The 144179-nt window shown below is 46.0% G+C and overlaps 1 long non-coding RNA gene across 1 annotated transcript; it reads left to right on the forward strand.

The window, feature by feature from the left end:
- The first annotated feature begins 36178 nt into the window (after window positions 1–36178).
- LOC138489799 (uncharacterized) lies at window positions 36179–111455 on the forward strand. The gene is made up of 4 exons (XR_011274910.1): window positions 36179–36237; window positions 87445–87532; window positions 93051–93138; window positions 111228–111455. It is a non-coding gene; the product is annotated as an uncharacterized lncRNA (long non-coding RNA).
- Window positions 111456–144179: the final 32724 nt, after the last annotated feature.

The following is a 144179-nucleotide window of genomic DNA, read 5'->3' on the forward strand; positions in this document are numbered from 1 at the left end:
TGAAGCCTAATAAACTTGATTCCGAATGCGGCTCTTACAAACTCTTTTCGCCACTCAGTCAAGACAGGAAAATACTGACGGCTCTGATGGCTAATAGGTTGAGACCTGTAATTCACAAGCAAATACACCCAGATAAGTCAGGTTATGTCCCAAATAGGAATATCACTTGTAATCTGAGACAATTTCACCATGTCATCGACCAGACCCAAGACAGCACCCAGTTTATGGCAGTAGCCACGCTGGATGCGGTCAAGGCGTTTGACTCGCTCAGATAGCCATGGCTACTAGCAGAGTTAAAAGATTACGGCATGGGCCCCGCGTATATTAAATGGGTTAAGTTACAGTACAGTAACCCAGTAGCGAGAGTCAAAACAGGCACCACGATATCGTAACAATGGAAGTTAAGCAAAGAGACGAGACAAGGCTGTCCTTGTTCCCCTATGTTATTTATATTAGCCTTAGAGCCGCTGGCGGTATATCTACAGAAAGAACACCACGAGGCAGGCATTAGCATACAGGGCAGCACACATCTGGTATCTCTATATGCAGATTATGTGCTTCTTTACCTACAACCACCAGAGACTAATCGAGAATACATATTAGAAGTGTTTGAGTGATATGGGGACCTGTCTGGGATTACAATAAATGCACAGAAGTTATGTTTATTCCCCGTTGCAGGGTAGAGGAGTAGACCCCGGACTGCGGTAACAGAGTTACTGATTAAATGGGAAATTGACACATTTAGATATCTGGGGTAGACATCTTCCATGACCCTAAAGTAGAACATGCGCAGAACCCATCAATGGGTGGTCAATAAAATAGAGAACTCCATGAAATTCTGGGCCAAGCTGCTGCTTTCACTAATGGGTAGGGCCGCGCTGCTGAAAATGGTGGTGCTTCCGAGGCTGCTGTATTACTTCACGAATGTTCCATATAGTATACCCAGAGCCTTCTTTAGGACACTGAACGCCACCTGCCGGAGCTTCCTTTGGCATAATTTAAGATGTAGAATGTTGCTAGTGAAATTACAGAGACTATACGAACAGGGAAGGATAAAAGTGACAGATTTTGAGGGGTATTTTGTGGTGTGCCAACTACAGTTTGCCATGTACTGGCTATCCGACGAGCAGACACAAGACACTGAGTTACTACAACTGGCATTCACCTCATTCTTTTTGAAAGAGATGGTGTGGATCACGTTACTATGTGACCCCCAAGCCCCTCGCCCCCTGTTGCTGAGGCTATGCATGATGATGTGGCAAAGGCCCTGCCCCTTTCTGGGCAAAGAAACGCCCTACTCACCTCAGATCCCATTGGGGACACTAAAGAGTGTCTAAAGGCATCTTAGGCTGAATGTTAGGAAGTACTGGGAGCCTAGGGGGGTGGGGACACTAGGCGATATAGTGAGAGGGTTGACCCAATGACCTTTAAGGAGGTTGCTTCATTGTAAGGAGTACAGGAAGGGCAGCACATATCTCACGCCTCACTTCTCCATAGATTAAAAGTGAAGTGTCCAGGACCGCAGAGAATATTGGTAGAAGATGTAACAATAGAAACATTTTATGACATTTCCAAAGGAGGATGCAGTATCACGATTATGTGAGGTACCGACATTGAGACCTGATAATAATCTTATAATAATGAGGCAGTGCAGGTAGGCAGATTTGCAAGAGCAGCTGTCGGATGCAGCTTGGAGCAGGACCATGGGGTATCACAAGAAAGTGTCCAGAAATGCAAAACTACATTTGATCCAATTATATGTTACTCACAGAGCATATTTTAACCCCGCAGAAAATTGCTAAATTTAGTAATGCAAGAGAGCAAGCCTGCCCGAAATATGGCCTGATCAATGCAGACCTGATACAATGTGTTGGGCCTGCGTGGAAATACAATGATATTGGGAGAGAGTTGCTCATGCTTTAACCATGGTGGGCTTGGCTGCCAGATTCGGTCACCCCCAAGGCGTGCTTGCTAGGTATTTTTCCAAAACCAAAACATACAAGGCACGTTAGTAAATTGAAAGACCTGGCATACATCTTGGCGAAGCATAGGATAGCAATGGGGTGGAAGGCAAGGAATGGGCCAGTGGTTGAGGTGTGTGTGAGGGACCTTCAGAAATGGTCATTGGCAAAAACTGCAGTGTGGCAGGAAGCTTCCTGTAGAGGCCAAGAGGAGCAAAATGTTGATTTGGTAGCCTGGAGACACATCTTACAAGAACTGACATCCCCCACACATGATGATACCCTGTCTTTGGAGCAGGCACCTTCACAATCCGTAGAATAGAGAGATGTGAAAGATCAAGTAGTTTTATACACCATTGGTAGTCACTGCAAGTGGAATAGGTTGGGGGGAGCGAAGGAGGGTCGTAGGAAGGTTTGAACAGACATATAACATGATGTATCATTGGAAGTTTTGCACAAAGTCTGTATGTTATTTTATTTTGTTGAAAATGTATATAAAACATTTTTTTTTAAATGCATGCCGGTGCGCCCTGAACTCAGATCTTCCAACCCAGCCCCACTATCCCTCAGAAGTTTGGCACATCCAGCCACGGTAAGTCAATCCGTAGCATGTCGCCTCCCCACTCAGATGCGCCATGCTTTGTGTGTGCGTATAGCCCACGCCTCTCAGTTTTTTGGCTACATTTACTTTTAGCACCAACGCCTAAATGCTGCACCTAGCCTTTAAATGGTTGGACAGCTGAAAATGGTGGTGCTTCCGAGGCTGCTGCTAGGCAGACACCAGGGGGGCATCTTTGATGGATATCTGTAGTGCAGTTACTTGGGCCTAATAGTAGCCTAATACTTTTGTCCATCATTATCCTCAGACTATTCCAAAATGAGCTGGTCAGGGGTTTTCATGGGTGATCTCTGTTCTGTCATTCCTTGAACATTGTCTATATGAAGGATTGATTGGGCTAACAACATTTTACATCTTGACTCTGACCCTTGTAATCGTGAATGTCTTTTAGCTACCAATGACTATAAACTGGCAGCTATCTTGACATGTGAACTTCCTGTGCTTACAGTTTCCCATGTGGATCTTTCTAATTTACCCAAGGAAAACCACATCTATATGGACTTGTATCTTGATTCCACCTACAAATACCTCTACACTGACCAGAGGATTGCGCCATTGTTTTAATAGCTGACACAGTCATACCCTTTGGGAGAATGTTCACTCTCTCTTTACTCGAGAAAGCTGCTCTTAAGGAGTGGCCAGTTACAGGCGGTATCCACTCCCTAAAGTAGGGATTATTGCTATATTCAGCATCCTCATTAATTAGCGCGCAATATAGTTTGTTCTTAGCTTGCAATGAATAGTTGGGATTCTATTAAAGGCATTGAGGCAAGTATCAGGCATCACAACTCCTTATTTTGTCACAGCAGTAAGAATGCAAACAGAGTACAGAACTACAACGTCCATAATCTCCTTACCTCCAATCATCAATCCCCTTAGATCCTTTCTTATAAATATCCCCTTGTGATGAAGCCTGTCCTCTTTCCATCTTGCAACACAATCAACCACTCTCCAGAGATTCTTGTGGGAGAAAGAGGCACCACCAAGGCCATCCACAACCAGCAAGACTATCATGCAGACCTGGAGTCCCCCTGAGTAAAATGATTGCCCTTTGTAGAATCCCTCTGTCGGAGACGCAAACAGCCCTATCAGGGATGGTGTTTGAGGGATGGATAATACTCACCTCCATGCCATTAATAGAATCTCGACTTTCTGTGAAAAGCAAATATAAATCAATGTATTTGCCTTTTAAAACAGTCAGGAAGGCTCTCCTTCAGTAAGGAAACATGGAAAACAGCATGTATCTGTTTCCAAGAGGATGGTAGTTGTAGCTTACAGGCAACTGGATTGATCTTTTGGATGATTCAGAAATGGACCCAAATATCATTGATAAAGTTTGGAAGGACACAACCATTGAGGTAGGTACTTTGTAGACAGAAGTTAACAGGGGATCTCTTCTCATCAAGCTTCTGGCATCTTTGAATTCATTTTGAGGCAAGGAACAGGGACAAAAGAAACAGGCGCCTGGGTGGTTTCCACAGCAGTCTTTATTTGAGGTTACAAAACACTTCTGAAAAAACACACACCAACGTTTTGCCTTCAACCTGCTTATTTAGGCTTATTTGGACGATGCAACACCATTACGCAAATGACTACTTTGTTAGATCATGTATATGATATGTCCTTTTAGCCAGAGGAAAAAACTCTCCCTTTCCTCTGATTGGATAGCTTCACTGATGCACACCAAGCCCACATTATTCATACTTGACATCAACACAGTATGCCTTCTCATCATTAGTCTTGTCTGCCTTTCCTGCCAACTTCCAAATGTAACCTTCCAGACTTAAATAATATCTTGCAAGATGCCGCCAAAGACTCTGTTGCTTATCAGCATGAGTCAGGGCTTTCACACTAGACACCATTTTGCTCAAGGTATCCATTTTGAAATATATCCCAGTCTGCCACTGTGCTAGCCTTCAGGGAGCCATTATTTAAGCAGTTAAGAATTTCTCACTTTGTAGCTCTTTTTCATAATATGTTTTTATATATTCGTGATATATGTGTGATACCTAAGCACCCTTCACTTCTTGGGTCATTTTAACCCAAATATGCACCACGCCACATGCACTTTTTACCTAAAAATAAAGGCATTACAATGTTAATTTCTGTAATAATGGAAACATTGATCCGCCTATCATTTTATGTGTACTCAGTTCAAAGGGGAGGGGTTGGCACCCCTCTACAGAAGCATGTGAGTGCCAAGTGACCAGTTTGGAGTCTCACCTCTCTTCCGATGGACATTCTGCTTGTTCCAATGACAAGCCTCTTCAAAGGTGGTACGAGCTGTTTCATGGGTTTGGGTCATGTTGTCCAAAAGAACATCCAGAGATGGCATATGAGGTCCTGTTGAAAACTTCAAGAGGAAGGATTAGAGGATGGTACCCATTAGAACAGTAGAATGGACTCATTCTATTTTCATTATGCACTGAGTTACAAGCAAATTCAACTGTAGAGAGATGTCCGACCCAGTTGTCATTGGCTGCTGTAGAAAAACACTGTACATACTGCACCATGGCTCTATTAAGTCATTTTGTTTGCCCATTAGACTGGGGATGATAACAAGAAGAGAAGGCTCCAGATATACCAAGTTAGTCACAAAGGGAAGTCCAGATGCGGGAAGCAGGCTGAGGTCTTCAGTCTGAGATTATTGCAAAGAGGAGTCCATGTAGATTTAAAATGTCCTTGAGAAAAACATTAGCCATCTGGGAGGCTGTAGGAGGACCAGGAAGAGGGAGACATTGCACAACTTTAGTGAATGCATCAACAGTGACATAAGTAGCCGTACATCTGTCCGATTTGGGTAATTCCACCATAAAATCAGTAGAGATAGTTTGCCAAAGTGTCTAAGGTAGAGGTGGTTGATGGAGTTTGCCTAAAAGCTTGAAGGAGGTTGTTTACAGTGTACACAATGGGACAGGTGAGAACATAGTCCTGGGCCTCCTTGCAGATCGAGGACCACCAAAACATGCGTGATGTTAGATGGTAGGTAGCAGCAATCCCACAATGACCGGCTACTTTGGAATCATTTCATCATGAGAAAACTTTTTGTTGTAGTTTCGGGGTAGGGATCACTAACAACTTATCCTTGAAGAATAGCCCATCATGTACATTGTATGTTTGCAGATCTATTCTTTCCAACAAGTTGTTCTTAACAACAGTCTTGCTTCCTCCATAAATAAAGTGCTGAAATACACAAAGAGTTTCTGTCTTCAGAGGAGTTCTGACTGTATTGTCTTGGTATTCTGGGTAGAGACGCTGCGAGACAGGGCATATGCAATGATGTTGTTCCCTACGGTTATGTACATAATTAAAAAGGCATTCTGCAGAAAAATATAGGCCCATCTAGCCTTGTGGCTATTTCTGAATTCAAGCTGTTGGAGCACCCAGAGATTCCTGTGATCTTTCCTGATTTAAAAGGCGTGTTTTGCTCCTAACAAAAGGTGTCTCCACTCGAGACATGCATGTTTCATTGCAAGTAATTATTGTTTCCTATACAGAGTAGTTCTTTTGTCTGGAAGTGAGGGTTGAGGACATATAAGATACTGGATCTTTGATAACACCTTGATTAGGCTGGAGAAGAACTGCTCCAATGGCACAGTCTGAGGCATCAGTCCTCACTAAAAAGGATTTCTCTTGATCAGTCTGGGCAATAATAGATGCTGTGCAGAAGGCTTCTTTTAATGACTCACAGGCTTTGCTGGCTTCACTGTTCCAGATGAAGAGGATTCCTTTTTTGAGCAATCCCGTGATGGGCAGTGTAACAAATGAGAAATTGCGAATTAATTATCTATACAAATTAGATAGGCCTAGAAATGCTGAACATCTTTAACAGAAATCAGTGTAGGCCATCTGCGTATAGTCTCAAAGTTCTGCGGTTACATGCTAACCCCTTGATCGGAAAGGATGAACCCAAAGTAAGATATTTTAGTGGTTTCAAACTGACATTTTTCAGGTTTGACTAGTAGAGGATTTTCTTGTAGTCTTTGTGGAACTTCATTGAGGCGTATTCTGTGTTGTTTAGGGGATGATGAGTACACCATGATATCATCCAGATAGACGATGACTGAATGGAAAAGGATGTCAGAAGAAATGTGATCAATAAAACATTGAAAGATCTCAGGGGGCATTGACGAGGCCAAAGGGCATACCCTGATACTCAAAGTGCACAAAGGGGGTCCTGAATGCGATCTTCCATTCGTCGACCTAAGCGGATCCTTAAGAGATGATAAGCACCTCTGAGTATGAGTTTAGAGAACAATTTGGCCCCTGAACGGCCTCCAAAATATCCTTGATATGGGGCATAGGATACTTGTCATTAGTGGATAACTTCTTTAGTCAACAGTAATTTAGGCAATGCCTCAGCTATTTAGTTTCCTTCTTGGGAAAAAAAAACATTGAGGCGCCCGCAGGAGACTTGGATTCTCTTATGAGGCCATTCCGTAAATTCATCTCCAGATACTCCTTAAGAGCAGCTTTCTCGAGTAAAGAGAGAGTGAACATTCTCCCAAAGGGTATGACTGTGTCAGCTATTAAAACAATGGCACAATCCTCTGGTCAGTGTAGAGGTATTTGTAGGTGGAATCAAGATACAAGTCCATATAGATGTGGTTTTCCTTGGGTAAATTAGAAAGATCCACATGGGAAACTGTAAGCACAGGAAGTTCACATGTCAAGATAGCTGCCAGTTTATAGTCATTGGTAGCTAAAAGACATTCACGATTACAAGGGTCAGAGTCAAGATGTAAAATGTTGTTAGCCCAATCAATCCTTCATATAGACAATGTTCAAGGAATGACAGAACAGAGATCACCCATGAAAACCCCTGACCATCTCGTTTTGGAATAGTCTGAGGATAATGATGGACAAAAGTATTAGGCTACTATTAGGCCCAAGTAACTGCACTACAGATATCCATCAAAGATGCCCCCCTGGTGTCTGCCTAGGAAGCATCAATCCCCTGAGTTCACCTGACCATAACCTTACCTAGTAGGGGAGTCTCCACCAGATTGTACACCAGGATCATTTTTTCAATCCATCTGCTAATGATGAAGCCGATGCCCCTTGTTGCCCACCAGGGGTGGACAGGCCTATAGGGAACTCTGGAGATTTGCCAGTAGGCCTCTGCACCCTGAGTCTCTTTTGTTTGGCAACCTATTTTATTTCCACATGCTCCCATAGGAAAAAGGTTGGGCTTGTTGAAAATGTGTAATATGCAGCAACTTTGAAAATTATTCCAGGGTCTCTTTTGGTTCCCAGTTCAGCCCTGGTGCCCACTCAAAAGGAGACAAACTGTTAGGTGATCTGAAGGCAGAAGAAGGTTTGTCTAAATACGATAAAAGCACTTCCATCTCATCCAAGGACACCAGCTAAGCCATATTCTCTAGTGGTGCATCATTCAGGAGGGCTGGAATCACAGTTTTGTGGGAAAGATGGAACTCTGACACCACTTTTGGAACTGAAAGTGGGGCGGTGCCACAGAATGACCACCTTTGGGGAGACAGATTAAAAAAAGGAGAACACAATAATGCCCCTAACTCCCCAAATCTAAGGGCCGATACAATGGCCCCCAGGAAAACTGTTTTCATTGTAACATAATTGAGCTCTGTTGAAAGTAGAGGTTCAAATGGAGGACCCTGCAGACACTCCAGCTGACTGTGAAGGAGCCCACTCAGAAGAATAGGGGTGCAGCAAAAGGTCAGAGTAAAACATGGGATTGCCAACTGCATCATGGACACCAGAAGAGGCCTCCCCAGGGTCCAGTGGATGAAGACCACCTCCACTGGTCATACCTGAGGCAGGCCCCACGCCTGAGTGGGGTCTAGAGTCCTTCTCTGGATCTGTTAGCCTGATTCTGGATCCCTTGCAGGCCAGAGGGTCTTGCAAGTGCCTGCAGCAGCTCCACAATGGACGGGCCCAGCGCCATCCTACCTTGGGGATGCTGGGCTGAGAAGAATCACTGCAGGAGGCCACCAGATGAGGATATTTCCTCTTGAAAGGGGCTTTACCACACCTTAAGCTTCCATCGCCACCCCCAGTCCCTTTGGTCTGGGTAGCATGAGAAGTACTGGGATCCCTATTCTGAGTCCTAATTCCACAGCCTGTGATAGAGGTGTAATCACAAATAAACAAACTGGTCCACTCCTGACCAATGTCATTTTCTATGGAAGCTTATTCCTTCTCTTTAGACAATAGGGCCACAATGGGCTCCTCTCCCCTGCCTTCCTGGGACATGACTACTGAAGGAACCAACCTACCAGCTGAACCATAGAGAATTAGCCCCTGAAACTAAATGTTTGCATGCTGGCACTCATACGTACACACACGCTAGCGTTCTTTACTCTAACACAACATCGAATTGGGCTGCAAATTCTGAGCTACGAATTCGGCGGAGTAGACCCACTTGTGTGCCGATCCACACAAGCCCAAACAGGGAACAAACCAATTCCCTCAGGGCAAGCTGTTCCAATATTAACAACACCACCCACAACACCCCTGAATGGGACACTGAACGAATCAACATGCAACAAGAAACCCTTACAAAACCGGTGCGGGCCCACCAATACCAATAGCATGCAGGTACTTAAATTAAGCTTGTGCAGCTGTAAAAAAAGAGGAATGAATAGTTCAAAAGGGGATATTATAAGAAGAGAGCTATGGGATTGTTGATTGGAGGGAAGGGGGTTATGGACTTTGTAGTTCTTTTCTCTGTTTGCATTCTTACTAGTGTGGAGCAAAATAAAATGCTGCGATTGCATAATAGCGTCCTTGCCATGCCATCGAATCATAAATGAGGAGTCTAAACAACGTTATTTACCTCCTATTAGCCAATCAGGATATTCAGAGTGCAGTCAATAACGACTGGTATTGACTGCATATTGACTGCATTCTGACGTCAACAAGACACTTCCTTTATAGGAGGACCTGTGTTTTGCTGCAACATCCTATTTGACACACCAAAGAGAAAACTAAAACATGGGAAAATGCTTTCCCTTTCTTGTAGGAAAACCGTTTACTTTTACACAACCCCTAGTGCATGCTCATGTTAACTCATCTCCAGTTTAACTAAGTTTTCAATTGGAGTGCTTAACCTACTAAGACAATCTTGTTATTTAAATACTACACAATAAAACAATGTTTAATTTATTGAGTTTGCCAGTTTGCTTTTGCATTATTAAACTAATGTTTTTACTTCACCACCATAACCCCAAAACATGATTTGCTGCTGCCACTATGTGCTAATAACCTCATAGACCGTTGGAGGAGTCATTATCACTTGGGGTTGGGATACTGACCCCTTTCTTTGCGAAGGGCCATAACTTGTTGGCAGGTCATTATCCTGCGATAACGACCCCTCCTTCGGTCTAGAAAGCTGTATTATTAGTAATTACGGCAACATGATTTTTTTTTATCAAACAATGTTATTGAAATTTTCCAAACAACATCAATACACATTAGAATTAATACCATATAAGAAATGGTCTCGGCCCCTAGCTCCGTCAAGCACTAGTTGAGGGTTCACACACACCAGATTGTTCATGTCCGGTCCACCTGGGTGGGACTGCTCGGTCTGCAGGAGGTGTGCTGCATATGATGCTTCTTCGTGCCCTCAGCAGGCATCTTCCCATTTTTGACAACTTTTTCATGCTTTTTGTGGGCATCCCCTCGCAGCATACACTCTGCGTTCCGTTGCTACACAAATGTCTACGTCTGTGACCCATTGGTCATAGCTGGGTGTTGTCTCCGACCCCCACAGTTGTGCAATGTTCCTTCTGAGCACTGCCGTGGCAGTTGACCAGAATAGTTTCTCGTACCGCGACAGATCGCTTTCATCGGAAACACCCAGCAGTAGCTGTTTTGGTCCTCTTTGTTGCCTTGCCCAAGACACAAGACAGTTTATCACAGCATTTCTGCCAGATCTGTTGTATGTTGTTGCATTCCCATAGGGTATGAAAGAAGGGCCCTTCTTCTCTTTTGCAGGCATCGTGGATCTGACGCTCTGCCCCACCTAAGCAGAGCTACTCTTGGGTAGTAAGTTCGATGTAGGATTTTGAGCTGGACCAATCTAAGCCTAGCTGAGATGGTTACCTCCCCGGGGTAAATCAGTGCTTCCATCCAGTCCTCTGGTTGTAAGGATCCCACATCCCGTTCCCATTTGCCCTTTAGGCTGGACAGTTCTGGTGTGGTAAAGGACATAATCGCGTTATACATGGTTGAGGTGACTTTTCGTGTATACGGCAACATTATTGATTCACGTTCAGAAAAATGCCCCTGAAATAAAGCTTGGTAACCTTCATGGTCACGCAATTGCTGCAAATGGCCGACCATGTAGAGACCTAATTTGCTAATGGCCATATAAATGATGCAGTGCTGTGGTATAAGGCGGCAGAGAGCCTGTGCATTCTAATATGGGAATATTCCTCATATAAATCCTCCGGGGTGAGTTCAGGGAAGCCGGCGTGACACCTTTTGTCCACGGCCATCTATTTCCACCTCACAGTAGAATGAACAACATTATCCTTGGGTGATGGAGTGTCTGTTTCCACAGGTTGAAACCGAGGCTCTTCCTAATGCTGCAATGACAGGTGTAAGATTAACTTAGTTAAGTGTCTGGCCATTCATGCAAAGTAAATTAAATTAATGGAACAAATTTCTCCCATAATTAAGATAAAAATCCGTGTCAGCTGTAACCTTGCTGTTCACTAATTACATACAAATGATTTATCATCTGTTTCGCCGGAATATTAATGTTCACCTCATTGATAACTGCAGCCGGTGTTAAGAGATGAGAGTTGATTAACTATGACAGATTGGGCAATCACCGGAGTGAGTGCCTGCACGGCCAGGGAAGGCAATAATGCTCAAAATGGCACTTCTTGTTTAAAAACGCATCCCCATGGAAACAGATGCCTGCTTAATAGAGGGCACTGGAGTGATGGCGGTAATGGCTAATATTGGAACAGTGGGCTGTGCTAATCAATAATAATGAACTACAGTGTTTGCTAATGATATGGCAAATTAAAGCATATCATTCACGCAAAGGGGCAGCCTGTTTGGAGATGTTAGTACATGCTGCAGTACCTTGGCGCGTGACTGCTGCTTATTTCAGCTAGCTGCCGTCTTGCAGTGGGCGTTGATTAGATTATCCGATGCAGTTTTGAGGGTGTGTTTTCCTCCTGGCTGTAATCATGTCGGTCACGCTGAAAGGTCTGTATTGCCGCCTCTCCTGTGAATGCCAACTGGCCCCCATGTCCCTTGAAACAGCTTTGCCCTGCTCGTGCTTGTCAGCCAACAGGTGCATGTTGGGACTTGTAGTCATGTTCTTTATGATGGAGTAATCGAAGCTACCTACAGGTTCCAACAGGCAACGCGCTGCTGTTGGCAAAAAAGACAGGCCAAATAAAGGCGATGCCAGTGTTGCTTTCTTTCCATTTTCAGGTAAAATTCACAATTACAAGCATACATGATTTTGTTATGCGGCATGACAGCGCAAACATTGAAAACATGTATGTTTTTTTTTAGCTAAATAAATATAAGAAATTGCTTGGTATAATGAATATACTGTGACGCTTATTGTGATGTTGAATAATTTCCTCATGTAACTGTATCTCTCACACTGAGCTTGCACCTGTCTGCTATGTAACTGTAATGTACTCTTCCATGTATGCGTCCAGATACCCCAAGGTCAGGAGCGCTCTATAAATTAATACATTAACTAAATAAATAAATAAATGTGCTTTTGTTTATCGCTGGGCGAGTTTGTGTGTTCGTGCGCATGGATGGATCAGCATGCGAGGATGGATTAATTAATGGGTGTGAGGTTGACGGGATGGGTGAGTGAACGCATGATCATTTGACGACGGATGGCGGTGAATGGAATGGCGAATGAATGTGAGAATGGATATATTCATGCATGGACGAATTATTGTGAGGAAAAATGCATGAATGAATAACACTGTGTGAGTGTTTATGTGATGAATGAGAATGTGGATATGCATGGATTTGACCGCCGCTGAATGAATGGAGGTGTAATAATGAATGGATGGATGAAAGGGGATGGAGTGGTGCACGGATTATTGAATGGTGAAGCAGAATGTGTAAAATAGTTGCCACATTTTAAATGGTGACTGCAAAGCAGATTTATTCCGACTGTGCCAAATCATGTCACATGCAAGGATTACCATTTTGGTTGTATGTGTGTTCCCCCACAGGCCATTGTCACCAAACACGTGTTTGCCACGTCCGGCTTTGGTGGTGCATGGAAAACACCTCACTGTGCCTACTCTACTACCTTCTCTTACGTGGGGTAGACCCCCAGAGCCCCCTGAGGCTTGCAGCTCCCCTCCACCCACCTCCATGCTGACACACCTGCCCGGCCACCCCCAAGGCCCGTCCTCCTCTATCACCACTGCCTCAGCCCGTGACCTCTAGGAAATCTACGGGTACGTTTCTGTATTTTAATCATTCTTTGTCACGCCACGCATCTTTTGGCTAACGCCGCATAAAGCGGAGTGACTTGACTTGGAAATCGTGCCCCCACGTGACCTCCCCCACCCAGCCCACTTATTGCTATGGTGGCCCGCCCCCCGCCGCCACTGCTGCTCTCGAGTCTCTGGACTATGTGCAATGTCCCATCCCCAGCAAGCCGCTGTTCAGCAAAGGTGGTCTCTGGGGAATATTACTACAGCAAACGCAGAAAAACAGGCCTTCACATAACGATTGCACATTTGGACAGGAAACAGCGCTATAAAGTCAAACCAATGACAGCCGTGCATACAAACACTTTTTGACACATGACATTAGGGTGCGAGAGTGACCAAAAAATAGTCATGTGCACCAAAAATCACGTTGCACGTGTTCTCGAATCGCATTTAGCTACTTTTTGCAGCAAACTGTTGAATAACTAGTACCAAGTAGTGCTCAAATTACTTACCAGTAGCCTTCATTACAACGAGTCCTTCTCTTCCTCTTCACAGTCGTTTCCTTTCTAAAGGACAGTCTACACTCCAGTCCTTTCACACTCATCCTTCAACTTCAATGCTCTTATTTAACCAGCCCTTCCTTGAGGAGACAAAGCAAGTGAGCGTCCCCTAACACTCCTGACATTAGCTAAAATGACAGGGAACGGCGCCTCCGTGATGTCAGAACTTTGGCGAGGAAGGGAAGGACTAGGTGTAATGAAAATTACTGGCAAGTAGTCCAATCTTTGACCCCACGTCCCTTCCTCTTTGTCCTAGACTTTACCTTTCTGAAGATTCCCCAAGATCAGATCGATTGTCCATCCAGATAGGAAAGGCATAACCAGGACTACCGGGCACCCAGTGTACCATCTATAAACAATCAACCTGCTATAGATAATGTTCAAGGAATGACAGACCACAGAACCGCCCATGCAAACCCCTGATCAGCTCGTCTTGGAATAGGCAGACGATAATGATGGGCACACGTTTTAGGGGAGGCCCAAGTAGTTGCACTACAGATATCCATCAAAGGTGCCCCCTTGGTTTATGCCCACGCTCACACCAGAAAAAATGCAGCCCGCTAGGGAAAAAGGCCCAAGATGCTTGCAAGGATAACAAGTGTTTATTTTTGCAAAAAACAGATGCATGAGCAAAGAACTCTGCTGCCGCCGAACGTTCTGTCTTCCGTGGGGTGTGCAGCACATATTAAGCACAAATAACATCACTAATGACATAGTCATATATGGTACAATTCTACTATCCTAACTGGACGAGAGCTACACATATAGGGCCTGCATCACATGGCATGCCAGGCCATTGGTCCATCTTCATCTGTTCATCTCCATCCACGTGGGTGCAGCTGGGCTCCTTATCCAAGGTGAAGTTGGCCTAACAATTAATTGACTTCTAACACAAACAATGTTATTTTATCATTGTAAGGCGCAACTGGCAGAAACAGGGATGGGCTTGGGGGGCGGCGGAGCTGAGGTCACACTAAGTCACACGCTAAACTTGCTCCTAGACAGATCAGCAACTCCAAAGGTCCTCCACCTTAGTTTTAGGTTATCATTTTGATGCTAGCCTGCACCTCACTGCACAAATCAGGAGACCCACTTATCTTAATGATCGATTAAGGGGTGTAAAAGTTTTATGGTTGGAGGTCTGGGTTTGGACAGTGTCATGCCATGCAGGGGTCAGGGGATGAAAGCATGGCAAAGCTTTATTTCTCGTGTGGGGATCGTTGGGGGCAGGAGGGCTTTACTATCTGTGTCGTGCAATGGTACTGTCAAGAGGCACTCTGATCCCTTCTCATGACCTTGCAGGGCGCATTCTTTCCAGGGCTTGAGGGCCTGTAACTTTCCTAGAACAATGGAGGATTTTGTGGACTCTTTGAAACCCGGCCGGGGTGGAGGTGATGTTAGCGCTCATGCAAGTGGGTCTAATTCTAACACACAAAATGATGTTCACCGCGCTTGGGCCTACTTCTAAAATGGCTGCCGCTAGCTAAAATGGTGTTTGCACCACATCTACCATATAGCTTTTAATGCATGCACTAAGATGATTGTGCACCGTCTGTTATGCGTAACCCCCCCCCTGCTCCCTGGGTGTGCTCTCTTAGCATCTATTTCTTATTTGATATCGCCTCAGGGGGTGGGAAGACCCTCTCCCCTTCTCAACATTCCCCTTTTGTTAATTTTAAATGAACAATCTCCCCCGCAGTGTCATTGGCCACTAAGTTCCTATATACGTTCTCCCCCCCTTCGCACCCTCTCTAAACTTTCAGCTTCCAGGAATGGTGGCAACCCATCCTTTGGATCCCATGCTCTACAAACATCTCACAAGCTTGCCCCAAACTGGGCATATTCTTCTACATTGCAGGTCATGTAGATACAACTCCATCTCCAGCTAAATTGACCCAGTGCTCTGTGTAATTCTCGGGGTCCAGTGGGGTTGTTTGTTTGGGTCATCTGTTTGGGTACTGCTCTCTGTAGTACTACACCCCTCCTTCACAGCCTATTAGGCCCTCTGCCATGGAGCTCACTGTTGTTTCTTGCCATTTGTTATTTGTGTATTTTAGTCCTTGTATCACCAAGTAGGGTCTATTCAGGCATTGGTTGCTCTTCGGATTGTTGCTACATTGCAGGTGATCTGGATCAACGATTTCGAGCCTCACATTGTGTGCCTGGAAATTGCCCGATAGCCTACATAGCGCAAGATGTATTAGGCATTGCGCCTCTAGAATTGGTACTTCCTGTTGCACTAGGACTGTGGGTGCCCCTGACACATGCAGTATCAACGAACACACATAGCAACTGCCATTCACTTTATTTCTTCCCACCGAGCTCATGTCTGTATACCAGCTGTTAGAGAGTTCTGGGTGACACACATCTTCTATGGCGTCAAGACCAAGCCTGCGGTAGGTGTCGTATTTCACCTTTTGTGCTTGTCTCCTTGTAAGTTTGGGTGTACCTATATATCTATTATCAACAGTGCTGCTATTATTTACATTAGTAGAGGTGGAGTTATAAAAGGTATTGCGAAATCTTGAGAACAATAAGGACCTGGCAATATATTAAAACAATCCATTCCAAGGGGGTTGATTATTTCTGTGTACAGAATCATTGACATGCTGGTGTGTAAAGTTGGGTCTTTGAAAAAATGCATTTTCTGTTTCATTTGGGTGTATATTTGACATATTATTTACAGTGAAATTGTGATGTTGTCCTCTCCCCGTAGCCCCATCTTTTATATATACCTCTAATATAAAAGAAGCTCCTAAATAAATCACTAAAATAAACATTGACATAGCAAATAAACCAGCTGTATAATGCATTGCACACATATACGAATATTAAAATCTAGACATAATACTAGAATTATACTGTTGTTTAACATATATGGAGTGATTTGAGAGCGTTCGTTCCATATCTTTCTTCAATCTGAAAGGCAAATTGTATGCACACAAACAGGGAAAGAAAGAGAGTGAAAAAGAGGGAGAGACAGAGAAGAGAAAGAGAGAGAAAACGAGAGAGAAAGAGACTCAAAAAGCATCTGTTTTGTTAACTGTAAAAAAATGGGGTAGATGTGCACTACCAGTCTTAAAAAGTGCTGGTTCAATGTTCGAAGGTGCCTTCCGAACATCGGACAGGTGGATCCAATAATGAAGTCCCTTAACTTTCGACCCAAAGGAGTGAATTAAATGACCTCAAACGGTCCATTGAATCTGGGATGTTCCACCTGCGGGCAAAGGACCGCACATAGACAAATTCTCCTGGCAGCAGCAGTTGAGGGGATGCGATTCAGTCGTGGAGTCTGCTGTGGCGCCTGGCACATTCTCTGATCGTGGTGGTGCGATCTGTCGATAATACATTTGCGGGCTCTTCTTAGTGTTGTCAAATAGCCATTAAACTCATCACCCAGAATAGCTGCTGCCCTATGTGCTTCTGATGCTTTCCTAATGGGAGATATTGGAGTGTGCATGCAGCGACCAGTTACCATCTTATGGGGTATTTAATGGTGGTCCTTGCTGGGCTGTATGTGCAAGCTAAACCGGGCCAATGGTAAGCAATGCACCCAGTTTTTCTTCATCATGGTGCAAATTTTAGACAGCTTACTCTTGAGGAGTCTGTTGATCCGCTCCATAACTCTGTTGTCTTGGGGGGTGATAAATTGTAAACATTCAGTGTTTAATGCCAAGTAGGGCAGTAATCTCTTTAAGCAATTTATTGAAAAGGTGTGTGCCGTTATCTGATTTTAACACATCACACATGCCCCATCGGGGGAACACTTTGAGGACCACAAATGTTGTCACGTATTTGGAATCTGGATGTGTACAAGCACCCGGCTCCACCCAACATGAGAAGGGGCATAGGACAACGATCAGATGCCGGGAGCCGCTGCATCTCTCACCCATGTCCAGGTAGTCAATATGCAACTTGCGGGATGGCCCAAAGGGGGCGGGGCAGAGTGCCCCTACATGTTCGTAGTGTTATTCCCATTCTAAAACATTGCCGCGTTGTGCATTTAGTCACCATACTTGTTAAATGTTCCTGGATGTTTGGAATTCAGTCCTCTTGTATATCAGTTGCAATGTAGTGCTTGGAGCTGTGGGAAGGGTGATGGAGTTGATCGAATGGTATTACCAACAGTTTGTGCGGCATGACTGCTTTACCTGTGCATTCCTGCCACCACAATAAATCAGTAGGGGATTGTTTGCAACCTTGTTTTATGCACAACTGTTTCTCCTCCTCTGGGGTGCTACCTTGTAGTTCAATAATTTGCACAATGGGCAGGGCATTGTATAAGAAGGGGGGCTGGTCACTGGCAGGTGTTGTTAGAACATATTTAGCTATAGTAGATACTGGGAGATATGCTGCTATTTTGGTCGCTGTGTCTGCGGCCGCGTTACTGAGCGAAACCTCAGCAGTATTATTAGTATGAGAAGCGCATTTGACAACCGCCACTACAGAGGGCTGGGAGAGTGCAAACATGTGTTTGTCTAGTAATGTGGCATGCTCTACCGAGGACCCATCTGCCCTCCTGTACCCCCTCCTTTTCCATCGCAAAAGACTGACAGCATTGTGGTAGTGACGTATGCAGAGTCTGAATAAATGGTCATGCAACACCCCTGTGATGCTTGTAGTGCTTCATTGAGTGCAATGAGTTCCGCTGCCTGTGCGGAATAAAGCATTGGTAGACATTTTAGAATTAGTGTCTCATATTCACCATCCACCAGGTGCCCCACCAATGCCCCAGTATGTCTGAGACCCTGGTCAATTGTCGCTGACCCATCAACAAAGAGGTCCTCGCCCCCTTGAGTGGCTTGTCCTTTGACTTGGGGATGTCCTCCTTCTCCCCCTCTTGCCTTGCCAAATACTCATCAGTACACATTTCTGTTATGAATGTTGTGGGGGTTCACTGTTTTGCATCATGCAATGTGGATGTTTAGGAGGGAGAGAATTATCTCGAATACTGATGCTGTTTGGTTAGTTAGGGTAGATTTTGATCTTTCTAAAATGGCAGAAACCGCATGTTCCACGTGTCACAGAGTCATTGAACAGCCCATGAAAATAGTTCAGCTTTTCTCACCTGCAGATGCATGAGCTGCAAGTGCCTGTTCCAAAGTGAACTGACCTTTCATCACAGAGTGTAACATGCACTGTAATAGGGCAATGGCTTGTGGCCCATTGGGCTTTTCTGTGTTAACACGGCAGTCATTTGCTGGCCGTTCGAGTGCTAGAATAAGTATACTTCCTCTGTATAATCTGGTTTTGCTAACACTGGGGCAGTTGAAATCACCTTTTTTAGGTCATCAAATTTCTGTAGACTTTCTTCTGTCCATGCTATTTTGTTGTCCGTCATTTGTGCTTCTTTGAGGCCCTGTATGAGCGGCCTTGTGTATGCCGCATAATCAAGAATCCATGCTCTGCAGTAATTGCACAACCCTAGGAACCTTTGCATTTCTTTTACTGTCCTGCGCTATGGGGTACCGCACACAGGAGAAGCGCGGTCAGGTATTATTCTCTTACCATGTGCTGGTATTAAACTGCCCTAAGTATGAAACTTCTTGTAAGCAGTGTTGTAGCTTTGTCTTGTCAACTTTGTATCCCTTGTGGGCCAGGATCTGTAAGAGTGGGATTGAGTCGTGTCTGCTATGTTGTTCAGAGTCGCTGCATACTAGCAAGTCATCCACGTACTAGAGGATTGTGCTAAATACTTGGATGTTCCCTAAACCTGCGTGGAGTATGCTGTTGATGCTGGGGCTTTCACAGTACCGTTGAGGCAATCTCTTGCATTTGAACCTCATTCCCCCATGAGTAAAGGCTGTGAGGTACTGTGAGTCTGGGTGCAATGGTATGGAGAAAAAGGCCTTTTTGAGATCAACCACTGTGAAGCGTGTTCCCTCTTTGTGAATACTACACAAAATTGTGTCAGGGTTAGGGACCACAGGAAACTCTTGCTGCACAGCACCATTTAGAGGGCACAAATCCTGAATCATCCTCCAATTGCCCCATTGCCTTTTTATGGGATATATGGCCGAGTTACATGGGGAGTTAGAAAGTACAATTATCTCTTGGTTCAGTAGGGCATTGATGGTATCCTTAATTCCCCCCTCCACCTCCGTGGAAAATGGATAGTGTTTCACCTGGGGTAACACTGCTCCTGATTTCATTTTTATGTGTACTGGGGTCACTCACTGTAGGAACCCTAAATCATCGGGGTTAGTTTTCCACAGCCTTTTGGGCACCTGCTCTGAATCTATGTTAATGAACTGGGGTGGGGCTGCAAGGGCCATCAGGGGGCACATAACCTTCCTGTGCTGCACCATTATCTCACAGGGTATACATATTGCTAGCACAATTTCTCTGTCCTCTGGTCTGTCTTCAAACAGTTCTGCATCAGTCACCTCCTTTAGAGGTATCTTGGGGTCAATAAAAAGTACTGTGCGCCACTCACACCGGTCCTGGTCAGTCTCTATTACAGCAATCCTTTTTGCTGAGATCACCAATCCTTGTAAATCTAGGGACAGTATCATACCTGGCTCCAGTTCAGGGGTCAAACAGGGTGAAAAATATAATCTGAAGGCGTCCGCCAACACCCTTTGCCAATCTGAGGCAAAGCCTCCCCAAGCACAGTTATTCCATACACAAACAAGTCCGGGTCTGTGGGAATTCCATGAACCATCACTTCTCCTACCATTGCATGTATTATTAGCATTGTCCTTCTGGCACACATCACTGGCGTGGTACAAACTATGGCACTGTCTGTGAATGAGATCATCATGTTGAGCTTGCTGAGCAGATCTCTGCCCAGCAAGTTCACTGGCAAACACTCGGAATACAGTAGGGGGGCCCGCACCACCTTCCCCACTATTTTGATGTCAACCTCTTTAGTGTGTGGAACCGTGGAGACAGTCCCATAGAACCCCTGTATGTCAAGAGTGTGGCCTGATAGTGGGAAATCTCCCTCACTGACGCATGATTTTGTGGCACCTGTATTTACCATAAAAATGAAGTGTTTATTCCGATCTCTGCACCTACCCAGGGCCCTTCATCGGGGTGAAGAGAGGGTCTCCAGAATGACCCTCATGTCCTCTTTGCGCATGTCAGCCCGAAGGATGAGAAACAAGAGATGCACCTTGCTGTTCGGCCAGCCACCAGGTGCACTAGTATATTCTACGTATGGGAAGAGATATTCTCTCAGATGACCATCCAAGCCCTATCCAGATGACAGCTTCGAAGAGACAGGTGTCTCATCGCTAGATCAATTTGACTGATAATAAAGTCCAGCCGTGCTGAAATCACTAGTGACGAAATGACATAGCAGCGTTAGCCACGAAGTAAATTCCCACTCATGCACAAAGTTATGCAGACACACATGCACACACAAAGAACATGCTTTCACCTTTCTGTAGATAGAGGACAGATACATATAGATACTGTCAAAAGCTTTTCCTTTTCACTAGCCAAATGCACAAATGCAAGAAAGCTAAACATACATGCACCGAGTTTGCAATCGCTTCATAATAACTAACCATAAGGAGCTACGTGAACGCATAAGGAACCTGTAAGGGCTCGATCACTACTAATCTCTAAAGAAAATATCAGAGCACATAGGAAAACCATAGAATGACTGTAGTGAATTTTTATGAAGCTATAGGCCTCAAAATATGGAAGAAGAGATGCAAATTCTGCAGCGGGAAGCACAGAGACAGTGTTTGCAGCCAACGACTAGGGCAGTTGGGAAATTCCTGATTCCCGAGGAGGTGGGCCACCTGCAGAATACAGAGTAAAATCCTCAGTAATTGCAGAGCAAAAGGCTCAATTATGTGGTCCTCGCCCACGTGACACAGCCGAGCCGAACAATAGCTATCTACTCAGGTGGTAAGAGGAGCTGTTCCCAGAGAAAGCAGATAAGATTGATAAAGTGCTGTCCACCGAACTTCGCAACCTGCAGATACTCTCCCAGGCTAGATGGCTATATCAGTGGCAACAATGGGTAGACACAGTCTTTCTCATTACCTTGAAAAGGTACACTGAGCGCTGTGAACAAAACAGCATCCCAGGCCTGTGGAGACCCGCTCCAGCCAATCCAGACGCTCAAGCCTGGGGGTGGTGTATAATTTTGCAGAGGCCAATGGTCTTCATGTGACCCTGCAACAAAGTAATAAATAGGTTTTGGGGAAGTCTCAGGTGAACCCTCCTGACATGGGAAGACCAATGGAATAACTCACATAAGGGATCTATAGGTAATATCACCCGAGCTATCCAATAGGGATGGCCCTTAGGTTTTTGAGATGGGTTGGTGGTTGTGACATCACTAAGGGATAAAACCTGGTGACGCAGGTTCAAGCGCTGCGATTGCCGGAGATTATTGTTGTTTCCTGTTTGATCCCTATATTTTGGAGGATAAAAACGGTCCATTTGCCCCATGGCTGAGTTCTCTGTTATTGCTGGGGGAAGGGTTTGGATGGGCCCCAGATACTCTACTGACCTGGGGTATTATTGATACGAACACCCACCATCCTCGGGTATACTATTACAAAGGTGAACTGTCATAGATAGTACTGGGAATGCAATCGCTCTCTGTGGGCTGTCCTAATCTGGTTATGTGTTTGACCAGGGGAACGTGAATGGGTTATTTCCCATCACACTCACCCCCCCGATAAGGCACTATGGTGCCATTGGGTACTTTGTTAGGTGTGTGCATGTTACCATTTCCGTGCTGGGGCATCGTCTTCTGTGGGTAGAACTGTTGTTGGTGCTGGTGTTGCGGTGCTTGCACCCCCGGGGGCCGGGTGGGAGCTGTGTGTATGCTTGGTGTATTTCATAGGGTATTGAGTTCATTCTTGGTCTCGGCATCTGTGGTGTATTCTGCGGTGGTGGGTGGTAATTGTTGTATGTGCTGTATCTCATTCTTGGCCTTTTTCTACATTCCCTTGAAAAGTATCCCCACTTCCTGCAGTTTTAACAGTGTGAGAAGCCCATACCCGCCCCTCTCGGTCCCGTTCCTGCAAAGCCCCCTCGTCCCCACCTAAATTCACCCAGCCATGCTGCTGACGACCTTGTTCCCACTCCTGGGTAGGGCAATGCTGTCTGCCTCCCCATTGCCCTTGTCCTCCTTCTGGCCAAAACACCACTATTCAGACATCCGGGGACCCCTGCATGCTGCCTGTCACCTCTGTTTGTACGGGTGTGGAAACCACCCCTCTACAGCTATTTTACCCAGTTTCCATTCTACAGTTTCACCTCATTTGACTGCAATTGTTGTATCATTTCCCTTTCATGTTCAATGGTATACTATTATGCTCTGAATTTCCGCCCCATCCCTTGCTTCAATGTCCACAATTTTGTCTAGTGCTTCTGCACTTCCTTCAATAAGCCCCTTTTAATAACGAAGTAGAAACGAGGAACAGATCAGTCCAACTAGTCCCCCGCTCTGCTCTCCGCAGCTCCTGAACTTTAATTATATACTGTGCAGGGTCTTCATCATCTCCCATAGCATATTGCATGATCCACTGTATGTCTGGCTTGTCAGAGTAGGTGCGCCATAGCGCACCCCAAACCTGTGCTCTGATGTTGTTGAACAGTGGTCCGTGGTGCTCACCATTGCCTAATATCACTCCTGGGTATCCTGCTTTAATCCACACATCTCCAGCCCAGCCACCCACCATCGCCACCAATAAACCTTTCATATGCCCTACAGCAAGGGGTACCATGGCAGTCTGTTTTTCAAATGCATATATCCACTTCCTTGCACGCGCTGTTAATGATGGGAGCGCCTTGATCAAGTTGTTCTTGTCCATCTGTGCCCAGGGTACATATTGTGCCCTACCCACGCCATTGTGTATCAAAGGCATTTGTAAGCCTGCACTCTTTTCTTCTTTCCTTCCGGCACTTCCCTTTTTCTTTGCCAATGCCCTCCAGCCAAGCCTCCTTACCCTCTCATCCCACAAACTTTCCACCCAAGGTGTTATCTCCGGTGCCTGTTGCGCTTCCTCCTCACCGTCATCTTCAAACTCATCAATGGTCCTCCACACATGCTCTCCCTGTTCTCTACCTACTCCTCCTTCTACCCCGTCAGACCTTATAGTTCCATATCCTGTGCTGGCTGCTTGACCATCCTCTTTTTTCTCTATGTGGACATCTTTTATTGCCATGCTGTCCAATCTAAACAAAATGTTCCCCATTCTCCACTCATCTAGACCGCTCCCCTTTGCTTTGCTCTGTGCTTTTCACAGTCACGCTAGTTCTGCTCATGCCGATTCTAGGGTCCCTTTGAATTCTCTCTGCCTTGTGCACTCTTGGGGTGGAGCGGTTGCTGGAGTGGGTATGTATGGGGGTGGTGGGACCATAGCTTGTGTCAACACGTAGGTTGGATTATTGTACAACATCACTGGGAGTGCTGCTAAAGGAGTTATCCCCCTGTGTTCTCTTTAGGCCCCCCTGTTTCTGCATGCTCATCCCCCTCATATGAGCCCCATGCCCTTCCCCCATTGGTATCTTCTATGTCATTGATCATCTTACGCAAATCTAAAATGTCCTTCCTTCCTTCTCTGTAGCTGTTTACCCTTGTATTCCACTGCTAGAAACATGGTCATGTGCTCCAGGATTCTCTTATTGTGGGTGCCATGCTCTGGCCAGGAGTTTCTACCACCCACTGTTTGTGGTACTTCTCAATCTTCTCCCGATACAAGGGCAAGGTCGTGTACATGCATTCTAAAGGTGTCTCCCCCTCCCATTGTTGCGATGTATGCACTGTAAGGCATTGCTACACTTCTAATCATGTGCTGCACATGCTGCGAATGTCACAAGCAAGAAATCAATGTGTCTTCCCTTCTCCCCGTCAACCCACGTTACTTTTCCTCCCCTCCCCTTCATGACACCCACTCTCTCACTCCACGCACTCAAAACACACCACTATTTACACAACACCGCTCCTTGGGCCTCTACTCTACACAATAAAAAAACGAACACAAAAGCTAAAATAACAAGCTAAATTAACAACCACTACTAAACCCGAGCCCACTAATTATGCGGGGCTCCTATGTATTTTCTTTTTCCTCCGTTACACAATATATGTGGTACCACCTTCTCCCCTCACTCGGGCAGGCTATCTAAAACTCTGTTCTCCTTTCCATAATGTTCTCCTTAAGAACTCAATAATAATAAAAGAAAAAAATCACACCGATATCATACAAACAATCTCCTTCACTTGCTCGCAAACCCATACTCTTTCCCATATACCCCTCCCCTACTTTTTATCACTTGCAAAGGTATACTCACATGTGCATGTTCACCCGAACTCCTCTGTCACAGGGTTCCAACAACAGCCTGCACTCTCTCCAGAGCCGCACCCGCTTCAAAGAGCAGACAGGAATTCTGTAAAAACGGCTCTTGCAAAACCTCTGATACTGACGTGTCAAGACGGGTCGCTGCAGGTGGGTCCGGCACCCTTGGAGAAGTGGCCTGGAAGCCTCCATCAGTGCGAGGGTTGCTGGATCACATCAGGGTCACCAAATGAAGGTACACCCCTGCACGCTCACACAGGAAAAATACAGCGCGCTAGGGAAAAAGGCCCAATACACACTTGCAAGGATAGCAAGTATTTATTTCTCCAAAATACAGATGCATCAGCAAAGAACTCTGCTCCCGCCGAACGTGTTGTATTCAATAGGGACATGCAGCACATTATAAGCACAAATAACATCACTAATGACATACTCATACATGGTACAATTCTACAATCCTAACTGGACAAGCTCTACACATATAGGACCAACTCCATATGGGATGCCATGGCATTGGTCCATCTTCATCTGTTCATCTCTGTCCACGTGGGTGCTGCTGGGCTTGTCATCTGAGGTGAATTTGGCCTAACAATGAATTGGCTACTAAAACAAACAATGTTATTTTGTCATTGTAACGAGCACCTAGCAGATACAGGGATGGGTTTGGGAGGATAGCCGAGGTCACACTAACTCACATGCTTCACTGGCTCCTATACAGATCAGCATCTCCCAATGTCCTCCACCTTAGTTTTAGGCTACAATTATGATGCTGGCCTGCACCTCGCTGCACAAATCACGTGACTCATTTCTGAAGGCATGATAGCCTTGCCTTCTGGTCCTAGTGATCGATTGAGGGGTGTAACTGTTTTATGGTCAGTGGTCTGGGTTTGACGGTGTCATGGCAAAGGTGTATTTCTCGTGTGAGGATCGTTGGGGCCAGGATGGCTTTGCTATCTGTCCTGTGGGATGGTACTGCCAAGATGTGCTCTGCTCCTTTCTCATGACCTTGCAGGGCGACTTCTTTCCAGGGGGCAAGGGCCTGTAACTTTACCCAAACAATGGAGGATTTTGTGGACTCTGTGAGACCTGGCTGAGGTGGGGGTGATGTTTGCGCTTATGCAAGGGGGTCTAATACTAACACATAAAATGATGTTCACCGCGCTTGGGCCTACTTCTAAAATGGTTGCTGCTAGCCAAGATGGCATGTGCTCCCGCATCTACTATATAGCTTGTAATGAATGCACTAAGGTGATTGCACACCCTCTGTTGTGTGCACCGTCATACCCCTGCTACCTCAGTGTGCTCTTTTAGCGTTTATTTCTTATTTGATATCACCTATGGGCGTGGGAAGACCCTATCACCATCCCTACACCCAGGAAGCAGCAATACTCCTAGTCGACCGGCCAACCACCCTACCAGATAGTGGAGTCTCCCTCAGATTATACACCAGGATTATTGTTTCTTTTAATCTGCTAATGGAAAGAGACAAATCCTTATTTTCCTTGTTGGCTCCTCCAACGTTGACAAATTGTTAGATGATCTGAAGGGAGCAGTTCTGTCTAAATAGCACTTCCTTCATATCGAAGGACACCAGCTGAGCCATAATGTCTAGTGTTGCATCATTTGGGTGGGTTGGAATCACAATTTCCTGGGAAAGATGGAAAATTGACAGCAGTAAAGTTGGGTCCCAGTGCAGATTGACCACCTCTGGGGAGACAGATAAAAAAGGAGGAGGACGCAGTAGTACCCATAACTCCCCAATTCTAAGGGCTGGTGTTATATATTATATGCTTGTAAATAGCAATTGTTCAGTAGATTGTAGGTCAGAATGTTATTAGTCAAGTTAGAGAATGTTTATTGAGAGATTAGAATTTGGGAGAGGAGACAGTTGATGGAGAGTGCAGGAGAGGAATAGACACTCTGCAGTCGTTGTCAGAAGATACTTCATTTAATAATGGATTACCTTAAAGAAGAAGGAGAGATCATTTTCTTGGTACCCATATCATACTGACACAATGGAGAACCGAAAAACTGTTTTCATGGTAAGATGTTTGAGCTCTGCTGACTGATTCCAAGATGGCACCAGAGGCAAGTCCCAAGGAGGCATCAGAAATGTATTTCTTGGCCTTGTTATGGAAAACATGTGCACTGATCTGGAGATTTTTTGTTCTGATTCAGGCGCAACCACCCAAGGAATCCTAACAAACTGGATTGGAGCCCACTGAGCCCTCAACGTGGAAACTGAGAGCCTTAAATGAAACCCATCCTGCAAAAAACCGAGCAGCATCAGGGGAACCACAGTCCAAAGGAAGCAGACCATTCCTTTCACACCAGTCTAAAAGGGCCTACCGATGCTGATCGCAATCTCGAAGAGTAGAAGGCATCATATATTCTTGGACTACTAAGGAAATCAAGATGATAACCACTTCTGCTTTAGTCTCTCAAGTACCAGCCGCTCAATGCAAACTGTTGTGCGGCATCTGGTCTGCTGGCTAAATCCGAGGGAGGGGATCCCAGGAAGAACAAAGGATGGGCCTGATGATTGAAGCAACAGGGCAAACCAAGCCCTGCATACCCAACTAGGGGCTACCGTGAGGACCTCCACCCACGAGCACTTGTTCCTAGTGCTTTAGATAAGATTTTGAAGTGGGCGTATTTTACTCCCTGTTTTTTTAAAGTTGGGAGTAAAATGATTTTTTGGGGAGTAAAAATGTAAGTCCCTTTACCAACGGGAGTATTTAAGCAAGCACAAAATGTTTTAACTGGAAAGCGGAAATGTTTTTGTAATTATTTCATTGCAACTAGTTATACATGCACATCAAAACATACCTGTTCATTTCTTCCAATCAGGCAGTAATAATACCAGTTTATTCCTATGCACTACTATTCCAAACATATCCATGAAGCTTCTTTCGTGAAAGCATGGGCACAAGGTCTTGCGTGTCTGTTTTCTATTTTTTGTTGGGGATGTTTTTACTCCGTGTTTTTCTTTTTTGTGAGTATTTGCCTATTTTTTAGAGAGTAAAAGTGTCCGATACTCACCTTATTTGTAGGGCTGCATGTTCCTCCTCAAGGCCCTGGGCAACAGAGGAAAAGGGGTGAATTATACAGTAGCTCCACAGGCCAGGGTTGCCATGACTCGTTACCCTCCTTACTCCTTATGGTACCAGTGGAGAAAAATAGGAATAAGACTAATTAGTCCCACATCCAAGATGGTGTCGGATTGCCCCTTCATTGAGATCTGTCAACTGCGGTCTAGAGTATTTCAAAATGGCTAACAGCAAAACTACCAGTCACTCAGAAACACTCGAGCAGCAGTATAACTAACAGCCCCTCTAGAGGCTCGGCGTGTTGCTTCTTCCTTGACCTGATGCCCCTGTGAGTTTTCCTCTAAGCTTACTTTCCTGAGATTCTCTGTGCCTTTTCCTTTTTCCCTACCCATCTGGCTATCTGCCTTTTTCTTCCCTTTCTCTTCTTTCTCTGTTTCTTTCCAACGTGGGATGTCAGGATCTTTCTTCCTTTTTCCAGCGTGCATCTCGTTGATGTAAGGAAGGCATGGTATCAACAGTAAGACAGACACAAGTGACCACACTTCAAGGGTGTTTATTGAACTTTCACAAGGGTGAGATAAATGCCTATCTTAACCTAAATCTACAGATGGGAGCAAGCTACAGCCAGCAAATAATAATAATGCAGTCCTAGTGGAATCTTGCCAAATTAAAATGGCCTATTCTAAAAAACCTATTGCCAATCCTTACTACTAATTTAGAAATAATGTGGGGTGATCTTAATGAAAAAGAAAGAAGTGTTCACAAAATGATAAATCAGGATATTCGGGCCGTTGGACCTTCGCCATGTTTTCAGCACGGGACAAGGTGGTTCACTCGAGCAAAGCACACACTCTGGCTTCTGCGGCACGAGGATAAGGTTCTATTTTCACAGTTCAGGACCTTCTGTGTTCAAGCCTCTTTGCTTCTTGCAAGTCTCTGGACTCAGATGGCCTGGTATACACAAACAACACAAAAACATTATTTTTCCTTTTGCAGTGTTCAATTTGGGTGTTCACCCTGGATCCACTTCAGCTGGGCTCAGGTCCCTTTCAAAACAAAAGTCCAACATTGGTCCCCCCTCAGTCAGGCTCATATCGCTTTCAGACCATGTTCAGAAAATTCTTTCTCGGGTGACTCACAGTTCACCCCCAGCTGACATCAGATCCCTTTCATTCATTCGATTAGTCTCCCTCAGCCGATCTGGGACCAATTTGTGGACTTTAAACTACCAAAGACTTTTGAATGTGCAAAGGGTTTAGCTTGACCCGTTGCATGACCACTTTGATCTCAATATTCCTTTTTCTCACACTCAGCATCAGTTAGATACATAACAGAGACTTTCGAATGAACACCCACGTGGAGCCGGACCACTCTGTGTATGGTATCTTTTCTTGACCTCCCAAACTTTAATTATAAAGTTCAACTACTCCTTTGGTTTCCTTTGGTATCTGCATCGCTCTTTGCAAACGCCTCACACACTGTTCTCTTTATAAAATGTTGCTGATTGCAACCTTGGTTCAAAACACAAGCTGGTTCAGTATCAGTCTTTCCGACTCACTGGCTGTGCTGTCTTTTCTGATGCCGTTTTGTTGTAGGAGCCAAGAACAGTACCACAGCGGCAATCGCTCCTCCCCACCTTGGTTATCGACGCGGGAGAGCCCCGGCTACCTCTGACACACTGTGCAGGTTTGATCAGCTTTAGTTCATGGTCTTCGGTTTCTTACTTTCCAAGGCTCATGAAAGTAACAGTCTTCCAAGGTCAAGGGTTCTTCCCTCCTTGCGCCTCTCTCTGGTCTCACCGTCTTTCTACTTGTATTAAACTGCCATCTTGGAACTGCTGTTTCCTCGTGTGGTTTGCCTCATTCAGAGTTTGCTTTCGTGCTCCACATTTTATCTGTGTGGGGAAGTGTGATGGAAGTCAGGTGTGTATAATAATCCGTAATTGCCTGGCCTTGACTGTCCATGGTGTTAGGACATTTCATGCATACAGCTCTGGTGTTAGTCCGTTGTCGCTCATGGTGAACTGTCTGTGAGAAAATGTTTGTGTCAGAAGGGGGTGGGAGGATTTTAATTCCTAAGTAGGATGGGGAAAAATTGTTATTGGGAAGGGGATACCACATCTCACTCTCTGAGATGTGGTATCCCCTTCCCAATAACTGAGTGGCGTCCCACTTCCACTCCCAGAGGACCCCTCATCCTGGTGATCCTCCTGCACTGGTCCACCCCTAAGGAAGTGTATCCAAACGCAATGGATGTGTCCTGGTCACCTGGATGCCAGATCCCCAGGAATTAGCAGGTGAGACACCTTCAGGTTTCTCACATTCACCACTGTCTTCCAAGATTTTCCTAAACTATCTCTTCCTGGATTGCCATTTCCATTTAAACCTCTACCGGTGACACATCTTCCTTTTCCGTGTCATGCCGCGCTATCCCTCATTTGGCTCCCTTTATTTCCAACGCGCTCCTGTATTGCAGCTCGTTAGTATTGCAAGTGTATTTCACTTGGTATGCTTCCTTCAATCATCTCTGTGCGCAGTCAGTTAAAACACTATCGTTTACCACTATTTGTTCATTTATCACTGAGTTCTATTAACCAGGGGCTCACGTCAGCTTATTTTCCTTATTTACCTTTCCCTCCATTCCTTATCATTCCTGGAAAACCCTGCTTCATCAGATTCCATACTACCAAGAAAACACCTGCCTAGAAACTGCTCAAGGATTTTTCCCACTGGGTTTTATTCCCCAAGAGGGTTTCCCAGGCCCCCCACCGTGCTCTGGTTCCATCACTCAGGGACTGGCGAGGGATGTGGAAGACGCCCCACTCTCGTCCCAGACAGTATTTCGACATCCAGTTAAGGTCCATATATTTCTGTATCATTATTTATTACGTGGTCATTACAAGGGGATTCACAAAGCATCCCCCAATGATGCTCTTTCCTTCACCGTCCTGGAACAGAACTCTCGGCACCTATGAATGAGGCAGCATCGCAACCTGTTGATCACTGGAAGACGAACAGGTGAGCAATCAGGTTGGAGGCCTCGAGGCTGGCTGAAATTTACTGTGTGTGAGGAAGGAAAGTTCCTGCTAATGGAGCCTGCCAAGGTGTTGTGGATTCCCCTTATGTGAGCTGCTTCCAACGAAAAGTTCCTTTTCACGCAACAACTCAACCCATCTGCAATCTTGACCAAGGAGACTGAACCACTCACCCATCCCCTTGATGTCTTAGGCAAAAAGAGTTGCTGTGTTGTCTGAAAATATCCAAACAGGATGGGCTGTAATTTGTCTAGAGAACCCTAACAGGGCCGCCACACTGCTTTCAGCTGCCAAAAGTTGGAGGACTGCAGGGCTTCCCTGCCTGACTATTGTTCACGATTAGTTACAGTCCTAAGAACAGCCTCACCAACTTCAATCACTGGTGTTGGCGGTGATCACTGTGGGTCGTGCATCCCGCAGGCATCCAGCTGCATCATCATCTTCACTCTCAGGTACTGTGGTGCTCTGGGTAAACTCACCTTGAGCCATTTGTGTCACTCCTTTGCTTTTGGAGTACTATGTTTGCTGTTTGGGTGTTCACCCAACTCCAGTCGCCCAGGCCTAACAGCTTGTGCCCCTACAGGAAGGCTTCCCCAGAGCTCCTGTGATGTTTGAAAGACCAACTAACTTGCTACCTACCTGTGCTAAGAAGATTTGCATCACAGTTATCATATTCCTATTGACTTGGGCACTGCTGGTTTCCCTAAAGTAAATCTTTCCTTCCTACTGGCTTCGGCAATGTCCGTTTCCCTCCAAAATCTGAACTGAAGAACTCCTTTCTAGTGAAGGAAAAGACTGCCTCAACCATACAAAGAATAGCTACAGTGTTGCTTACCTGTCATTGTTGCATCTTTACATTTTTTTAAACAGACTTTTAACACAATAAGGCAGAGTGGATACAAATAAGTTATTTTATTGACCTGACTGAAGTCACTCCATGTGTTGATAGAAAAGTCCATAATAATTTACACACCAGATTTATTCCTCCTTATTATCATAATGTGTGTTTGAAGTTATTAGTTGATACAATATTTCTTTGGTTATTACTTGCCTTGTGTATATATATAAAATACATATATTATTTTGATGTAACTTTAAGTGTGTGTTTCTTTGGATCTGTGTATGTTCTAATTTCTGTGTACTGATTTACAGCTCACATTCCTCCTCCTAAAATAAGCCTTGCTGTTCTGCCATTCTACCAACCATGGGTAGTACAGGCCTATATTAGAGGTTGGGGCCCTGAAACCAAGGGATAAGTATTGTAGAGTCCAACCATAACTGGACTTTAGAAAAACGTACCTAACACACTTAGCAGGTCCTACATTTTGCTTATCAACGCAATGTGAGTTAAAATCTCTGGTGATTATGATTGACCTACCCCCATGCAGTTGGTACCAGTTGGCTATAATCTCAGTAAGTAACTCCTGGAGACTAGCAGTAGTTCCTCCACCCGGTGGATCATAGATGGTAACCATAAGCAGTCCATCTCTAATCAGAGTTTTTATCTCGACTGGTAAAGCATTTGCATTATTTCTATTGTGCTCACCCCAAACTCAATGATTACACCAATAACAATTCCAGCCACAGGCCTCCATCTGTCCATCAGAACAGGGTTAGTCAGCCAGCACTCTTGCAAGAGGAAGACTGCATTTTCCTGCAATAAGCTGTGTCCATCTTTCTCATTTATGAAACGTCGAAAGACTCAGGTGTTCCATGTCACCAAAATAAAAAATCATGGCATGGCTTGATGTTGCCGGGCAGAAATTTCGTAAGCCAGCCCCAGTACAGCTCTTCCTTGATACTGAATGACATCTCTCTATCAGTCGCATCAAGTTGCCCCCACTTTTTACGCAGTACTTTGACTCGAGGCTGCCAGTGGAACAAAAGACAATCTTATTTTATGCGAATCTAGCTGTTTAACATTATTTATCACCTCAATATCGTATCTCAAACGAATTATGCAATGGTGATACGATAATATGAGATCCGCAGTAGCGCTAGAGTAATATTGGACTGCAGCAGAGGTTGATTTCCCGCCACCATCCAAGATATCAAAACCCTAAAATGAGGGATAATGTGTAAAACCGGCAATATTGTGCTTCTGTTGAGCCATTTTCCTTCCTCCAACTCAGGAGACAACTCATTGAATTCTCATTATCCATTAACAATCTAGCACACAGCACATACTTGGAAGAATAGTAGGAAAACTCTATGATAGAAATGGCATCAGCTATTGCCATCCCTCCTCCACAAAAGCCACCACCACCACCACCAGCTGGAGGACCTACATAACAAAAGAAGTGCAATACTTCAAAAGACATTCAAGAAGACCAGGAAGATGAGGTAGAAGAAAGTGCCTACCTCTAGCACCCAGAGAGAATCTTGGGTGTGGCAGTTCTTTACCACTATTGGAAATGTATCAAAGGCTAAAGCTACCAACGTGAAGTACACTGAGTGACGTTGTGCCCAGTCACAGACAACCTGGGCAGTACTCCTATGGGACCACCTCCATGAGCCGCCCACACCACAAAATCCAACCACTGCAATGCTCTCAGAAAGGCTGTTCCTTTCTTAAGAAGTAGTGGGCTGTCTTCCTCTACCTCATCTTGCTCAACCAATGCTGCAACCACAAAGCCTACTTCTGTGGGACACAAAATCCCACCAGCTACCTTGCAAGCGATAAAAGAGGCTGTTGATACATATCTTTCGAAAACAGCAGTACTCTGTATATAGTGCAACACACCACTCTGCAGGGGGGAGCAATTTTAAAGTGCTTTGGAAGCTGTAATCAATGGGCATGAGAAGCACTGCCCTCCACCTTAGATTTAAAACACCGCAACATCTTCCCCTGTCCACCTGCCCCTCTGTATCTATGGTTGGTGCCCCTTCCCTCATTTACCTCCCCAACTTACTTTCTGGCATCTCCTGCAAAAAAAAGAAAAAAAAGTTCCTTTAGGATGCACCTTTCACAGTTACAAAATAGAGCTAAAGAAATAAGCTTATAGACTCCATCTACTTTACATTTTTCAGTAAAGTAGTTAGATTCAATAAAAATCTCCAACATCATTCCCATTATTATGCTCTACTATGCTAATGGAAATAATGGACAATTGAATACAAGAGAAAAAGAAAAAAGCACAGAAACACATTTCTTCTGAAATTCCTGTCTCTAGTATACAATAAACACCATCATCCATGGCCTTTTATGACTATCCACAGTCTCCGCATTCACCTGCCTAGCCCATGCCATATTAGAAAACCCAGATTGCACATGCAACCCATCACACAAAACAGGCCTGCTACTCTTTTTACTGTTATGTTTGTAACACTCCCCCATTGCCTGCTTTAAACCATTCACATATATATCCACCAACCACTTAAAAAAACTATAATTATAGCCTATCAACATATAAAACTTCCACCCACCAACTGCCACTTAACAATGTTCTACAAATCTTTTACATCTACATTTCCCATTCTTATACCAACAAATTGTACATAGTGCACTTATAAATGCACATATGCATTGTGTGCATTGTGCAGTGATAGAAGTGCATAAATAACAGGGGCAGTATGGATGGACAAGTGCTCATGGGAGCCCAGGACGTAAGTGCCAAAGGATGCCAAGTTGGGAGGCCACTAGCTAACTGCTGGGGCAGATGAGTCCCAAGGGTGGGGTTCATCTTAACTGTAACGTCCCTTTAACTAATTTTTTTCTGTCAATTGAATACGTTTTCATAAGTGAAAATGTTTGTTATGGTTACATCACTGTATATAAATTAATAATCATTCCTCTTTTAACACATATTGAAGAACTATAAACCTCCTTTAACAAACATATTTTTGCAGCGCATGATTATGTGAGTATTTCTCAGTAGCGCATACCCCAATAGGCAAATCCTTTGCCTGAGGCCAGGCACTCTGGCCACGGCAAAAAAGTTATATCACTATTTTCTGCACATACATTTCGACACTTTCAAAAAAATAAAACACAGGACCGATTTACAAAAGCATCCTTTCAGGTCCTTGCTGATGCTTCTCGTGCAAGTTTGTTGCAATCCTGTCCAAGACTCCGGGCTGCAGCCCCAAGCAGAATTTCTTTCCCCATTTTCCACCTACAGCTCCAGCTATGCCGTATGCCCCGATAAGTAACTCGGAGTAGACATTCGGCCTTGCCGAGGGCCAGGCCCATTGTCCATGCACCAAACTAATATCACTATTTTTTGTGCTTACATTTGGACAGTTGGGAAAAATAAAACACAAAACAGATTTGCAAAACCATGCTTTTGGGTCCTTGCTGATGCTCCTCACGCAGGTTTGTTGTAATTCAGTACAGCACTTCAGGCTGTAACCACAAGCGAAATATTTCTTCCCATTCAAACCTAGAGTTCGGCCATGCTGCATTCCCCAATAATCAAATCTGCATACACGATTATCAAGTAATTACAGGGCGTTAGAATGGGTAGATCACTGCACTTCATCTAGTACTTTAAACAGATTACCCTGCTGCTGGTGATGGATTTCTTTTGTGAAGGTGCCTTTCCTTCTTCAAGTGTTAGGTTTCGAATAGGAGAGTCAGCAATGTTCAATAAGTAACTGTTGTCGTAGTAAAGAAGTCTTCAGATTCTGCTTAAAATGTTTCTCTATATCTGCTAAATATCTACATTGGTCTTTTCCTTGCTATGTAGACCTTCTTTAGATTGTACTCCAGTCTCCTTTCCTTGTTGGTCTTTCTTGATTCCCATTAAGTTCAGTTGCTAAAAATTAACTATATGGGATGATCTCACTTTTTGTTTCTTTGGTATGTTCTACGATCAGGCTTTTCTCATGGGTATATTCTTCTAGCTTGCATCGGTCTGGTACACACTTACAAACTTGATAGACTTTTGTGTTTATTTGGTTCCATCTTAAATCCACCTAGTGTAAACTTCTGCCAGGGTGTTATTTTTATATGTACTACGCACCTTTGAAGACTTGACAGTCTCTGATATTTGTGCTGTCCTGGTATACTATCCTGCCAGGGTTTCTCCTATAGGTCTATTGCACACACTCACAAACTTGACAGGCCTATTTATATATTCTGTTATGCCTCTTTACGGAAATGTCACTTGTTTGTTCTTTCTTATTTGCTTTATTTGCATTTACTTGGGTTTGGCAGGCTTGCTGATATGATCCCGGTGGTAATTATCACTGCAGAGTGCCTGGCAAGTGCTTTTCCCATGCCTAAACTAAAGCCGAAACTGTTGGCTTTGCCGATGCTTGTTTTTAACAGGACTTCAGTGAAGGACGCTGACTGTGCATATGGAGTGGCTGAAGCCAGACCTGGTAAGACATTTTTATTACAGATGTAGTGTGTTTACAGTTAAGTCATTAACTCTCAGAGGATTGCTTTAAATAAACACTGGCATGCACTTTGAGTGCAAGGTTTGATGGTAAGTTCTGATTAAAGCAAGCTCAAGGAGTTCCCATGAGGCAGTGTTTTGGGCGGGTAGGAACTATTTGGGAATGACCATTGTGATTTACATGGACATGTGCAGTCAGTGGCGGGGCAAATAACCAAACACATACAAGCCTTGTGTTCTTCTTCATATACCATGTATTCCTACCTGTATTCTAATGCAATAATTCCAGTTTATAACTGGTGGTAAAGTGGCACCTAAGAGCCCAAACTAAAAATGTAGGATTTTATGACCATGTATGAAAGATTCTATGATGAGCTGATCTCGCTGAAGCCCAGTTCCCCAGGCTCGTTTTTCACGCTGCGCGCACCCATCATTCCCTTGATGCACTCCTTTCCTCGCTTCTCCCAATGTGGAGCAAACCCCCACAACCCACCTTCTGCCCTGTTGCTTGATTGGTGTGTAGACACCACCCTGTTCCTCACTCAAACATTCATACATGTAAGCACGCAACCCCATAATACATACGCACACATTCATCCCTGCCCACCTCCCCAAAACATACCTATGTATACACGCATTACCCCCTCTCCAATGCCCCTCCTTAACTCTCCAGCCAGCGCAATAAAACGTCCCGATCTTGTGATGCATGTGCTGTCACTACACATGCAGGCTACCCAGATAGGCCGCCGTTTGGTTAAAGTGGCCTGCCGGGGACATTTCTTTCAAGGAAACTGAGCACTTCAGTATGAAAGACTTTCTAAAAGGACATTAAAGACTAGTGAAGGGAGAACACCCATTAAAAAAGAGAAGGTGATTTTAAAACAGATTTCATTAGAAGCAGAAGACCCTGTACATGAAGCTGAATGCTCTGAAGAGGTTTGTTTAGAGGATGACTGTATAAATCTGGATGATTATAGCATTCCATCCCCATACATAGTTGAGCCTCTGTTACTTCCTCACCAACAAATGTCAATGCCTTTGCTTAGACCTCCTGAATAAGGCAGTGGAAAGGTTTAATGTATAAATGTTAGGACAGTTTTTCTAAAGTCAGCAGCAGCGGTTTTATAAAATAATACCTTAGGCAATACAGTCATCCTCTAAACAAACCTCTTGAGAGCATTCACCTTCATGTACGCGGTCTTCCTCTCCTCAAGAAATCTGTTTTAAAATCACCTTCTCTTTCGCAATGGGTGTTCTCACTTCACTAGTCTTTAATGTCCTTTAAAGTATTTCATAATGAGGTGCTCAGTTTCCTTGAAAGAAATGTCCCCGAGAGGCCACTTTCACCGAATGGCAGCCTGTAAAAATAATGGTTTATTTTATATATACAAAGGTGAAAGGAATTCTTTAGAAAGGTAAGTACTATTATAAGTCTTAAACACAATTATAAATACCAACACAAAAATTACAGTATAAACCAAAGTACAAACCTTATTTTCTTTATTTTATTTAAAATTGTATTTTATAGTTAACACAAGTCAACTTTTAATACTCCCATTAATAGTAAAAAAGAATACCTTCAAAGTAATGAGTGAGAAAGAAAATAAAACCTTATTTAGAATAGCAGTATGCAGTTCAAGGTGAGTAAAACCTAGTGCTACACATTTAGAATAGCAGTATGCTATTCAAGGGGAGCATAACCACATTAGTAAACTTTTAGAGGATTCCAAGATGGCCACCACGCTCTAAAGATGTGTGCGGGTGTGCTCCATCTCTAAACAGCTTTTAATGCCTGAGCGGAATGTCTGAAAGAAGCGATTCACCTGCAAGCTGAGTCGGATTGACCCCACGGCAGCTTGAGATCGTGAAGGACCCTCACCGAGGCGGCAGCAGAACCTCATGCTGGGCAGGGCAGCGCCCATTCACTTCCATAGAAGCAGCGTTTCACGCTCGAGTTGGGGTGCCTCCCTGGCTCTGAGGTGGACTGCTACATTCCTTGCTCACTGTATCAGAGGCAAATTCACTCGCTGCGGGGTACGGGAGGGCCCTGTGAGATTCCTGGTGATTGCAGGTGTGTTGACATTGGGACCACCGCTTGTGCATTGACTTAGCTCGCCACGTGTGGTGGGAGGTGGCCCAGTCAGTCGGAGGGGCGAGCTACGGAAACGTCTCTGTGTACCATTGATCTCACCAGGTACGTCCCCCCCGCATATACAATATAATTTCAGTGGCTGGGACACGGATATGCACAACCTCCCACCCGATCCTTTCTTTATCTCAGCTAACTCTAATGATTGGAACATTTACAGCAGGATCTCTTGACGGATATACCTTGCAGGATTTGTGGTTTCATATCACAAGGAAGGGCCTTATATGGACAGCATAATATACTACAAGGCAAGCTTGTTCTGCATCTGTGCAAGTCAGCATTACGCTAATAAGTGTATATGCTTGTTGCACTGGGCTCACCAGGTAGATTTGTCTTCCTGATTTAACATGGCAGGACATGGCGAACCCCACGCCTGACACAGATCTACACATATGCTGAGGGGTAGAAAGAGGCATATCCCAGCTGTGCTCACGCAGGCCCACAAAAAACCAACAAACTCATTGCAAAAATTGTGGGTAAAAGAATTGGAGCTAACCTCAGCTAAAAAAACATCTGCAGTTAATCCTCCACTGGACCCAGGTACTGGGGACTGTGAGAAACCTGACGGTGTCTCCTTGGCTAGTCCCTGTGGATCTGTCAACCAGGTGGCCAAGACACGGCCATCGTTATTGTATACAGCTCCTGGGTGTGAACCAGTGAGGGAGGATCACCTGGATGGGTGGTCCTTGGGGAGTGGGAGTGGGACACTGATGGTCGAGACGCGGTATCCCCTTCTTTCAACACTTTTTCCCCATCCTTCAACATAGGATATTCCAAAACACTGCCCTGCTTTTTTCAACACGAACGCTTTCACACAAGACGAAAGATAACAGACTTACACCAGAGCCGTTTACCTGATGTGTCTCAATACCATGGTCGACCAAAGTCAGGCAATTGACCAGAATCACACACACCTGATGGCCCTGTACCTTCCACACAGGGATAAAAGGTGCAGTACAAGAGCACAGAAGGCGCAAGGAAGACTCCACAATGTAAGAGCTCACTCAGCACAGCAGTTCAAGAGGAGGAGAAAAACAGCACAGACCGAGAGAGTGACAATGAGAGAGTCCACCTTGCCCTTTACGACCAAGGCCCGTGAAACCTCCGCAGAGGGGATAATAAGTCTGCGAACAATAGCCAATGTGTGTTGCAGCAGATGTCTATGGTACACAAGACCCTCCTCCGCTGATTACCAAGCCAGGGAGAGACGCTTGTCACGGTGGTACCAGCCTTGACTCCAAGGAGAAAGAAAGCCAAGCTGTTCATCACCGCTTGTGAGTGAAGGGGAGAACCGATAAGAATCGGAACTGTGTTGAACAAAAAGTAACAAGTGGCTATTTGAACTTTAAACAAACCAAGAACTGTTGAAAATGTTTTGATGGGGGAAAACCAGCAGTAGTGGAGCCTGGCAGCACGTGGGTTCTCACTCAAGAATCTCTGGGCGATTACCCAATGGTAAAAGACTACTGTAACCACAAGGCCTTGGGAAGAGGCAAAGAAAGGTCAAAGTGGTCATACAGGGGTCTTGTAAAATCCTCTGTACTGTCAAAAGTCATTGACCGACAGATGATTATGTAAGTTAAGGGAAGTGAATCCCGCATGGTGAAGAATAGCACATGAACTCTGTTTCGTAAAGACTGGCAAGAGTGAACCCGGAGGAGGGATGCTAGCGAGAAGGGGCACTTTTCAGTGGAGGGGACAGAGCGAAACGAAGGAAAGGGGAGGGAAAGTAATTGGGCGTGGGGAGTGAGGGGTCTGGGGTAAACCATAGTTCATGCTTAGCTCGAACTTATTTATGTAGGAACAGGCCTAAAAACCCACCAGCTTTGCGGTGGTTCTGTCTCTGTTCTGTTAATTCAAGTGCCTAATGCTTAAAATAAGCAGCCTCAACACCCCAGTGAAGTGCAGAAAATTGGAGGACTTCCTGGCGCGTTACCAACCGGACTTGGTGGCGCTTCAGGAGACTCATATCTGCTTCACAGATAGGCACAAACTGCATCTGCTGCACTAATCTATAGTTTTACAAGCAAATGCAGAGGGGAAGGTAGCAGGAGTACTTATAGTAATCAGATATGGAGGCCAGTGCAAGGTGGTATGTACTAAAGCTCATAAAGAGGGCTGCTATATATTTGTGATACTGGAGGTTGGGTAATTGATGCTAACTGTGGCTTCAATATATGCTCCCAATTCAGGCCAAGAGGGCTTCCTGAAATTGACTCACACTTCTAGAATCTTTTAGGGAGGGTAAAATAATGCTTTTAAGAGATTTTAATATGGCATGGGACCCGATTAGTGTTTGAAGTATAGTCACACGCTATTCCTATGCTCCCCCACTACTAGTTTAAAGCAAAAATGCGAACTGCTCTCATTAACAGATGCCCAAACCAACTCTTAGAGGGTCAGATAAAGGATACATGTTTAGTCACATGTGCATTTCTCCTTCTCGCGTATGCCTGGGCCTCAATTCCACTATTAGGCAATATTACCCAAATAGTTTGTCACATGATGACATTATCAGACCATGCACCAATCTTGATAGAATTGAATATACCATGGGGGAAACAAAGATTGTGGGCGTAGAGTTTTCCTTCAGAGTTCCTAGGGACCAGGTTGTGAGAGATAACTTTGGAGAGCAGATAAAGGAGTTATTTTACTTTAACCCAGTCAGGAGACAACTGTAAACATGATTTGGGATGCTGTTAAGGCAACTTTGCGGGGAGTCTTGATTGCTGAAAATGCTACCCGATTAAAACAAAAGCTAGCCGTAGAAATAGAATTAATGCAACACTTAAGATGAGCAATGGAAAAAATGGGTACGCACACAGGACCGTCTACACAAAAAGCTCCCAGAACAGAGCAGGTAGACTAAATTTATTCCAAACAAAAGAAGAGGACAAATCTCTACTATGCCTCAAACAAAAATACTACATAAAAGCTAATAAGTCAGACCATCTGTTAGCCAGACAACTCCGGCAGAAAGATGCACCACGCACTATACAAAAGATTTGGCTACCCTCAGGGGAAATGACTACTGAAACTTACGGCATTATTTCACAATTCCATACATTCTATTTCAAGCTATATCAGGTGGAAGTCAGAACTGGAACTGAATGGCACTCAGGAGGAAATTATAAGGGTCATACGTAATCTTCCACTGAACTAATCTCTAGGCCATGACGAATATCCAGCTCTATTTTTATGAAAAACCTCCCCAAATATTTTAGCTACCAGATTAACGCAACTATACAATTACTTTATACATTCGGGTCGTATCTCTTCGACTATGGAGGAAGCAAAAATCTTATTATTACCAAAACCTTGCAAGGATCCGTGTAGCTGTGGGTCATACTGTCCGATAGCTTTAATACATTTGGATGCAAAAATATATACTAAAATTTTAGCTAATAGGTTAGAGGATGTATTACCTTCTTAATTCACATGGACCAATCTGGCTTCATAAACAAAGTCAGACACACGACAATATAAGGAGAATGTGCCACATTCTAGAGAAAGTTGAAAAGGAAAACATTCCAGTGGTCATTATATCTTTAGATGCTGAGATAGCTTTCGACCAGCTTGAATGGTCGTTCCTCTTTCTGACATTGGCAACATTGGGGTTTGGTCCAAAATTCATAGAGAAAATAAAGGCAAATTACGTACAACCTACCACTAGACTATTAATTAATGGCCACTTATCACATCCCATTTCCATCCAACGTGGATTAAACAAGGGTGCCCTTTGTTGCCACTGCTATATGCACTGCATTAGGAGCCATTTTTTGCCAAGATCAGACAGACAGGCGATATTCATGGGACAGCTATTGGTGGTAGCACTCATAAAATCATTACATATGCAGATGATATGCTGCTTCCAGCCTCTGACCCTTTGATAACACTATAATCAGCGGTATATGAACTGGAAAAGTTTGGGACAGTCGCTGGTCTAAAAATAAATATAACCAAATCAGAAATCTTAAACTTATTCCTCCCTCCTAATGACACTCAATTTATACAATCACAAACTCGATTCGGCTGAGCTCACAAAGGGATTAAACTGTTTGGAGTGACCACAACCCCCACTTTGGAAGGGCTATATATGAGGCTAATTATCTCCCTCAATTACAACAAATTAAAGGTCTCTTGTTAAAATGAGGACCGCTGGCAGTTTCATGGCTAGGTAGAATTAATTTGGTAAAGATGGTCACCCTGCCCAAAGCTCTTTACATGTGTCAAGCGCTATCTATCTGGGTCCCTGCTTCTTTTTTTCAGAAGCTACATAGGGCGATTTCTAAATTCATATGGAATAATTGGACCCCATGAGTAACTTTGGATACATTAATGACCCCTATGACTAGGGGTCGCCTAGGTCTCCCGAACATTTTCAAATGTTACCAAGTTGCCCAAATCCGAGTCATAAAATATTGGGGTGACGAGGATACTGAGAAAAGATGGGTCCAGATGGAGAGGGCGCTGGGAGGGCCACCGCTTGGAGATAAACTGTGTTTACCTAAACAGGATCGGCCCTAAACATGCATAGGAGTCGGATCATGAGCTTGGTTGAAGAGTTCTGGGACACAGCAGCTAAAAAATATCATCTAACAACTTTTTCCTGACCCCGCACCCTTCTATTCTTAAACCCACAATTCACTCCAGGCATGGGACTGCGTGCATTAGTTAAATGGAAACAGGCAGGCTGCGTTAGATTAGGGGATATGTTTCAGGGTAAAGACCCCAAACCACTGACACTTTGTAAAGTTGAACTGGGAATTGCAGAGGCCAGTCGGCTCCAATATTTCCAGGTTTGGCACTGGAGTTTGGCTCCCCCAAACACGAAAGCAGCAACTAGAGCTCTTATTTCAAATATACACATAATCATAACCCACACAATCTCTAAAATACCTCCAAAATATAAGCAGTGTTTGCACTTAACTGCGGTGGAGTCGCTAGCAAAGGACAAGTGGGACATGCTGTGGAAAAACATACCTAAACTTACCAGGTCGATTCAGGTTAGAGAATTCTGGTACAAGATCCTCATGCAATGTCATTATACACCAACCCTCCTACATAAAATGAAGGCATTTATCTCTGACCAGTGTTGGAGAGAATGTGGAGCGAAAGGCGGTTGGGGCATATTTGGTGGCATTGCCCAGGGCTGACAAAATACTGGGAAGAAGTTAACACACACATTATACGAATATTTGGATTATGAAATCCCAGGACTCTTTTAGATCCTGTCTTCTGGTGGTTCTGGAAGCAGACCTGTGACAATGTCCACACAAACTTGTAAAGCCTTTGCCGTTTTACAACTTGCTGCTTTAATGGTGATCGCTCAGAATTGGAAATAGAAACGATCTGCCACATATCAGCGAATGGTTTTCAAAGGTGTCAACCTTTTTGGCACTTGAATAGATTACTTACTCGATACAAGACGAACAATCTAAATTTACCAGAGACTGGGATATGGTCTTAACTTTTCATCACAGTGGGCCTCATTACACGGATGGCGGTGAACCATGGCGCTGTAAGCGCCATGGTTCATGCCGGTAAAATACCAGCACCGCCTTGGTGGAAAGGGGAATTACCGCCCCATTCCAAGGTTGGCGGGGCGGTAATTCCCCCTTCCACCATTGCCCTTCCCCATTCCCATTTTTGCCCCATAGGGCTCTATGGGAATGGGGAAGGCGCTAATTACGGTACCGCAAATTGCGGTACCGTAATTAGCTCCACCGGTCCCTTTGCGGGTTGGTTTTTAACGCCTGCAAAAAGCAGGCGTTAAATTCCCCAACCCGCAAAGGGACCTCGTAGTAAGGCGGTAAGGATTTACCGGTACCGGTAAAATACCGGTACCGGTAAACCCTTACCGCCATCCGTGTAATGAGGCCCAGTGACTATAATTTCCCTTAATGTGCTCAGAAACTCAGCATTTTGGGTATTGCATGATCCTACAGACATTGCTGCTCAAGTCATGCTCTACAAGATGTGTGGGGCGGGAGGGGGGTGTTGAAGGAGGGGAGGGTCATGGGGATTGGTTTGTTATTAAGCACAATGTCAATAAAAACCCATTTAAAAGTAGACTTTTACAATAACAGCATGTAATTCAAGGTAAGCAGACCCGATTGGTAGTAAGCTATGTTACTTATTCAGTTTCAGGAATAATATAGTTAATACCAACAATGATACAAGTATGTACCTGTCATGATGCCTACCCCCAAGGAGCCAGACCGGGCCCAGCAACCCCAGAGGCAGACATCATTTTCCTGAGGGAAGTCTCAGCGGCCCCAGGTAGGGGCCCTTTGGACTCAGTCCTGGCGCTTTTAGCGCCAGGCTCATGTTGGACAACAGTCCAGGCGCCATAGGCGCCAGGCTCATAAAGGATGACTTTGTGTAAGAAGTGCTTGGTGTGAACTTACCTGATGCAGACCGTGCTGCAACTTCCAGGCCACCTAGAGGCCTGAATGGGACTATTTTACCTATGGGACTACTTTACCACACGGGTGTGGCCGGAGGAAGAATAAATACCTTAGAGGAAGAATACATACCTGGAACTACTTTGAAGGCTATTTAAGCCACGCCCAAGCAGCAACTCACGCTTCGCGTTATTCTGCACCTAGCAGCTGGACGCTCACCGTGTCTGCTCCTGCATCCGGACTCCAGCCACGCCTGACAGCATCCTGGAACACCTGTAAAGGGAGAAGAGAGGAGAACAGGAGAAAGAAGAGACATTACCTGCTTAATCCGCATTCCAGAGTCATCTCGCCGACGATCCTAAAGGGAAGACATTCATTTTTAAAAGCACATCGCATAGCTCGCTGCAGCGCAGCATTCCACTCACCTTTACTAGGCGCATTCTTGCCCATCAGCGACCATCTGGATCTTCCGCCGCATTTCAGCGCCTAAAGGAGAAAAAGACAAGAACAAAGGTGAGCTAGGGAAGAGAATAAGAAAGGCTTAATTTCCACCATAAGACTTACCTGTTGGGTCAATCCCTCTTCACTTCGGGTCGGCGCCGTTTCTTCGGCATTTCCGAACCCCGGCCCCTAAGGGGAAAAAGACATTAGCATTAGTGAGCGAATGCAATGACATTAGCGGAACGCTCATCTAAGACTTACCTGATATTTATTGGGACATCTCTTCTTACTTCGGGTCGGCGCCTTATCTTCGGCATTTCCGAACCCCGGCCCCTAAGGGGAAAAAGACACAAGCATTAGTGCATTAATGCAAGAACACTAGGGGAACCACTCATCAAAAACTCACCAGAATTTTCCTTCGACGGTTCCATTCCCTAACTCGGAATCTTCATTCAGCACCTGAAATAGAGAAAACAGACAATGGTTATTTAAAGCTTGAACTTGCAACAGAATTCTTACGATATCTTACCGGAAAAGTCAAGCAAACTTGAACTCTCACCAATCCGAGATCCAGTGAAGTAACTGGATAACAACGCGCCCCTGCATCAGAAGCAGGATGGAGAGCTTGTCCTTTCAGACCCTAAGGTGAGACTTCACAGGGAATCGCTGAAGGGTTTCGTGGAGGGTGAGAAGGGGAGTGGGAGGCCTACGCATTATCCCGCAGATTGTTAATACTCCCTTCTCACGCGCAGAAGGATATTTCTACGAGCCAGACAAGCCAGATTTGGGGGTCCGGTCAATGCCATCTTCCGAGTCCTGCGCATCACCCTAGAAGAGGCCACAGCAATCCAAACCAGGCCAGCGCCTCCGTGGGAGTCAGGTGAGCGTTACAGAACGCAAAGCCTACCTACAATTTCCTACCCGGGCGCTATGAATACTTCCGAGACAGACCAGCTGGCCCAACGTTTGGGGGAATTACGGGCAGAAGTACATTCCACCCGCCAGGAGACTAACGCTCTCAGGAGAGAACTGATCCTATCCAAGGAACGAACTGATGACCTGGCCAAACAGCTGTTGCAAGTTGAGGCAGGACAAACTCCGTTACCTGGTTCCGGGGGTAATCCCACTCCTGTGGTTTGGAATAACCCGGTACAAATCAATCTACCCGGAAATATGCCACTGGCCCCGCCTGAACGTTTTGCTGGGGACCCCAAGAAATATGCCGTTTTCATGAACCAATGTCGCTTACACTTTCTATGCAGACCTGGGGCCTTCCCTAATGACCAAACCAAGGTAGCTTTTGTATTATCTTATCTCAGCGGCTGTGCTGCCGATTGGTCAGTTCCTTTGGTAAATAAAGATGACCCAATTCTCCAGGATTTTCAAGGCTTCCAGGCAAGCATGGAAAGATTATTCGCTCGACACTCCCAGGGACAGGCCCTGGACAACGAACTGCTGTCCTTACGACAAGGTAACCAGGATCTCTTATCCTACATCGCCACCTTTAATAGGTTGATTGTGGAAACAGGGTGGCCAGAAAATAAAAGGATCACATTATTTCATCGAGGCCTGCGCGGAGAACTTAAAGACATTCTAGCTCAAATTGTAAATCCGCCCCAAGCCTGCGCGGAATACATAGACTTAGTGGTCCAACTTGATCACAGACTTCAGAATAGAAAAGCAGATCGATCTAAGTTTGAAACCCGAGTGTTGATCAAAACTCACGCTAACCCCAAGGATACCGACGTTTCAGAACCTATGCACATCGGTGGAGTTAAAGGACCGTTAACTCAGAAGGAACGAGAAAGAAGGCGGCAGAAGCAATTATGTCTTTATTGCAGGGCTTCTGGCCACTTTTTACGAGATTGTCCGGTAAAACCACCCAAGAAGGTGGTTGGAGCCACTGACAACAATCTAACGGAACCTGATTCGGGAAACGACCAAGCCCGACAAGCGTAGAGGTCCACTTGCCGAGCTTGAAAACAAACTCTTTGACCTCGCATTTCATCATGCCAATGGTCCTCGTGGATCCGAGACAGCCTCGGCGGTTGCATGCTATAAAGGCATACATCGACAGTGGAGCTATCGGAAACTATGTTGATCGTGAATTGGCCTCCAGGATTAATCTCCCTCTCCGTCCGAAAACCAACAAGGATGTCATTACCACAGTTGATGGAACCGAAATTGCCTCAGGGCCGGTAACACATTCTACTACAGAAATGACACTAGTGGGTCAGGATGGACATCGGGAAGCTATTGTGTTTGACGTAATCAAGGCCCCACAGTTTCAAGTAATTCTATTAATTCCTTGGTTAGAAACACATAATCCTCGAATTGACTGGCGAGCAAAGAGAATAACCTTTCCTGATTGTACACAAACTTGCTATCCAAGAAATCCAAATATGGGCCTGGCCACAGTAACCTCCGCCACAATACAACTGCCGCCTGAGTACCAAGAATTCCAAGACGTTTTCCAAAAAGAGCAGGCCAACACGTTACCTCCCCACCGGTCGTACGATTGTCAAATCGATCTGGTACCCAATGCTCAACTGCCTTGTAGTAGGATCTATGCCCTTACTGAACCTGAGAATCTTCATTTGCGACAGTATTTAGATCAGTACCTTGCCAATGGTTTTATTCGCCCGTCAAAGTCTCCTGTTTCCTCAGCTCTGTTCTTCGTGCCAAAAAAAGAAGGCGACCTTAGAACTTGTATTGATTACCGCGCCCTAAATCAAATAACGATTAAGAATCGTTATCCTCTGCCCCTGATCCCTGAACTTCTCGACCAGGTAAAATATGCTTGTATATACACCAAGTTAGATCTTCGGGGAGCTTATCACCTGGTGCATGTAAAAGAAGGCGACGAATGGAAGACTGCTTTCCGCACCAAATATGGACTCTTCGAATACCAGGTGATGCCTTTCGGATTGTGCAACGCACCTGTTGCCTTTCAATACTTTATGAATGATGTTCTTCGGGAACTTATCGATGTTTGTGTCATCGTATATATCGACGACATTCTGGTCTACTCCTCTTCGGAATCCGATCACAGAAAACATGTCAAGGCAGTTCTTGAGAAATTGCGCCAGCACAAACTGTTTGCAAAACTCGAAAAATGTGTTTTTCATGCCACAGAAGTCGAGTTTCTTGGATTCATCCTGACACCAAAGGGAGTCCTAATGGACTCACGAAAAGTGGACGCCATCCTCAAATGGCCATCTCCTAGCTCTGTGAAGGGTGTTCAGAGCATGCTTGGTTTTGCCAATTTTTATCGAAGATTTATCCCAGAATTTTCTCGGGTGGTTCAACCCATCACTGCACTCTTACGGAAAAATAAACGCTTCGAATGGACTAATGAGGCAGAACAGGCCTTTCAAGAACTAAAAACTAAATTCACCTCCGCACCTGTACTGAAACATCCGCGCCCAGATCTCCCTTACATTGTTGAAACCGACGCATCCAGCTTAGCCATGGGAGCTGTCCTGTCTCAAAGGGATCCTGTAACTAACCAATTGCACCCTGTAGCCTTTTGGTCCAGAAAATTCTCGGCTCCTGAAGTTAATTATGCAATCACCGACAAGGAGTTATTAGCTATTAAGTCCGCCTTCAAGGCTTGGCGTCATTACCTTCTCGGCGCAAGACACACCATCACAGTGATTACAGATCACAGAAATTTGCAATATTTAAAAATGGCCAAAGCTCAATCATCACGTCAACTCCGATGGGCTTTATTCTTTGCGGAGTTTGATTTTGTAATCACATACCGCCCTGGCTGCAAGAATGGCAAAGCGGATGCTTTATCCCGGATTGGGATGGGAGAAACAAATTCAAGCTTAGAACCAGTACCGATTATACCTGAACAGAGAATTTTGGGGTTGACCTCTTTACAAACTATTGAGGACATTCAAACTAGAGTTAAACAACTTTTAGACCCTACAGCCTTGCAAGAATGGAGTCAAAAGGGTTCACACTTTTCTGTCAATAATGATCTACCCTACTTCCAGGGGCGATTATTTCTGCCTCATAAGGAATTGCAAGAACTCGTTATTGCCCATTATCATGATACATTAATGGAAGGACATCCTGGTATTGCTAAAACTGAAGAAAAGATCAAAAGGCAATTCTGGTGGCCCTCCTGGTGAAAGGATATAAAATCCGTTGTGATGTCCTGCGGAGTTTGCGCCCAAAATAAAGGTCAAAAGAAAAGACCAGCCGGCCTTTTACAACCCTTGGACATCCCACCGGCACCTTGGCACACCTTGTCGCTGGACTTTATTACAGACCTGCCTCCTTGCTATGGATACAACACTATCCTGGTGATTGTGGACCTCTTCTCCAAAATGGCCCATTTTATCCCATTAAAGGGGCTACCTTCAGCCTCCATCCTGGCCAAGGAATTTCTTGAGAATGTCGTTCGTTTACATGGTTTTCCATCCATACTGGTCTCTGATCGAGGAAGCCAATTTATTTCCCATTTTTGGAGAAAGTGTTGTCAACTGGCACAAATCGATGTACGACTATCCACTAGTCACCACCCCCAGACCGATGGTCAAACCGAGTGAACAAACCAGACCCTTGAACAGTATCTTCGGTGTATGTTGCACCAATCTGAATGTAATTGGAAAGACATTCTTTGGATCGCAGAATATGCATATAACAATTCTGTACATTCTGGAATGGGACAAACCCCTTTTTATACCTTATATGGCCATCACCCCCGAACCTCTGACCTTGACTCCCCTCAAAGTCTTGAAATGCCCGCTGTAGATCATTTGCATTCCACGATAACTCGAGCCTTCAAAGAAGCAACAACTCATTTACAGCAAGCCAAGAAAAAGTACAAAGAAAATGCTGATTTACATCGTAGTGAAGCACCTCCGTACCAAATAGGGGACCAAGTGTGGCTAGCGACTAGACATTTACCACTCAAAGGACCGCAAAGTTTCAATCCAAGATATGTAGGGCCCTACCCAATCAAAGCTATAATCAACCCGGTGGCCTTCAAACTCGATCTACCAGCTAACATGCGAATCCATGCCGTTTTTCACGTATCACTGTTGAAACCAGTACAACCTGGAACCAGACTAATTCAACCACCAGAACCAATTCAAGTAGATGGGGAGCTGGAATTCGAAGTTAAATACATATTAGATTCCAAGGTGTCAAAGTCAAAACTCTTCTATTTAATTGATTGGAAAGGATATGGGCCTCAGGAAAGGTCTTGGGAACCAAGCGACCAGGTACATGCACCTCGGTTAATACAGAAATTCCACCGGAAATTCCCAAACAAACCGAAACCTCCGGAGAGAACAACCTTGGGAGGGGCCTTGGGAAGGGGGTACTGTCATGATGCCTACCCCCAAGGAGCCAGACCGGGCCCAGCAACCCCAGAGGCAGACATCATGTTCCCGAGGGAAGTCCCAGCGGCCCCAGGTAGGGGCCCTTTGGACTCAGTCCTGGCGCCTTTAGCGCCAGGCTCATGTTGGACAACAGTCCAGGCGCCATAGGCGCCAGGCTCATAAAGGATGACTTTGTGTAAGAAGTGCTTGGTGTGAACTTACCTGATGCAGACCGTGCTGCAACTTCCAGGCCACCTAGAGGCCTGAATGGGACTATTCTACCTATGGGACTACTTTACCACACGGGTGTGGCCGGAGGAAGAATACATACCTTAGAGGAAGAATACATACCTGGAACTACTTTGAAGGCTATTTAAGCCACGCTCAAGCAGCAACTCACGCTTCGCGTTGTTCTGCACCTAGCAGCTGGACGCTCACCGTGTCTGCTCCTGCATCCGGACTCCAGCCACGCCTGACAGCATCCTGGAACACCTGTAAAGGGAGAAGAGAGGAGAACAGGAGAAAGAAGAGACATTACCTGCTTAATCCGCATTCCAGAGTCATCTCGCCGACGATCCTAAAGGGAAGACATTCATTTTTAAAAGCACATCGCATAGCTCGCTGCAGAGCAGCATTCCACTCACCTTTACTAGGCGCCTTCTTGCCCATCAGCGACCATCTGGATCTTCCGCCGCATTTCAGCGCCTAAAGGAGAAAAAGACAAGAACAAAGGTAAGCTAGGGAAGAGAATAAGAAAGGCTTAATTTCCACCATAAGACTTACCTGTTGGGTCAATCCCTCTTCACTTCGGGTCGGCGCCGTTTCTTCGGCATTTCCGAACCCCGGCCCCTAAGGGGAAAAAGACATTAGCATTAGTGAGCGAATGCAAGGACATTAGCGGAACGCTCATCTAAGACTTACCTGATATTTATTGGGACATCTCTTCTTACTTCGGGTCGGCGCCGTATCTTCGGCATTTCCGAACCCCGGCCCCTAAGGGGAAAAAGGCACAAGCATTAGTGCATTAATGCAAGAACACTAGGGGAACCACTCATCAAAAAGTCACCAGAATTTTCCTTCGACGGTTCCATTCCCTAACTCGGAATCTTCATTCAGCACCTGAAATAGAGAAAACAGACAATGGTTATTTAAAGCTTGAACTAGCAACAGAATTCTTACGATACCTTACTGGAAAAGTCAAGCGAACTTGAACTCTCACCAATCCGAGATCCAGTGAAGTAACTGGATAACAACGCGCCCTGCATCAGAAGCAGGATGGAGAGCTCATCCTTTCAGACCCTAAGGTGAGACTTCACGGGGAATCGCAGAAGGGTTTCGTGGAGGGTGAGAAGGGGAGTGGGAGGCCTACGCATTATCCCGCAGATTGTTAATACTCCCTTTTCACACGCAGAAGGATATTTCTACGAGCCAGACAAGCCAGATTTGGGGGTCCGGTCCATGCCATCTTCCGAGTCCTGCGCATCACCCTAGAAGAGGCCACAGCAATCCAAACCAGGCCAGCGCCTCCGTGGGAGTCAGGTGAGCGTTACAGTACCTTGCAACACATGTACCTTATTCTTCTTTCAGGAATGATACAGTTACACCCATATTACATTTTAGAATAGTGGAACACAATTCTAAGGTAAGCAAGAACGTATGAATTGATCACCTTAACCAAAAGCAGGCTCACCACTTAAGAAGCGAGTGCACGTTTGTACATAAAGCAAGTTTATTGGACATTTGGCCAGGAGGCGCTAGATGATTCTATAGTCTTTAAGAACCCGAGTTTCCCTGAACCACACGAGTTGACACATTATATACATTTTGAAACAGTTAAAACACTCCCAAATATTTTATTACAAATCACCCTCCACATGTGATTGGTCAAAACCTATTAAAAAGAAATCCAATCTTTCTCAAATTCCCTCATTATCATTGGTCATGATACTCTTAACTACCATCTTCAGCTCATGTGTACAAAACACAACCTTTTAGGATTTGTCTGTGGTACGTCATGACATCATCACACAATTAATTACATATTCACACACAAACATAAGTCATTACAAGTACCAGCTGGTTTGAGACTTCATAACCACAAACATAATTGCACATGGTTTGCAAGAGTACTTCAAACAATATGAAGAGGGGAACTGGCAATAACCATCCAACCCACCCCTACTTGCTGGAGTCTTCAGAACACTCTAATCTAAATGACTACCAATTCAACACGCATGACCTCTGGTCACATCCTGAGAAAAGATTCGAAACCCATGAAGTATTGGTCACTCTGGCCTCCAGCGTGACTTCAGCACAAATTTATTGTCGGTCAAAAGCAAATGGCTGGATCTCTCTGAACAATAAATAACAAGGTCCCAATGCTCTTAAAAAGATTGCATCTTTCTTCTGCGATAGTACTAAGCCATAAACACCCTGGCCGGCTTGTTGGCTGACCATCTGCTCGGTTAGTCATTATCTCTTCTTTGGCCTCCAACCCTGCAAAACCAGCTTTTCCCAGTCGCTCAGAATTCACCTCTCAACCTGACTGCAGAGTTTAAAGAATTTATGAAAAGAGCCCACTACAGGTAGATTTGTAAACTTCCTGTGTATGGATGTCAGTGTGCATGCATTTTAACTACTGTGTCTTCTTCACAGTGGGTTTTTGTGACAAGTCACCTTCCTCGCATGCGCAATATGAAACTCCTCGTTGCCCCGCTTCTAGCCACTTCATAGCACCACATATCTGGTTTGTGCTTATATTTAATTAGCGATTTTGACATTTATCTTGCTGCACGCATGCAAATCTAAAATATATCAACTTAAACATAAAGTAACACTTAAAGTCACACATATCTCATTCAAATTGTTAGGTAAGATTTTCATTTCAGTGGTAAATCTTCCTGACCTGTGTCAACTCCAGGACTTTCTGCTGGACGTTGTGATTATTTTTCCCTTACCCCTAGGTGAGTGGTAATCTTTCTCCCCTCTCACTTAGTCTTTTACTCTTTTTATGGGTGACCTTTCCATGTCTCTCAATAGGGTGTGATTGTAGTTCTGGTTTCCTATAACTATGGGCTGACTGTAAAGTACTATTTCAGCACACAGAATTTTAAATGCAGTGGCTTCCTTTATAATTCTCTTATTATTTATTGGATGAACTACTGTTCTAAAGTGGAATTTCCACCCCCTTTACATTTGTATATAGTGAGCCAGCACACCCTACCTTGTGGGGATATTGCAAGTTTACTTGAATGGCTGTGCAGTGAAACTACTTTTATGACTTTTAGTCATTATTAATGGCAGGCTGTCAAATCAGCCTTGTAAGGCACTGGAGGGCCACCATTCTGCTAGAATGGTGGTCTCCTTCTTTTTTCACCATTTCTCATTTGCTTGTTGTTTCCTAGGTCTTCTTCTGCCGTTCTCGGTGGGAATGACCTCCGTTGAATTTTTGTCTTTGGCGGGATTGCTTTGTACTCCCTGCCGAGGCTCCAGAGTGTCTGAGAAGGCAGGAAGAAAGGGAGGAGTCCAAACCTCTGCAGCTCTTTGGATTTCTCCTTGCCTGAAAGGAACCAAGTTCCACTGGGGGGCTGCCTGTCCTGAATGGACAGCCAGACCACCACTTTCTGTAAACTGCAGGGAGTTTGCAGAAGTTGTGCTGCAGTTTCTGATAAAGACCCTCATTCTGGAAGCTGCTGGAAAGTCGACCACTGGAGCTGAATCCAAAGAGGAAGATGAAGAAAAGCAGTCTGTAGCAATTTCCAGCAACCAGAGAGCCTTCTGTGTAAAAAGAGCCTCATGCAACCCTTCCTTCCAATTGACCTGTGGGTCCCGAATGCAATGTATCCTACCCAGAGGCTGGTGAGATCTACTAGTCTCAAGAAGACCTACAAAATGAGCCAGCCCTCGATGTGCTATGACTTTTCTGGGCTGCAAAATGCCAATATCAGGGGAGCTCAAGCCTGAGTGCAGTGCATTGTCTTCTGAAGCCCGAATCCGGACGAAACTTTGGTGGACTCCTGCTGGTCTCGTAGAGACACGATTTAAATCCCTTAAGTCACTTCATTAGAGTGCAGGACTGAGAGAGTGAAGAGAGACTGACTGGCGATATTCGTTCTGTATCTGGCTCCTGCAAAAAGGTGCCAAATCATAGAGGCACAAGAATCCAAGGAGAATCCATTGCTGGAAAACTCCTCTGGTGACTGCTGCTGCAAGTTCCCATTCAGTGTACGTTTCTTTCGTTTCCAGACCAAAAATCCAGGGGCTGGTTCCTGTGCTGCTGCATCCTGATGGCATCCACCCAGAAGCTCTTCTTTTCTCCCAAGATACTGTGTTGGCTTGGGTAATAGCTACCTTAGGCTTTGTGTGAATCCTGTGAGGCTGAGTGGGTGATTTGTGTGGTTGGGAGTTTGTCCATCCCATTTACCCAGGGCTAATGCTGGAACGCACATATGTAGCCTTCTGTGAAGTCCCTAAACACTTTTAACTACCTCTAAAGCTAATGCTTACTTGTTGCATCTGAACCCTATCCGGGCCTGCCTACAGCTGGCTCCTAGACCACTAGGGTCCCTCTTCTGCCTCTGAGAAAACTCATGCTATAGACTAGGGCTGGACTCTAAAAGATAAGGCTTCTGTCTTGAAAATAAAACAAGTGAAAAAGTACTTACTTGTAAATGTGTTAGTGTTGTAACATTATCTCTGAAATAGAAGTTACAAAGTGTTACAAAAGTTATTACGCACCTTTAAGTTGCTCCTTTAGAAAGTATGTAAGTTTACTTGACTTACTTTGAATAGTGTTTTACTATTCTTAAAAGTAATTGGGCCTCATTACGACCCTGGCGGAAAGTTACCGCCAGGGCCGTGACTTTACCGCCATGGTGCTAACTACGTTAACACCATGGCGGTAAGGGGATTTACCGCCCCATTCCGACCTTGGCGGGGCGGTAAATCCCCAATCCCCATTTACCCTTCCCCATTCCCATTTTTGCCCCATAGGGCATAATGGGAGTGGGGAAGGCGTTAATTACGCCACCGTAAATTACGGTGGCGTAATTAACACCAAGTTCCCTTACCGCCATGGATTTTTACACCCGCTAGAAGCAGGTGTAAAATCCGCCATGGCGGAAAGGGAACTCGTGATTGGCGGTAAGGGGTCGGCGCAGCTAACGATGGCGCTAACCCCTTACCGCCAGGGTCGTAATGAGGCCATTGTGTTGGTACTGTTTTAGTATTCTTAACTGAATGAGTGTAAAAGCTTACCAATAGGGTTTACCTACCTAAATCACTGATTGTCAGTCTTAAAGTGTACCATTGGGGTTTGCTTTCCCAGATCTGCCTTGTGCATTTCTAAAACAGTCTTGGAGTTAATATTTGTCTTGGAGTTGTTTGTATCCTGGGTGAAAAGTATACAAGTCCTTACCTTGAACTGCTGATTGCCTTTCCTAAAAGTCTGTTAGAATTCTTATTGTATAATACACTTCCGAAACGTATCATGGTCCAACTATCTGTTCCTGGATTAGTGATAGTATCAAAGGTATGTACTAATAGGTTATACTAACCTTGAATAGCTTCTGCTCTTCTAAAACTGTAAAACTGGGCTGTGCTTGCCCTGAACTGCTCTAGGGCTCTTCTAAAACAGAGTGACTTTATAACTAAAGGTTACTGTGCTAATTGTTGGTGCAAGCCACAACTAGTTAAACAGTGGAAGTGTCATTACTGTAATTTCTCTGTAACAATCATGGGTGCAAGCCACTGCTATTTAAGCAGTCACTTGAAAAAGTGGTGCTAATGTTTTTATAATTGTGCTCTTATATCATATGTGATAGTACTTACCCATGATTTATCTTGGCCTACTTGTATTTAAATAAACCATTCATTCTTACAATAGATAGTGTTTCAGTGTTTCTTTGGAACATATGTATGCTACAATTTCTTTGCACCAAACTACAGCCCCCTCTCCCTCCTAAAATAGGCCTGGCTGCTCTGTCTATGCTACCAATTGTTCCCAGGTGGCACAGTCTTATACTAAGAGTGGAATTTATTTTTGTACTGTCTCAGATATGGTTTTATGATGCCCTTAGTTGGACTGTAGAAGAACTGTCCTAACACACATTAACTACACTGGATACATATAAAATTGCAACATTGCACCAACTTCGCCACATCCCCAGCCACAAATATGGCATGCACAACGTGAATCCCTCTTACTCACTGGCACCTTTCCTGCCCACCCCAACAGCAAGAAGACCCTATTGGTAGTAAGTTATGTTCATTATTCAGTTTTAGGAATAATATAGTTAATACCAGCAATGTTACAAGTAAGTGCATTGCAACATATGTAACTTATTCTTCTTTCAGGAATGATACAGTTACACCTATATTACATTTTAGAAGAGTGCAACACAATTCTAAGGTAAGCAAGAACTTATGAATTACTTTTCAGAGGGGCAATATGCACTTCAGGGATAGGTAAGAACTCAGGATGGACATTTAGAATGGCACTATGCTATTTAAGGTGAGTAAAACCCCATTGGTCATAAACTCTTACGCTTATTCTATTTCAGGAATATGTAGTTATGCCAATGTTACTTTTCAAAATAGTGGAACCCACTTCTATTATAAGCAAGACCTCAGACTTTTCAAGAAGGCAGTAAGCAGTTAGCGGTTAGTAAGAACCTAATGTTACTCATTTAGAATGGCAGTATGCTATCCAAGGTGAGTAAAACCCTATTGGTAATACACTACACTTATTCAGTTTCAGCAATAATACAGTAATACCAACTGAGTTAATTTCTAGAAAAGGGGACCACAATTTAAAGGTAAGTAAAGCACTGTGTATACTTTTCAGAATGGCAGTTAGCAATTTGCAGGTACGTAATCATTTTTACGTATTCTATTTCAGAGATAATCAGTTACAACACTAACACATTTAGCAAGTGAGTACTTTGCAACACTTGTTCTATTTTCTAGTCAGAGGCCTTATACTTAAAATTCCTTCTCTCTCATGAGTCAGATCTTAATGCGGTAATGTTATGCATAAATATTTTAGAAACATGTCCTGGTCAAGGTATATCATTTAATACAGTGAAGACAGTGGAGGTCTCAGCAGTCAGTGGGGCTTGTGCTGGCTTATTTTTATTTTTTTATTTTAATACTTTTTTTTATTATTGTTTAAGATACTGATAATGATACATATGTTAACAAATTACGGACTTTGAGCGGAACAGGTAACAATAAAGGATGAACAGAAATTGAAAATCTTAACAAGCAAGAACTTGATCTATACAAATGACATTCATTAATCGAAATTAATAATTATACATATTAGAACAAGAATAGAAGTTGGAAGTAGTACCAATTGAACATGGATTATTATAAAAAGTCTGTAAAGGTCTGTAGGTTTGTAAGGTCTTTTATAAAGATTTCTTTCCTGACTCTCGTGGTTTTCAATTTCCCTTTTGGGGCTTTTACAGCAGGGGCCTTGATGTTTTTTACTGTGTTTCCCTTTCATTTTGGCCTATCACTATCCACTGAAATCACATCTCATTGTTTAATGCAGGGTTCTCATCGCCACAGGGGATGTCATGTAAGTCTTCCAGTGGGTGAAATATATCACTCAGAGGTACATCTACTAATATACCTTTACCCGGTTTTGCTATATTTTCAGTGATATGCCTTTACCCCTTTGCAGAATGTACTTCGACTGGTATTGCATACGCTTTACTTCCTAGCTGCTGGCCTTCTTTAGGAATTTCAAACTTAGGCAATGGATCCTCCTTGGTCAGACAATGCAAAGGTGGAGATTGTAGAGAATTTACAGGGTGTCTTGGCGGCTGTCTTCCCTGGCCATTACCGTGTTTAGAATATAAAGAGGTAAATGATTACTTAGGGCCTCATCACGAGTTTGGCAGTAACCCTTAAATGCGGCGGTAATGTTATTACCGCCGCAATTAAGGGTCCGCCAAATCACGGGCTTGTCAGATTTTCCGCCAGCTCTGAGCTGGGGGCAAATCCGCCACAATTTTGCTAATTTTTGGTGCTATTATCGCCAGTGGTAATACCGCCGGTGGTAATAGCGCTGAACATTCCCCATTGGGCCCAACGGGGAATGGGAAATTCCTGAATGGGTCCAATGGGGAATGGGGACTTACCATTCTTCCAAACCCATGATCCCGCACCAATAGTGGCGAGGGGTTTGGCGGTAGGGCTAATAGCCCCAGCGGTAATACCGCCGGGGTTAGCGCCCAACTCGTAATGAGGCCCTTAGTCTGGATCAAATTAGAATTCCTATATTTGAGCTCATTTGCATGATTTTCACTTGTGTCGTCCAAAATAGGCACTATCGATTTTGTGGAAGTCAGTGAGATTTCCGGAGAAGCTATTTTTTCTGTATTTCAATCCCTTAACACTAACTCTTTCTCAGATATTAAGGTGTTTGCTTCCTTAATTGGCGCCATTATTGACAGAGTTGTTTTTTGGGCTTGTTCGAGGAGAGCACCAGATGATACTTTCCTCTTGTCCATTCCATATGCACTGATCAGAGACACAGTGAAATAATGTCTCTACTGGTTTCCAGCACACAATTTGGATATGCCTTGATAGATCAAAGGATACAGGATCAAAGGCAATGCCACAGTCTCCGCTTTTCAAATCTGCGCGAGCTCATCGCAGCTTATGTATAAAATGCTTTCTTGGGGATGACAGGAAAAAACAAACTGTCGCCCGATAAAGAGCATAAACTTGCCTTGACGTTAATAAATCACCCAGTGAAATATGCTATAGTTCCCTGTACGTGAGTCTGCATTAGCAGACGTTCATAGCAAAGCTTATAAGAATTACATTATACTTAAAGTAGTACGCTCCTTATAGTGCCATGAGTCTCTCTGCATTAAAGTAGTGAATAAAAAATAACTTCGTTTATCTGCCGCTTTAATATTGTAGAGCCCTAAGTATCGCTCACCCAGTAGTACGGTAAACTACTCCCATGCACCTTAGGCCCAAAGAGGTTGAAGCTTCGAACTCCAAGAGTCAAGCTTCAGAAATCAAACACAGCCTCCACGTCACAGGGAGGTTAACTCGATTCAAGGTCTAGTTCAAATCAGCATCTCTAGGGCTCTATGCAGATTTGGCCTTAGGGGGGAGGGGGGCGATGCGGGCAACCGCCCGGGGTGCACGCCCCCCAGGGCGCCATGATCCCCCCACCAGTTTTGCAAGGGAATCTTTCATAATGAAAGGTGCCATTTGCCCACACCACGCCAGCTCGGGGGAGTCTTTCAAGGGCTCCCTGAGCTGGCGTGGTGGCAGAAGGCGTGGCAGGTGCCTCATTACCATTGAATGCACCCGCGGCGGCAGGCTCATTCACTGACGCTTCCTATTTAACCTCCTAGCTCTGTAAAACAAAAAAGTGGCCCATCATGGCCCTTCCCCCTGCTAACCCCTGTTAACAAGGGGCGCGTGGTAGGGCGCCATTTCGTCCAGGGCGCTGCTGCCCTTAAAGCCGGCCCTGGCTCTATGGCCCCCTCAGCAGATAGGGTTAACAGCTCCCCGCTTGAAGATCCACAAAACAGCCTTCCTTATGGGAAACTAGGTGGAAAGGTCAAGGGAAAACAACCCGAACAACTTTATGGCTGCTTTACAGAAATGTTTGTAAGTTCAGTGGCTGGCACGCCTCAGGGTTCCTGTCTTCTTGTCAAGAATGTAGCACATAGTGTATTTCCCTATAGGTGCATGCATATTATCTTAAAAATAAACTTGTCTATGTGTCGGAAGCGGCTGGGAGAGTACTGAGAGCTCTAGCCAGGGCGGCTTCACGCTGTTCAGACAGTGCTCCTGGTGCTTTCTTCTAACCCTGTAGGAGGAAGTTTGAAGCTTGTCGGAGTTGTTGCGTAGTGTATACGCCATTTGCGCATGCGCGGCCCATAACGAGGCTTGCGCATGCGCGCGTTGAATAAAGACGGTTCCGGCCAGCAGTTGCAGCCAGGACCTGAGCAAGCAACACGCGTCTCGTGTGCGTCCTTGATCCTCGCATGCCTGCGCATGTGTGAATGCCAGTGGGGGCCTAGGAGGTCCCGCGCCCACACAACACTGGCGACGAGGAACGGCGGCATCAGAGACAAGAGTCATTGCTCCGTCGTGTCGGAGAGAGTGTCTCCTCTCCCTGCCGTCACGGACGTACGCACATGGCCGGCGGGCATTTTGACTACTACGCGAATCCTTTGCTGTATAACATAATTTTTGGGACATTCCATGGACTTCTTGCTCTGAGGGGCCGTTGTTTTTAAAAAAAAAAAAAACAAGAAGACCCAGGAAGCCAGTGGAGATGGCTGGAAGCTTCACCATCCAGTGCTGCAGGCCCATCTGTTGCATCATCCGGTACTGGGGAACTTGAGCACCCATCCTGAGGCCGGATTGCCTGAGCTATCATCCAGGGGTTACCTGGCAGTGAGTACCTCATCCTATCGCCATCATGGGTGAGGAGGGGGAAGAAGAGGGAGCCCCTGCGCCTTTTCCAAGCAGAATGCACAGCACCCTTGCGCCTATGCCCGAATTTGACACCACTGGCCCACCATCCAAGCTGGGGCCGAAGTGGCTCCTTTGGGTTAAGAAGTTGAAAATGTTTTTCAGGGCATCAGGGGTGACGAATGATGATGCAAAAGTTGCCACCATGGTGTACTCAGCGGGCACAGAAGTCCACAGGATCTATGTATCTCTAAATCTCCAGGTGGTTACGTATGATGCAGTAAAACAGGCTCTCCAAGACCATTTTCTCCCCATGACGAATGTTGATTTCGACAGATTTGTTATGTGTGTGGAAAAACAGCAAGGAGAGGAGTCACTGGACCAGTTCTGTGCGTGGTGAGGCACCTCGCAAGTACCTGCAGGTGGGTGAATGAGGAGGAGATGGTGAGGAACCAGCTTCTTCAAGGGTGCAGCTCGGGGAAGCTGAGAAGGCAGGTGTTAAGGGAGCCAGGCCTGGCGCTGCAACAGATCCTCGACACAGGAAGAGCATATGAACTGGCAGATTCCAGAGGGGCGAAAATGGACGCTGCTATGCACCCTGGGAAGGGAGAAGACGCTTTTGCCATTAGACGTTCTGCCCAGGGAGGGCGCGATGGACACCTAGGAGGGTGGACAGTCCCTCTGCGGCTGGTACTCCGCAGTCAAGTCCGTATTGTGGGTATGACCTGCCGCATGTCGGGGAATGCCCGGCGAAGATGAGGGTCTGTGGCCGGTGTGGCACGCCAGGACACTATGCAAGGGTGTGCAGGGCCTCCACCCCAGTGACAGCGTTGAGGGGGCCAGAGAGAGTAGGCAGGAGTAATGCCCGGAGAGTGAGGGGCGTGTCGTCGGTTGAGCAAGGCATGCAGGATCTGGACATAGCTGAGGAGGAAGAAGAGGAGGAGGAAATCTTCTTCATTTCTAGCATTGCCACCGGATCCAGAGGAAAACAGGCAGCTGACGTGCACAGTGAACATTGGTGAGGTGCCCACTCCCGTTCTGATAGACACTGGCGCGTCAGTCTGCGTGTTAGAGGCAGAACACTATGAGGCTCTCCCAGGCCCTCCCAAGCTGACAGAGTCAAAGGCCCAGATATATTCTTTCGGTGGCGACACGCCGCTACCGATTCAAGGAGTGTTTGTGGCGCCGGTGTTACATGGGCCGAACAAGATCAAGGCGAGGTTCTTTGTGACGAGTGTGAGCCCGCACTCCCTCCTGAGCTGTGCTGCATCCGAAGCCCTTGACATTGTACATTTTACGCTGGCTGTATACCATACGGATATTGATCGCCTCCTGCAGCGTTTTGACAGCATTTTTCAGGGGGTTGGAAAACTGAAGGGTGACCCCATCAGGCTTCACTTTGATGTGTGAGGCCAACAGCCTGCAAACACTGTAGAACACCCTTCCACCTGAGGGCACAAGTGGAGAAGGAACTTCAGTCACTCGTTGATTTGGACATTATTGAGAGGGTTGAGGGCCCAACCCCGTGGGTCTCCCCAATTGTCATTGCTCCCAAACCCAAACAGCCAGGAGCCGTCCGCATCTGCGTGGACATGAGATTGCCTAACATTTCCATCAAAAGGGAGCTGCACCTCATGCCCACGCTGGATGACATCATCGGCGAGCTGCAGGGAGCGAAAGTCTTCTCCAAGCTGGACCAGAGGTCTGGCTACCATCAACTGGAACTTCACCCGGAGTCGAGATATATCACCACCTTCACGACTCACGAGGGGCTGTACCAGTTTAAAAGGCTCAGCTTTGGTGTCTCGTCGGCGGTGGAAGTTTTCCAGAACGCCATCCTGGGGGCCCTGGCAGGACTGAAAGGGGTGATCAACATGTCAGATGACATTCTGGTGTTCGCACAGTCGGAGGCGGAACACCTGAAGCGTCTGGAGCGGGCACTGGAGAGACTCAAAAGTCTAGGGCTAACCCTGCACCGGATGAAATGTGAGTTTCTGAAGGATCGCATAGAATTTTTCGGATTTATGTTCCATGCGGGAGGCATCTCGCCGGATCTGGAGAAAGTGAGGGACATTCGTGAAACGGCCCCTCCAGAGTCACCAGCCGAGATAAGGAGCTTCCTCGGCATGGTCAACTATTGTGGACGATTCATTCGCGATCTGGCCGATCTGGCGTCTCTGTCGGAGCCATTGCGGGCCCTGACAAGGAATGAGGCGGCGTGGGCCTGGACGGCGAAAGAACAGAGGGCGTTCGCTGAGATCAAAAATGCCTTCACGGGTCATGAGACCATGGCATACTTTAATCCGGACAGGGAGTCGGAAATAGTGGTGGATGCCAGCCCGGTGGGGTTGGGAGCGGTGCTCATGCAGGCGGATCCGCAAGGGACCATGCGTCCCATCGCTTATGCCAGTAAGGCCCTGACGGAGACGGAGAAGCAGTATTCGCAAATTGAGCGCGAGGCCCTGGCCATCCTATGGGGCTGCAAGCACTTCCGCATATACATCCTGGGGAAGCCCGTGGTGGTAATAACTGACCACAAGCCACTGATTCCGATCATGGCCGATGCCTCGTCCAAGCCCCCACCATGCATCGAGAGATGGATGCTGTCACTCATGGAATATGGGGTCAAGCTACAGTATCGCCTGGGCACTCACAACCCAGTGGACTATCTGTCCCGTCACCCAGGGACAGGGCGCCCTCGAGATTCTGCCGAGGTGGTGGACTGCGTTGAAATGGTGCAGCACGTGTTGGAGGCAGCCTTGCCGGTGGCCCTGGCACGCCAAGAGATTAAGGAGGCGTCAAATGTGGATGAGGTGTTCCTGGTCATCAAGGAAGCCATGAGCAGTGGGGAGTGGCGCAAAGTGCTCACGAACAATGCCAGAAGGGAGAGTGGGGCACAAAAAGATCTCCAAGCGCTATGGAAGGTACGCAACAAGCTGTCAGTCGCAGATGATGGCCTTCTGCTGAGGGGGTGCCAAATCATCATCCCGCGAGCATTGGTGGGGAAAGTGTTGCAACTCGCCCATAAAGGCCACCAGGGGATGGCAAAAACGAAGGCACGTCTAAGGTTGAAGGTGTGGTTCACGGACCTGGAGAGCAGGGTGGACAAATTTGTGCGTGCATGCATACTGTGCCAGGTGGCTAGTCCAGTGGAAAGAGGGCCGCTCATCCAGGCAATGGAAAGAAGTGAGCAACCTTGGGGGACGGTGCATGCCGACTTCGGGTCCACGGGCAGACAAATGTACTTTCTTGCAGTTGTTGACCAGTGGTCGCGTTATCCTGAGGTGGAGCTGGTGGAGTCCACGGCCAGTGATCACACCATTCTGGCCCTGGAGAAGATGTTCACCACCCACGGGTTCCCCACCGAGATTTGTTCTGACAACGGCTCGCCATTCCAGGGGCAGCAATTCACCCAGTACTGTGAGGAAAGGGGGATCAAGCATCGGAAGGTCACCCCACTCTGGCCTAGGGCAAATGGCGAGGTGGAGCATTTTATGAGGACACTCAATAAGGTCTTCAGAATCTCGTTGAATGGAGGTGAGGAGCTCTTCCGAAACCTCTTCCAATTTCTGTGTGAGTACCGCACGACCCCGCATCAGTCCACAGGGGTGGCACCAGTTATTAGGAAAGATTTCTTAATTGTGGGTAATTTTCCTTCCATGTGGCAACCCCTAAACATTTTGCTGTTGTTTTCACCATGATCTAGACTTTGCGAGAGAAGAGCAGCCTTCTGCCGCACTCCTCTGGGCTTTCGCTCCATTCTTACGGGGAAACTGACATGCCCTTAAGACAGTCAGTACCGGGAAACGTTGTTTTCCGTAGTTCTTTTATCATGTTGCAGCTTTCGCGCAACATGACACAAGAGGGCACTGTAAGCTAAGTTACTGCTCTCTTGGGTCTCTAGTCTTCTACGGGCCCTAGACACTCTGTTTGGATTGTTAACGAACGGTGCAAGTGAATCACGGATGGGACAGGTGGCAGTGATCGTTTCTTTGTGTTTTGAGCTCCTTTTGGCTGTTTAAGCGCGTTTCTCGCGCTTAACCCAAAATGGTGGCCTGGCTTCCAAAATGGCCAGACCACGAGGCTCTTTGTCCTGCCCGCTGACCGTCTTGCCCCCGTCACCTTCCCCAGGTCGAGCCGACCCGGGGCCTTCCTTATTTGGGCATGTACTTTCCCACGAAACACAGATGCTTTCGCAGGCTTCTACAGGCCTTGTGTGTGCCTCCAGGATGTGGGCTGGGATGTCTGGTCCCAATACACATCCTGGGTGCCAGAGAGTCTAGTGTGTCGTGAATGCCTAGGACCACCATGGTCCGTGATAGATCCACATATGGTGTGAGTGTTTTGTGAACAGATCTCCCATTGGGTCCTCTCCGTTTTGGCGCGAAGGGAACCGCGGATAAGAGGAGGCTGGAAACACCACTACCATGTCGATCTCCTGAGTTCTCACGAACGAAGGAATACAGGAGCTAAGTATCCTGCAACTACGAGGCTGAACCGAGGAATCGCTGGTGACCCACTGAAGGACTGCTCCTCTGCACTGCTGTCGCTTTGTGAAACCCTTTCTACCGCTGATCGAACAAGAAGACCTGTACTGGTACTTCGACCCTTTGGAATAGTGGGAACAACTATTCTCGGCATCTTCACCATCTCCTGCACGTCAGCCTTCGGAAGTGTCTCTGGGCAATCCAGTGGACTGACCAGCCTACCCAGGAGTCTTGCTCTGTAACCGCCATCAGGTTGTGTTGTATTCCGAGTCCTTGACACTCTCATACGATTTGTACACTTGGCATTCCCAGGTTTGAAGTGAGAAGTGTACATTGGGCTGAAATACACATGGCCGCTCCGTTGCCCTGCTGTGGTAACAAACTGTGCGGGTTCACTGCGTTTGGGACATCCTCAACTCTAACTTCTGCTGCCACGGAATCTACATGACGCCGAGACGTCCCCTTCTCGTATCTGAACCTGCCAGCACTGAAACTGTCGCAGGGAAGCCTGGGTCTGCCTGCATCGGGGACCGGTGAGTAGCAACGCTAGGAACTGGTCGCCCTCCTGCAGTAGCCCATAGCTTTTCCTCGCTGTGTTAAACAGCACACCTTTTTTGCACTCGCGCTCTGCTTCTGCCTGCAAGTGGAGGCCGCGCTTGAGTAGCGGAGATCTGTTCGCCCTCCTTTGTTCACCACTCTGAACTGCCTGACGTCCATGAAGAGACTCCCCTTGGCCCATCGGCACCAGCGTGTACAGGTACTTTTGAGCACAAGGCTCCACTCTTCGTAGGGCTCGGCCTTCCTTTTAGTTAGGTGGCCTCTGAAGGCGAACTGGGTCTAAACGATTACTTGCACTGCCTGTTTTCTTCCCCATCTAGGTGGTCTGCATATTTTGTGCATCTAACTCGTTAGACCTTTCGGTAATTGTATATATATTGTATTTGATTGTGATGTGTTGGTTTACTTGAGTTTTATTGTGATTTCTTGCTACGGTCAATGTTACAAAGGCCTTGTAATAAATGTGTCTATATTTTTAATATAACACCTGCTTGGAGTAATTTGTAAGTGTCCTTGCTTTGTGTGCTCATTGCGGGCTTTCAGTCACCCTCACCCCTCTTGAGACCTAGTCTTGACCGCCGTGATTGCTACCTTGATTGGTCTGTCTTGTCCAGAGATTACCCTGTTCCAAGAAACTAGGCTGGCCTTCTGAAGCTCTGCCCCTCCAGGACAGAGTTCAGAAATCCATCTTAACAAATTGGTGGCAGCAGCGGGATACGACTGAAGGTATCCTGTGGTGCGCACGAGCGAAGGCATTTCAAGTTATTCCTACCAGGACACATAGTGAATTGTCGTAGTATAACTTTTAAAAGGCCATAGTCCTATCTAACAGTATGGAAACAAATACCTTGTTAACTTTAAATGCTTCTAAATCCGAAACATTGAAAAAGATGTGTGCGGAGAGAGGTGCCTCCTCTCAAGGCACCAAATTGGATATGATCCAAAGAATCGTGGCGTGGCAAGAAGCGCAGCTTGACGCTATAACTTCTGAGGACAGTGCGGAAGGAGGTGGGGCTGCTCTCACTGGTAGAACTGACGGTTCTGCCACTGCACTGGTCCACCGCGACCACGAGGACAGGGAGGATGTGATGTCTAATGTTTCCTCTGGGTGTTGATGGGGAGGCCATGCTTGAATTCAAGAAGCAAGAGCTGCTGTTTAGGCAGAAGGAGCTTGAGTTCAATATGGCCAAACTACAGGAAGAGCTTGAATTCAATAGGGTCAAGCTAAAAATCGAACAGGCAGAAAAACAGAAAGACAGGGATCACCAGTTGGAACTGGCCAAGCTTCAGGTTGCAAATGGATCCAAGGGTCCTGGACATGGGTCTGGGGCCTCCTCTCATCCACGGTTTCCGAAAAACCTGCTCAGTGTGTATGAGGAAAAGAATGTCATTATGGACTGGCTGAATACGTTTGAGTATGCATGTGAAGTTCAACAAGTTGACAATGCTGATAAGATTGCCTGGTTACTCAGCAGACTGCCCCATTCTGGCTGCAGTGCCATTATGGAAATGTCGAAGGCTGAGTGAGCGGATTTTGGAATGTTAAAGCAAACTCTCATTTTAAAGTTGGGAAAGACTCCTGCCCAATAGTTAAAACGATTCCGAGAGTATAAGAGAAAAGAAGGTGGTACTTGGGTATCTTAATTAACCGAATCCTTAAAAAACTTGACTGGCTGGGTCGAAGGTTATAAGGTTTCTACCTTTGAAGGCATGATAAGTCTTGTCATGCTGGAACATATTTTTGCATCTTCTTCCCCAGAGCTTAAGCAGCATTTGGCAGATTGGAAGGAGATAGATCCTAAGAAGCTTGCCATTGCAGCAGATTTATGGGTGTCACATCGAGTGTCCCATAAGGACAAAACTCATCCTGGTAAGCAGGATGAAGGGAAAAGGCCCAAAGATAAGGAGGATGGAGAATCTGATGAATCTTCTTCTCAAAAGGGCCACAAAAAGAAAAATAAGGGTAAGACACAAGAGAACTCACAGGGTAGTGGAGGTCAGCCTCCGAAACAGAACTCTGGTTACAATAAGCCTCCCTATCTAAACAGACCCAATGGATCTTGTTTTGCTTGTGGAGCAACTGACCACGTGAAGGGGGATCCCCGGTGTAAGGTTAAACCTTTGGGGGTCCACTCCGCTAATCTGGCCTTCTCCTCCTACGAGGAAGAAGAGATTACAGGAGCATCCTTCTCCTCAGACTCCTTCCCCAGTGGGATAGAAGCTGAGGTAGTTTTAGTTTCCCTGGGTTCCTGGGAGCCTAAAGTCGCAGAGGCTTATGCTAGGATTCCAGATAATACCAAGCACTACTTTAAAGACAGTGTGCTGATCAATGGAGTAGATACTCCAGCTCTTAGGGATAGTGGGTGCAGTCAAACTGTAGTGGATTCTACCTTGGTAGACTCAGAGGAAGTTGCCAGAGCTTCTCTGATGCCCACTAAGTTGGCTGACGGCCCACCTCGCATGTTTCCAGTAATACCTGTAAATCTTACTTTAAATGGTACAGCAGTCAGGATTCCAGTGAGCATTCAGAGAAACGTCCCAGGAAAGGTCTTGTTAGGCAACGATCTCAGAGCTTTAGGGCTCGTAAGAGACACTGCCGACAGACCCTGCACATGGTCTCAAACACGGGCAGCATTGGCCAAGACCAATACGCCGCCCCAGCCAAACGGGAAACCCAAGGCGAAAGGAGTAAGAAAGTCAAGACGAGGGAAAGAGAATATTCCCCCGAACTCGCCTACCACTGCAGTGAAGGAAGTTGGTCAATCGCCCGGGCCTGATGAGGAGGTGGCGATGCCTGAAGTATTTGACCCCAACGGCCATCCTGAACTAAAAGACTTGTTAGTAGAAGGTGGTCCTGACAGGGAAGAATTCAGTAAAGGCCAACCTGGGTGCCCATCTCTGGAAGGCCTAAGGAGACAGGCCTGCTCCCAGCTTGAAGGTGAACCTCCTGGGACGCATCGGATTTATTGGGAAGGTGGACTCCTGTATAGTGAGCCCACAGAGTCTACAGAAGGAGACCATAGGAGGTTGGTGGTTCCCCTTGCTGTAAGACGCTTCCTCCTGCAGCTGGCGCATGAAGTGCCCCTTGCTGGTCACCTTGGTATTAAGAGGACCAAGCAAAGGTTATCCATGCACTTCTACTGGCTCAAGATGGCGGTGCAAGTAGAAAGTCACTGCAGGAGTTGTGCCTCCTGCCAGTTATCTGGTAAGAGTGGCTCAACAATCCAAGATCCATTGGTACCACTCCCAGTTGTGGGAATACCATTCAAAAGGGTAGGGATCGACATCATTGGTCCCCTTGACCCGCAGACATCCTCAGGCAATAGGTTTATCTTGGTGCTAGTGGACTATGCTACCAGATATCCTGCGGCCATCCCATTGAAAACTGTAACTGCCAAGTCAGTTGCAAAAGCGTTACTTGGCATCTTTACTAGGGTTGGCTTCCCTAAAGAAGGTGTGTCTGACAGAGGCAGCAACTTTATGTCAAAGTATATGCAGGCTATGTGGAAAGAATGTGGGGTCACCTACAAGTTCTCTTCTGCATATCACCCCCAGACCAATGGTCTGGTGGAACGTTTCAACAGAACGTTAAAGAGCATGATTGGGGCTCTGGAAGAACCTCAGAGAAGAAAATGGGATCTTCTTTTACCATGCTTACTGTTTGCCTACCGAGAGGTACCACAGGAGGGTGTTGGCTTCAGCCCCTTCGAACTTCTGTTTGGTCATCCTGTACGGGGACCCTTAGCCATAGTCAAAGAGGGATGGGAGATGCCCACTCCCCCGGTTACTACCAACGTAGTAGATTATGTGCTGGGGCTCAGAAAACGGATGGTACTTCTGATGGGTCTGGCTAATGAAAAATTGAAGGCAGGACAAGCGCTGGTGAAACATTGGTACGACCAGAAAGCTTCCCTCATCAACTTTACACCTGGTCAGCAAGTCCTGATCATGAATCCCATAAGGCCTCGAGCTTTACAGGACAAATGGTCAGGCCCTTACACAGTGGTGGAGCCCCTGGGTGAGGTTAACTATTTAGTGGACCTTGGAAGGCCTGGACAGGCTCCAAAAGTGTTCCACGTGAATAGGCTGAAGGCTTTCGTCCCAAGAGTTGAAATCGCAGCACTGCTACTGGCTTCAGATGTTGAGGAAGAGGAGTCTGAATCTCTCCCCGACCTGTTCCAAAGCGGTCCTTCAGATAGCTCCTTTGAGGGTGTCCGAGTGGCCCCTCACCTGACTTCTGATCAGCAGGCTGAGGTGAAAAGTTTGCTTAGGCAGTTTTCCCCCCTGTTTTCACAGTCGCCTGGTTTGACACCTTGGTGCAAACATAACATAGACACAAGAGACAGTGTACCTACCAAAAGTAGGGGATACAGGATGTCAGACAAAGTACGGTCTTACATTAAGACCGAGGTCAACAAGATGTTAGATCATGGGGTGATTGAACCCTCTAGTAGTCCTTGGTCCAGCCCTGTGGTTTTGGTTCCAAAGGCAGGCACTTCTGAACTGAGGTTCTGCGTGGATTACAGGGCTCTGAATGCTGTCACCAAGACAGATGCACACCCCTTGCCTCGAACAGATGAGCTGGTGGATACCTTGGGTGCCTCCAAGTACCTCAGCACGTTTGACCTCACTGCTGGCTATTGGCAAATAGCTTTAGCAGAACATGCCAAGGAGAAGACAGCATTTTCTACTCCAGACGGTCTTTACCAATTCAGGGTAATGCCGTTCGGGTTGAAGAATGCACCTGCCACTTTCCAGAGGCTTGTGAATCATGTGTTGAATGGGTTGGACGAATTCTGTCTTGCATATCTGGATGATATAGCAGTTTTCAGTGCCACCTGGGAAGACCAAGTGAAACCCCTCGGGATTGTGCTCCAGGCTCTTCAGAAAGCACACTTGATCATAAAGGCTAGTAAATGCCAGATTGGACAAGGCTCAGTGGTTTACCTTGGACATGAAGTAGGTGGAGGGAGGATACAGCCTCTTCCCAGTAAAGTACAAGCAGTACAAGACTGGCCTACCCCCACTACACAGACCCAAGTGAGAGCCTTCTTAGGACTCACAGGGTATTACTGCAACTTCATGGCAGACTATGGCAGCATAGCTGCCCCTCTGTCTGCCCTCACCACTCCGAAGAAACCCAAGAAGGTAACTTGAACCGACGAGTGTGAGAAGGCCTTCAACGGTTTAAAAGAATCCTTGTGCCAGGCCCCTGTCCTCAGGGCCCCTGATTATCAAAGACCTTTTATTGTGCAGACTGACACCTCTGACACTGGGATAGGAGCTGTACTATTGCAAGTAGATGAGAAGGGTAAGGAACACCCTATTGGTTTTATTAGTCGCCAGCTTAAGGACAGAGAGCTCAGATGGTCCACAGTGGAGAAAGAATGTTTCTCTGTTGTGTGGGCCCTACGGAAGCTGAGGCCCTACCTCTATGGGACCCACTTCACTGTGCAAACTGACCATAAGCCCTTAAAGTGGCTGATGAACATGAAGGGAGAGAATCCAAAGTTGCTTAGGTGGTCCATAAGTCTACAAGGCTTTGACTTCACCATTGAGCATAGGCCGGGTGTCCAACATAGCAATGCTGATGGGTTGTCCAGAATGTTTAACCAACCTGAACAAGAGACTCATCCAGGGGTGGATTAGTTCCCCCTGTCCATAGTCTGGGAGGGGCGAGTGTTAGGAAAGATTTCTTAATTGTGGGTAATTTTCCTTCCATGTGGCAACCCCCAAACTTTTTGCTGTTGTTTTCACCATGATCTAGACTTTGCCAGAGAAGAGCAGCCTTCTGCCGCACTCCTCTGGGCTTTCGCTCCATTCTTACGGGTTAACTGACATGCCCTTAAGACAGTCAGTACCGGGAAACGTTGTTTTCCATAGTTCTTTTATCATGTTGCAGCTTTCGCGCAACATGACACAAGAGGGCACTGTAAGCTAAGTTACTGCTCTCTTGGGTCTCTAGTCTTCTATAGGCCCTAGACACTCTCTTTGGATTGTTAACGAACGGTGCAAGTGAATCACGGACGGGACTGCTGGCAGCGATCGTTTCTTTGTGTTTTGAGCTCCTTTTGGCTGTTTAAGCACATTTCTCGCGCTTAACCCAAAATGGTGGCCCGGCTTCCAAAATGGCCAGACCACGAGGCACTTTGTCCTGCCCGCTGACCGTCTTGCCCTCTTCACCTTACCCAGATCGAGCCGACCCGGGGCCTTCCTTATTTGGGCATGTACTTTCCCGCGAAACACAGATGCTTTCGCAGGCTTCTACAGGCCTTGTGTGTGCCTCCAGGATGTGGGCTGGGATGTCTGGTCCCAATACACATCCTGGGTGCCAGAGAGTCTAGTGTGTCGTGAATGCCTGGGACCACCGTGGTCCGTGATAGGTCCACGTAAGGTGTGAGTGTTTTGTGAGCAGATCTCCCATTGGATCCTCTCCGTTTTGGCGCGAAGGGAACTGTGGATAAGAGGAGGCTGGAAACACCACTACCATGTCGATCTCCTGAGTTCTCACGAACGAAGGAATAAACGAGCCAAGTATCCTGCAACTAAGAGGCTGAACCGAGGAATCGCTGGTGACCCGCTGAAGGACTGCTCCTCTGCACTGCTGTCGCTTTGTGAAACCCCTTCTACCTCTGATCGAACGGTACTGGTGTCTCTGGGCCATCCCGTGGACTGACCAGCCTACCCAGGAGTCTTGCTCTGTAACCGCCGTCAGGTTGTGTTGTATTCCGAGTCCTTGACACTCTCATACGATTCGTACACTTGGCATTCCCAGGTCTGAAGTGAGAAGTGTACATTGGGCTGAAATACACACAGCCGCTCCGTTGCCATGCTGTGGTAACAAACTGTGCGGGTTCACTGCGTTTGGGACATCCTCAACTCTAACTTCTGCTGCCGCGGAATCTACACGACGCCGAGACGTCCCCTGCTCGTATCTGAACCTGCCAGCACTGAAACTGACACAGAGAAGTCTGGGTCTGCCTGCATCGGGGACCGGTGAGTAGCAACGCTAGGAACTGGTCGCCCTCCTGCAGTAACCCGTAGCTTTTCCTCGCCGTGTTAAACAGCACACCTTTTTCACACTCGCTTCTGCCTGCAAGTGGAGGCAGCGCTTGAGTAGCAGAAATCTGTTCGCCCTCCTTTGTTCACCACTCTGAACTGCCTGACGTCCATGAAGAGACTCCCCTTAGCCCATCGGCACCAGTGTGTGCAGGTACTTTTGAGCACAAAGCTCCACTCTTCGTAGGGCTCGGACTTCCTTTTAGTTAGGTGGCCTCTGAAGGCGAACTGGGTCTAAACGATTACTTGCACTGCCTGTTTTCTTCCCCATCTAGGTGGTCTGCATATTTATATAACTCGTTAGACCCTTCGGTAATTGTATATATATTGTATTTGATTGTGATGTGTTGGTTTACTTGAGTTTTATTGTGATTTCTTGCTACGGTCAATGTTACAAAGGCCTTGTAATAAATGTGTCTATATTTTTAATATAACACCTGCTTGGGGTAATTTGTAAGTGTCCTTGCTTTGTGTGCTCATTGCGGGCTTTCAGTCACCCTCACCCCTCTTGAGACCTAGGGCCTCATTACAACCCAGGCGTTACGGGGTTAACAGCGCCGTAAAAGGTGTCAGCGCCGTTAAACCCTTAACGCCTGATTACGAGGTCCCTTTGCGGGTTGCACTTTAACGCCTGCTTTTAGCAGGCGTTAAAAAACCAACCCGCAAAGGGACCTAGGAGCTAATTACGGCACCGTAATTTACAGTGCCGTAATTAGCGCCTTCCCCATTCCCATTGAGCCATATGGGCCAAAAATGGGAATGGGGAAGGGGCCATGGTGAATGAGGAATTACCGCCCCGCCAACCTTGGAATGGGGCGGTAATTCCGCCATTCACCATGGCGGACCCCGGCATGGACCATGGTGCTAATAGCACCATGGTTTAGCGCCGGGGTCGTAATGAGGCCCCTAGTCTTGACCTAGTCTTGACCGCCGCGATCGCTACCTTGATTGGTCTGGCTTGTCCAGAGTTTTCCCTGTTCCAAGAAACTAGGCTGGCCTTCTGAACCTCTGCCCCTCCAGGACAGAGTTCAGAAATCCATCTTAACAGCAGTTAAGGCCCTATTCAAGCAGTCACCCAGAGGACTGATACCCTAAGTGGAAGGACGCAGTCCGGGAGTGATTGACAATAATGGATTGCGCGTGGAGAGGGCTATCCAAAACGAGAGGGAGAGCGCCCACCGGAACTTGCCGGAGAAGTGGATTACAGTCAGGGACACTGTGTTGGTCTAGAATCGGAGGCTGGAGGGGAAACTATCTCTCCCGTATGAAGCCCAGCCCCTCGGAGTGACCCATGTCAAGGGGTCCATGATCACCGCGGCCAATGCCAGGGGCACTATCACGCGGAATGTGTCATACTTCAAGAGAATTGAGGCGGCGCCTCCTCCAGGGATGCCCGAGGTACCCGGACCCGGGGCAGCATCACCACCAAGGGACGAGGGACCGCCAGAAGCTCCAGGGACACCAGAGACACCTCGAGAGGAGTCCAGAAGGTACCCAAGCCGGGCGGGGCAGAAGCCGCCGCAGAGGTTCCAGGACTTTATCATGGACCCTGCCTCGTAACAGGTTGAGAAATGTTAGTGAAGTCCTAAGTTGTTATTGTTGTGTGCAAATGTTGTAGTTGTTTCTTATTCGGGGAAAAAGGAGGGATGTTGCGTAGTGTATACGCCATTTGTGCATGCGTGGCCCATAATGAGGCTCGCGCATGCGCGCGTTGAATAAAGACGGTCCCGGCCAGCAGTTGCAGCCGGGACCTGAGCAAGCAACATGCGTCCTGTGTGTGTCCTTGATCCTCGCATGCCTGCGCACGTGTGAATGCCGGCGGGGGCCTAGGAGGTCCCGCGCCCACACAACAGGAGAGCAGTAGGTGCTCGGTAGGAGTACTGAAGGGCTAACAAGTTGTCCGCTCAATAGCCGAGGTTCGTGCGGGTCGCTGAGCCTCTTACTGAGCTGCTTGCCACCCTGAAGTGGATCGGCTGGAGAAGGTAAACTCTCACAGAATCGGTAAGCACAGAGAGTAAGCGAGGGGTAAATGCTGCGCCAGTTGGACAGCAGGCACAATGATCCCTGCAGTGGGGAGAAGGGACGGACACCTCCGGCGACTCTGCTCCCCTCAGACTCACTAGACCCAGTGCGGTGAGTGCAAATGGCACCCCGCGTAGTGGCACGTTGGGAGCAGGCATTTAGAGAAAAGAGTCTTACTTTTCTTTTTTCCCATTAGTGGGCACCTGGAAATATTAGGTTCACTATATTACCATCAATTGGGAGCGCAGTCACATTTTGGGCAATTAGATGGAGAGGTGGTAATACCCCTTTCCACAGTGAGTGAACTGTGATTGCCCATATAAACTGACTGTGCGGTGCCTTTACTCTGATTATTGTCCTGCTAAAAACAAGTTCTGAATATACGCCTTGCGTAGTTTGTCAAGACCCTGGGAAAATCCTTGAACGGACAGATGCTAGAAATGGCAAGTGAGCTTGCTCTTCCCGTTAGTCCTGTTGAAGAGGGAGGGGAACTGGGTTGGGTACCGTTGAGTGATGCCAAGGATCTTACTGTCCGAGCCGAACTTTGTGAATTCCCTGGTAAGAGTGGCAATGGAAATGCTATGGATGAGACAGACATTCCTGTTATAGTTACATTGACAGAAGTGATGGATAGGCATGGTGATACGACCATTCAGTGTCGTCTGGTGTCTACCACATGTTATTCTGAAAATGAAGGATCTGGCAACGAGGCCTCAAATACATCATACCCATCTACCCCACATCCTGCACAGAGGCCAGCTCTGGCTCTCCTTTGCATCCTTAGGAGGCAAACAAGGGAATGGGGAGGAAGCATAGCTCTGGGGCAACGCATTCACAACACAGGGTCGAGTCCCGATCCTGCGATCCTGCGTTTAGAAACCACTCGTTGGTATTGAGCGTGTTATAAAAGAACAATTATAATTATATAAATAATTATAATGCTGAGACATATTTGAATCAAGTGATTTCTACATTTGCCAGGCTGTATGAAGATATTCAATCTGAAATAAGTATGCATACAATCATTTTGGGAATCTATTCAGAATAGACTGCACTTGATTGCAAAAGACACTGAAGTTAACGTAGCTCTGAAGTGCCAAGCACGAGGTGGGAAGTCCAACCTATCTCAAGCAATCCAAATGCTTCAAAGAACCACAGGACTTACTCAGGACTTGGATGTTCTTGAGAATGAAAAAAGGGAGGAAAATAACTCTCCTGAAGTGCTACCTAAAGAACCTCCAATGAGACCAATAACGATTCAGTGCACTCCTGAGAAGCAGCAAAAAGATATTATTAACAGCAAGGAGTCAGCACTTAAGAAAGGTACACAAAAAAACTGAAAGAATCTTGAGATAAATCTAGAAGAAAAAGATCAAAAACATCAAGACGAAGGGTAAGCATAGACAATCATCATGAAAATACCTTAGAAGTCTTACCATCCCTGCAATGATAAACTCTTGTAATAATAATTATGGAGCAGTAAAATAAATGGTACCTGTTTTGAAGAAAGTTATTTATGATCATTTTTCTGAGAGTGATTTTGAAGGAGATGTGTTGGTGGAAAACTAACTTCTGATGGTGGGTTGTTACCATTCCTGCTTATATGGCACACAAATCGGTTGCTACAGTTTTCTTTTTTTTATTCAGTCTGAAGGTAAATCTGTTCCCACAGGGAAGAATTGTGTGCATGCAGATACATGTAACTGGAACAGTGGAAACTTAGAAAAATGCAAAATACTGTCTGTAAAAAAGGGTTTTTATGACATTGACTAAAGCTCAAATTTCACTCAATATGAATTACACATCTCAGGAATCGGGCATTCTGAGAATATTGAAATAGCTTGTGGAAGTGGTATTTTGCCTGGTTTTGGTGTATCCTGTCATGATAAGGTACTAGAGGTTCCCACTGTAAAATGTTCTAAACCTATACTTAGAAAATTCCATGTCCACACAATATGAAAGGATTATGGGGGATGAGTATATGAATAAGTTTGAATGTGGTGAATGTTTGGAACATAGAGCTAGAACTGCTCCAAACAAAGTAATGGAAGTGGGTGGCCAGTGCCAGGCCTTTAAGGCTCTGGAGGTTCTTAATGGACCCTGAGTCCTCTTTTCAGGGGACAGAATTTACGGCACTGTCACGAGATCAGAGGCAGTGACCAAAAATAAAGCTTTGGACATGCTTAAAAATAGTGTGCAAGAGAGTCTGGTAGGGGGGAAGGGAACACAAACAATGAGGATTCATTTAGACGTACCACTTTTAATATTTTGAGAGGAGCAAAAGGAGCAGTGAAGTGTGAAGAAATAAGGTCAAAAATTCATTTGCAAGGGACAAGTTGCAAGGAGAAGTGATGATCGAGCTAGTAGAATTGAGTTGAGTAAGAGACCATTTAAATTGTCAGTGGAAAGTGTATTTGAGGACCCAATCGTCTAATTTTAAATAGATTGTGCATTCTTTAAATATTTGCTGAGATCCCTAACCTGAATATCCTGTCGACCAAAGATATTGAGAAAGTGGAATTCCCTTACCATTCTGGAACAAATTTTGCAATTCTGAGTGTAAAGTCGAGATTGGTGTATGAGCTGATATTGAGGGAAGTGCAATCGTTGAGAGAGTTAGGATTCTTGATGGATGAGGTGACTGGAATCAGGGACGGTTCTGCAAAAAGACCTGGAGAAAGTAGAAATGAAGTAGTAATCAAGAGGGATAAGGGCAGCAAATCATGGAGAGAAGTACAATTTGTGGAAAGTGATTGTAGGGTGGGAAAAATGGATGTGAATTGTACATGGGTGGCAGGCTCATTAGTTAGACAAAAACAGAACCTACAGGCCATAAGGGGACTTTGATAGAAGGAGTTGTATGGGTGTTTTTTCATGGAGCACCAGGGGTCATGCCTCGCTGGTAAATAATCAAAAAATACGAACAGTTATGGCAAAGTTTGATATAATCTGCTTGCAGGAGGTGTGGCTCGTGAAGTGTCTTGGAGTTAATGGTTATACCATTTGTTTCCAAGGCTCAAAAAAAGGAAAGATGGGTCGTCCCACAGGTGGTCTGGTTGTTTTATTAAAGACAAATGTAGGTTTCACTTATATTATGGAGAAAGACTTGTACCAAGGTGTTTTAGTGATGAAATTTGAATGTGTACTGGAGGGGTAAATGCAACAGAATGTAGTATTACATATATATATATATATATATATATATATATATATATATATATATATATATATATATAGATCTATCTATCTATATATATATATAAAAAAATAGATATGATCGAAAAACGGACCTTGCACTAAATCCATATTGAATTGCACTTTCTATAGAACTTCATCAATACAAACATAAAACGAGATTTTGATATAAAAACATTACATCCAATGCAGATTTAAAAAAGAATGTGATAAAACACCATCATTATAAATCCTAACATAAGCATTCAGATTAAAATGTCCTAATTGAGTTGCCCATTCATTTTACCCGATAGTGTCAAGTTGGGAAGCACGAGAGGGCTGCGTACCTGGTTTCTTGGTCTTTGATCTTGCCGAGGTCGCCAGTCTGTATCCAGTCGAAAGATGAGCTTGTGGCACGAGAGACCAGCCTCTCCGCCACCCAAAAACTGATACTGGGTGGAGGATGGGCCGATTCCCAATGTCACGGAAAGCACTCTCCTGATTAACGTGACGAAGGGACTGTGGAAGCACAGGCAGGAGAGGCTACGGTCTTGTTGCAGATCACGGGCTGGGATGGAGTCCGTTGGAATAAAGTCCAAAGTACGTGAACTGAAGCGGAGGTCTAAGATTCCGGCGTGGCAGGTATATTCTTGGTCCACAGGAACGGATGAAGAGGGTAAGGCCGGACAGGAAAGGAAGGAACCAAGGCTGAGCAGGAGATCTAACTGGACGAGCCCGAAAGGTTACTCTAGGGCAGCAATTGCTGGGGACCTTGGTCAGCGTATGCTGGCAGACCTAGGGAGGTCCAGGTAAAAGTATGCCGGCAAATCCTGAGTTTATTCTGGTAAGTTGCTGGCAGAGCCAGGGGAACCCAAGTATGGTAAGCTGGCAGCCCCAGGGAGAACCCAGGTAAGGTAAGCTGGTTGGCCCAGGGAGAACCCAGGTAAGGTAAGCTGGCAGGTTCAGGAGATCCCAGGTAAGATAAGCTGGCAGCCCAGGGAGAACCCAGGTAAGGTAAGCTGGCAGGCCCAGGGAGAACCCATGTAAGGTAAGCTGGCAGGCCCAGGGAGAAATTCTGGTAAGATATGCTGCAGGCCCAGGGAGGAACTCAGGTAAGGTAGCAGGCAGCCCCAGGGAGGAACTCAGGTAAGGTAGACTGCAGGCCCAGGGAGGAATTCAGGTAAGGTAGCAGGCAGCCCCAGGGAGGAACTCAGGTAAGGCAGACTGCAGGCCCAGGGAGGAATTCAGGTAAGGTAGCAGGCAGCCCAGAGCGGGCTCAGGTGAGTGGCAGGCAGCCCAGGTAGGAAGCTCGCAGAACGAAGCAAACCGCGTTGAGACGCGGCTTGCCTCGAACTGCGGCTCCTTTTATGGGTCGCCGGCGCCCGTGAGGCTTGGAACGCAAGCCGCTTCACCTCCGGGCGCCGGCGTATCCAAAGCGAGTCCTGGAAGGCAAGCTCTTCCTAGGGCTCGAGCCCAGTCCACGGCGCATGCGCCGAACAGAGACAGAGGTCATCCGCGCATGCGCCGTAGCCCTCCGGCCCCGACACCCAACGCTCTCCCTCTGGCGAGCCCCCAAGCGCGGAAGCGCGGGTAGACTCGCCAGGAGGTGAAGAGACGAGCGGGCGCGGCGGACCCCGGTCTCCAATGTGGCGTGACAGATAGGCCATTTTCTGACCACCTCTGTAGTTAGTGTAAGGAAGGCATGGTATCAACAGTAAGACAGACACAAGTGACCACAGTTCAAGGGTGTTTATTGTACTCCAGAAAGGGTTTGAAAAAACGAATGTCTAATCCTAAATCTACAGATGGGAGCAAGCTACGATCATTAAATAATAATAACGCAGTCCTAGTGGTGTCTTGTCAAAATAAAATGGCCTATACAAATAAACCCATTGCCAATCCTTTCCTCTAAATACAAATAGTGTGGGAAACAGTGTTACGAAAAAGAAAGAAGTGTTCACAAAATGATATGTCAGGATGTTCAGGCCGTTGGCCTCCCTTCCCCACGTTTTTAGCATGGAGCAAGGCGACACAATCGAGCTTAGCACACACTTTGGTTTCTCTAGCACGAGGATGAGGTTCAGAACAAACACCAGGGCCTTCTGCCCCCTTGAAAGTCCCTTATTCATAGACTACCATGGAGTGCAAAATAATATTTAAAGTTTGCTTCTCGTTCAGGCTTACACAATTGAAACAGGATATCCTTCCCCAAACTTATTACTCCCAGATTCACTTTACTTTTTGTCAGAGACTTTCGAAACTATATGGCTTTGCTTTATTCCTATACATGACCACTCTGACACTGCTGCATTCTGGTACTTGTATTTCTTACCATGAATTCCTTTTACTTTACATTCAGTTCTGTTACAAACAAGCCTTTTTGGGGTTTCTATTAATTTTCCTCTTCTTAGTGATTTCCCTGTTTTAGCTTTTAGTTTAAGTTGCTTTTCAGTGTTCACATCACTTCCCTTCACTTCAGGGAATTCACTTTCATTTTACAGAGACTTCCGATATCGTGTTCACTCACACACGGTCACTCTGTTACTTTGGCTCTTATTATCTTTCAGGTATCAGTTTCTCAGGTGATTCATGGTTCACCCTGGATCCTCCTAAGTCGGGCTCAGATCTCGGATCCCTCTCAGTCGGGCTCAGATCTCGGATCCCCCACAGTCGGGCTCAGATCTTGGATCCCCCTCAGTCGGGCTTGGATCCCTTTAACGCAATGTTCCATTAGTCTCCCTCCGCCGGGCTCGGACCAATTTCAATTAAACTCAAACTTGCTTTAACAAAAAGCTCTCAGCTGATCTCCCTCTAACGGGCTCGAACCAACTTCATTTACAAGGTTTAAAAGTCTTCGGACTTCATTTCCTAGAATGCACTTTTTATCAACTTTCACCTTCTTTTTTGGGTTCGGACCACTTGCCTACTTTACTTGGTGCCTTCCCTCATGCGCTCCTCTTCCCACCTGCTTGCCCGAGTCTCTCTCACTCTCCCCTTTGATCAGACTAACCACGCAGCGTTGCAAGGTCATCGGCTCCATCCTTTGGCGTGGGGATGAGGTCAGTGTCTCACCACCTGCCCCTCTACATCTTCGGGGTCGGCACTAGCCCCAAGGGAACAAGCAGTTGTCCGGACCTCAACAGCAAGGTCCTGGGTGCCTGACTCCAACACATAGGAGGCATGGCTCCTGTGACACACTGCAGCCTTTCCTTCGCACTGGGCCAGCGTTGCTGCACGCTGTCCTCCTCTGAATTCACCTGACAGGTCCCAGCCTCTTGGTTTCTCAGCTCCAGACAATCTTCCCAGCTTGCTTTTGGTGTTTGGGATTTGAAGAATGATCATCTGCCCATCTCAGCCTTGCAGCCTCCCTCTTGCTCTCCAAACTGCATTTGACCTTTCTCTTTCAGCAGCCTCCCTGTATATATCTGTGTGAGGTTAATGGAGAGCAGGTGTGTAATTAGTGTTGGGTCTGCCTGAACTTGCCTGACTTCATTAACGTGACAGCCTGCTGTTAGAGTGTTGTAGTCTGGCTTCTATGTCTTCGTGGGTTTTCCACTGGAAATCCTCACCCCCCCCAGGTTGCATCTTCTTCTTCTCAGTATTATGCAAAAATGAGGGGGGAGATGTTGTGTGTTGGAAAATACCCCAAAAAGAGAGAGCGGTTGTATGGTTGTGGATAACGGGTAAGAGGGGGATGCCGTGTCTCATCTAGGGTATTCCCATGAGAATGACCCTGAACTCCCCTACCTGGGTGATCCTCCCACACTGGTCTACCCCCAGGTCTGGATCCAATGGTGATGGTTGTTCTCTGGCCACCGAATAGAGGATTATTGGGGTCCAAATTGGAGAATACCCTTAGGTTTCTCACATAAGGAAGATCTCATTACCTGCGTTCAGTCTTTCCCACATACTGTCTGTGTCCGTGCCAACTCTCTTCATTAAGAAACAGCCCAGAAACATAGTCCTGACTTTTACAAAGGCCGAGCATTCTACCATCATGTGCTTTAATGTCTGTAAAACATCTAATTTGCCATGATCATATTTGATCGAGCTGATAAAACTTCCCCAGTTGTTAGAAGGTTTAATCAGAACTGTAAAATGTGTTCACGATGACAAAAAGACGGGTACTGTTGAAAATATTTGGCTAGCGTTCCCAATGCTTTATCAGATCTTGAGACTGTGGAATGTAAACAATAGTTCCTTGTTCTATTAATCATTTTCATCCAATCTTTTTCACTTAATGAACCCTTTACCCATAATGCATTCAAGATCAGATCCATTTTGGATCTTCCACATTCCAATAGGGTGGCTTCTGCATATTATTCCATGTTAAGCAGAAATGTGGATGTTTTATTATGCAAAGCGAACTGCAAGTCTTCATAGAGAGAGACACATGTAGGGGAGTGTAATGTTTCCGACTAAATCATGGCGTCTGTACGCAGTGCATGTTGGATGCTCCCAGAGCCACAATGGATATTTTCTTCAGTCCTTAGTGAAATCTGCCCATTTTCTTAAGGCCTCAGTGAAAGCTGCATTTGATGTGAACTTGTAACGTGGTTCGTGTTATTCCACTGGCAAACATGCTTTCTTGCTTCTGCATTGCTTCAAGGACTGTTTTGAAGAAGGGGCCAGCTGGTATTTGATAACCTTGTGAGGGAATTTTAAAAAGCTGAAGAAAAGTTATGTAGCTGTTTTCGCGCTTTCATGAGAAAGGGAAGTGTTTTTCCTTTTGGGGTTTCCATGGGTCACTCCGGCACATGAGAACTGTCACAGGTAGAGACTTTGAAAGCCAGAAAGTTCTTGAAAATGCCATCACGCATGTGTGGGAGGCTCTGGTACAGTCAGGCAGAAAGCTTCTATGTAAGAGTGGACACACTGCTTCCATGCCCGTTGACGAAAGGATCTCTTTCCTGGGCTTTTTCGTGCATTCTGGGCGAGATGATTTATTTTGCGGTTGCTTCAACGGTGAAGTATTTTTAAACATTTTACATTCCTTTTTTGTGTAGTAGTTAAACATTCATTAATTATTTTTACTGTATTTATTCATTCATGTTGGGGTTAGATTTTTCATTTTGTCTCGAAGCACAACAGCGCCGCCGGGACTGCAATATCAGACCTAGGTTAATTCCAAGACCCAAAATTGGGAGACAATACGAAAACTCCAGCCCCAAGGGGCTCGACCAGGAGCAATAACCCCTGTCCTAAAACTTATATCTTGCCTTGATAAAGACCCCTCGAGGCAAAACACGTGTCGGCTGACCAACACAAGACTACATTACAATAATAATGTCACTGTAAAACAACACAATTAGCATGGGAACTAATTTATACAAAGGTTTCTCAAAACAAGGAACTGCGAGGTAACCAGGACTGTTTCTCTATACCTTCCCAGTGGTGTGGGTTCACCCCTACCAACCTGTGACCTTGTACATGCAAATCAGGACTATAAAACTGATAAATAGAGCTTAGCACAGGAGCGTTCAAAACTAGAACCCGTCTTCTCTCTAACCTGTGTACATAATTACCTTTCAGTGCTTCAGTTTTCTTCTTTTTGTGTGCTGGGGCTGTGCAATATTTTCTGTGCAACATTGAAGCAAAACAGGGAGGCAATTTTTCTGTATTCAGAAATTACATGCCATTAGAACCAAGCATGCACAGACTGAAGACCAAGTTCAAAACGTAGTGATGCAATTGGGATGGATAATGGAAGATTTCATGTTTTTAGCAACAGTGCTTCCATCTCCCCACTCCCATAGAGTCCTTATTGGACTCTATGGGAAGGGGGAGTTACAAAATCCGGCGCCTGACTTCCCGCACCACCAGGACTTGTAATGTCCCGGTGGCACCGGGAAGTCAGGCACCGGATTTGGTGTTACGGGTTACCGCCAACCTTGTAATGAGGCCCAATGTGTATTAATATCACCCGCCAGAATTATATTAGCTTCATTAATGGACAACCATTCTCCCAAGATTTCCGATATTTTCTTAAGATGCATATCAATGGCACTAACGGCTGTATTCCAGTACAGATTTATAATAAGCACTCCGGTCCGGACCTCCTTTAGATTTATGTCTATTCCTACTGCCAATATGCCAGGTACATTTCCACATATAATCGTTGCATTTATGATTTTTGAATTCCTTGTCACTATAAATAGCCCATCTGATAGCCTTCCTAACTTCGATGTATTTGCTTCCTGAGGTATAACCTGAAATAAGATCATATCATACGTACTAAAAATGTGGTTTTGTTGTTCATGGTGCATAAACTATTAATTCCTCTAGTGTTCCAGTTTACATTCTGAAATGTATTAGTTGTTAGAGGCTTTTTGCTTGTTCACATTTCTTCACTGCTTCCCATTGCAGAATACCGAGCAGCCAAGCCCACCCCGCTTGATCCTCATAATTACTTACATGGCTTATCACATCCCAGAGTTTGCCCACAATGTTTGGGTCTTGAACTGGAATTCCGACTTCCGGTAGGGCAGTGATAGCTGATTTTAAACCAGCATGTGTTTCCTTGTTTGTTACACTAGCACCCTTTTTCTCTATATATATCCTACAGACCAATTTCAGGAACTCCTCTTCAGTGGACAAAATATACCTGGGGACCAATAAGGAATTCAAAATGATCTCTACTAAATCTGTATGTGCGTCTTCAGTAAAACTAAACTATATCAGAAATAGAAATTCCACCAAAGGCAGGAATCTCACCCAGCAACTTCAAAAGGTTAGAACGGTTCAGAACAATTTGTAATCTTGACTGTGGCTCCAAATAAAAATATAATCTTCTACTTAACCTTTATCCACTCTTAAACTGTCCTTCAACCAGACAGTCGTCTGCGATAGATCTATAGATTTTAAAGGAACAGAAACTGATTCACCTGAGCAAGTTCTAATGGTGTTTTTCCCACTGACTGTAAAGATACTTGGGAGCTGCTCATGATCTTTCACTACCTGTACATGTTCTCATAGAGGTTTTACCACTACCTGTGACATGTTTGACAAACATTCATTATTCTACTCGTTCCGAATGAACCACTTCATTTAACTGAGCATCTGCAGTTTTAAAGAGAATGGTTTGTGTTTGGGCCTCTAGCACATTCGTTTTAGGTTTGATGCTTTTCCCCTGCGACAATGAGCCTCCTGCATCATCCACTTTTTTAAGATGTATAATAAGCTTTTTAGATTGCGATGTAGTCCCTATTTTATTCCTTGTTCCTAATAGAATTACATTTACCCCAGCGGTAATTTGATGGTTTACTAAGTCTTGTGCCACTAATGATCACAATGTAGGGACCTCATGTGGACCTCCACAACAATGTAGCATTTGGCAAGCTTTGATTCGTTTTGCTATCGCTGAGGGCACCCCACATTTCCTACCTTCGGATGCAAACAAGCTGGATTTGGGCTGAATATTAGAGCCCGCTTGCACATTCACATTAGCAGCAGTTAGATCAATGTGTGGGGTACATTTACTAGCTCAACAGGAATCCTTGCATCACAAAACTGCATTTTAGCAGTTACAGAAATAATGGCTGTGATGTGGCTGCTGATCACATATTCCCTTGCATCAAAACTGCATTTTAGCAGTTACAGAAATCATGGCTGCACTGTGTCTGCTGAGCACATATGGGGCGGGCTGGAGCACAGACACCCTGAGAATGGCTGCATTTATTTTCTTCATGTGCACCCAAAAAGAGGAATTTAAATGCAGAATGGCTCTGCGCTGCTGTGCTGCCACCTCAAAAATGTAAAACTGCAAAAGAAAATGTTCTGTGTTTAAAACAACCTTGCACTGATGCTATTTTCATCTTCAAACAACACACAGTTTGGTTCCAGTAAAGCTGAGCCATGTCCATCTATATTCAGGCTGAACACCAACAAATGAGGGCCATTCCTCCCTGAATGGCATTGGTGTGCCAAATAAAGTCTATGAAAAGCAGGAATTATATTTCAGGCTCCATTCAACATTTACTTTGGAAACAAATGAAACACATGCAGAGCACTTCAAAAAAAGCTCTTTCTCCCTGGCTATGCGTCAATTACATAGACAAATATTTGCAGCATCTTTCTGTGCTCTGAGAAGCACATGTTATAAATCCACTTTTGCAAAAGCTGTGAAAGGATAATCTGAAAGATAAAATGTGACATCATCCCAAATACTTGCACTGAAACATAATTTTATGTGTGGGGATGGGGTTTGGTTTATATGTATAATATATTTATTTACAAAAAGACTGGCTTTTGTGAAATAAAGAAAAAAAAGAAAAATGTTTGAAAGCTGTTTGAAAGTAGCACAACCAGTTTTTCCTGTGCAGGCACTTCAAAGATATCCAGCCCCTCTGGAAAGGAAGCCCCTTTACAAATGTGAAAGGACCACGGTGTGGGAATTTGCGACCTCGTCAGACCGACCAGCATTTTTGCTGCAAGGGACAATGGATCAAGGGGAACTGGCCTTGTCACAAGGAAGTGTGAATTCCTTTGACACCTCTCCTCAGCTTCCACTGCCTGGGATGAAAGAGCGTCATGGTAACCCTGTTGTTCAGCTGACCAAAGAAAGACATTTTGCTGGGGCGTTGGATAGACTGCCCACTTTTGGGAACAAAGCCAGCCCACTTGATTTAAAAGACTTTTTATATTAAGACATTTATTTCAGTAATCTGAATAAGCAGTAATGTGAAATTATGATGGGTTTTAATGTAATTTTTGAGCCATTAAAATAAGACCATGTGGGTTTTTTTGACAAGTGGTGGGCGCGAACGACGGTAAAAAGGAATTTCTGGGTAAAGCGTACATGTACAGTTATGAAACTTGATGGGAATATGCCCGAAATTGATAGGCTTAGGTATCCATTAGTAGAATTTTAGGTGAAATGTTTTCCACAGAAATGGCGAAAGATTGCCAGAAGGACTAAACAGCATTCCACAGACTTGGGATTTGGAACAGCATATTCCTTGTAAAATATGGGGTCTGTGTGATAATTCTAATGGTTAGACTGTATGAATTAATAAGAATCAAGAGACTTCAGTCAGTAAGTAGTTTTCTTTGGACTGAAAGAGAGCCCAATTCTTTATTAACAGAATTCTTTCTTTTCAGAAAAACCATAAAAAGGATACTTCTGCATCCGTGTTCAACAATTCTTCATGGGAAGGATCGTCTCGTCTGATACATCAGGTTTGTAAGGGTAAGTTCTACTCGAAAGTCTCCTTAATGTCCTTTCTTTAGTTATCTTGGTCTTACTTCTGTCTTGGCCTCTTTTCTTTATTCTTTACTTGTATTTCTGTTTATCTTCTATTTACTCTATTTGATCTTCTTAGACTGTCTTTTCTTTGTCTTTTCTGTTTAGCTCGTAACTAGGCTGATAAAGTTTATTTGTCCTCGTTTTCCCCTCAGGCTTCAAGCGTTTTACCCTTTGTCTCTCATTAAACTTGCAGAGCTTTAGTTGGCTTGAATATTTCTCAATCACACTGCTGGCGTCTGTTTCCCTTCAAAAGTTTTTTTTTCAAAATGACTACTTTCTAGTAAAGTTCCCTTTTTTCCTCACTATTCACTTAAGGAAGCTCATTTGTTTATTTTTTTCTTTTAAAATGTCTCTTACAGTTAAAAAAAAAACTTCTTTTATAGTTCGTAGGGTTTGACTCCTCCTTATTGATACCACTCCGCCCTTTTAAAAATCTCTGCCCCTTTTGGGTTTAACTTATCCTGTTCTCTCTCCTTGCCGACTTCCCTATGCTTCCCAGCCCTTGACTCCTCCTTATGATACGGAGTGGTTACCTTTGAGTGGCGTCTTTCCCTTTTCCACTCGATCGGTGAACGAAGGCTCATCCGCTGCTCCTCCTCTTCCGAATCTCCAACCTTTACTCTCTCTATGCTCTCGATACCTTCACTTCTCGTCGTGAAGACCGTCTCTTTCCCTCCTTCACTCCGCAGGCGGGAGCAGCTCGCAGCGGTCCGCGCCTCCTCACAGCACGGTACGCGGCACCAACCTTCACTTCTCGTCGTGAAGTCCGTCTCTCTCTCTCTCTTTCACTCCGCGGGCGAGAGCAGCTCGCATCGGTCCGCGCCTCCTCACAACACGATACGCGGCACCAATTAAATATTATTGAACTTTTTACTTAACTATGCACAACGGTGCAACGGGACTCTAGTAATCTCCTCTTCCAACCGCTAACCTAATACGCCCAGCTGAGACCGTTGGGCTTGACCTCCTCCTCGTCGCCCACCGTTTCCTAGGGAACGAAAAACAGCGTTATAGGAAAGGTGCTACATGTTTTACTTCCTGCTTTTGCATCTCCACGTCAGTAAGACTTTATGGTCCGGCTTGTATTACATGAAAGCAGTTTCTGTAATAAGACATCCACATTGTCACACCCCCTCTACTAAACCCTTACGATCGGGAAGGGTTTCTGCCCTGGATAGATAATCAGCTTGGGCTAACAATCTTCCTGGTTTATGAACTGTTCTAAAAAAGAAGGGCTGGAGGGAAAGGAACCATCTAAGTATTCTCTGATTTGAATCCTTGTTTCGAGCAAGCCAGACCAAGGGAGCATGATCAGTTATTAAAGTGAACTCCCGACCTAACAGATAATATCTTAGAGCATCTATAGCCCACTTTACGGCCAAACATTCCTTCTCTATAGTTGGGTAACTCAATTCATGTGGCAACAGCTTCCGACTAATGAAGAGTATGGGCCTTTCTTTCTCCCCTTGATCCTGGAACAGCACAGCACCTATTCCGGTACCCGAGGCATCGGTGTGCAGATAAAACGGGGCGTTAAAATCTGGACAGTGTAAGATAGCTCTCTCGGTGAGGGCCTCCTTTAAGGCGTTAAACGCTTGTAAAGTTTCTCGTGTCTCCCAAGTTTTCTTTTTCATCGAGTTCTTCTTTAATAGATCTGTGAGAGGGCTGGCGAGAGTAGAAAAGTGCGGAATAAATCTCCGATAATATCCCACAAACCCTAGAAATGCCCTCACTTGTTTCGGTGTAGCTGGAAATTTTAACTGTTTTATGGCTTTGATCTTTTCCTCTTGAGGTCTGATGATCCCCTGACTGACAAAATATCCCAGATACTTTGTGTGAAACATGGCAACATGAGTTTTTTTGGGATTTATGTGTTATCCTGTAGTTTCCAGAGTCTTAAGGATTCCTGCCAGATGTTGTAGGTGTTCTGTCCATGTGTTACTATAGATTATGATATCGTCAAGGTAAGCCCCGACATACTGTTCATGTCCCTTGATTATATGGTTCATTAGTCGCTGAAAGGTTGCCGGAGCTCCGTGCAACCCAAAGGGTAGAACCGTAAATTGATATAAACCTCTAGGTGTGGCAAATGCCGTCTTTTCCTTATCAGCAGGAAGTAGGGGAATTTGCCAGTAACCTTTGGTTAAATCAATTGTAGTCAAAAACCTCGCCTTCCCTAAATTGTTCAGGAGATCTTCTATTCGGGGCATTGGGTATGCATCAAATTTAGAAATGTCGTTTACTTTTCGAAAATCCATGCAAAATCTTACACTCCCATCCGGCTTTGGTACAAGGACAACCGGGGAGCACCAGTCACTGTAAGATGGTTCAATGATCCCTAGATCTAACATTTCTTGGACCTCTTGGTTGAAAGCTTTGATCTTCGATTCAGGAATTCGATAAGGTCTTTATCTTACTACGGTTCCTGGCTTGGTGACTATATGATGATTTGTTAAATTAGTTTTCCCTGGTAAGGAAGAGAAAACATGTGCAAACTTTTGTATGACATTAGACAATTCTGTTTTTTGAACTCCTGACAAATCTGGATTTACATTTAGGCCCTCCGCACCAGTTTTCTTCTTTATTTGGAGAAATTGTTCTTCTGTAGTTTCATTCACGGATATCATGGCTATTGTTGGTACGGGAGATCTCCATTTTTTTAATAAATTAACATGATATGTTTGATAAGGAAGTTTACAGTCTGTCTGTTTCACCTTGTAGGTTAAGGGTCCCAACACCTCTTGAATCTCATATGGACCTTTCCAAGTAGCTAGCATTTTGTTCTCTGATGTAGGTACTAACACGAGTACTTGTTCTCCCTTCTTGAAACTACGTAACTGTGTATTCTGATTGTAGTATTTCTCTTGTCTTATCTGTGCTTGGAGAAGATTATCTCTTGCAACATTTTGTAACTTTTCCACCCTTTCTTGCAGTTGGGATGCATACTCTGTTAGTGTAATCTCATGGTTCGGTTGTTCTTCCCAAGATTCTTTTAAGAGGTCTAACAAAGTACGAACAGGTCTTCCAAACAATAATTCAAAGGGGGAAAACCCTGTTGACGACTGTGGAGTATTCCTGAGTGTCATTAGAATCCATTGAAGTATTCTATCCCAGTCCTTATTCTCTGGGGAAGTGGTTTTCTTCAGCATCTGTTTGATGGTACTATTATAACGTTCTACTAGCCCATCAGTCTGTGGGTGGTACACAGCGGTTTTCAGATGTTCTATTTTCAAGGTCTCACAAACTTGTTCTAGAACCTTGGACATGAAATTCGACCCACGGTCGGTGACAATCTCCCTGGGTATCCCGATTCGTCCAATGAAAGGTATGATGGCGTCACAAATCTGCTGGGTATTTGTGGCTTTTAATGGAAATGCCTCGGGGTATCTGGTTGCATAATCGACCACTACAAGAATGTATTTGTGGCCTCTTCTGGTCGGTTCCAAAGGTCCAACGATATCTATTCCGATTCGACTGAATGGTTCCATCACTAGTGGCATAGGTTGAAGTGGTGCTCTTCTTACATTGGCTCGGTTCTTCCACTGACACTCTTCACATGACTGACAGAAGCGAACTACCTGTTGGTATATTCCAGGCCAATAAAATCTATCGAGTATCTTTTTGGTGGTTTTCTCCGTCCCTAAGTGTCTTTCACCAATTTGGATGTGAGCCACCTCCAGAATAGTCTGATAGAATTTATGGGGAATCAACAGCTGTTTTACGTCTTCGCCATTCCTGGCCTTACTTAATCTATAGTACAACCCATTCTCCTTGATGAATCGTGGTCCTTCTCCCGTTACTTTTTCTAGAACTCGTTCTCGAGCATATTGCAGCGAAGGATCTAGTTCTTGGGCAGACCGGAAACTGTCTCCGTCTTCCTCGATTCTCCAATCTACTGCTACCGGGGAGACATTTTTGACTCTCCATTCTTTCTTCAGAGAACGTCTGACCTTTTTACTTTTTAGTATTTTAGGGATTGTACTAGGTATTTCATCACTATGGAACGGGGCCGTTTCCAACCAGCTCTTCTCAATCTTATGTACTAACTCTGGAAATTTTGGTATGTCGGAGCCAATTAGAAGTGGTTTTGGTAGATGTGGTAATACTGCTGCCTTCACTCCCATTGTTTCCCCGACTACTTTGATTTGTATTTCCTTAGATGGGTATGCCCTTACATCCCCATGTACACATCGGACAGGAATTTTCTCTGAGGAATAACAATCGTCACCTACCAGCTCTGATGTTACCGCCGTCTGTAGACTCCCTGAGTCGACTAACGCGGTGGTGTGTTTTCCATCCACCTCTGCGCCACAGGTATACAGATACTGCGATGGTCTCGCATTCATCATCTCGGTAATTTCATTTCCTTTTTGTGATTCGAGTAAGCCAACCTCCATTGGTTCGGCTCTCGGCTTTTTCGGACAAAATCTTGCTAAATGTCCCCAGTCCCCGCAGTCAAAACATTGTGGACCTCTAGGTGTAGGAGTAGCTTGACGATAATTCACCGGACCCTCACTGGTAGGTCTAGATCGTACGCCGTCACCTTCTGATCTTCGTAGCATTGAGTGAGGCCACCTTAGTGTAGAAGCAGACTTATTCAACAAAAGGGGTGGTTTATAGCTTGTCGGGTAGGTCATCACTTTCCCTTGTCCCGCCTTTTGGTAAGCCGAGGCCACTTCCACAGCCTCTGTTAATGACAACCTGGGATGTTGTTTGACCCACAGCTGCACCGGTCCAGGGAGAGCTTCAATGAACTGTTCCAGAATGACTTTTTCGGTCATTTCTGCTGAAGTAGATGTACCAGGCTGTAACCATTTCTCTGCTAGTTCCTTTACTCGATAAAACAATTGCCTTGGGGTTTCGTCCCCTTTCAACTTGAGCTCTCTAAATTTCACTCTATAAGTTTCCTCGTCGTGTCCCATCCGTTCCAATACCACCTTTTTCATGTCTCCATAGTTTGTATCACCTGTAGGGTTTGCTGCTTGATATGCACATTGCATTTCACCGGTCATCAATGGTGCGATGTAATGACACCATCTCTCGGCGGGCCATTGTGCATTTCGAGCTACTCGTTCAAAGTTCACGAAAAAGTGTCCTGGATCTTCGCCGGTCGAATATTTTTGTAAGACAGAGGTGGGGACCTGAGGATTGTTTCGTACATTGGTAACTTCGAGTAGTTGAGCCTGCTGTATTTGTAAGGCCTGCTGGAAGGCCAATCGGTCAGCTTGAGCTTATTGTGATTGCATCTGTAAGGCTTGCTGTAAGAGTTGCTGACCCTCACTTAGGGTCTTAATCAGGTCTTCCATGGCGTTCTCAGAATCCCACTTCTGACACCAACTGTGATAATTCTAATGGTTAGACTGTATGAATTAATAAGAATCAAGAGACTTCAGTCAGTAAGTAGTTTTCTTTGGACTGAAAGAGAGCCCAATTCTTTATTAACAGAATTCTTTCTTTTCAGAAAAACCATAAAAAGGATACTTCTGCATCCGTGTTCAACAATTCTTCATGGGAAGGATCGTCTCGTCTGATACACCAGGTTTGTAAGGGTAAGTTCTACTCGAAAGTCTCCTTAATGTCCTTTCTTTAGTTATCTTGGTCTTACTTCTGTCTTGGCCTCTTTTCTTTATTCTTTACTTGTATTTCTGTTTATCTTCTATTTACTCTATTTGATCTTCTTAGACTGTCTTTTCTTTGTCTTTTCTGTTTAGCTCGTAACTAGGCTGATAAAGTTTATTTGTCCTCGTTTTCCCCTCAGGCTTCGAGCGTTTTACCCTTTGTCTCTCATTAAACTTGCAGAGCTTTAGTTGGCTTGAATATTTCTCAATCACACTGCTGGCGTCTGTTTCCCTTCAAAAGTTTTTCTTTCAAAATGACTACTTTCTAGTAAAGTTCCCTTTTTTCCTCACTATTCACTTAAGGAAGCTCATTTGTTTTTTTTTCTTTTAAAATGTCTCTTACAGTTAAAAAAAAAACTTCTTTTATAGTTCGTAGGGTTTGACTCCTCCTTATTGATACCACTCCGCCCTTTTAAAAATCTCTGCCCCTTTTGGGTTTAACTTATCCTGTTCTCTCTCCTTGCTGACTTCCCTATGCTTCCCAGCCCTTGACTCCTCCTTATGATACGGAGTGGTTACCTTTGAGTGGCGTCTTTCCCTTTTCCACTCGATCGGTGAACGAAGGCTCATCCGCTGCTCCTCCTCTTCCAATTCTCCAACCTTTACTCTTTCTATGCTCTCGATACCTTCACTTCTCGTCGTGAAGACCGTCTCTTTCCCTCCTTCACTCCGCAGGCGGGAGCAGCTCGCAGCGGTCCGCGCCTCCTCACAGCACGGTACGCGGCACCAACCTTCACTTCTCGTCGTGAAGTCCGTCTCTCTCTCTCTCTCTTTCACTCCGCGGGCGGGAGCAGCTCGCATCGGTCCGCGCCTCCTCACAACACGGTACGCGGCACCAATTAAATATTATTGAACTTTTTACTTAACTATGCGCAACGGCGCAACCGGACTCTAGTAATCTCCTCTTCCAACCGCTAACCTAATACGCCCAGCTGAGACCGTTGGGCTCGACCTCCTCCTCGTCGCCCACCGTTTCCTAGGGAACGAAAAACAGCGTTAGAGGAAAGGTGCTACATGTTTTACTTCCTGCTTTTGCATCTCCACGTCAGTAAGACTTTATGGTCCGGCTTGTATTACATGAAAGCAGTTTCTGTAATAAGACATCCACATTGTCACAGTCTGACTATCTAATTTTCAGGCGGATAACAATTGGAAACATAAGGGTTTTGTGTCATAGCTGATTTTGGTCAAAGTAACTGTGGTATGACAAAGCGTATCATAAAAACACCCACACTAAAACTGATCTCACTTCCCTGGGTCCAATCTGCTTGCAGGGAGGCGGCAACATCAAAAGCCTAACCTATCCCATCTTAGAGGTAGGTCCAGGTAATTTCTGCCCACATAGTAAAAATCCTCTGATGTCATCCTGCTATAAAAGGAGGAGGCATAGGGAGAGTCAGGACACATTCAAAAATCAACATGCAGAGATCCAGACATTCCCCATCCACTCTGCAAGACTCCAGAACCAGGCAGAACCTCCTATCCAGGTAGAACCTCCTATCCATGCAGAACCACTATCCAGAATTAAACCCTACAAAAATCCCAATAATTCAGGGAGAAAGGGGGAAAGGCTACTGACCCATTGGGAAAATCCAGTGACCAGATCTGTCCTTGCCCAGCTGATGCACCCCGCTGTCCAATGTGACCAGACCCAAGTTTCCCTGCTTTTCCCTAAAAGAAGAGCCAGCCACTGCACAGTGACCAGACCCTTTTCCCGCTGTCCAGAGACCCGGTTAGCTGTCCAAACTACCCAATTCAAGTGCATTTTGTAAGTATCACCTCTCCCCAGTAACCAAAAAGCTGCATACACCGCTCTGTTACCTTTTATTCTGTCCAACCCCATACAAAATCCTACAAATACCCTAGTAAATTCTTAAATTGTTAGAATCCTCTGTGCATCATGTCTTTAGAAGAATCTGTGTTAGTCTCCATGTGTTAGCACAATTCTTTTCAAATCATTTCAGTCCGTTGTGTAAGTCCTTAGAACTATTTTGAATAAATGCATTAATTTCCCATAGAGATGAACGCAGCGTGGATAGGTTAACCTTGCAAATTAACCTCCTTGCATACCATGTCTTTCTTTAATAATATAGCCACTAAAATCTAGCTGCAGTAAAACAAATCATTTTGCTAACAAAACCGAGTTTGCCCGTGAAAGTGATTCCCTTTTAAAAATCTGATTGTTCCTTTCCTTTTAAGAATCCCACACTGTCAACCATAAAGAGTCACCCTTTCACTTTGGTATCACACCTGTTATGTGCCTTTGTACTTTATCAGCAAAACCGATTTTTGATTCTGTCTGTTAGCTAATTTCTGAAGTTGTTTGCTTGTTTTAAATCCGTGAAGACAAAGACATTTTAATTTTGCCACGTGTGATTCTTGCTGCACGGTTTTTCCTTCCCAAAGTCGGTTTCCTCACCTGTATGCCTGTTGTTTAGTACCTTGCCTTGTAGCCTGTAAGTTTTCTTGCCTCTTTAGTATAGCCACACAAATTTCTGTCTTATCCGTTCAAACGCACATGTAAAATAACTATTCAGAAATTCTGAGTGCCATTTTGCTCAATTTCAAGGGTTTTCAATCCGATTTTGGCCTCAATGATGGGGAGAGAACCCCGACAACCCACCGGTTCCAGAGGAAGAGCCACGGGAGGAAGGGGGTTGCAAAGCCCTAGAGGAAGCTTCCTTCCTCACCCATGAAAAGCCTTTGGACACCCCAGAATCGGCACTAAAATCTCTTGCCCCGAGAATCTGCAACCCAAGGAACAGAGGGTGGGTAGGAGAAACAAAGAAACCAAAAAGAGCCATTTTGTGGAGGAAGTCAGTTTCCTACAATTTGAAGGGGAAGAAACCTTGGAGGATTCTGGGAAGAACATCTTCTCCTTCAGGGACGGGTGTCACGATCACTGGCCCTACCAATACTGGCCTTGCCCCTTACACCTACCCTTGTGTAGTAGCAGGCACATATGCTCACAGTCCGGGGTTTCCAAGACACCAATGGGGTTCTTGGACCAGGTTTAGAAAGAACAAAAAGAGTTGGGCCCAAGCTTGGCGTGCCTGGTGCCACGTTTCTTATTCATGAGGTGACTATGCCCTGTCACTTCTTATTCCTCCAACATGGAGGCAGAATAAACCAAGCAGCACTTACAATGCTGCAGGACTGCCTTTGGGTGTGGCTGGCTCTGCCTTTTGGGTCGGGCTGGGCATGCTTAGTCATTGGGTGAGGGTGGGCATGCTTAGTCATTGGGTGTGGTTGGATGTGGTTGGCTATTTAAGCCACACCCAGGCAAGGCTTCCCTTGCTCCTGCTTTCCGGACCTGAAAGAAGAAAGAAACAGCTGTTAGACAGAGCTCCGCTGTACGGACCCGATCTCTGATCCTCGGCAGCACTCTACCTGGTTATCCTTGTGTGAATTCTTGGCATCTCGGCTTTTCGACTCCTCCCTCGCCGCTCCTGCTGGAAAGAGAAAAGAAACAAGACAACAGTTAGTAAGTGGAATTACCACCCAAGGTAGCAGCGTTATGAACAGTATTAACATCGCGCATACCATTAAGGCAGCAATTGAAGAAGATGAAAGCAGCATTGTGCTTGGGGAAAAGCGGCGCTTCAGAAAGCACCAGCATAGCGCCTTCAATGCTGGCAGCTGCTAGACGATCCACAACAAAGCAGCACGCACCAAAGAGGCAGCGCTCTGCATCAAGACACTCTACAGAGCGCCGAGCATAGAAGGAACAGGGCACAGCCAGGACGCGGTGTGCCCCGAAGCAAAACTGCTCTGAACTTTTACACGGCAACAGGACACAAGTGCATACAGAACAGTGCGCACAGCCAAACTGAACTTTAAAAGCATCCTTTACAGACAATTATCTACGCTGCAAGGTGAAAGGACACTGATCCATGCCGCATCAGGCCGGGGCTGGATATAGACCACCACAGTCAGTGACATAACTGACTCTACACCTATTGCGCCCCTTCTCAAGAAATGGCAGGATGGAGAGCTTCTCTTCCCAAAGAATCAGGTGGGCGGCGACCACAAAAGTTGGGAACCTGGGGGGGTACAGGGTGGAGGGAGGGGCCCTATCCACCACTCTCATTAGCACAGTATTGTGTATCCCTTTTAGGATCAAGCCCAGGGGTTCAGTTCCACCGGAGGCTCCTGACACAGACACCACACGGAAGAGGTTTCCTGGTGCCCCCGCAGAGCTAAGGTGAGCGTTACAGGACGTGAAGCCATTTCTGAACCTCTGCCCGGGCATCATGGAAACTTCAGATACAGACCAGTTAGCCCAGTTGTTGGTGGAACTCTGAGCTGAGGTCCATGGTGCCCAACAGGAAACAAACGCCCTACGAAGGGAATTAGTTGTGAACAGGGATCAAACTGATTAGTTGGCTCGACAGGTCCTTCAGAGTCAGGCTAGTCAAGTCCCATTACTGGGGAGTCACCCTCAGGCCCCATCATCAAGTAAAACACACCCATACAGGTGGTACTGCCTGGTGCCGTCCCTTTGGCCCCGCCTGAAAGATTATTCAGTGACCCCAGGAAATGTGCTATCTTTATGAATCAGTGCCGTTTACACTTCTTGTGTAGGCCCGAGATGTTCCCCAATGACCAGTCCAACGTTGCCTTTGTACTATCATACCTGGGCGGGAGTGCCGCTGATTGGTCCATTACCCTAGTAAATCGGGACGATCCTTTGTTGCAGGACCTTGGAGGGTTTCAGAGAGAACTGGAAACGTTATTCGCCCGCCATACCAGGGGACAGGCCTTGGACAATGAACTATTGCCATTCCGACAGGGCAGTCAGGACCTGCTAACTTACATAGCCACCTTCAACTGAATGGTCGCGGAGACCAACTGGCCAGAGGAAAAGAGAACAACCCTATTCCATAGGGGTCTGCAGAGTGAATTGAAAGATGTTCTAGCCCAAGTCGTGAACCCACCTGGCGGCTGTGCTGAGTTTATCGATCTTACAGTACAACTCGATCATAGATGTTAGACAGAGCTCCGCTGTACGGACCCGATCTCTGATCCTCGGCAGCACTCTACCTGGTTATCCTTGTGTGAATTCTTGGCATCTCGGCTTTTCGACTCCTCCCTCGCCGCTCCTGCTGGAAAGAGAAAAGAAACAAGACAACAGTTAGTAAGTGGAATTACCACCCAAGGTAGCAGCGTTATGAACAGTATTAACATCGCGCATACCATTAAGGCAGCAATTGAAGAAGATGAAAGCAGCATTGTGCTTGGGGAAAAAAGGCGCTTCAGAAAGCACCAGCATAGCGCCTTCAATGCTGGCAGCTGCTAGACGATCCACAACAAAGCAGCACGCACCAAAGAGGCAGCGCTCTGCATCAAGACACTCTACAGAGCGCCGAGCATAGAAGGAACAGGGCACAGCCAGGACGCGGTGTGCCCCGAAGCAAAACTGCTCTGAACTTTTACACGGCAACAGGACACAAGTGCATACAGAACAGTGCGCACAGCCAAACTGAACTTTAAAAGCATCCTTTACAGACAATTATCTACGCTGCAAGGTGAAAGGACACTGATCCATGCCGCATCAGGCCGGGGCTGGATATAGACCACCACAGTCAGTGACATAACTGACTCTACACCTATTGCGCCCCTTCTCAAGAAATGGCAGGATGGAGAGCTTCTCTTCCCAAAGAATCAGGTGGGCGGCGACCACAAAAGTTGGGAACCTGGGGGGGTACAGGGTGGAGGGAGGGGCCCTATCCACCACTCTCATTAGCACAGTATTGTGTATCCCTTTTAGGATCAAGCCCAGGGGTTCAGTTCCACCGGAGGGTCCTGACACAGACACCACACGGAAGAGGTTTCCTGGTGCCCCCGCAGAGCTAAGGTGAGCGTTACAGGACGTGAAGCCATTTCTGAACCTCTGCCCGGGCATCATGGAAACTTCAGATACAGACCAGTTAGCCCAGTTGTTGGTGGAACTCTGAGCTGAGGTCCATGGTGCCCAACAGGAAACAAACGCCCTACGAAGGGAATTAGTTGTGAACAGGGATCAAACTGATTAGTTGGCTCGACAGGTCCTTCAGAGTCAGGCTAGTCAAGTCCCATTACTGGGGAGTCACCCTCAGGCCCCATCATCAAGTAAAACACACCCATACAGGTGGTACTGCCTGGTGCCGTCCCTTTGGCCCCGCCTGAAAGATTATTCAGTGACCCCAGGAAATGTGCTATCTTTATGAATCAGTGCCGTTTACACTTCTTGTGTAGGCCCGAGATGTTCCCCAATGACCAGTCCAACGTTGCCTTTGTACTATCATACCTGGGCGGGAGTGCCGCTGATTGGTCCATTCCCCTAGTAAATCGGGACGATCCTTTGTTGCAGGACCTTGGAGGGTTTCAGAGAGAACTGGAAACGTTATTCGCCCGCCATACCAGGGGACAGGCCTTGGACAATGAACTATTGCCATTCCGACAGGGCAGTCAGGACCTGCTAACTTACATAGCCACCTTCAACTGAATGGTCGCGGAGACCAACTGGCCAGAGGAAAAGAGAACAACCCTATTCCATAGGGGTCTGCAGAGTGAATTGAAAGATGTTCTAGCCCAAGTCGTGAACCCACCTGGCGGCTGTGCTGAGTTTATCGATCTTACAGTACAACTCGATCATAGACTCCAGGATAGAAGAACTGATCGGGCACGGGCAGAAGGGAAGTCAATGTATATGCGTCCTAGGGAGACTCAAACCCGGCAATCTGAAAATCAACCAGAACCAATGCAGATCGGGGGGGGGTATGAAGCCCGCTTACCAAAGCCAAAAGGGAAAAAAGAAGACAGCAGCAGCTGTGCTTATATTGTGGTAAGTCAGGGTATTTCCTGCGTGATTGTCCCCTAAAACCCTCTCGGAAAACCTTAGGTGCCTTGGAAAAGGAGAACCCTGACCTTGACCCGGAAAGCTCGAGTGCCCGGCAAGCATAGGGGTCCGTTTGTCGAGCGAGGAGAAGGAACCACAGACCTCACACTTCGCCATGCCAGTGATCCTGATATGCCATCAACAGCCGTCTAAGATGCACGCATTGGAAGCATATATAGACAGCGGGGCGGTAGGAAACTACATTGATCTGGTCTTCCCACGTGTCCGAAGGCTGCAACGGAGAATGTTACAACAGCTGATGGTACCCAGCTGTCCTCTGGACCTGTCACCCACAATACTGACGTCGTAACCCTCCTCTGCAAGAACGGCCATAAGGAAAACATTACCTTCGACTTGATAAGCGCCCCACAGTTTCAGCTGATCCTGCAGATCCCTTGGTGGAGGCCCACAAAACGCACATTGATTGGCGTGCTAGAGTGCTGACCTTCTCCAGGGAGTGCACCCATTCCTGTTATGCAATGGAAACGCAGCCTTCGGTGAAACACGTCCAAGCTGTCGACAACAGAAAAGGACCACTGCTGGGTCTGATGGGTGTACTACCCCCCGTTTACCTTGACTTCCAAGACGTCTTTCAAAAAGAAAAAGCAGAAACACTGCCTCTGCATCGGGTGTATGACTGCCAAATCAATCTCGTCCCGGGTGCCCAGGTCCCTTGCAGTCGCATCTATGCCTTAACGGAACAGGAAAACCACCATTTGAAGTCCTACCTAGACCAGTATCTGGCGAACGGCTTTATCCGGCCATCCAAGTCTCCAGCGGCCTCACCCCTCTTCTTCGTATCAAAGAAGGAGGGGGACCTCATGGCCTGTGTGTCGAATATCGATCACTGAACCAGATAACGGTGAAAAACAGATACCTGTTGCTGCTTATTCCGGAACTCCTAGACCAAGTGAAAGACGCACAGATCTACACCAAACTGGACCTCAGGGGGAGGCCTATCATCTGGTATGAATAAAATAAGGGGACGAATGGAAGACAGCATTTAGGACAAAGTATGGCCTCTACGAATACCAGGTGATGCCCTTTGGGCTTTGTAATGCCCCAGCTGCATTTCAAAGTTTCATGAATGATGTATTACGAGACCTGTTGGACATCTGTGTTATAGTATACGTCAATGATATCCTGGTATATTCCACCATCGAACAAGAACATATCAAGCATGTTAGGGCTGTTCTAGAGAGGCTACGAAAACATCGGCTGTATGCAAAGCTAGAAAATTGCACCTTTCACGTCACCAAAGTTGTGTTTTTGGCATTTATCCTTACCCCTCATGGCATCCGGATGGACAATCGCAAGGTTGACGTGATTCTCAACTGGCCCTCACCCACATCGGTCAAGGGAGTACAAAGCTTCCTAGGCTTCGCAGATTTTTACTGCAGTTTTATCCCTGGTTTTTCTCAAATAGTGCATCCAATCACAACCTTACTGTGGAAAAATCAATGCTTCGTCTGGTCTACAGAAGCCGAGACGGCTTTTCAAGAACCGAAACATCTGTTTACCTCGGCCCCAATATTACTAGACCTAAAGCCTGACCTCCCATATGTGGTTGTACAGACGCCTCCAATATTGCCATGGGAGCAGTTCTTTCACAGAAAAACCCTGAGACCGGCCACTTGCATCCAGTGGCATTCTGGTAAAAAAACCTCACTCCTGCAGAAAGGAACTATTAAATCACAGACAAAGAACTTCTTGCAATCAAGGCGGCATTCAAAGAATGGAGGCATTACCTCTTAGGGCCAGACACACAGTCACGGTTATCACCGATCATCGTAACTTGCAATATCTGAGGCCTGCCAAGGCACAATCATTCCGCCAGCTGAGATGGGCTCTGTTTTTCACAGAGTATGACTACGTTATCACCTATTGCCAGGGAACGCCCAATGGCTAAGCAGATGCCCCATCTCATCTGGGGGAAGGGGAAGATGTGTATACAGTCTCAGAACCAATCGCCATCATACCTGAAAACAAACTCCTGGGCGTTACAACAATATCCCCTATGGATGAACTAAAGGCTGACGTACAGCGCCAGATGAGTACAGAAGACCTACAGGCTTGGAACTGTATGTATGAAAGTATGAAACACACACTCAAGGATGGATTACCATTTTACATGGGTCGCCTCCATCTTCCAACTGCAGCGCAATAAGAACGGATCATCGCCAATTACCATGACACGTTGTTGGAAGGACACCCTGGATTGACAAAGACAATGGCCAGGATCAAGCGCGGCTACTGGTGGCCAAGCTGGCAAAAAGATATCGCCCAATATGTATTAGCATGTGGGATTTGCACGCAGAACAAGGCTGACTAACAGAAACCTGCAGGACTCCTGCATCCTTAGCAATTCCTCCCGTACCATGGCATACGCTAACCCTGGACTTCATCACCGACCTTCCCCCCTGTAATGGTTATAACACAATCCTGGTTGTAGTGGACACATTCTCCGAAATGGCTCACTTCATACCCCTGAAAGGACTACCCATTGCATCCACCTCAGCAAAAGTATTCTTAGAGCAAATTGTCTAGCTACATGGTTTCCCATTGGTCCTGGTGTCGGATCCCAGCAGCCAGTTTATTTCCAAATTTTGGAAAAAAAGTTGTGAGTTAGCACAAGTCAACGTACGTCTGTCCACCAGCCATTATACTCAAACAGATGGCCAGACTGAGCGAACCAACCAGACACTTGGACAATACTTAAGATGTTTGCTCCACCAATCAGAGGGTACATGGAAAGATGTTATTGGTTGCAGAATATGATTATAACAACTCACATCATGCCACGATCGGACAAACCCCGTTTTACACCTTGTATGGCTGACACCCACAGACTTCCGTTTTTGACTTGCCAGAAGAATTGGAGATGCCCGCTGTAAGAACTTTACACACCAAAATCACCCAAAGTCTGAAGGAAGCCACTGAACAATTGACACAGGCCAATAAAAGGCATATAAGATTTGCAGATCAACATCAGAAAGAGACCCCCGCTTATAAAATTGGTGACACAGTATGGTTAGCTTCCAAAAATGTGCCCACTAAAGGCCCCAAGGCCTTCCACCCCAGGTACTTAGGCCCATACACCATCAAAGCAATAATTAACCCAGTCGCTATGAAGTTATCCTTGCCTTCTAACATGCGTATCCACCCGGTGTTCCACGTATCCCTCTTAAAACCTGTCCAACCAAATACCTCAGTGAAGGCACCCCCGGTTCCTGTAATAATAAATTACGAATCTAAATACAAAGTTAAAGAGGTACTAGATTCAAAAGTAACAAGGTCAAAGTTGTATTACCTCATCGAGTAGAAGGGCTATGGGCCACAAGACAGGTCCTTGGAACCCAGTGAACATGTGCATGCTCGTCGGCTAATTAAAAGATTCCATCGCAAGCACCCGAGTAAACCTGGGCCTGGAGTGCTGGGAACTATCTTGAGAGGGGCCTTGAGAGGGGCCTTAGGGGGGAGTGCTGTCACTATCACTGGCCCTACCAATACTGGCCTTGCCCCTTACACCTTCCCTCGTGTAGTAGCAGGCACATATGCACACAGCCCAGGGTTTCCAAGGCACCACTGGGGTTCTTGGACCAGGTTGAGAAAGAACAAAAAAGTTGGGCCCAAGCTTGGCATGCCTGGCACAACATTTCTTATTCATGAGGTGACTATGCACTGCCACTTCTTATTCCTCCAACATGGAGGCAGAATAAACCAAGCAGCACTTAAAATGCTGCAGGACTGCCTTTGTGTGGGGCTGGGCATGCTTAGTCATTGGGTGTGGTTGGTTTACCGGCCTTGCTCCTAATCTCCGGACCTGAAAGAAGAAAGAAACAGCTGTTAGACAGGGCTTCGCTCTACGGACCCGATCTCCGATCCTCGGCAGCACTCATCTGGTTATCCTTGTGTGAATTCCTGGCAGCAACGCTTCTTGGCATCTCGGCTTTTGGACTCCTTTGTCGCCGCTCCTTCTGGAAAGAGAAAAGAAACAAGACAACAGTTAGTAAGTGGAATTACCGCGCAAGGTAGCAGCATTATCAACAGTATTAACATCGCGGATACCATTAAGGCAGCAATTGAAGGTGAAAGCAGCATTGTGCTTGGGGAAAAGCGGCACTTCAGAAAGCACCAGCATAGTTCCTTCAACGCCGGCAGCTGCTAGACGATCCACAACAGAGCACCACGCACCAAAGAGGCAGCGCTCTGCATCAAGACACTCTACAGAGCGCTGAGCATAGAAGGAACAGGGCACAGCCAGGACGCTGTGTGCCCTGAAGCAAAACTGCACAGAACTCTTACACGGCAAAAGGACACAAGTGCCTACAGCACAGTGCGCACAGCCAAACTGAACTTAAAACCACCCTTTACAGACAATTATCTATGCCGCAAGGTGAAAGGACACTGATCCACGCTGCAGCAGGCCTGGGCTGGATATAGACCACCACAGTCAGTGACGTAACTGACTCTACACCTTTTGCACCCCTGCTCAGGAAATAGCAGGATGGAGAGCTTCTCTTCCCAATAAATCAGGTGAGCGGCGATCACAAAAGTTGGGAACCCAGGGGGGGTACAGGTGGAGGGAGGAACCTTAGCCACCACTTTCATGAATGCAGTATTGTGTATCCTTTTTAGGATCACGCCCAAGGGTTCAGTTCTGCCGGACGGTCCTGACACAGACACCACACGCAAGAGTTTTCCTGGTGCCCCCGCAGAGCTAAGGTGAGCATTACAACGGGGGAATTCCTCCCAAAGAAAAATGGGTCCCAAGAGGACAGAACTTAGACTGGGTAGGTGTGGGGACTGATTCAATATCACCCATCCCTGAACCCCAGAATTGTCATCCAAAGAACAAAAAATGAATGGAGGGATCCTCCCCACAAACTGGTTCTAGTAACTGCCACCAGGTAAAAGGGGGCGGCACAGAGCTAAGGGAAAAAGGGGATTTCGAAATCCCACATATTTCAGGATGCCAAATTTTTGTTACAGATTCCCAGACTCCGGCACAGAAAACTGTCCAAAACCCCACTGTGTCGGAGTCCAAAATAAAGAAATTGACTGCCCAGCTTGCCCATTACCTTTGCCCATTGGAGGAGAAAGAAGGTAGATTCTACGCCCCCGTCCGGGTTCAAGGGCAATGTGCATTTTTAGCACTGGTGGACATTGGATCCCAAGCCACTATTCTGTCCAAAAGGGCCGTTGAGCAGCTAAATTCAGGAAGGTGGAAGATACACCAAATCCCTCTCACCCCTCTTCCTGGACAACTCCAGAACTTTGACGGGAATGGAATTCCCATCGAGGGGACTGCGGATCTGGAAACTAAAATTGGGCGAGATAAGGTGAAGCACCCGGTTATAGTCGTGACTCCAGAGGGGACCCCATGTCTATTAGGTAATGACCTCCTCCTGAGGTTGTCTCCCCGATAGACTGTGTAAATAAGGGCCTCTTGACTCAGGCTAACCGGCCAATAAAATTAAAACCAAGTGCCACATGGTTGAACACAAATCTGATAAAATCGAGTTTCATTTCCAAAATAATCAAATACCTGACATTACAGTAAAACAAAGGGGAGTCTGGGAGTCTCTCTAGCAGCATGAACATGGCCCATTGACCTGTTCTTGGGTGGATGGCCCCTGGGAGAGTTTCAACCAAGTCTTTAGCTCACTGTCCCTTTCGCAGAGGAGAAATAACCCTGCCTATCAGTATTTGTCCTGCCCAGGGGCAGTCCAGCACCGAAATGCTAGCCAATTCTCCTCTGAACAAGAGTACCAACAGCAACCCCAGACACGTGTTTCAGCCTAGACGGGCCTCATTAGTGAGGTGGAGCTGTGCCTCTCTAAGAACAGTGAGCAAGGGGTCCACGTCTGGATTCCACTGGTAATTTATGGTGAGACCCAAAGTCACTTAATATGCAAAACAAAGGGGGTCTGGGAGTCTCTCTACCAGCACGAACACGGCCCATTGACCTGTTTTTGGGTGAATGGCCCCTAGGAGAGTCTCAACCAAGTCTTTAGCTCACTGTCCATTGCTGTAGGACAACAAACTGGTGATGGGAACTCCTCTCCCTACTTGAAAATCAACCTTCCTTCCTGTTTCATGTGGCATTTAACACTGGAAGGAAATCCCTTGAAATTTTAAACCAACTCCCAATCTAAAATTCCAAATTCTGTAGTGAAAAGTGATGAATAACCAGCTCAAAGTTTAGCTGACATTCAGAAAATTAGAGAACAGCTGTTCCTCCCTATTCAGTTAAATGAGGGGAACAAGGCTGTTCTTGCCAGAGTGTGCCTGAATAACAGAAAGAGCTTCATCAGCGAAGCCATGTTCAGGAAACTCCCAAAAGATCCAACCATTCCCACATTTAAATTGATTGATAAGTGGGAAATGGGCCTGGACACTCCCAATTCCAGACATCTCCTGCCTAGCAGGTGTATGCGCAAAATTTCTATAGGTGATAAAAGCATAGAGCATAATTGTTGGATTGTGCGCAATGTCCCTGCTGCATTCTATTTAGGCAGTGACATTCTCAACCGGTTTGCAATTATTTTGGACCTGGTCCCGACTGGGTGGCAATCCCATGGGCTTTGATGATTCTGAAAAGGCATTTCGGTCAGCTCAATTGCTGCCGTACGCGGTTGAAGTTCAAATTGGAGAGGAGGTCACCATCCCAGGTCGGACCCGACAATTTCCACTTGAATTACAAATTAAAAGAGGACAGAAACTACAAAATCCAGATGCATATGTACACCTCAGTGCCCATCTCCAATAGCAGGAGTTGGGGTTAAACCCAACACCATTAGTCAATGTAGAACACAACATCATTCCAATAGCGGTGGATAACAGCGACCTTAGGAGTATCACTGTGGGCGCAGGCTCCATTATTGGAATGGTGGTTGATGACCAGCATTTTTCCATGGACTTAGGAAATGAATTGATAGGACCATTCCCCAATGACTGCTATGACAATGACAATGAAGATGACATACCGCCAGAAAGGATCTTCACCCGGCAAGTGGGGAATTTCCTGGTGTATTATTCCTGCCCTTATGGGGGGGAAGAGGTGACCTGTGACATCAGAAAGGATGAGGTGATCTTCCAGGTCCACAATGACTGCCTCTCCTACCTGAAACCCTCTGTCCAGAGACATCTCCACATAGCTGGAGGAGACTGCTGAGATTGCGAAACCCAAAGTGTTTCCAGGCTTCAGGCAGATGGTTGAAGAGCAGGTCAACCTTGCTGATGCCTGTGAGACAGAGGAACAGAAGCAAAAGTTGAAACAAGTCTTAGATTTTCAATATATATTTGCTGTGGACTCTTATGACTGTGGTCGCAACGAGATACATACTACCTCAATTCCCACGGACCCTAAGATGACTCCTGTATTTGTGAAGCAATGTCGCTTGCCTCTCGCGTCTAGGGAGTCCCTGAAAGAAATTATCAAAAACCTAGAGTCCCGTGGGATAATTTGTCCAGTCCACAGCACCATTAATAATCCGGTGCTGGGGATTTTAATACCAAATGGCCAATGTAGACTTTGCACAGACCTTAGGGAGCTGAACAAATGGGTCCACATGTCCCAATGGCCTCTTCCCTACATTGACCAGGTGCTGGCCCAGATCCAGGGGTCAAAGGTGTACACCGCCATTGATCTGACATATGGATACTGGACCGTGCCCGTCAGTAGGGAGGACCAGTACAAGCTGGCCTTTACCTTCAGGGGACAGCAGTACACATGGACCCGGAATCCCTTCGGATACATAAACTCCGGCAATTAATTCACATATTCCTACATAAGGCCATGCCCAACTTGGGTGAAAGGGGTAACCTGGCCTATCTGGATGATGTCTTGATCAAAAGCTCAACTGTGGAGGAACAACTAGCAGAAATCTGCTATGTTCTGACCCAGTTGAGGGTTGTCGGAGCAAAACTGTCCTACCAGAAGGCACAGTGGTGTAGGACCTTTGTCAACTTCTTGGGACATGAAATAACCCCTGAGGGTCTATGTCCACAGGCGAAGAAAGTGGAAGCACTACTAAAACTGAAAGACCCCACAACTCAGCGTGATCTAAGAAGCCTCCTTGGACTGACTAACTACTTTAGGAAGTTCATTGAGTATTACGCAGAGGTCACAAGACCCTTGGTCCATCTGTTGAAGGGGGGGTCAAGTGGAAGTGTAGTCCAGAACAGGCTGAGGCAGTAAAACAACTCAAAAGAAGTCTGTCACAAGTGCTTTGTCTAGCTTACCTTGTCAAAAACTTCTTGGAGAATACATGCTTGATATCAGTATTATACCAAAAGCATGACAAGGTCAATAAGGCCATCTCCTATGCAAGTAAGACTTTATCCTCTGTGGAGGAAAAATTCAATGATTGTGAGAAGTCACTCCTAACAACGGTGTGGGCATTGAAAAATGACCACCTGTTCATCCAGGGGAGTACATCATAGTGGAGACTCCACACCAGCCTCTGCAATACCTCCAAAGTGACAGAATCAGGGCAGGAAATGTGAGTAATTCCAGAATTACTTCCTGTAGAGGTCAGATATGGCCAATCAAGAAGTGTCCCCTCGCGCAAGGTCTGGCTGACTTGCATGATTGTGCTAGAGGAAACTGTCTCGAGGACGAAAGTTTTCAAAACCCGAGACAACATGGCGGCGTACTTGAATTCCCTGCACAAAGTCTACGAAGAAGACATGTGCGAGAGGATGCCCAGAGTTTATGTGGACGGGTGCTCCTACCATGTTTACAACAATGGGGAAAAGGAACTGGTGGCCGTGCAACACCGACTCCCCAAACTGGTCATAATCACTGATTCAGATTATGTCCGGAAGGGGTTCTTGGAGCACCTGATCAATTGGAGAACCAGAGGCATGCTGGGTGCTAATAACAAACCACTTAAACATGGCAAGCTCATTCAAAATATTGATGAACTGGTCACCTCTAAAGGGATGACCATCTATTGGAACAAGATTAAGGGTCATTCTAGGCTAGAGGGGCCAGACAAAATTGGAAACGACCTGGCTGATCAGCTGGCCAAAACCAGAGCCATCCAGGGGGGATCTCCTTGAGATTGAGTCCCTGTTGAGGGAAATCCAGGTCACTGCTGTCGCCAGGTCCCACACAAATGTTCACAATGAACTCTCAACTGCCCAGTGGAGTAAGGAGACCCCAGATGCTGATTTAATCACAGCACAAAAAGGGGATCCGATTATTGGGAAATGTTACCAACAGGACCCTGTGAACTTTCCTCTCACAGAAACTGATTACATTGGGAAAGAGGACCTCAGGGTGGTGATGAAGTGTCCCAAAATGTTCTGAATCCAAGACGGTCTGTTGGTAAGGAGATCCATCTCTAGGTGTGACCAGTGTATGGTACCTACCTCATTCCGAAGCGTGATGCTAAGTCACGCCCATGACGCGGCCACAGCCGGTCATTGGGGGTTTCATACTATTCTAGAAATCTTGTGGGAGGTTGCATATTGGCCACACATGGGGCAGGACCTCAACCAATAGTTGAAGGGGTGTCTTGTTTGTGCACAATTTCAGCCAGGTTCACTCACACGCAGAGCTCCCCTCCAGAAGAGGGGTGTGACACTGCCTTGGTCAGATTTACAAGTCGATTTCATCAGGCCCGTGATTCGCTCTTCTAAGGGGAACAAATACATGTTAACAGCTTGTTTACCAAATGGGTGGAATGTCTCCCAGCCCCAAATTGCAAGGCAGAAACAGCAGCTACCCTGATGATCAACTACATCTTCTTGTGTTTTGGCCTTCCCTAAAGGATTGAGTCAGACCGAGGAAGTCACTTCACCAGCGAAATTATGACAAAGATGTGGGAGATACGTGGGGTAAAAAGGAAATTTCATATGGCATCCCACCCATCCTCTAGTGGGGGAGTTGAGAGGTATAATAAAACCACTGTGAGCCTTCTGAAAAAGTTTGTGGCAGATTCTGGGCCAAGTTGGGACATCCGATTACCGCTTGTCCTGATGGCCATCAGATCTACACCATCCTCTGCTACCAAAATGTCTCCATTTGAGCTAATGACTGGATGAAGGATGGTGCTACCTCAGCATCTGCTCTATAGAACACAAGAGCAGACACTGCTAAATGCCATCACAACACATGAATATGTTGAGAATCTAAGAAAACACCTTCAGCATGCTTTTGCGTACGCTCAGCGGTATCTGGAGGAATCGGCAGAGGGGATGAAAACTCAATATAATTTCAAAACAACCAAAAAGGAATACCAAGTAGGAGACAGGGGGCCTCATTACACGGTAGGTGGTGAGCCATGGCGCTATTAACGCCATGGCTCATGCCAGTAAAATACTGGCACCGCCTTGGTGGAAAGGGGATTTACCGCCCCATTCCAAGGTTGGAGGGGCGGTAAATCCCCCTTCCACCATTGCCCTTCCCCATTCCCATTTCTGCCCCATAGGGCTCTATGGGAATGGGAAGGTGCTAATTACGGCACTGCAATTTTGCGGTGCCGTAATTAGCTCCGAGGTCCCTTTGCGGGTTGGATTTTAACGCCTGTATTAAATGCGTTAAATCCCCCAACCCGCAAAGGGACCTCGTAGTAAGGCGGTAAGGATTTACTGGTACCGGTAATCCGTGTAATGAGGCCCAGGGTCTACTTGTACAATTTTCAGAGGAACCAGAAACAGGAGCGACAATGTCTCCCCTCCTGGTGCGGTCCCTTTGAAATTGTAGACAATATTTCACCTGTCACCTACAGAATCCTCATCCCCAAAGGAGAGCTGTCAAAAGAGAAATTAGTCCACATTAATCAGTTTAAAATTTTTCACCCCAGACACACTTTAGAGCTGATTGAGGAACCAAAGGAAAGTCAAATAGAGGAGACACCAGTAGAATAATAAGAAAGAAGAAGAAAAAGCAGAAGGGAATAGGTAGGTCCATAGGTATATCTATGTAACAGGGAGTACTTTTTGTTATTGTTATTGCAAAAATGTATCACAACACTATGGTGTAAAAGTACAATCATGTCTTTGCCTTGTTAAGTAAATGGTTTGCTGACATTGTTGAAACACCCCTGATAAATGTAATTGTATGCTTTGTTCCTGGAAGACTGTCAGTGAAAGATTCTAAAACCTGTTTTTATCTATCTCCTATTAGATGACTAATTACATTACCTCCCCGGGGACCTGGAAAGGGAAGGAAGGGAAGGGGGTGTCGCTCCACACTCTCCAACCGAGAGGCGGAAGGCGATCTTGGTGTGCCGCTCCCAGATGAAAGAAGAACTCCACTAGATGAACCCCACTTTGCCCTACTCTCCCTCAACAAGAAGTCCCGGGAAAGCAGGGGGGGGAATTCTGTGGGTTACATTTACCAGCCCTACAGAAATCCCTGCATCACAAAACTGCATTTTAGCAATTACAGAAATCATGGCTGTGCTGTGACTGCTGAGCACTGCTTAGATGAAAATAGCATCAGTGCAAGGTCGTTTTAAACGCAGAACATTTTCTTTTGCAGTTTTATATTTTTGAGGTGACAGCACAGCAGCGCTGAGCCATTCTGCCTTTGAATTCCTCTTTTTGGGTGCACATGAAGAAAATAAATGCAGCCATTCTCAGGGTATCTGTGCTCCATCTCACCCCATATGTGCTCAGCAGTCACAGCACAGCCATGATTTCTGTAATTGTTAAAATGCAGTTTTGTGATGCAGGGATTTCTGTAGGGCTGGTAAATGTACCCCACAGAATCCCCCCACCCCCCTGCCTGGGATGAAAGAGCGCCATGGTAACCCTGTTGTTCAGCTGACTAGGGAAAGGCATTTTGCTGGGGGGCTGGAAAGACTGCCCACTTTTGGGAACAAAGCCAGTCCACTTGATTTAAAAGACTTTTTATATTCAGACATTTATTTCAGTAATCTGAATAAGAAGTAATCTGAAATTAGGATGGGTTTTAATGTAATTTTTGCGCCATTAAAATAAGACCATGTGGGTTTTTCTGACATGTAGTGGGTGCGAAAAACAGTAAAAAGGCAGTTCTGGGGAAAACGTACATGGTTCAGTTATGAAACTTGATGGGAATATGCTCCTGTTTGCTAAAATAATGTATTTAACAAATCTATGCCTATTTTTGAAGAGATGTATTGCTTCAGAATTGCTGATCAACTGCTGTTCTTACCTTTCTGTATGCTGTAGGGTATCCAAAGGGAGATGCATGCAGATGTATGGTGGGCGCCATTACCGGGATCTGCTTGACTGTGCCTTGTGTTTCTTTTCTGGCATGCTGTATGGCGTCATCCACATTCCGACATCCCTGACATCTGACGTCGTTAGCGTGGTGACGTCACGCGCCTACCCTTGTAGACATAAACAATGCTGCTCTAACAAGCGCGTATTTTAAGTTCTTTTTCAATAAAAATACAAAATATAAGCATTCTTTCTTGGCAAATGTTTAAGTCATCATACCTTGCTATTATTCATGTGCACGTTTGTTAACATCATCAGAGATCAATACTTTACAAAAAGATTTACGTTTTGTACCAATTTACAGTACTACTTTATTTGACACAAAAGTAGAAGAAATATTCCAATTTGTGAGAAAACTCAAACTAAAGGTATTCTTTGATGAATTTGAGAGTCAGGACCAAATTGCCGAAATTTCCACAGAATCAGAAAATGATATTTAGGAATTTCGAAGTAAGAGTTAATTTATACCTCCAATCAATATCCCATCTGTGGACATATTTCACAAACAGGTACTTAAGGATTTGCAAAATTAATTCATATCACAGATTTAACAAGGAAGTATTAACATATAATTAAATGACGGTGCCAGCCTACCCCTTCCTAGCATTAAATCTGTTATCTATAATTTGCCATACGTTCTTAAATGCCAAGATGTTGTTTTTCCTAGGTTTACTAAGGAAAGATACACTCTTTTTAGCTCACTGCACATTTTACATCTATGCAGACTTCTTTCATCATAAAGCACAATTTCTTTTGGGGGGGATACGTTTACTTAGTAGTTTCTGAATGAACGATGATCCATGTGCATCTAGATTATTATTTTTAGGCAGCAATGTTTTGATAGTTGATCCACAGATAAAAGAAACTGCAGTGTGTCGTGTTCTGGTTGTTTTGGGGAACATTGGTTTTTAATTAGATTTGTGGATGAAAGATTGCTCAGTACGTAGTGCGATGATTGTTTGTGGATAGGTATCGATTTTAGTAGATACACAGATAACATGATGCTTCATGTGAGGCTAGAGACTGTTTTAATGAATGTCATTTTCATTACCAAGTGTATTACCCTGTGTAGGGTGCATTTAATTGTTTTTTTTAATTTGTGTGCCTGTGTGACCCTTTTCTCATCTTTTTAAGCTTATCTATAGAGTTTATATTTGTTTGATGAAGATTACAGTGGACTTGTAGCAGCAAATGTTCTGTTTAGTGGGCTTTGGCTATTGGAGACACCTCACTAGTTTATCTTGACACAGCAAGGTATGGCTTTGTTGCAAGAACTGTTGAAAGACTCCAATGAATTATTTTTCCATAAGGTTGTTCGTTACATTATGAAACAGGAAACATTATACATATGATATATATTCTATTACATTAATTTTGCTGCTCCATTCTTTGCCAGTGCATTCCTTTTTTCCCTTGACCTATTTTCACGGCTCTCATGTTGGGTGTGCTGTTGATGTTCTGTGTGGCGAGCAGTATAAAACCTCATTTTATTTTGTTCTGTGTTGGATTTGCTCTTTGTAGGTGCTCTTCTGAATTGTATGCGCATATGTACCATGATGTGTTGTCCATGTGGGGTTGTTTCTTTGTGTTGAGCAGTAGTCACTTAATTTTATATAGCCCTACAGACTGACTGCGAATGTTGGAAACTTCAATACATGTTTTGCCCTTAAAAAGTGAATACCTCGAGATAGGCTGATGCGATTTTGAAATGTTTACATAGTGCACTACATTATCCTACATTGGGTGTGTCCCCCCAAAATCAAGAAAATTGAACTCGACAATTGTGAGGTATTGTTGGCTCATTTATCCGTCTCTAGGGCAAGCCCCATGCAAAGTATAGTGTTTTTTATTCCGTAATAATTTGAGCATCAAAAAGTTGTTGAAACATTGGCAAATTTGGCATAAGTGTTTTGATGCAGCCAGATCAGGAGCATGCTAAATGCCATGAACTTTAATGCATGCGAACAACAGTTAGAGGAAAGCATTTTTCATTTTCCTATGCTAAATTGTATGTAACCATTAATCATGTATGTCCATTTCTTAACACACACACAAAACACCCCCCGCCCCCACACACACACATACATGGGCGTAATTTTAGGGGGGAACAGTGGTGTGTGCCCCCCCCAACTTTCATGGCACACCATTTTGTGCCCATTCATTTGGCTGGGGCACCTTTTCTTCAGGTGTCATGTCGCCCCTTATATGGAAAGGCTTTAAGGGGGCAAACATAAATGCCCAGACACAGCAATGCATTGCATCCAAGTAGAACTTCCTCACGCTGATAAAAAAGGTGCCTAGGGCAACACACAAGTAAGTATCTATGTTGCTCATGTGAGGTAGTACAAGTAGACCGCTTTTCATTGTGATCAATTTAAAACAAATATATATCTTTTATAACTAGTCTCTAAGTGCAGGACCAGGATTTGAACTTGTGTTGCTCTGCCTATCTTGCTTCCAAGACAAACACGTTGCCCCTGAACTACCCTTGCGACCCAATAAAAATGGATAGAATGATTTATAATATTATAACAATAGAATAAAGTCTGTATCCTTCCAGTCAAAAATGTGTCATAGGCGCCCCTCTGCAAGAACAAACATGGCAAAACTGGCTTGTTATTTGGGAAGGTACCCACTCGATAGGCCGCAGCCACACCTTAGCTCACTGTACCTTTCACAGATGGGAAACATCCATTTGCATATTAGTCTTTGTCCCACCCACATGGGCAGTCCAGCACCGAGATGCTATGGCAATTCCCTTCTGAACAAGAGTAGCAACAGCAACCCCAGAGACGTCTTTCAGCTTTGTTGGGCCTCATCAGTGAGGTGCAGCTGTGTCTCTCTGAGCACAATGAGCAAGGGGTCCATGTCTGGATGACCCTGGGAAATTTAGGGGGACTAGACCTAGGGCCCTTGAAACAATACAAAATTAGTTATAGGCGCTCATCTGCAAGAACCAACACAGCAAAAATGGCCTGTTCTTTGGGAAGGAACCCACTCGAGAGTCCGCAGCCACACTAAACTGCCTTAATAGTCTTTGAGTAGGACTTTACCCCATGTGATATTTGGTTTTATTGCATATTTTTGATTTCATATGCACTCTGTTGAATTGTGCAACACTTTCATGTTGCATGTTACCCCACCCACTTAATCCCAACCTTTCCCCTTCCCTCACTGTCTTACCCATTATATCAAAAAGTAAGCTATTTAAAAAAGAAGAAAATAATTAATTAGCGTTTCAATTGTCAAAGGAAGAACACACTGCCCCTGCTCTCAGATCAGCAGTTGTCACACTTAGAGTAATGTGCACCCTACATTCATTATGAAGTGATTAGAACATTAACAAACGCAAGTTTTAACAAAAATGCTGTGCCTCTCTTTACTTCACTGCTTCTTAGGCCCACACACATTTGTAGGTCGCAGACGACATGGGAGATCACTGTGAGGGCTCAGCAAGTACCGAAGGGTGCTTATTTTAATAAGGGTAGGAAAGCGGGTGCTAATTTACTGGTGGATACCTAGCTATGCCAGGCATGTGCCATTTGCCCAGTTTTCGTGGGTTTGATGAGAAGAACTGGGAGCAGAGCGCAAAGTCAGCATCCCCCGACCACAGCCACTCTGTGTATCACCTGTATTGTATTTTCGTGAGAGTTGAGTTGCTGGAATCCACCCAGAATCCTGCTTGGCTTTTCCGACCTTAAAAAAAGACAAAGAATCCATAGGGGTTCATGTAAATGATGTCTGTATTGGAGGGACATGACATGCTGCATTTATAACTCTTTTAGGAAGCCGTGTACTTTGGGCACGTAAATCCAGAACCGCCAGGATTTACTTGACTGAAGTACACCCAGGGCTTTGAGGGGTGTAAGAAATAGAGGGGGGGGTGGTTGTGTGGGGGCATGGTTTGCGGCATGATCTTGGCCTAAATAAGTACACAAACCATAGTAAGGTATGCACACAAAAATATAAATGCATTTATGCATTTATATATTTGTGTGCGTACCTTACTATGGTCTGTATACTGTGTAAGCCATCTTTTATGAGCATTTATAAAATATGGCTTGAAAAGTATACAAACCATAGTAAGGTACGCAAATAAATATATAAATGCTTACATGTATATATCTGCATGTCTTATTATGGTTTGTGTACTTCAAGATGGCTTGAAAAGTACACAAACCATTGTAAGGTACGCACACAGATATATAACATTTATATATTTGTGTGCATACCTTATTTCCAACCTTTGACGACAGACAGAGCCAGAGGAGTCTTTGTCCACCGGAAAAGATTTATAAAAGATGGCTTGAATTGTGTACTTTTCAAGCCATCTTTTATATACCTCGAAATATGTCAAGAGGTCTCCAGGTACGCCGAGGATTAAAGACGCCCTGGCGACCTGTGCAGGTGGTGGGGAAACAAAAGGACAGTAACTTCCTCTGGTGACCCCTCGCGCTAGGGGTCACCAGAGGAATTTACAGTGACTGACAGAAGTGCCAGCCAGCCACAGTAACTGTGGCTGGCTGGCACTTCTGTCAGCTTACCTTATTTAATGGTGGGGCGCATCTCCCGTTGCAGCTGCAGCGTGATAATGTGTCCCGCCAATGTTGTGGTGGGACCAGGGGGTCTCGGCAGGGCCCTAGCTCAGCCCCACTTTTTGGAGACTGCCATTGTAAGGTGAGTGTAAGGCGTAAGGGGTCTTCTTGTAAATTACCCTTTTTTAAAATGAGCCGCAATGTCTTATGAGAAAAGCTTGTACAGGACCCTGCAGGCCCTTGTCCTGTATTTAGCATTCGTACAACACAAAGGGGCTCATTTTAAAAGAGTGTTAATTGCACGGAGCACAACACCGTTGTTGCACTTCAGTGCATTTGGGTCTCAGGCATGCAATTTTCATCCTCTCCGCCATACATATGTTCCAGAAATTGCGCCAGCACAAATACTGGAGATCCGTATATTGTCCGCAAGGCGTGCAACGTCATTGAGCTGCCCGGCTGAACCCCTCCCTGAAATGTTAGATGAAGGGCGTGGCTTCCGTGGCCTTTAACAGGTCAAAGGATCAGGAACATGCTTCTGGGCACATTTGTTTCTTCTGAGGCAAATCTACTATCTGCTTGTCTCGGATGATCAAGCACTGCCTGTGTTCCAGAGTCACAGCCCCCTGAGACACAGAGGATGCATCCCGATGAACTCGACAACACGTTTCTTTTGCCATCGGCAGCATAGCCTTATGCATGATGGTGAATTTCTAATTGAAAGGCCACCAGTCTCCATGCAAATCTTTGACAGTTAAACGGAGCAACACAGTAAAGCACTCTTTGAAAATGTGTTCATACCCATAACGTCTTATAGCTTGATATGCTAAAAAGTAAAGTTTGCTTTGATGTCCTTAGTTGAATGTTCTTAAACCATACATAACAACACGCTGGAGATTTGTGACGAGTCTCCAAACCTAAGTGAGTTTATGACACAACTTATTTTATTGTGTGTCTTAAAGCGCTGAAAATAAAGTGGGTAAATAGATATTTTGCCTTTTGCATCTTATTGTTTTCCATTCAGGATGTGGAAAATAAAGGTACACTGATATTATTTTTAGCCAACATTCTGCTATAATGCTATAAGGATTTACATTTTTTCATGATGCTTTATGATGCAATTTTGTGTATTTTGCAAGTAAACTCTACAGGACAGTATTATTGCAGGTCTTGATAACCAAAACCTAAATATTTGTTCCAATTAAAGCAGGGAAGTAGATGGCCATGCCCAAATTGCAGAGTGGGTTAAAATCCCTGCTTCTCTGTTTAGCGTAAGTGTGTGAACCTGGGCAAATAATTTCTTCTCACCCTGACTTCAACTGCAAAAATTGGAGTGCTTATAAGTGATTACGTTTACACCCTTACAATAGGACAGTTTTAATAAGTGTATGGACAAATTGGTGTACCTTGGTGCTCTTCTGCTAGCCACTCCAATACTGTCCCATCGATTTGCATTATTGCTGCACTGGCCTTCCCCCAGTCTCGTATCACTTGATTTGACAGGCAGACATAGTCTCACCGGCGAGTGCACCAGAGATTCTAGTATAGCAGATTAACTGTGGTAGAACCAACATTACATTTTCTCTCCTGTTGCTTCCAGCCACTGAAGTTGCTTGGGCCGTCCACAGTACTGCCCCATAGTCTGCAATGTCCTGTTAGACTATGATATTAAGTCTTTCATTGCACACCATCTGCCATTTTTATACTTTCTAGGACTTTCAGGATCTGCAAGAAATGGGTGTTTCAGACTTAAAGGAGAGAGTTAACTGAGTGTAACATTGAAGCTGCACTAGAATAGTCTCATTACAATGAGTAATGAAGTTTGATGCCCCTACACAAGTATGTTTGCCACTCCTCCACTGTCTCTGAAGTTAGCGCCTCTCGCAACATTTGAAGGGTTATCCTCTGCTTATATGTTAGCACAGGAGCACCCCTGCATTTGCGTACTTGCATTTTGTTAGGCAGAGAGGTAAGGGAAGACTTTCCCCGAAACTGGCGGTGTTAAAGTTTTACTGTGTTTGTTAAGAAAAATGTACTTGAAAAAACGCAGTAAAACTTTAAAGCTGCTACTTTCAAGAAAGACTTCCATTGCCTCTCTGCATATTGTGTGTTAAAATATACTATTTGATAGTTGGTCCCCTCATCAGACCATGGGGGCAGAACAGTGGGGGTGGAGCCTCCACGTTTGCCCCGCCTATTTTCTGAAGTGGCCCCTCCCATCACCACTTAGACCCACCCCGAAATGTAGGTTTTGTTGCGCCACTGGTGTCCGCCAGCTTAATGGACCAGCATAAATGGGCAGCATGTAGAATTACAATTAAACCCTGCCCTGCAAGGAAGCACGTTGGGCAGCGAGGCAGGGCTTCATTGTAATTGTGAGCGCCGTCTACCATGCGAGCATGGCAAGCGGCGCTCACAATTAAAAGTAAATGTTGCCTGACATACGAGACTGCCAGGCAGCGTTTACTCACTTTGCATGGTGGAGTGCAGAAGTGCAGGGCAAAAGGCAGTCTACTCACGTGTATGCTGCTTTTTAGCCCTGCACATTTGCACTCTGCAGTGCAAATGAGAACAATTATAATTGGGAGCAAAATAAGCTCCAAAGTGGTGGAACATGGTATATAAAAAGAAGCCTTTTACTCCTTTTGTTACTTGTTTGACAACTCCGAGTGATTGGAAAATAACCCCCAAAATGTCTAGAGAGCATCATTTTACAATCTACTATAGGGTTCTGGTGCAAAAATCAATACAAACAATGTGAAAACCTGGGTTTGTGTCTAAGAGCACACGATTCTCCTGAAGGGTATGTCCTGGGAACAGTGTGAGGTGTGATGGGAACTACGTTGGCTGGCCGATTTATTAACAAAAACGAATGCATAGCTGCCACGTGACCCCTGCCGTGCGTGACACCTTCATCCAGTCGTGACTTTCCAACAACACATTTCCTTCTAAGACATGTAAATCAACGCCTACAACACGGAAAGCAAAAGCGACAAGTCCCAGGATGCGGAGCGTTGATGACTGACAGCCAGTAGTGGCTGAAGGAGCTGCCCGTGACATGTGCCAATTTCGCAAGCTTGTCTATTTTAAGGGAGACAGAGCACTTAAAAAACGCAACAGCATGCACTGTGTCATCCCAGGTATAACCGACGCGATTCCCATGGCACCCTTCATACCGTGACCACGAGAGACCAAGAGGATTGCTTGCCTCTGGCCAGCAGCATGGGAATGGCAAAGCAAAGATCGACAGTAATTAGTGACGTGTGTACAGAACAGAGAACAGAGCAGGCCGAGCAATGCAGCACGGCCGCGTCCGCCCTCTCCCGTAACACAGCTCCATTATTGCTCACGTGCGTTCATGAATGCGGCTCGAGGTGTTGCTTCGTTCAAGAGAGGTTTGGGCAGCCGAAGGTTAGGGCGCAGCCTTCATCGCATGCGAAACAAAACACTAAAAGCAAGCCGGGCTCTCAAAACATTCATCCGAGGCAGAGAGCGCTCTCGCTGTGAATAATGAGCTCCAATTTGAATACAAATGTACATGTGCGCCTGTTTTGTTCTCGGAAGTCTGAGCAAATGCGAGCCTTTCAGAGGAACCCCAAACCATTTAGCTCTGTGCGAACAGCTTGCAGCCGCACGGATTGCGGGGTCAGTGCATTTGTATTTTTTTATTTATTTGAGCAGCTGGCCTGGTGCTGCCATACAGCTGAATTTAATTTGAATTGAACGCACTACCACCAGAGCTGCTTCGGAGTGCCTCTTTATGTTTTAATTTCCTAAGGGAGCGAGACCCCAGACTTCCATTTTAGTGATAACTTCTTCTGGCCGCAAGACCCGGTCCCTATTTATTAATATATTCTTGGCCTCACTGGAGGTCTGCTGGTGGGACAGCAGCAGCTGATGGTGTCAGAATTATCCAAGTGTGAACTGCTGTGTGCTGGCTGCCATCTCCCTCATTAGTCGAGTGAGAAATGGAGACCGTGACCCTTTACGCCCCCCCTCTCTCTCTCTCTCTCTCTCTCTCTCGCTTTCTCTCTCGCACACACACACATTTTCAGACAAAACCGACCGTTTGCAATTGCTCTGCACGAAACATCTACTAAAGTAAGCAACAAAAAAAAAGAATTGAGGTATCTTGTCAGGACACCTTGCTGCATGTCACCCTTGTGCATCTATTGTCATAGTAGCCTTTTTAGGTTTTAGCTCTCTCTTCAAGCAAATGTGTATCCAAGAACAGTCCTAGGAATAAGATTAGGAGAATATGTCATTCTCGATTGGATAAATATATGCTAGAGCTCTGTCCATGTCTGCATCCCCTCTACCATCATGCTGTGCAGTCATTGTTGGCCCATGTTGCAATGGGATATATGCTAGAGCTCTGTCCATGTCTGCGTCCCCTCTACCGTCATGTTGTGCAGTCATTGTTGGCCCACGTCGCAATGGGATATATGCTAGAGCTCTGTCGATGTCTGCGTCCCCTCTACCGAAATGATGTGCAAGCATTGTTGGCCCACGTCGCAATGGGATATATGCTAGAGCTCTGTCCATGTCTGCGTCCCCTCTACCGTCATGTTGTGCAGTCATTGTTGGCCCACGTCGCAATGGGATATATGCTAGAGCTCTGACCATGTCTGCATCCCCTCTACCATCATGCTGTGCAGTCATTGTTGGCCCATGTTGCAATGGGATATATGCTAGAGCTCTGTCCATGTCTGCGTCCCCTCTACCGTCATGTTGTGCAGTCATTGTTGGCCCACGTCGCAATGGGATATATGCTAGAGCTCTGTCCATGTCTGCGTCCCCTCTACCGAAATGATGTGCAAGCATTGTTGGCCCACGTCGCAATGGGATATATGCTAGAGCTCTGTCCATGTCTGCGTCCCCTCTACCGTCATGTTGTGCAGTCATTGTTGGCCCACGTCGCAATGGGATATATGCTAGAGCTCTGACCATGTCTGCGTCCCCTCTACCGAAATGATGTGCAAGCATTGTTGGGCCACGTCGCAATGGGATATATGCTATAGCTCTGCCCATGTTTGCATCACCTCTACACTTCATGCGGTCTTTCAGATTTATCAATATGTGCTTTGTAAGGGAACAGCAGTCTAAGTCCAGCAACAGGGCAATTGGATGGCTGTTCGAAAATGATATATATCTTGCTAATGTGCAGTAGAATTGTCATGTTCTTGGGCTGCGTATTCAGGATCTCCTCTTCAGAAGGTGGCTTTCCTCACGAAATTAACGCCCTGTGTGAGAAACAAACATGGGATGCAATGAGTTCAGGCGAAAAGGTGGGCTGCAGACCGCCTGAGAATCCAGGCTGTGGACGCAAGAAACTCAATAGGTTAAACACAATCCCAGTATTCAAGTTCTTCAATAACTGTCTCCCCTCCGAATACCCTGTCCTAAACTGAGGTCTGTATGGGAATGGAGGTTGCACCTCGGAAATTAGAAATCCCACTGTTAGTAACATAGTCCATAGAACAGACAAACTCCCATTGCCAAGGAGAGGGCAGCTTGCGGTTAGTAGTTAGTAAAAGTCTGCAGGAACCTGGTAGGACTACTCACGAGACCGGGAAATGCCGAGATCTCGCGAGAATTCAAGCGTGAGGTGCGGAAGGCTGCAGGAAACGGTATCCTCATTCGGGAAGGCTAGAGAGCCACAGAGCAGCTATAGCGTGCTCCTCCTGCATGAGGAGTCAGAGACTCACCCTAGTCCTAAAGACTATGAGAAAGCCCAGAAACTTGGACATTACAATGCAGTGAAGCTAAGTATTACTTTTATTTATGCTGAAACTTTTTCTTATCAATAAATCCAAGTTTACAACACTTCTGACGATCTGATCGTTATACAACATAATTGGCGACGAGGAGCGACGGAGACCCCGTGGCCCACGATGCAAGGTACGATGCCACCCCCACCTTTCCTGCAAACACTATGTAGGCCCACAATTCCATGGCCTCAATGGGTACCTTTATTTACAACATATGTGGATGCACTGGGAGGTGCAGAATACATGGCTGTGAGGCGCAGGGCAATGCTCTAAATGCATTAGGAATGGACAAAGAGTGTTTGCGAGTCTCACACCAGAAGCGGTGGCGGAGATAATGATGATGTGTACAAGGAAGCCATGGGGAGGATTGTAAGACAATTTGCAAACAAAGAAAACACAGTATTGCATATAATTAGGTTCTATGCTCGCAAACAAGAGGCTTCCGAGCCCGTGGATGATGTCACAAAGCTAAGTGTGTTGGTCAGCCCTGTGCAACTGGGAATAATGCAGAAAGCAAAAAAGTACACACAAATAGTAGGAAGGTGCAGGACAAATTCATCATGGAGAAAGAACTCCAGCTGGACAAAGCCATTGAAATAGTAAGAACCTTTGAAGAAATGGCAGGCAGATGCAAAGAGTTTGCTGGTAGCTCGAGTACTGCAGAAGTCCAGTCCCTAACGTTTAGAGGCAAGAAAGAGAAGCAACCAGCCAAACCCAGAGAAGGAAGGTGGGGAAGGAAGGAACTACTCAAATATTATAGATGCGCCAGCACAAAGCACTTGACAAATGACAGGGAATGTCCTGCGAGGGACAAAGAATGCTCTGTCTGCAAAAGGATTGGACACTGTATGATAGCATGCAGGTTGCACAACAAAAAAGTGAACACTGTTCAGGCGGAGGAAGGTGAGGAAGGACCCACGTCGTCCGAAGAGGAAGGAAGGCCCACCGTCATAATGGTCAACAGCTTGAGGGCAAGGAGGGAAAAGCCTCATTGCATCAACAGATTGGACGGGATGGAAACGAAAGTGATAGCCAATTCAGGGTCCGACTAAACAATACTGGCCATACACATGTATGAAGAGATGGTGGGAGGCGATAAAGTATAAATACTCAGCACCAAACATAAACCCACAGTATTTGGAGGCACCACAGTAAGTTTGTTGGGATACATCAACAGCGTTGTCAAGTTCAAAAGATGGGAGACCAGGACCAGAATGTATTTGGCCAGGGAAGGTACATCGGTCCTGGGGTGGACCGTTCAAGCCAGACTAAAGATTAAGTTGGATCCCAGCACTGAGCATCAAGCATTAGCATTCAATACAGGAGGAGTGCCGGTGTTGAAAGAAGACTTACCCAAACTGTTTTCCAAAGGGCCGGGAAGAATAAAGAAGTACGTACATACGAAAATGCTCAAAACCAATGCAGTCCCGGTGAAGCACAAAGTTCGTCCGGTGCCAGCGACAGCTAGAAACATACTAAAGTTGCAACATGAAAAATGGTGAAAGAAGGCACCATCGAAGAAGTGGAAGCATCGTAGTGGCTAAGTCTGGTGGTGCTAATTAAAAAACAGAACTCAGAGGACTTGAGAGTATGTATAGACCTCTGCAGAAAAAACATAGAGGTCATTACGGACAGCTATCCCCTCCCCAGTATAAATTAACTCATACTAATGATGAAGGAGGCCAAGGTATTTTCCAAGCTGGATATGAGGGATGCCTATCACCAGATACATTTGCATAAGGCCCCTAACCACGTTCATCACCCCGTTCACCACCTTTCAGTTCACCAAGATGCCGTTCAGCCTATCGTCAGCAGCCTCCACCTTCCAGCAGATGATGGATTTGTTGCTGCGGGACATGGGTAACGCCTTGTATTTTCAAGACAATATATTAGTCTATGCTGAAGACGAGCACACGCATGACAGAATACTAAGAGAAGTCCTCAACAAGCTACAAGAAGCTGGTGTCAACCTAATGTACGACAAGTGTGTGCCGAGGGCCAAAGAAGTCGAATATCTAGGATACAAGATATCCAGTCAGAGGATCAGTCCCAAGCAAAACCTGGTGCAGGCCATCGTAAAAGCCCCAGAACCTGCCAACAAGGACAAGTTAAGATCCTTTTTGGGTCTTGCGGAAAATTACGCAAAGTTTATTCACAACTTCTCGGAGGTCACCGCACCATTCAGAGATCTGCTCAAAAAAGGAGCCACGTTTACCTGGTCCCAGGCGCAGAAGAAAGCGGTCAACGACATAAAGGAAAGGATCATGAAAGCCCTTTGCTCACAGCCATTCAATCCTGAGTGGGACATGATCATCACCACCAACGCCAGTGCATACTGGTTGGGAGGTGTGCTGACACAGAAGAGAGGAGATACAGAACACGTAGTGGCGTTTGCATCCAAGGCATTATACAAAGCCGAAAGAAATTACTTGACACTGAAAAAGGAGATGTTAGCCTGTGCATGGGCGGTGGAGTACTTCAGGACTTACATCTGGGGCACAAAATTCAAGCTGGTCACTAATCATAAACCCTTGATCCACATGTTAAGCCCAGGAGGGACAAAAACACCGACACCACGGCTAGCGTGCATTGCAGCAAAACTCCAAGAGTACACTTTTGACATAGTGCACATAGCAGGGTGGAAGAACGCCCAATCGGACTGCCTACCCAGGCTACCAGAAAACAGTGAGAAGGCAACCACGTGCTTAGAAGATCAATGTGTGGAAGTGTCCATTCAGGATCTGAGAAGTTCTGAATTTCTGGAAATGAGCGAGGGCCATTGAAACGAGGAAGCCAGCCCACAATGGTGAGAATGGGTTAGGGGAAGGTGGCCCGAGGAAAGAGCCATCCCAAAAGGCATGAGGCCTTATTAGAAAGTAGCAGAAGATATATTTGAAGCCGATTGACTGATCATCAAGGGCAATCAGGTGATTCCTCCAGTGGGCGTGAGGAAAGTCATCCTGTGTAGGGTCCACTCACAACATTTAGGAAACACCATGACACAACGTTGAGTGGGAGAGGCCTACTTGTGGCCGACCATGGATCATGACATCCGCAGGATGATCGACAGATGCCACAAGTGCTTGAACAGCGATAAGAGGTTAAAGACAAGACAGGCGCCACTCATACCCACAGAAGTCCCAGAAGGGGTGTTGCAAAAGGTGGGACTAGAGGAGGGACTAGACTTTTTCGGCCATCTTGAAGCAATGTCTTCCGAGCACCCTTACAGAGTGGTCATGGTTGACTATTTATCGAAGTGGGTGGAAGCCAAATTCATTTCAAATATCACCACGTCAACTGTCATAGAAGTACTGACAAATGTGTTCCAGAGAGAGGGGCTTGAAGGGACCCCTGAGGGACCCTCGAATGTGGAAACAAGGCACAATCACCACACATGAACTGATACGCCAGACACAAGATTGTATTCCCAAAATCTAGGGTTTATTGCAAAGTAAATAGTCCCAGTTGGCCAAATGGTCCCACGTCCCGTGACGTGTGTCTAACAGACCTCGGGGGACGCAAGAGAGCGAGAATCGTACATCAGTTACATATAGACAAAATGAGCATCTTACAATCAGTAATGACACATTCGATGCCGCCCCTAATTCATTCCCTTTGAATTGGAGGCGATGATTGACCATAGTGACGAATATGACACCTTAGACCATTATATTTAGCAACAGTTTATAATATCGGACCTACAGACACAAGTCTTTATTTTAAAGAACACAACACTTCTGTTTTCATGGACAAGCTGTGCGTATGGGGACGGCACATTCCAGGCCTTGTTATCTCCTGGTTTCTATTCACGCTCTAGAGGTCAGCTTACTTTCTGGGGCCTCACAGTGCTCAAGAAGGGGGCCGCAAAGAAGAACATAATTTAAACCTTTTAATATTAGTTTCGTACATCGCTATTCTTCTAGGGAGACTCGCTGGCATCTGCGTCCTGATTAGAATGCCTTGCTCCTCCCTCGATACGTGAGGGAGGGAACCGGGCATTTCTGTCTGGCTTACGGTGTTATGTTTCAACATGCCTTTTAACAACCTTGGACCATTGAAGCAGAATAATATCTCAGCAAAGCAGTTTTACATGAGGCAAATAGGCAGCGTTAGAGAAAACGAAGAGAAAACAAAATGGTTATTTTGGTCATCTTAAAATGGCTCCACTCTAGTTAAGCTAATGACTATATAATGACTAATAACTATATATTCTTAACACTGAAAATGAGGCGGTTGGTCTTCGGCCAACCAAATATCCTACATTGCCTTCTGTTCGAGGGGCATCTAATTTTTCTAGACTGACAAACCCTCCTCTTGGCCGTATGCCAAACGCCTCATCCATGCATTGCATCTTCCTTCGACCAAGTGTCTGAATCTATTTCTGAATCCTGCACACTCGTCGTCTCCCCTTCATTATCATCAATATCGATTGCCATGAATTCTTTGATTGTTTTGAATTCATCACCACTGTGTGTGTTTGCTTTAGTAGTGTTTTTTATCTCCATCATCTGTACACAATTTTCACTAATCTCTGTGCATACCATAGGGAGACAATGTATGCAACAACAACATGTCATGAATATTCCTAGAATTGCTACTAAGATTGCAAATAGCTTCCATCCCCAGGATCATAACACCTCCCAAAACCAGGAGCTTATGTTCAATTCCCATCCTCCCTCAGGGGGGTGAAGATCAGAGCTCAAAACATGTAACTTTCTTATTGCCTCAAAAATCCTGGGGGAGGAGTCGCTTACAAATACGCAACACGCTGATCCCATGATTTTGCAAACACCGCCGCGATCAACTAAGATTATATCGAGGACCATTCTATTTTGCAGTGACATTAATCTAATTCCTTTTTCCTCAAGGGTCATATTATATAATATGTCGGTTGTTCCATTTATTGTTTCCTCTAATATTCTGGACAGTCGTCTTATATTATAAGAGTTTATTGCTTGGCCCCAAAATGGTATAAATGATTTTGCTATGTCCTCTACAATCAACCCGTCTTCAATATTCTGGCGAGGTTGTGACCTAGTCAATTTGGCTATGTCTGCTGTTTTTGAAAGGAACACCCCAGGGAACAGGAAACCTAAATAACATGTACCTCCCCAGTTTCTAGGTAACCAAGGATATGCTTTTTCTCCACATATAAAGTACACAGGGTCTCCCGCATATATTGGCTCTACTTCTTTATCAAGGAATGCTATGTTCTTGCATCTAGTGAATGTCCCCACGTGAAAAGAGCCTTTTTTTTACTTAAACAAGAGGGGACAGAACATGGATTATAATTTACTGTATAAGAAGGGGGTTCCGCATCCTCATTTCCTTCTGGGTTCATATGAAACGTGATCACAGATGATTTATAAGGCACAGACAATCTATCCTGTGGCATTATCGCTGGTGTAATCAATCGTGCTTTATGGAATATGGAACAACCCACGGGTTTCATAATCACTTCCTCAAATTCATTCATGTTTGTCTTGTCTAACTGACCAGTTTCACTCTCGTTCCATTTCCCACAATACAAGGTACTCAGAGAGGCACAGCATGCAGAGGTCAATGGCAGGGGCTGTACATACCATCCGATTCCCTTACCACCATGCTGTGGCAAGTGGGCACACACCCAGCAATTGCTTTTTCTTAATATTGAGTGTGTCATGTTCATTATTAATAGTAATGTGTTGTTCCCATACCCTTCCCTATGCCTCTCTTCCATTGGGGACAAGGTATAGGAAATCACATGAACTGGGCTTTCCATCTTGGAAATGTTCATAACAGGCAAAAGTACTTCTAGAGGGTGCATTGGGGCCAGTATACTCATTATACACATTATTATTGTTAAACCCAACATACAATTCTTCAGACTATTCCCTTTTTGTAATCTTCTACATGTTGCGTTTAACTCATTATCAGCATTGGTGCAGGAGGGGGCGAAAGCTGATTCCGGCATCTTTTCTCACGGTTCTTCTTCTTCCACTGTGTTTGTCATGAATATCTCCTGTCTTGGCACTCGTTGGAATGTCAGAAAGTTCGATAAATGTCTACAGTCTTTCTATGCCAGTTTGTATCAGCCTGGATTGCTCATTCGTTTGGCAAGATTTCCGTGCATCTGCACATCGCTCTAAAGTTTCAGAGCAATTGCCTTTGTACCATGTGTGCCCCGCTTGTCCGCTCGGGTTCAGGACACATGGATTTAGCACTGAGGAGCCGCGTTTGTTGGGCTGTCTGATTCGCACAACCGTCACACCACTCTCCTCTAGGCCCCCCGTTCCTACTTCATCTGAGAATAGGAAACAGAGGCAACAAAATCACAAAAAGATGAAGAGCGTGATCACTCCTTTTTTCTGCTTCACAGGTTATACCGATTTGCTCCCGGTATCGTGTGATCAACAAATAGTGCGGGTGCACTTCCGGACTAAAGCTTGGAGTCAGCCTGGGGCGCAATGACAGATGAGGATGGGCGCCGATGCAGGCTGTGGCGCAACAGAGGATGGTGGCCCCCACAGAGGTATACGCTTGGTGTCGGCCAGCAGTGATGCAGAATCTGCTGAACAACGTTGGGGCATTCTTTGCCCTTCCTCTTTTATGGCAATCTCATCAGGCTTTGTTTCAGGATCAGACAGTTTCTGTGGCAAAGAATTGGCAATTGTTTCTTTCGTTTCTGGAACCGCTGTTTCTTTCTGTTCGTCGTCCCGATCAGTCAAAGTGTCAAGTGGCAGCGGGACTTTCTTGGCATGCGTGGCATGTATCCATGCCTTTCTCCCATCCACCCGTATTGCCGTCTGCGTAGTCAGGAGGATCTGGTAGGGCCCATGCCACCTGGGTTCTAATGATGTTTTTCGTTCAAAGTTTTTTATTAGCACCCAGTTTTCTGGCTCCAATGCGTGTCCTGGGCCAGTGTATTTTATGGGCAACGCCTCCTGCACCTGCTGATGAATCAAACGCAATGTTTGCTTTAACAGATTACAATGAATGCTGAGTACAGGGTGTTCCACTTCCCTCAACCTTTTCGGCTGAGGTGCACACCAAACATTTGCCGGTCTTCCCATGACGATTTTGTATGGGGAGAGCCCAGTTCTCGCCTGCACAGATGTTTGCATACACAGTAGCGCTATTGGCAATGCATCCAGCCAACTTAGCTTGCTGCCTGCACAGATCTTACTTATTTTGGATCTCAGGATGCCGTTGTGACGTTCAATGAGTCCGGCACTCATGGGGTGTCTGGAGCAATGGAATCGCTTATCAATTTGGAGGCCTGCACAAATTTGCAGTATTACTGCACCTACAAAATGTGGACCATTGTCCGACCATATGACACGGGGCAGACCAAAGCGGGAGAAGTACTCCTTCAACATTACTTTCGCCGTACTTATGGCAGTGCAGTCTTTTAATGGATACGCTTCCACCTACTTGCTAAATGCACATATAACCACCAGTACATACTTCAAGTTTTGGCATCTCTCCATTTCTATGAAATCAAAATGGATCACCTCAAACGGCATAGAGGGAGGGCCAAAACAGAATGTTGGAGTCACTGTTCCCTTCCACACATTGGCCCTCATTACGACCCTGGCGGAAAGTGACTGACCGGACCGCCACAGCGTAAATAGCGTTTCCGCCATTGCAAGAAGGAGCAAAGTGCGGCCCATTCCGACCCATCGGGCACGAGCACCACGGCATGGCGGAAGTGCAAAGTCCGCGATGGCGGAAATGAACCCAAAACGGCCCACACCGCCGCCGTACGGCGCCCTAGGTGCAATACCGCCACCCATCACAGCGGACACCGCAGTGTGCGCCTACCGTAAAGTACGGTGACCGGAAATATACGGAAACGGAAGTTAAAACACGGGCCCGGAACGGGAAACAACCCGCCGTACACCTATAAAACCACCAAAACCACACAACCACTAAAATCACTACCCTGAGACACAACCCAACCCGTCATCCACCCTAGCGAAACCAAGAAAAATGGGAAAAGTAGCGAAGAAAGCGTGCGACCGCAAGCGGCAGGTCCACTTCTCCCGTGAGGAACTCACCGTGCTAACAGAGACCCTCCAGGAGAATGCTGCCGTCGTCTTCTCCACGCAAATGACCAGGACGGCACTCGCAAACAAGAAGGCCATATGGGCTCTGGTGGCACAGCGGGTAAGTGCGGTGGGGACCGCACCCCGCACCCCACAGCAATGCCGTAAGCGATGGGACGACCTGCGGATACGCGTCCGCAGCATACTCTCTTCCAACCGCAACATTGCCACAGCCACCGTAGGAGGGTCGGAATCACCCATCAAGCTGACCCCCTGGGAAGAAATCTGTGCCTCCACCATCGGAATGGAGAGCATAGAGGGAGTCGGAGGGATGGAGAAAGGAGTGCAGACATCCGAAGAATCAGGTAGGTGGGCCTAATGAAACAATGCCAAAACCACAAAGTCCATCCATGTGAAGCACCATGTGTCCCCATAGTGCAACAGAAACACATGTCCAGGAGAACGTCCACACACATCGTCCTGATAGCGCACGTTAAAACCCACAATAAATACATAAATAATTAAAAACCCCTAAAACACGCACTACACGTGCAGCAGGCACACCCTAACTGCAGGCTGCCAAACAACTGCACCCTCACTCCACACACAAATGGAAGCACCTCCAAGGCCCCGACCCAAATCACCCTCAGGTACCACCCCAATGCATGTGATACAATGCCATTCCAATTCCCACAGACCCACCAATAACCCTCGCCCTCCTTTACTCCACCACAGGGTCCGATCCAAACGACGAGCTGCAGGACACCCCTACCAGCACACCTGCAAAGAGGGCCAAGACCAACGGCCAAAGACCCTCCACCTCAGCTGCACGCATCAAGACACGGCAGCAGCACAAATCAGGTGGCAGCACAGAGGAGGGAACATCAACAGGCACCCCAGCAGCCAGCATGCCCACAACACCACCACCACAGGTCCCCCCAACGGATGCCACAGAAGGCACTGCCTCCGGTGGCAGCAGCACCATAGGTGACACCCCATTGATGGCAGCATGCTCCGACACAGAAGACGGGGATGTCGAAGTCAGATCCATCCATGACCTGTCCCAATCCCCCTGTCTGTTCCATCCCGTACTACATGAGGATACCACGCAGGGGCACCCACAAGACGACGACTGGCCATCCCCCACAAGCCCTGTGGCAGGGCAACATGAGGACAACAGCCCCTCTGTGACACCCCCGCAAATGGCCATGGCCCAGCAGAGGCAACAGTCCCTCGACCAGTTAATAGTGCAACAGCAGCAACTGGCCACGCTCCTCAAGGACCATGCCGATGAATGTGGGGGCACTAAGGCAGACATAGAAACATCAACTGAGACACTTAGGGCACAAATGGAGAGAGGTACAGAGACACTAAGGGCACAAATGGAGAGTAGCACCGAGAGCCTGAGAGTCCAAATGGAGAGAAGCACCGAGAGCCTGAGGGGGGAACTGCATGCGACGTCCAAAGACGTATGTGGTGAACTTGCCGCAGTGCGCCGTGTGCTCACTGAGCTCTCGCAAACCCTTAGGGACATGCATGGACGTGAGCAGGCAGAGACATCATCCGTTGCAAGTTCCGTCCAGGGCAGCCCCCAACGTAGATCTGGGAGGAACCTGCGCTCCACAGGCAGGGGTGCCCCTGATACCCGCAGAGGGGGCTTGCAATAGCGACTGCCCACTGACGATGAGCATCTTTGGACACTGGTAATCGGGGGGGAGGTGGGAGGGTGGAGGGGGTGTGTTGGGCTCACTTGGGTGGCGGGTCGATAGGGTGTACAACATGATATCACATATGCCATAAAAAGTGCACGATCAACCAATGAGATGTGTGGACATTGATCTTTGTGTACTAGGCCATCATAGGCGTACAGTCCATATTGTGCATGTCCCAGACACACACAGTGCCACGAGTCCCGTGTCCATGTATCAGCCACCAGGCGTGAGTGCTAGAAGCATACATCAATGGGATGCTGACGAATGTCACGGGCCTCCGGTGCCTCGCAGACTCCTTGAGGTGCTGCCACATCCCCACCCTCATCATGACCATCTTCAGGTGCTTGCAGTTCTGCGTCAGGGGGCATGGGCACATTTCTACGTACGCACATGTTGTGGAGCATGACACATGCCATCACCATCTTTGCAACCTTCACATGGCGGTACAGGAGTGCCCCGCCAGACCTGCTGAGGCAGCGGAAACGACCCTTCAGTAGGCCGAATGCCTGTTCAATGACTACACGGGTACGTGAGTGGGCATGGTTGTAGTCCTCCTCATGCTGGTCCCGTGGGTTCCGGACTGGTGTGAGGAGCCATCTCTTCAGTGGATATCCAGCATCACCTGTATGTGGACGAGAAACGTATGATGTGGAATGCCATTGCTACGTACGCACACCCCCCCCGCCCCCTTCCTGCCAGGTCATTGCCGAATCACATACCCCACATCATCATGCATGAAATGAGACCCACCGAGTAGCCAGGATCTGTTCCCTGCGTGTCGCTCCATGTAGCGTGGTATTGTAGAGTTCCTCAAGACCATAGAATCATGGGTTGATCCAGGGAATCGGGCACAACAATGTGTAATGATCCTGTTGGAGTCACACACCATTTGTACATTCAGAGAATGAAATTGTTTTCGGTTGCGGTACTGGGCCTCCATGGCATGTGGGACGACCAATTCCACATGGGTGCAGTCGATGGCACCAATGCAACCCGGTATGCCGGCAAGTGCATGGAATCCCACTTTTGTGTTGGTAATTTCCAGCTCCGAGCGTGGTAGGGAGATGTAGTCGTCTGCGTGCTTCAGGAGGGCATCGAGCACTTGCAATAGTGTCCGTGAGAACAGTGGCAGAGAAATGCCATGCAACTGTCCGACTGTGTGCTGGTAGGTGCCTGTGGCCAGGAAGTGGAGTACAGACACCACCTTCAGTAGGGGTGGGATGGCGGTTGGGCTATCTATCATGCTGACAAGGTCAGCCTGTGTCATGTCCACAATGGCGGTTATGGTGTCCCGGTCCAGACGGTAGAGGGTGTGGATCTGCTCATCAGTGAGGTTGAACGGATGTGCTCGGAGGCGTGGGATTGCGGGCTGCCTGCGTGGTGGTAGTGGCTGTGCTGGCGGCCCTTGCTGGCCCTGCCTTGGCCTCCTCCTCCTCCTGCGTCTCCTCCGTGCGGCCGGTTGTAGTTGGTGTTCGTCTTCTTCTTGGAGTTGGAGTACTTGCAGTGCTATCAGGTCCCCCAGGGCCAACATCGCGAGTCCTGCCAGTAGCATTTCGGTGTGGTTGTGGGAGGAGACTGGCTGTGCAATTTATGTGTTTCCAGGCTGAATGGCCTCCACCTGTGGTGATTCATTCCACCTGTGCAAACTGCTCTCCCCTTTGGCCGAGCACGTCCCGCGCACAACGCTGCAATTCGTGGAATGGCATCTTGCTATTGCAATCTTGTATTTGTACCCGATGGCCGTGTAACATTGGTTGATATGTTCATTCTGCTGTGGTCCCATTGTTTCACATACTATCTGTGCAGTCGCGAACAGAGTTGTGAAGGGTCAGTGGAACGTAGTACTCGAGTAACGGTGGGCCCTCATTCATCACTGTACCGAGTTGCAACGACGGGCGGGGCGTCCCATTCGTGGGTGAAGGCAGTTGCCATTTTCACACACAGCCGCACTCGATGGATTAATTAGTGTATTCAAACGGCCACAGATGCCTCTTCGACGTGATGTTGCAAATGAGGAATTCGAAGGGCGGCGCTTTCGGTTTTCAGCTAGCGGCGAGGAGATGCCCACAGGTCTGACTGCAAATATAACGTTCTATTGTTCAATGTCCTTGGGACAGGGGCCATGGCGAGAATGCTATGATTGATATGAATAGTATGGGATGCACAATTGCGTAGTGGACGATAAGGCAGGACGTTCCCAAATACATGTTACTTCACTAGACTGGAATTACGTGCTGGGGCACTGTGGATTTTGCAGGCTGCATAACGCACAGACTCAATGGATATTTCTAATGTTATGTGAGTAAATATTCAGGCGTTTTCATTACGGGATGAGGGAATGATGAATGGATGCATGGGCAGGTGATTTGATACAGAGTTTGCCATGTACAGGGCTTCTTGGGATCTGTCCGCCCCACCTGCGCTATGTGATGCAGGGCTGCCATAGTGGGACCATCGTCTATCTGGCCTTGTTGAGCCCTCCCTGTCTCGACGCGCCTTCAGACACTTGTGTCCATGCACGTTACCAATCCCATCTGAAGGATTCTGTTTTCACAGACGCATGCACAGGTACACTCGTTTGTGATGGTGTTTTCACCTCGATATAGATAGTTATGATTCGCAAGTGGTTTTGGGGTGGTGATGATCCTTTGGAGTGGGCTAGCATGCATGTGGCTGTGGATTTAGTGTGATCATTGCAGTGAGTTGTTGGAATGTAGTACTGATGGCCATTCTGTTCTTTTTCTTTTCTTTTGGTTGACAGGTATCTCCTCCCCTTTTGCCACTGCCATCTGTATGCCACTCCTGCAGATGGGTTTTACTCCCGACACCTGCTGCTTCGTGTTAATCAGTGGAGCAGCATTACGATCTTATGGGACGATCGCCAATGGGCCACATGCCCTTACGCAGTACTGGTGGCTCGGAGCAACATTTCGGCCTTTCAGCTGGACTAGTGCCTCCCCATTGGGACGGCCCTGCGGTTCTGTGCGCTTCCATGTTGCCTTTTCGTACGTGAATGTGGCTCTGTGTACCATGAGGGAACAGGGCGTCACACAAGTAGTGGCTGGTCATTTCTTGCGGATGCAGCCCACAATGGTGAAATGTGTTTTGGAGTTCATGGCCTGATGGCTGTATGGGCTTGGTGATATTGATGTGCATTAAAATTCTATTCTGATATGGGCCGTGTAGCGTTCTTCTTTGCAAGTGATGTGGCATATTCCTATTTGGGGAGCGATGTATTGTGAGGGGATCTGCATTGGGTTCCAGCTTCGGAGTTTTGTTGCGTGGTCCTGTACTGGGCGCGTTTGCCTACGAAGCCCGTGAGGTCAGGGATGGGGGCTGCCAATATGACAGTTTGTATGTTGTCATGCTCAGGGGCGGGGGATTGGGTTTTGTGTGACAGATGCCGGTCAGCCAGGTGGACTGGTGGAATGTTGTGATTTTCTGAATATTGCTGGTCACAGGTGCCTGTGTTTGCGTGCGTTTCTTGGTGGGGGACTGTGGTCATGTCCATTGGGATGGCTTCTGTATTCGTGCCATCTGTGCCCTGCAGCTCCCATTGGCCCCTCTTGAGGTTCATTTGTTCGTTGGCATGCATGGGTGACTTGTGCATTTCACTGGTTGCATTGTGGCTTCGTTGCACCTACGGGGAGTTGTACTTTGTGGGCAGGGAGCGGTGTACGGGCAGTCAGTGGGGCCGTTTACGGTTGATTCGCGATGCCGTACTTCTCACCATGGCGGAATGGTGCATTCCGCCATGCTTGATGGCGTTAGGTACATGTCCGCTGGGGTCGGAATTGGCGTACCGTTGCGCCATGGTGGTGTTTACGGTTTGGCATGGCGCGCGCGCGCGTGCTTGGTGCAGTTAGCGTTGGCGTTCACTACGGTGTCGCTAATGGCATCGTACTTTGCGGTGACGGGTCATAGTCGCACCGAGCGCTATTCGATGGCGGTATTGCATTTCCGCCATCGTTTTCCGAATTCCGCCAGGGTCGTAATGAGGGCCATTGTGTTGTAGGCACGTGATACAATTCTGTATCAGCCTCTCGGCATTCTTTTTAATGAGTGGATTTTCCCAAACTGTGGCTAGATGTTGAATTATTTTCTTTGCACAAATATGAGTGGGGCTGTGAGCCATTGTGACCATTGCATTTACATAGGCATTTGGCAACATCCAATTCCCGCTCTTCTTGTCCACCCAACAACCCTCCAGATCTAATTCTGCAGAGCCCTCAGCCCACCCTTGGATTTCATCAACAGTGGCTTCCGCCTGCATCTCTTTGACAGTGACAGTTCCATTCTCTATTATACAGGGCACTTCCTCCAACTGTACTGTTAACATTTTTGTATTCAAATCAGTGGCAGTTTGTTTCGCAATTCTGTCTGCAAATGCGTTCCCTTCTCCCACCTTGCATGTCACCTTTTTATGCGCTTCACATTTCACTATTGCCAAGTGCTTTGGACACGTAAGTGCAGACAGCAATCGTACAATCAAAGGGCCATGTTGGATTCTAGCCCCGTGTGATGTTAAAAACCCTCTCTCGGCCCACAGTCGGCCAAAGTTATGAACCACACCAAAGGCGTATTGGCTGTCTGTATATATATTTACACTTAGGTTTTCAGAAATTTCACAGGCTCTCATTAAAGGAATTATCTCTGCTGCTTGGGCGGAGTTGTAAGGAATTCTTTTACTCTCTACAATGCTCTTTAACGTGGTGATGGCATATGCGGCAGTTGAAGTGCCGTCAGGTAATTTACAGCAGGAACCGTCACAAAACAGTTCTCCATCTGGTTCTTTTAGTGGGGTATCACTTAAATCAATTCTCCCTTTTGTTACTTCCTCAGTAACCATTAAGCAATCATGGGGGGATGATTCGTTTCCACCAACTTTTTTCCCGGGCATTGGCATTAATTCTCCTGGATTCAAAGCGCCACACCTCATAATTTGGATGTGGGGTGCAAACAACACAATTTCATATCTAGTCAATCTAGCAGAGGTGAGGTGTTGCGTCTGCATTCTATTGAGAAGAACGTCTATGGCATGTGGCACCATTAAAATTAAGTTGTGCCCCAATACCATCCCTTCTGTTTTTTTCACTGACACAGCAGCCACTGCAACAGCTCACAAACATCGTGGTAGTGCGCGCGCTACAGGGTCCATCGCGGAAGAAAAATAACCGCACGGTCTATTTCTTCCACCTTGTTCCTGTGTTAAAACAGATAACGCGCAGCCTTCACTCTCATGCACAAACAACCTAAAAACTTTTTCATAATTTGGCGTGCCCAGTACTGGAGCAGAACATAGTACAGTTTTGAGCAAATCAAATGCTTTCTGACATTCTTCATTCCACTGTAAAGGCATCACAACATCCTTTTTTGTCAACTCCACCATTGGTTTTATAATTAAAGCAAAATTCACAATCCACTGACGGCAATAAGAAACCATGCCTCTTATAGCTCTGACTCCTTTCTGTGTCTTTGGAATAGACATACCAGAAATGCTCCCTATTCTCTCCGGCGTTAGTCTTCTCCCTTCTTTTGAAAGTAGGTAACCCAAATAAGCTACTTCTTTCTGGCAGTACTGGAATTTCTTTAAGCTTGCTTTATGGCCACGTGCAGCTAGATGAGTCAATAACAGGACAGTCCTTTTTTTACAAATTTCTTCAGTGTCAGCAGCGATTAATAGGTTGTCAATATACTGTAGCAATACACAGCCCGCCTGTAATTCTAGCATATCTAGCTGTTCTTTTAATGCTCTACTGTATGTACTCGTACTTTCTGTGTAGCCCTGTGGAATGCGTGTGAATGTGAATGATCGTCCTCCTAACTTGAAGGCGAACAGATATCTGCTCTCCTTGTGTACTGGAATACTGAAAAAAACATACTTCAAATCAATAACACTAAAATATTCTGCAGATGCAGGAATCATTGTCAAAATCGTGGTGACATCTGGGACCAACGGGAATTGAGGATCTACTACATTGTTTAGTGCATGCAGATAAATTATGAAACGGTACAGTACTTCATTACCTCCTTTCTTATACACTGGAAGAATGGGGCTGTTACATGTACTGCCTGTAATCTCTTCAATCACTCCCAATTTCACCAAGTCAGAAACAATACTTTTCAATCCTTTCTCTCCTTCTGCTGAAATTTTATACTGCGGAATACGCGGTAGCGTTACTCCTTCTTTTAAAACAATTTTCACTGACTCTATTTTCAGACATCCCACATCATTGTCATTCATAGCCCAAATGCAAGTTGGCGCCTCACTAAATTCCCCTGTTAATGGTTTAGACACAAATTCAGATATTGGCACATTTTGCGGAGAAATAGTCAAGAATACCCCATCTGGTGTACAGTGGATAATTGCGCTTAGTTTTTTCAATAGATTCAATCCCAGGAGATTTTCCCCACAATTCTCTGTGAAAAGAAATGGACAATGTTCAGTAAAAGGGCCTATCGTTACTGCTACTGGCGTGGACTCAGGATGTATTACTGGGGTACCTGCGAACCCTATTGAAATATTTTGTCGCCCTGACAGTTGTATATCTGGAACTAAGTGATGGTCTATCAAGCACTTTTGCGCCCCCATATCTACAAGGAATCTATGCTCTTCATTCCCGACTTTCATTTCTACGTAGGGTCCTTTCTGATTCATGGGAATAGATACTTGTTCCGACCCCTGTCTTGGGCTGTCCTATTGGGGTAGCAACACATCATCCGAAGTGTAGTCACTGCTATTATTGTAGTATCCACCCGTATGAGTATCTAAAATGTTCCCGCCTCTTCCTCTATTTCCATTTTGCATATCCTGATTATTTTGATTCTGGGTAAAAGTAGATTCTGGGTGAATCTTTGATTCAGAGCCTGGCCTTGAATCTGTGCTCCATTCCCTTGACTATTCTGGTGCTGCTGCATATGGTTTCTCTTGTGGCCATTTGTTCCTGGTTGCCCTCTGTGCTGTCTTCTCTGACTGTACCCACTTCTATTTTGCAAGTGTGGAAATTGTGCTCGCCAGTGTCTTTCCTCTCTGGAATAGCCCTCTCTGGAATAGCCCTTCCTCTCTCTCCTGCCCTGTGCATTTCCCCTTCCCTTTTGTGTCCTGATACTTGCTGGAGTAACACCCCTACTATTGTTCGCAGGGCTTCTATTCTTATTTGCAAAGGATACTCATTGCATATCTCATTTATCTCCCCCACGGAAGTCCTAGGGCTCGACATCCATCTCATTGTTTCTCGTATACACACTCATAGTCTTTGTCTATCGCCTGTCTGCCCTGGTGACGGCAAGAATCGCTGCTATCTAGTGGGTACTGCTTCTTTTCTACCCATCTCAATATCCTTCCTCCTATACCCCGGTATGGCAAACATTTCAGTATATTCTTCATCAAGTTCATTCTTAAGTTCAAAAAGTCGGTCCACATGCTCTTTTATTTCTTCATCTCTCTCTCTACAACGGGCTAATGCATTCAAATCCAACAATCGTTGTGGCGGTAACCTCCCAATTAACTTTTTCCATTGTGCCGACAGATATTCCCCCATGCATTCCAACAATACCTGTCTTTCATTGCCCCTCCTGAAATCATACATCGACACTAACGTGGCCGCCTCATCGTTCTCGTCTATATACATTTCCACCTGTTCTTGCAGCTCTTGCTTTCTCTCCTTGCTGATCGCACTGCGGGTCACTCTCACACATTCACTTGGTTCCAGTTCGCTTATTGGGGGAGCAGTCGGGAGAGAGACACCCTCTTGAGCAGGAGGTGCAGAGGGAGCAGTGAGAGCGGGAGATGTCTGTTGGGGCTGTGGTAATTGCGAAACACTCGGGCGGGCTGACTAGTGGGCAGCGCGGTTACTGATGCAGCCTGTGGCTGTGCTGGGGTTGGGAAGGGCTGAGCAACGGGAGGGGGCTGAGCGGCAGCTACTGACGTAGTCTTTTTAGTTTCTACTCTCGGGTCTTGTTTTGTTTCAGTTAATATTTTGTTTATCAACTCGTCTGATGAGTGTAGCTCTCTTTGTGGATATATTTTTTCAATATTCAACTGGTCGCGTCTATTTGCCTTCCTCAAACTATTACTCCACTCCTCCTCCTCCTTTTACTCCGCTTTCTCCGCTTTTGACTTATGCCTGCGCACATGTTTCTCTCTACTTCTAAATCGGAGCATTGCTTCCCTTCTCCAGTCCCTAAGGATATCAAGTGCCGCAGGGCGTGTTTTCTTACTTATCAAAACATTTTCCAGGTTATCTATTCGGTCCATCTCAAAACTCCCATTCCTCGGCCACTGCAGATCTTCCTGCTTTCTGGTTTGCTTATGCCAAATTTCACAAAACATTATCGCTCCCACACCATACTTCACATACATATCATAAGCCGGCGTTCCCCCCGGAGGTGTGACCTGGCCAGTTTCCAAAAATTGTCCGCCGCAGCGGAAAAGCTCCGCTAGGGTGGACAATACCGCAGGCATGTTTTAACCTTACCCTTGGCTAATCAAACTTACTCTGGGTGTTTGATTTTGCAAAATCAACTCTCAACCAATATCAGGATTACTTACGAATCAGGGCACGACTCACCTGATTAGTCAATTTGTCTTTCTAAGACACAATTCGTCCGTATACTGACGCAACCAATGACGTTGTGTCTGCGTATCTTGGCTCTGCCTCGTTTCGGGACCCTCGCCTCCTTGTTCACTGGCCGGGCATGTCGATCAGGGATCAGCTGTGTGCAGATCTGCAGAAAGGAGTCTCATCGCTTACGCAGGGGCGCCCCGAACACCGCTTGATCCCGGCTCAATCGCTCGCCGTTCTTACCGCCTTCCTTATTTTGCAACGTACACGATGGAAAAAGTGGGGGAGCGTCCCTATTCGGGCGCCATCTTGAAGGGGCCCCTGAGGGACCCTTGAATGTGGAAACAAGGCACAATCACCACACACAAACTGATACGCCTGACACGAGGTTGTATTCCCAAAATCTAGGGTTTATTGCAAAGTAAATAGTCCCAGTTGGCCAAATGATCCCACGTCCTGCGACGTGTGTCTAACAGACCTCAAGGAATGCAAGAGAGCGAGAATCGTACATCAGTTACATATATACAAAATGAGCATCTTACAATCAGTAATGACACATTCGATGCCGCCCCTAATTCATTCCCTTTGAATTGGAGGCGATGATTGACCATAGTGACGAATATGACACCTTAGACCATTATATTTAGCAACAGTTTATAATCTCGGACCTACAGACACAAGTCTTTATTTTAAAGAACACAACGCTTCTGTTTTCGTGGACAAGCTGTGCGTAGGGGGACAGCACATTCCAGGCCTTGCTATCTCCTGGTTTCTATTCACGCTCTAGAGGTCAGCTTACTCTCTGCGGCCTCACAGTGCTCAAGCAGGGGGGCCGCAAAATAGAACATAATTTAAACCTTTTAATATTAGTTTCGTACATTGCTATTCTTCTAAGGAAACTCGCTGGAATCTGTGTACTGATTTGAATGCCTTGCTCCTCGCCTCCAAGGATACGTGAGGGAGGGAACCAGGCATTTCTGTCTGGTTTACAGCGTTGTGTTTCAAAATGCCTTTTAACAACCTTGGACCATTGAAGCAGAATAATATCTCAGCAAAGCAGTTTTACATGAGGCAAAGAGGCAAGAGAAAACGAAGAGAAAACAAAATGGCGATTTTGGTCATCTTAAAATGGCTCCACTCTAGTTAAGCTAATGACTATATAATGACTAATAACTATATATTCTTAACACTGAAAATGAGGCGGTTGGTCTTCGGCCAACCAAATATCCTACATTGCCTTCCGTTCGAGGGGCATCTATTTTTTCTAGACTGACAGGCTAACCAAGGACATTATCACCGACAACGGAGTCCAATTAGTCTCAAGAGAAACAGAGTCTTTCTCGAAAAAGCACAACATACAACAAATAAAAGAAGCGCTGTACTACCCCCAGGCCAATGGGCTGGTGGAAAGATTGAATTGGTTCATCAAGGGAGCAATACAGCTGGCCACGGCATCTGAAATGGATCTACTGAAAACGGTCAAAGAAGCCATACCAGCTCAGCACCTGACCCCAACGGCGCCACCCAAGTTTCATCTTTCCGCATGCTGAGGGAAAGGAGAGCGGCATCCATGTTGGTACCCCCATGGTTGGCCTACATGAGCGAAGACCAAGAAGTGAATATGGAAGATGGTATGGAGGATAAAGAACAGCAAGCACCAAATTAAGAAATGGAATGATTGATGAGAGCGGCCCAAGTCGAGAAGCCAAAGAAGGGGACGGATGAAAATGTGCCTACCACTCAAAGATCAAGTGACGGGATCCAAGTTCAGTCAGCCAATCAAGTTAATACACAGAGGCAACAACCATATCCGCACCCAAGACGGCTGCACGTCAAACATGGAACGTGTGGCATTGTTTGAGAGGCATCAGCCAGCAGAGAGAGCAAGCAAAGAGTCAAGTAGTCAAGAGCACCAAGACTGGGAGGCAGCAGGAGAACCAGAACCGGAGGCACAGAGGGCACCCCACAGAGAGTGTGAAACGGAGAATGAGCTGCCGGAGATGACCTATGAAGCAATCTACATTCCGGTCGGTGAGTGCGAGAAGGAGGACCAACCAAGGAGAGAGTGCAGAAGACCAGTGAAGTATAATAACTATATTATGAATTAAAACTTTTGTTGTGTTATCAAAGGGAGGTATGTAGGACTACTCACGAGACCTGGCAACACCAAGATCTCGCAAGACTTCATGCGAGAGGTGTGAAAGGCTGCAGATAGCAGGATCTGCATTCAGGAAGGCTAGAGAGCCACATAGCAGCAGCATCTCCCGACGCTCCTCCTGCATGAGGAGTCAGAGACTAGCCCTAACACTAGCCCTAAAGACTATGAGAAAGCCCAGAGGCTTGGACATTACAATGCAGTGAAGCTAACTGTGTTCAGTAATTACTTTTATTTATTCTGCCACTTGTTCTCATCAATAAATCCAAGGTTACAACACTACTGAAGGTCTGATCGTTATCTAACAGACCTAGCCCAGATAGAACAAGGGCACAACACTATAGGAGTAAGGAAATCTTGAGTAGTATCCTTGTAGGGAATGGTGTCAGAAGTCTAGGATATCCAGTGCAGGGCCCAAGCAGAACGTGTTCCAAAAGCAGGACACGTCTACGTGGAAGTGACCAGTTCACCAGTACAGAATTCAAAAGACGGTTCAATCCAAAGAAACAACAAAGGGCAGGCATAAGGCATACTCGTAGCAGTGAGCAGAGTCCAGGAGTCATGCAGAGTCACAAGCTAGGAAGACAGAAACCATAAGCATCAAGCAGGAAGGGAAAAGGCAAGATGTGTTGAGACGAGTAGCAACAGGGTCTGGTAACTCAGGAGCATATTCAAGACAGAATTGGCAGGACAAACGAAAGACATGAACCTACTTTGCTTGCGAAACAGCAGGAACTGTTCCATGCTGTTTTCATCTTCTCCGCGGTCTCCCGAGTGCGACGCTCCGGACAACATGATTATATCACATGCATTGTTGCGACATGTAATGTGAAGTTTTCTGTGATGGCGTGAGCATCCGCCGGATGATAGACCCTGACTAAGTCTCCATGGCAACCTCCAGCCCAGGCATCTGCGTCGGGTATGAATGGGGGCCGTGACAAGAATTGATGCAATTTGGGATTTCAGGGTGAATATTTTGCTGTTTCCCTTTAGACAGTTAACTTTATTACACTTTCTAATGGCCTTTAGTGATATGATGTGATATGGCATTTATAATGTGCCTATACACAAGTGTTTCAAGGCACGACGAGGCAAGGGAGGGGAAG

The sequence above is a fragment of the Ambystoma mexicanum genome, chromosome 9 (genome assembly GCF_040938575.1).
Source record: "Ambystoma mexicanum isolate Mex_15411 chromosome 9, UKY_AmexF1_1, whole genome shotgun sequence".
NCBI classification, from domain to species: Eukaryota; Metazoa; Chordata; class Amphibia; order Caudata; family Ambystomatidae; genus Ambystoma; species Ambystoma mexicanum.